The sequence below is a fragment of the Aquarana catesbeiana genome, linkage group LG12 (genome assembly GCF_042186555.1).
Source record: "Aquarana catesbeiana isolate 2022-GZ linkage group LG12, ASM4218655v1, whole genome shotgun sequence".
Lineage (NCBI taxonomy): Eukaryota > Metazoa > Chordata > Amphibia > Anura > Ranidae > Aquarana > Aquarana catesbeiana.
In genome coordinates this window covers 46,686,420-46,797,616 of record NC_133335.1, presented here as the reverse complement: position 1 = coordinate 46,797,616, position 111,197 = coordinate 46,686,420, and the positions used below count along the sequence as shown (strand labels likewise).

At 44.1% G+C, this 111,197-nt stretch overlaps 1 protein-coding gene across 3 annotated transcripts; it reads right to left on the bottom strand.

Moving 5' to 3' along the window:
• Positions 1–3,082: 3,082 nt before the first annotated feature.
• MAP3K14 (mitogen-activated protein kinase kinase kinase 14) lies at positions 3,083–109,993 on the bottom strand. Of its 3 annotated transcripts, none has more exons than XM_073607690.1 (16): positions 109,844–109,993; positions 27,137–27,393; positions 26,590–26,662; positions 24,526–24,682; positions 22,972–23,433; positions 21,237–21,374; positions 21,004–21,133; positions 18,173–18,304; positions 16,113–16,217; positions 14,650–14,813; positions 14,408–14,558; positions 13,090–13,320; positions 12,507–12,598; positions 11,673–11,802; positions 10,571–10,671; positions 3,083–7,949 (listed from the first exon to the last, which is right to left on the bottom strand). In XM_073607690.1, the coding sequence occupies exons 2-16, from the start codon at positions 27,372–27,374 to the stop codon at positions 7,728–7,730; spliced, it is 2,526 nt and encodes an 841-aa protein (XP_073463791.1). In that variant the 5' UTR covers positions 27,375–27,393; positions 109,844–109,993; the 3' UTR covers positions 3,083–7,727. The 3 variants fall into 3 exon arrangements, with proteins under 3 accessions (XP_073463791.1, XP_073463790.1, XP_073463792.1); XM_073607689.1 differs by lacking the exon at positions 109,844–109,993 and adding an exon at positions 56,649–57,111; XM_073607691.1 differs by lacking the exon at positions 109,844–109,993 and adding an exon at positions 34,092–34,140.
• Positions 109,994–111,197: the final 1,204 nt, after the last annotated feature.

Genomic DNA, 111,197 nt, shown 5'->3' with positions numbered 1-111,197 from the left:
GGAATGTCTGTGCTTTTTTCTTTGGCTCACGGGAAGTAACAAGGACACATCTTTCTGGCAAGATGAGCCAATATTTTCTTACTTGCTGAAAATATACTTAAGTAAGTTAAAGCGGAGTTCCAGGCATTTTTTAAACTCCCCCCCCCCCCCTGCGTTCGTGATACCTTGTAATGTCTATTTGAACACTTGTGCCTCTTCCGCTGTACCTCGCCACGGCGAGGTACATCATGCCCGTCTGCCCATTGGCTCCACGTTCTGAGTTTCATCAATCCCAGGAGTCAATGGGCATCCGCCGCTTGTAGCATCACAGAATGCGCCGTGCTTTGTACTATAGGCACTAGAACTGCACGATCAATCGTTAAGAATCAAAATCGCAATCTTTTTCTCTTCTCGATCTTCAAAACAGCATGTCACGATTCTTTCCTATGCCGCGCACACACGAGCGGACTTTCCGACGGACTAGGTCCGACAGTCTTTCCGATGGACTTTGCAGCGTAGGTCCGCCGGACTTTCAAACGAACGGACTTGCCTACACACGATCACACCAAAGTCCGACGGATTCGTACGTGATGACGTACGACCGGACTAAAATAAGGAAGTTGATAGCCAGTAGCCAATAGCTGCCCTAGCGTGGCTTTTTGTCCGTCGGACTAGCATACAGACGAGCGGACTTTTCAACCCGGACTTGAGTCCGTCGGAAAGATTTGAAACATGTTTTATTGCTAGGTCCGTCGGACTTTTGGGGGAAAAAAGTCCGCTGGAGCCCACACACGATCGAATTGTCCGACGGAGTCCGGTCCTCCGGACCAAGTCTGCTGGAAAGTCTGCTTGTGTGTACGCGGCATAACTAGTGCAGAGAGTTCTCACAGCCTGCCAAGTTTAATCACAACACCGAATAAGTAGAAACAAAGTATCTTTTCGTTCTTTAATCAAAGGAAAGAACTCTGGCGTGTAAATGAAGGAAGTTTAACCATTTAAAGAACAAACCTTTTCTTACATTTGTTGATTACAAGTAAAAATCATTATTTTTTGCTAGAAATTTTTTTTTTTTTTTTTACAAGAAATTTCTGCTAGAAAATTACTTGGAACACCCAAACATGATATATATATATTTTTTTTAGCAGAGACCCTATAGATTAAAATGGTGGTTGTTGCAATATTTTATGTCACACCATATTTGCGCAGCGGTCTTTCAAACAGTAAACCGTAAAGTTAGCCCAATTTTTTTGTATAATGTGAAAGATGTTACAGCTTTATTCTAAGCAAAAAAATCGTGATTCTCATTTTAGCCAGAATCGTGCAGCTCTAATAGGCACATGTACGAGATCGGGAGGCGCACCGTAGCTTGGAAGGAGGAACGAGTGGGCTTTAGATGCCCACACTAAAAATAGGAGCGCGCTCAATGGGGACAGCAGTGGGTGAGTTTTATTAAAACGATAATGATTTCTACAACCTACATGTCATACACATACCATTATGTATCGCATAATGGGGGGTGTTTTAAAAAAAAAAAACAAAAAAAACAAAAAACCAAAGGCCTGTTATAGGTGGGGGCAGTGGCCATTTTTTTTATACTGCTGAAAATATTCTTGGCCTGAAAAGTAAAAAGTAATTACATCTAAGGATTGGTAAGCTGCAATATTTGGGTTTAGATATCTTTTAACGTGACTGTAAACCTAAATATTTAAAAAAAAATAGCAAACATGTTATACTTAGCTGCTCGGTATAATGATTTTGCACAGAGCAGCCCGGATCCTCCTCTTTTCGGGTCCCCTGCGGGCGCAGCCCCCCCCCCCCCCTCCCCGCACACTGGCTGTGATTTACCTAAACCATGTGGGTTTTGAACTGCCCAGAGACTCCGGATTTATATTTGTGTCATCCATTTTTACTTATTTGCAATCTATTAAATCTTCCTCTCTTTTTATCATCCAGTGCAGATTCTTTCCTTCTTTACCTGAAGTGAAATTGCAGATGATGTGAACATGGTGATGGGAAACTACTATTAAGGTAATAACACTTAGAAGTTAAATAAATAAGTCTAGAATTCTTGAATAAATATATCATGGACTTAAGCTGGCCATAGATGGATTGAATGTCAGCCAGCAGGGACCGGATGAAATTCGATTAATCTATGGGCAGGCTGGTTGGACCCAAGTTGATCCATATATCAACTTCAAGACAACCAGCCTGACGGATTTTATGTATGCGATTACTGCTGGCACCTATAGCTACCAGCAGTAATCATGTTCTGCTGGCAGGAAAGGCTGCCCGCCAGCAGTAATACAATAGCGCTGCAGTAGGGATTCCTCTATCAACACTGACTGTTGATTGGGGAATCAAATGATTTTCTTTCTTTTCACCCATGGTTGCAGCAAAGAAAATCTCATCATCTATGGCTTACTTCAAGTGCTACTAAACCCAGTGCCCTGCATTCACTATATCTGGTCTACTACAGTACACAGAACATGGAAATGCAATTATTTTAGTAAATATAAACTGTTAAATTCCTTTTCTCATCAGCAGTATATAGCAGTCTTGTGACTTCTATCACTGTCTAGTTAAAGCTTGTAGGAGGCATATTCATCCTTCTCTGACTGTCCTATGAGACTGCAGGACCCCTGACCCTCTGTCTGGACAGTGCTGATTGGCCCTGTGCCGATCACATGCACCCTCCCAAGAAAAAGAAAAAACTCTCTAGCAATACACAGTAAACTGAGCATGCGCAGAGTGCCCCTACGACTCTGTTCTATCAGCAGATGGATTGGGGAAAGTGAAAGAAGGGGAGGATCAGAGGACACAGGATCAAACAGCCTTTTTGCACAGCAGAGGATTAACCCCTTTAGGTTAAACAGTGAGTATAAGAAGCATGCTTTACTGCATATACAGACTGATTTTACTGTTGTGGGTTTAGTAACACTTTAAAGAATTTTTATTTGACTTTTTATCTTGCATTCACATATCTTGCAGGTTGCTGGTTATTTCTGTGAATATGGCCTAACCTTTACAAAGGACTCAGAACAATATTATCTAGACCCGAGCAAACACATAAAAATCTGTAATATACACACTAACAACTTGTTCATTTAATGCACAATCATAAATTGTTTTATTATAATTTTTAGAGAAAGAAAATTACAAGAAATTGCAATTACAACCATTATTGCACCCATTCTTTCATTACAGCATTAGTCTAATACATTTAGGTTACATGTAACCTTTTAGAATGCTATTACTTTACATTTGATGCTATTAGCATAAATGGCAGTCAAGCTACATCACAAATTAGTATGATTGTAGTATCAACTTCCATTTATAATTTATTATTATTATTATTATTATTATACAGGATTTATATAGCGCCAACAATTTACGCAGCGCTTTACAACTTAAGTGTAGACAGTACAAACACAATACACTTTAATACAGTATTTGATTTGATTCTTTTACACATTCTACCCTTTTTGGAGTTCCAAATGCAAAATATGGTTGTAGGGGTATCCATCAGCTTTGTTCCCCTCTTGGTCTTTTATTGATGACCAGTCCAAGATTCATTGGGGTTGATTTACTAAAGGGAAACAGACTGTGCACTTTGCAAAGTGCAGTTGCTCCAGAGCTTAGTAAATGATGGGAAGCTCTGCTCACTTACTTCATCCAATCATGTACAAGCAAAAATGATGTTTTTTTTTTTAATTTTATTTTCCTTGCACGTGATTGTGTACGCTTTTCAAAGTGAAGCCTTACCTCATTTACAAAGCTCGCATTTTGCAAAGCGCACAGTCTATTGCCCTTTAGTAAATCAACCCCAATGTGTTTTGATGCAAAAACCCAGATAGAGGAGAAATCGGCCAAAGGTCAGTGGCCGTGTCACAAGAAACATCTCTGGGTTCAGATTTATAAAAAATGAAACTGCTACAAATAGGAACCATGACAGATACCACCATGAACCAAGGTGAGCTTTCTTCCCACAGCACCCTTTAGGGCAGGGGTCTCCAAACTTTAGAAACAAAGGGCTACTTTATTGTCCTTCGGACTTTAGGAGGGCCAGATTGTGGCCAGCAGGGGCAGAAAATGTCACGGGCCCACCATCAGTGAGAATAAATATGGCGTCAAGGTTGGTGGTCAATAGGAGGAGTATGCCCCCTGTTAATAGGAGGAATAGTATTCCATCATTGGTATCGGTGGAAGATATAGTGCCCCATTGTTGGTGTCAGTGAGAGGAATAGTGCCTCATATCAGTGCAAGGAGTTGTGCCCCAAGGGCCCCATAAAGGCTAGCAAAGGGCCACATCTGGCCTTCGGGCCGCAGTTTGGAGACCCCTGCTTTAAGGTCAGCTTGAAATGAAATTTCCCCCTATTCCTTAGGATGCTCAGCTTCCTTCCGCTAGTACAGACACCAGGAAAACTGTGCAGGGATCCAAATCTTTTATGCTCTTTACCAAGTGGAAGCGTCCATAGTACCAATACCAGCCACAGCTAAAGGGGTTGGGTGGTGAACGTGGGGTGGAGATTAGTAGCACTGATAGTACATAGCTTAAAGTGGACCTATCATTACACTTCACATAAATCATCAGAACATATGGCAGGATTACCAAATACATTATTCATTTGAATAAAAAAAGTACCACAGATCACATGGTTTTCATTAAGTTTTCAATCAGCAGTGATAGAAGAGATTAAAAAAAAAAGTTACATTCGTGCACACAGATAAAAACAAACTATACAAATACACAAGGTTTTTAATGCATAACACACACTGATTACACTAAGTACAATAGGTTGAGTTTGTAGACATGTACAGTATATCTAAAACATTAAAAAGGCCACAGTTCATCTTTAACGGCCCATTCATTAGCCGCAATGTGAATCGCACAGGAATGCTGTGCGGTTCCCGTTGCGCTTCACACGCAGTTCTATGCAGTGCGATTTCAGCCTCATTCATTTTGAATGGGCTGAAATCGCACCGCAGCAACAGTAGTGCATGCACTACTTTTTGAAACATGCAGCAACCGCATCGCGTGGTACTTTTGTACCACGCGATCCGGTGCGGGCAAACGCAATGCACTTCCGACCTGTGTTTGGGCTGGGGTTAACTTAAACTGACCCCCACAGCAGATCGCAAGGGCATTAAGTGCAGGAGACCGATCTGGAACGCGTCTTTCCCACACTGCATTTTAGTGTGAACAGGCCCTATGAATGCTTCTCATTAGGATTCTAATTAGGATTCAATGGACCAAATACAAGATGGACGCTCTATAGACTGGATGGTGATGATTAGATTAGTGAGCCATGGGGAATGGGACCCAAAGTATACAAAAGTAAGCCAAGGATACAATCACTTTAATTTATTGGAAGAAAAAATAAAATAGAAAGCTAACGATACCACGCTGGAAACTGTGGGCATTGATGAGCTAATATCCTCAGGTCCGGCATTCAGAGGTAGATGGAGGGGCGTCTATACCCATGCTCTTGGAGGTAAATTGGGGCCGCTTGAGAAGCCAAGCCGTGACACGCCGGCTTGCCTGGATGACGTCACTGGCTTCTCGAGCTACCCGAGTCTACCTCCAAGGGCAGAGTCTAAACATTTGATTTTCTGATGGTTACTAGGGTCAAACTGGCAATGATTTTGGACCATAGTGACGAGAAGATATAAAGGAGTAGGGTGGAAATTTTTTCTCAAACGAACAAAACTTCAACTCTGAATGTGGTTTTATCTCGGGAGTATCATACTTAAGCCGGCCACATATGGATTGAAATTCGGCCAGATGTCAGAATACAATAGCTCAGTAGGGAGGATTCCCCATCCACAATGAGTGTAAGGATGAAGGGGAAATCGAGTCTTTGTTTTTCATTCAACCAACTGGTTGAACAGAAAAAAAAAAGTGACTAATTAATGGGCTACTTTATTGTAATGCACACGTTCTTGGCACAAAAGGAACGTTTTTAATGCGTCTGGGATTCCATTCAAGTAGCAAATCTAAACAGATTTTTAAGGGCTTGCAAACTAGATTTGTTGACTCGATAAAGGCAACGATGAATGCTCTGACAAATGATTTTTCACAATTTACGTACGAACGTTTGAACAAAATTCTATTGGTGTATGGCCAGCTTAAGCATGTTGATGCAACTAGCACCTTAGTGTATTTATGGGATACATGTTTTAGAATCTTTCAGTTGTTAAAATTCACATTTCACATTAATCAGTGTCTAGGTAGGAAAAAAATTATTCTTGGCATTGTGGGTGTTTTATGTCACCCAAAATGGCAAAGAGTTTTGTACTTCAAAAGACATAAAACAAAGGTTTCTAAGACTTTAAAAGAAGCATTAAGATCATTAACATTAAGTTCATCTATTTCACATATATATGTCAAAATGTATTAAAACACTGTAGTTCCCCTTTAATGTATAAAATGACACCCTTGGCTATCTGTAGAGCAGGGGTCCCAAAACTTCCTAAATAAAGGGCCAGATTATTGTCCTTCAGACATTAGGGGGGCCAGACTGTGGTCCCGAGTAGTGCCCCATTGCTGGTATCAGTGTGTGTGGGGGGGGGGGATATTGCCCCATTGCTGTTATCAGTTGGGGGGGTGATAGTGCCCCATTGCTGGTATCAGTGGGAGGGATAGTGCCCCATTGCTGGTATTTGTGGGGGGGGGGATATTGGCCCATTGCTGGTATCAGTGGGGGGGGGTATAGTGCCCCATTGCTGGTATCAGTGGGAGGGATAGTGCCCCATTGATGGTATCAGTGGGAGGGATAGTGCCCCATTGATGGTATCAGTGGGAGGGATAGCGCCCCATTGATGGTATCTGTGGGAGTGATAGTGCCCCATTGCTGGTATTTGTGGGGGGGGGATATTGGCCCATTGCTGGTATCAGTGTGGGGGGGGTATAGTGCCCCATTGCTGGTATCAGTGGGAGGGATAGTACCCCATTGATGGTATCTGTGGGAGTGATAGTGCCCCATTGCTGGTATCTGTGGGAGGGATAGTGCCATGCGGGCCGGGCTAAAGGCAAGCAAAGGGCCGCATTCGGTCCACGGGCCGCAGTTTGGAGACCCCTGCTGTAGATGGTCACCCTGTATCATAGTTGTATAGACAACTCTAATTATTGTTACATAAGTTGACCTATAGAATTAAAGTGCCTTGTGCAAGGAAACTTTAAGACAATACAGCTACTTCTTCACATTTAAGAACTGATTCAAATCATTTGGGAAAAGTAGAGCAAGAGACTGTGTGGTATATGAAGCCCATTGTAACCAACCAGATATTACTATCAGTGTTCTAAGCTGTGCTGTTCTGGTCAGAGTCTGGTCAGTTGCTGTGGGTAAGACCAACATATTTATGTTCAGTGACATTAAGATTTGATCGGGTAGACAAGGCAGCACCTTCCTTTATGAAGCCGGGGAATCTGTGCTTCCTTTGGTATCAACAGAAATGTTGGGACATAAATAATCACAGCAGATAACATTCATTTTGTTTATCGTTTCAGAAGTTTTAGACATATTCCCCGTTGTTGTTAATGATTGTGTGTGCAAATGTGAGCATGTTGCCATGTTTACAACATGTTTAAAAATGGTACAATATGTGCTAAAGAGCCTATGTATGTATATTGGAGAAAGGAAGATACTTTCAGTGATGGCACTGTGAATCATCGTCTAAGGTATATGAAAGGCATTTCTGCAAGACACATATACAGATGTTGAACACTAGAAGGTCCTTGTAAGCAGTGATCAGCCTGGTATAAGGATGATTGAACCTTCTCTTCCTCCACCAGTATCTGCCACTTCTAGGTGGCCTTCTTCTATCTTCCCCTTGCTGACCCTCCACAGCCAGGTGCTTCCGCGGTCTTGTGCTAAGGAACATTTCAGCTCAATACCGCAGTCTGCAATATCCGTCTTCCATGGGATCGGATCTCCTTCTGAATTTACTATAGTGAATGGTTTGATTGGGATCTGTACAAAAGAGAGAAGTAGATTTAATAGTGATACAGTATTAGAATCGCAAAGTAGTGCTGTTGTAGATTCTTTTAAGGATCTTTTACATTCTTATTAGAAGAATACTTTCATCTAAAGCTTATTACTGCATTATTTGTGGTAAACCAAAGTATTAAGCCTTGTACACTCTAGTAGTATTTTTTTTCATTCAACCCAGTAGCGCTGAACGAAAAAAAACTGACAGCTCCGGAGGAGCCGCTGTACAGCCCCCCCCGCCAGAACACTACGGTTGGCAGAGAGTGCTAATGGGGAGCCAGTCAGCAGACCTTTTTTGAATATGCCCCATCGACAGAAGCCAGCAGAACGGCCAGCTTCTGTTGGACCGGCTGTAGTACACAGGGGCCAAATGTCAGACGGTTTCTATTGAACCGGCCAATGCCGCCTGACCTTCAGCCCATGTGTACTAGGCTTTAGGATGTATTTATCCACAATTATTGGATTTGCCTATACTTGGAGATTTGTTTTTTGTGGGAGGAATTTGCTCAGTGATTCAAGCTTCGTCCCATTACCATTGAGTAATTCTTATATGTATTCTGATTCACACGAAGAGCTCAGGCCTCAAACTTAAAAAGTAAAGTTGTAGTAAAACTTGCAGTCTAGGAACCTATCTGTTTTAAAGAAAATTGGGACATTCTATGAATAGATTTTTTTTTTCCTGGACCAGCTACACTTTGAGTATGCAGTATGGAAGTCCAGTCAAAAGCTAACTAATATAAAATCTACTCCCACCCCCATTCTAAGCCCTATACTATCTATCGTGTAATGGAAAGATGTGTATACTTACCTAATCTAAGGGCCCTCTGGTCCAGTCACAGGATTGGCTCACAGCTCCAGCTTCAGGGGAGAGGAGGAACCGCCAACAATGGGTGCCCCATAGTAAGTCTATGTTACTGCCCAGGCATTCCATCCATTGTTGCTGCTATCTCCTGAAGCTGGGCACTGTTGAGATCACGTGACTGGAGCGCCTTTAGATTAGGTAAGTATAGACATCTTTCCTTTACAGGAGTTAATATAGGGCTTAGAATGGGTTGGGAGCAGGTTTAAGCTTAGTTAGGTTTTGGCCAGACTTTCACTTTAAAGTATAACAAAAGACAAACCTTTTTCTAGTTTTGGATAGAGTTGAGAGTAATTAGAACACCTATAAGGTTTTTATTGCTGCCTGTGTCTCATTAGGGGGATTTAGCCTTTCTACTTGTCCTGTTTATAATTATTACTGCGAATGAAAATAGAAAATAAATGCCAATTTTTGGGTTTTCACAAGAACAGAAATAAGCAGGCTTCAGTCAGTTTCCAAAAAGCTTAGAAACACCTGCTGGTTATTCACATTGGGCCCCTTTGACATGGGTGATCCTATTAGGTCCGCCTGGTGGTTTTTCAGACGGACCTGATCGGACCCTCCAGTATTTTCTATGGAGTGGCGCATGTCAGTGGACACATCTGCGATGACACCTGCCAACATCCGATCCTGTCCGCAAAAAACAGACAGATGGTGGTCCCATTTTCCATCCGTCTGGCAGATCGGATGGAAACGGACAGACGGTTAGTTTCCATCCGATTGTCCCATAGATGAGAGCGTCTGTGTCCGTGTCTGCTCTGCATAATGGAGCAGACACGGACCTGTCATCCACCTGCTTAGCAGGGATTAGCAGAGAGATCCCCTGCTGAGCCAATGGATCCAGCTTCATGGAGGCGCCCATGTGAAAGGGGCCTAAGAGGGCTGGCAGACTTTACACAAAACAAAAAAAAACACAGTGCCTGTGTTGTGAACCTTTGGGAAAATAGGGAGAATATAGAAGAAGTACAGTGTAAGGGTTTACATACACTTTAATATGCTTAAAGAAGAATTTCAGGTATGAAAGTTTTATACATAGTCACATTGGTCTAGGTTGAATCAGTGTAACTGTTTATACACCATACTTGTGGGATCCCTCTAGAAGCTGGAGGTCACTGTGGTGGACAACGCTACTCTGGTGATCTCCACTTGGTTCCAGTACCCGTGCTAAGCAGCTGCCCTGCTGCATTCTGAACACAGGAGGTCAGCATGAGTGTTATTCATATACTGTAAAGTTTTGCATTTTCTCAATGAAAGAAAAGCATTCTCTCATAGGACGAGGTATAGAGTGTGACGTCACTGCCCCGCCTCTCCATCTCGTCCTATCAAAAAACACAAAACATTTTCTGAATGGCACCCGTGCTGAGCAGCAGATTTCCTGTGTTCACAATGTAGCAGGGGAACCACTCGGCACGGGAGAGACTACTGGTGCAGTGTTACCTACTACACTGACTTCCAGCAAGTATGGTATATCCATAGTTACATTGGTCTTAGCTTAACCATGAATGCCATACCCGGAATTCTCTTTAAGAGGTGAACAGATTATTGGCTATTGCAGTGTTTTGATGCGCTTTTATTATTTCATATGAAAATGCCTGCCATGACTTCTGATGTGTCTCCTTAATTTAAGCCTAGTATGAAGGACCTTTTAATAGGTTGAGGCACATTTTTATAGCGTACAGCTGTAAAGTGGACCTACTTTATTTCCTGTCATATTTGGTGCAGACCTTAGAATTCAGCCTCTTACCTGACTGCTGATGCCCACTGCCAGGTCTCCCAGCTTGGTTTTGCCAGACTCCCAAATGTTCAATGTTTCTCCACTGAAAGTTTGCAATTGTACTTTTACCCCTGAAACACAAATTAACAAGGAGGGATCAGTATTTGTATTCGGACTTACTGCTAGTTACAACTTCATTTGTATTATTGAATCTCCAGGCAGTGAATTGATCTAGAGCAGCCTTTTTCAACCAGGGTGCCTTCTGGGTTCTTCTGTGGTGCCATGGCAAAATGCCTAAAAATTGCCCTAAATTGCTCAAACTTTGCATGCAAAGCAGCGGATGGACCAAGCTTGCTTTTTTATTACACAAAGCCACAGGTTTTCATTGTGCACAATTACAACCTTGGGTACTGTGCAAGCCAGCCTTTAGCATCCTAACAACCACTGATGTCATTGGTTGATGAGGAGGACATTGGGCACCTGCATAGCATCCTTGTCTGACCCTCATCCCTCTCTGTCAGCACTGGGGTCACGTGAGCAGGGTGGGGGGTAGAAGATGAGAGAGAAGAAAGGCTGAAATACTAATTGGTGCCAGTGTGCACTTGCTGTGAAAGAATAAATCACCTCTAATGTTGGGTGTCCTATGTGTGTGGATGCTGCTATGCTATTAGTTAGGTTTATTACATTTTAGAACAGGGGCACCCCGAGATCGTCCATAATTTTAAAGGGTGCCTGGAGTGGAAAAAGGTTGGGAAACACTGTTCTAGAGTATAAAAAATGTTGCCTGTGCAAATGAAGAAAGTTGTCTTGCAGTTTACTTACCATTGAACCGAAGTTGTTCAATGGTCATTGTGCACAATGAGGAGGTTCTTTGTATGGGAAGTATATTGGATTCATAATGGTTCCAGGATCCTCCTGGCTTTGAATAACCACTAGGATATAAACTTTTATCTTAAATGTTATCGATAATATCTTTTTTATTGTTTTTATATCATGCAAAAGTGTTGAATATTGATTGATTAAATGTACCCACTTCTATGAAGTAGATTGTATGTGAACGAGTAGTTGCAGACAGTACTAGTGTTTATGACATCAAGCTATGATTAAGTCTGTGAGGCCTGCATATACATACCATTGAACCAACTAGGGGTGGTTGTGCTTCCCCCGCTGAACAGGGTGTCGCTTTGTAAGCTCCATGCTTCCATTTGGCTGTCCCATGAATGGATTCCAGAACTTCTAGTATCCAAAGTATTCATGGATTCCTGTAGTGTTGATAAGAGAATAGTGAGTACGTAGTTAAAAAGAAGACCTATGTCTTTCAGGTTCCATCCACCTAACAGTTCTAACCCACAGCTGATCAAGAGGCTAAAAACGATTTGAGGAATGATCCACTTGCATTTATAAGGAAATAAAAATGACTTCCTGACAGTTGCATGGCATATATTTTTTACATGCTGGTAATCCTTGTAGCTAGCCCCTTTAGTTCCTTTTAATCATCTGCTAGTTTGTAGAAAAAAAACTATTTCACAATTTATTTAAAGACACTAGAAAATAAAAGCAAACTGAAACAGCGGGATCCAACTTTGAAACATTGAAGGCAATCATTTTGGGGGGAAACTCAAAAAAATCATCTGGCTGGTGGTGCCATTGGGGTATTGGACACAGAAAGTCTATTATTAGTATCTTGGATACGTCAGCAGTAAACTCTTCCCAACAAAGATCTTAGCTTTACTTTTGCTGGGTTCTCCATATTGAAATAGCAAGCAGGGAAGATTAAATTTCTCTTAATGTTTATGGTGTATGGACTCAAGGGCATAGATCTCACTTCCAGATGAATTGACAAACATTTGAGTGATTTAGCTGAAAGGCATATGTCTAGTCTGACTTGGGTGCTTTAGGTAGACTAACCCTTCTTGGCAAGAGGTGAGACAATGAAAGGCAAATGCTGACCAAAATCTATCCATACCTTGCCACTGAGCAGTGGATCCAGGCTGTCCTCGCTGAGAAACTGGGTATCCTTTACAGAGAACAGTTGGGAGAGGTTGTCCCGGTACAGGTCTGCACAAACAACAATAACTTTTCAGAACATCATCGAGGAACACATTTCTTGGGCACATTATAGCATTTTCCTTTACATTTTAGGCTATACACGGTGTGAATACACTAGCGATAATCGCAAAAGAATCCGGCAGGCTGGTTGTACCCAAGTTGATGGATACATCAATTTGGTACATTCAGCCTGCCTATTAACAGTTTGAATGTCGGCTGGTTCCTGCTGAACCAGCTGAGATCCGAACCGTGTATGGCCGGCCTTAGTCCTTGGCAGTACATACTGTCACATACTGAGCTGACCAGGAAACAAGTGCTGCAGGTTTTTTTAGTAGAGTGCTCCCAAACTGCTGCATGCAGCATAATAACGATGATTTCCATAGGAGCAGTGAGAGATGTTGTACAGGGAAACCTTTTACTACAAGAACATGGCTATTACACACCACTGGTCTTTTTTTGTCCAACTATTTTCAAAAGAAAAATTGAAACTGTAGTCCTACCTATTTCTAGACGCTCGATCTCCATTTCACATGAAGTTCTGGTTTGCTCCATGCTTCTGGCATTTGTTGTTAAAGGAGAGTCTTGGGTTATGTTTTTGATATGCTGACTAAGCACAGGTTCTTCAGGAAACAGCTTGGGTTTGGACTGCGTGGTCTCAGGTTCTTTTTTAGCCGAAGGAAATTTTCTGGGTTCTCTGTATTCTGAATCACATGGAGAGCTCAGGCCTCCAACTAAAAGAGTAATGAGAGAAAAAACAGTGGTCAGCTTTGACAATTCTAAAGGCAGATATGCATCTGACTGTCAGACAGCTTGGTATACATTTGTGATGAATGCTCAATAGCTCACTTTATGGCCAGTATTTTTACATGGGAAAAGACAAATTGGAAAACACCTTTTTTTTTTTTTAAGGCTAGCTCCGTACAAAAGATGTTTAATGTGAACCATCCACTGGTTTCTAAAATCTTTTAGAGCCCTGGCGTTGAGGCTTATGACCCTGTATGCATATGGCCCTATGTATGAGTACTGCTCAAATGTGTGTTCAGCTGAATCATATTTCAGCCTGTCAATGATTTTGACAGGCTGCTGGCATGGGCTGTAGGCACTACCTGTGCCTCACAGGCACCAAAGTACACCCAAAGATAAGAAGTGGAAGAAAGGGGAGAATAGTGGGGGGAAATGGGAGGAAAGAAAGGTAAGGGATTAGTAGGTTCGGGGGAGGTAGAAAGGGTAAAGCATCCAAGGTGGGTTGTCTAGTTGTGCCTTCCTTAAGGAGAATATGTATTATGTTTGAGGGCTCTGTGTTTTCAGCCAACAGAGAGCTATTTCAGTAAAAGGCATTTAAATTACCACACTGACACAAGTCATTGCCATGGGTATACCTCTACAGAGAGCTTGCCTAACATTCAGTAATCTGATAAACAATGACAATGAATAATATCAGGACTGTCTAAAAAGGTGATTCTTAAACTTTTGTTGAGTCACGGATCCCTTTAAAAATCTGATGAAATTTTCGCCCCCCCCCTGATGATACAAATTTAAATGGTAAACATGGCCCAACAATGAGTCAAGAGATGTCTAGCGATCATCAGGGTGCGTTTTATTTCATTACTTTCAATGGGAAACCATTGATTGTGACAAGAGGGGGGGGGGTTATAGTGAATATAAATGTTATTTTTGATCTGACTCTCATGGACCCCCTGAAACCCAACCATTGACCACTTAGGGACCCTAGGTTAAGAATCCCTGGTCTAGAAGCAAAGAACTGTTTAGTTTTTTCTATGCATTGGCACTATTACTGGATTCTAGCAAAGTGCTTACTTGTTGTCAGTGCCGCATCCACTCTGTTCTTGAGCTCTGATGCTGTTGCTCTGTTATTTGGATCTTTCTGTAATCCAGCCACTATAAGGTCACGGATTAGAGGGTGAATACTAGGAGGAATTTCCTGCAACGGTGGAGGCTCTTTCGCAATCTGCAAACAAAAAAAAATCAGTATGTTCCACTTCTTATCAAATGAACATAATAAATGGCAGCTTTGAATGCTGTCTGAGTATGGTGCCTACCTTTAGACATAAGGGTGCAGTATGTGTGCGGCTCCATGGGTGCCAGCCATTCAGCATGTGAAGAAGCATGCAACACGCACTCCACACATCTAACTTTGCGCCACAGGGATTCCCTTGCACTATTTCAGGGGCCATGTGCGTCTCAGTCCCTGGTACATAGTTGGCTGCAGTAAAACAAGAAAATCAGTTATCACGATGGCATAAAATACATTTGTTGAAGTTATGTTGAGTAGATATATTTTTTTTTACAGAAAACCTTTAGGAGTTAAAGCTAAGAGACTATGGGGGTTATTTACTAAAGGCAAATCCACTTTGCACTACAAGGGCAAAGTGCACTTGAAACTGCACTAAAAGTGCACTCGGAGGTGCAGTCGCTGTAGATCTGAGGGGGACATGCAAGGAAAATAAAAAACAGCATTTTGGCTTGCACATGATTGGATGATAAAATCAGCAGAGCTTCCCCTCATTTCAGATCTTCCCCTCAAATTTACAGCGACTGCACTTCCAAGTGCACTTTCAGTGCAATTTCAAGTGCAAAGTGGATTTGCCTTTTGTAAATAACCCCCATGTAAGATAAAGCTTTTACAAACCTGGGAAATTCTAACATATCACATTATAAGCAGAAGTGATTTCCACACATCACAATGCCCTTTACATCTTGGTTCAGAAGCAGTTTCAGAAAAGGTTAGAAATTCAGCTTCCTTTATTTCTGAATCTACTTATTCTTTTTAGCGGGATTTTCACTGATAGTAACCTTCTGTGTTCAGCTTAAACTGCCTATGTTTTTTTACAGGCTCACGTTAAGGTGCAGATTGACCGACAGTATGGGGTTGATTTACTAAAGACAAAAAGACTGCGCACTTTGCATAGTAGGTGAGGTTGAAAAAAGACACAAGTCCATCCAGTCCAACCCATGTGTGTGATTATATGTCAGTATTACATTGTATATCCCTGTATGTTGCGATCGTTCAGGTGCTTATCTAATAGTTTCTTGAAACTATCAATGCTCCCCGCTGAGACCACCGCCTGTGGAAGGGAAATTCCATATCCTTGAAGCTCTTACAGTAAAGAACCCTCTACGTAGTTTAAGGTTAAACCTCTTTTCTTCTAATTTTAATGAGTGGCCACGAGTCTTGTTAAACTCCCTTCTGCGCAAAAGTTTTATCCCTATTGTGGGGTCACCAGTATGGTATTTGTGTATGCTCCAGAGCTTAGTAAATAAGCAGAAGCTCTGCTGACTTCCATCATGTGCAAGCAAAAATGCAGTTTTTTTTTCTTGATCGTGATTGGGTATTCTTTGCAAAGTGAAGCTTTACCTCATTTACTAAGCTCTGGAGCAACTTTCGTAAATCAACCCCTATATGTACATCCACATGCAAGACATCTATGAAACACCTATTTTACTTATTCTAGCTTTAAAAAAGAAGAAGGGCCTGAACAGGTAAAGGACCATAACTACTCACCTGTCAGAAGATTTGTCCCCAAGCTACCAGGAGGGAGGTGAGCAGCATGCCCAAAGTCACATAGGTAAGCTGTGCTATGGTCTTCCGTCAGGAGAATGTTGTCAGCTATAAACAGACATAATGGGTTAAGAAGACATGTGAAGAGAGGTGCATCAGAGTTCCTGAGTACAGGGAACATTACACAATTTGAACTAAAGTCTCACAGCTCTGTAGTCAGAGCTTATACAGTTGGCAGCATCTTAAAGCCCAAATGAACTTTCAGTTAATATCCACTAAATATGTTATTTTGTACATCAAAACAAAAAGTTGGGTTATGGTTTTATTTAGAAAGCAGCCACAGCCTGAAATGCCTGTACCCTGCCGGTGTTCTGCCGAGAAAGTTCCTCTCAGCGGATAAGGACCCTACTCTACTGCGCAGGCGCAGCGCTTGCGCAGTAGGAGTCGGCGGAAATAGCCGAAGCTGAATAGAAATCAGCTGTACATGGCGCCTGTAAGAGGGCCCCTCGCGGGCTCGCTTCACTCGGCACTTTTTTATTCTCCCTTTAGGTCCACTTGGATGGTGGGGCTTGAAACTGGACCTAGGGAGCAGGCGCCGTGTACAGCTGATTGAAGTTTTTCAGCTTCGGCTATTTTCGACGCTCCTAGTCATTCGTACTGCGCAAGCGCTGTGCCTGCGCAGTACAGGGGGGTCCTTACCTGCCGGGGGAACTTTCTCGGCAAGACACCGGCATGCTGCAGAGAAAAACCCTTGCTGTGTGAAGTCAGTGGTCTCTCTGCAGAGGTCTGATAGGCCCCCTACGAGTCAGGCCTATAGTTCTGCTCTTAGCAAAGCCACATCTAATTAAGGAGCTCCAGCTCTGGACCTCTTGCACTCCATGTGGAAGTAGTGGCCGCTCTGCAGAAGTCCAATAGCTGGAGCTTTTCAACCAGAAAAAGCACGACCTTTGCTGATTGCAGAACTGCAAGCTGTGGCTGCTTTTGAAAGATAATGAATTGTAATAATTTGCCCACTTTTTGTTTTGACGCACCTGGAAAGTATTCATATGATTAAGCCCGGGTTCGCACTGCTTCGGTGTGAGATTCCGCATGTACCGGTAATTCACACTGGAATCGGAGCACATTCCTGTGCAAATTACATGCAGTTGGGGTTATTTACGAAAGGCAACTCCACTTTGCACTACAAGTGCAAACTATAAGTGCAAAGTGCACTTGAAATTGCACTGAAAGTGCACTTGGAAGTGCAGTCGCTGTAAATCTGAGTGGAAGATCTGAAATGAGGGGACGCTCTGCTGATTTTATCATCCAATCCTGTGCAAGCTAAAATGCTGTTTTTTATTTTCCTTGCATGTCCCCCTCGGATCTACAGCGACTGAACTGCCAAGTTCAATTTCAGTGCAATTTCAAGTGCACTTTGCACTTGTAGTGCAAAGTGGATTTGCTTTTCGTAAATAACCCCCATTGTCTCTGATGTGTGAGCCACTGGGGTTGATTTACTAAAGGCAAATAGATGGTAAATGATGTATATGTATGTATAAATGATCATAGTAAATGATGTCATGTGCAAGGAAAATTAAAAAAAAAGTCAGGTTTGCTTGCACATGATTGGAAGTCAGCAGAGCTTCTGCTGATTTACTAAGCTCTGGAGCAACTGCTCCTGCAGAGTGCAACTGCACTTTGCAAAGTGCAGATTCTATTTCCCTTTAGTAAGTCAACCCCATTGATTTGTATGGCTCAAATCTCACCGCATTCGCACCAAACTGGTGCAGGGCCCTTTTTTTTGTCCGCACCAGAATCGAATCGCACGAGCGTTCACACCCATGCGATCCGATTCTGCAAATCGCGTCGTGTTTTGCAAACCGTTGTCTTAACAGACATGCTGCAATCGGTTCGCATAGACGTGTTACGATTTAGATGTGCTGAATCCGCAGCGAATTAGCGCTGCACCTAGTGTTAATCCAGATTTAAAAAGAACGTTCAGTTGAGCTTTAGGAATACATGTAACTTGGTAGGAATCCATAAATCCCCAAAAAAATCCAAAAAATGAGGTATGTGGCTCTTACCTTTAACATCTCCATGTACCACTCTGTTAGCATGGAGATGTATGAGGCCCTCCAAAACCTGTGACAAGTAATAAAGAGCTCTGTCCTCTGTCAAGTAGCCGCTTCTCTTGATCAGCTGGCCCAGAGAGCCTCCTGAAAGACAGAATATCGATTGTTATTCCATTGTAATACCAGTTGTGTTATATTGCATGTAATAAAAGTCATATTTGAGGAATATTCATAAACAGAACCAAGTTTACAGTGTTCTAGCACATGTGGATCCAGAATGTTTACATGAAGTTAAGTGTGCTACTATGAACCCTGATACACAGGGGATGGGGTGGCCATGTTTTATTTGTGAGTATTATTATTATTATACAGGCTTTATATAGCGCCAATAGTTTGCACAGCGATGAAGGCAGACATTACAGTTGCAATACAATTCAAAACAAGAAGAACCAGAGGACCCTGCTCGTTAGAGCTTACAATCTAGGATCTTTTTATGTGACTTTAAAGTATATTTAAAGCCATTTTCTTCCCTTTGAATAGAGTAAGGAACATTTAAAAATCCTACCAGGTTATGTTACCCATTGGAGAAATTTCCCTTCACTTCCTGCCCATTAGACATAGAAGAAATCTATCCACAGTGGGGGAAATTACCATAAAAGGTGTCCCCATTGGAAGATTTCACCTCTATTCCTGTTCTGGTGAAAACTCAAAATGTTGGAATTTACTTAATTTTTACTACTGGTCACAATAGTCATCAGGATAAATCAAGATGGTGAATCTTACTAGCAGGGATGCAGAAATAAAAATCCAACAAGTTCTCTAATCCCAAATGAAAAAAAAAAAAGCTTGGAATAAGGTACATGTAAAGGCGGCTGAGGTCCGTACACGGTGACGTATGTTCATGCTTCCCCAACTGGCAGATGTTGCAGGTCCAGACACACTGGGGGGTTGATTTACTAAAACTGGAATGCAAATTCTGGTGCAGCTCTGCAAAGAAATTAATCAGCTTCTGACTACAGCGTGTTTAACCACTTCAATACCGGGCACTTTCACCCCCTTCCTGCCCAGGCCAATTTTCAGCTTTTAGCGTTGTTGCACTTCGAATGAAAATTGTGCGGTCATGCAACACTGTACCCATATGAAACTTTTATCATTTTTTCTTCCCCACAAATAGAGCTTTCTTTTGGTGCTATTTGATCACCACAGGGTTTTTTTTATTTTTTGCTAAACAAATAAAAAAAGCCTGAACATTTTGAAAAAAAAAAAAAAAGTTTTTCTTCGTTTCTGTTATAAAATTTTGTAAATAAGTAAGTTTTCTTCTTCACTGATAAGGTGGCACTGATGGGCACTGATGAGGTGACACTGATGGGCACTGATGATGAGGCACTAATATGCAGCACTGATAGGTGGCACTGATATGCAGCACTGATGGGTACTGATAGGCAGCACTGATGGGCACTGATAGGCAGCACTGATGAGTAGCACTGATGAGGAGGCACTGACAGGCATTGCTGATGGGCACTGATTGGCATCCCTAATGGGCCCTGATTGGCATCCCTGATGGGCACTGATTAGCATCCCTGTTGGGCACTGATTAAAATCCCTGGTGGGCATGGGTTGGCATCCCTGGTGGGCATGTGTTGGCATCCCTGGTGGGCATGGGTTGGCATCCCTGGTGGGCATGTGTTGGCATCCCTGGTGGGCAGGTGTTGGCATCCCTGGTGGACACGTGTGGGTATCCCTGATTGGTCTGCACTTATAATCAATGCGCTGATTATCAGCACAGACCCCCCTGTCAAGAGAGCCCCTGATCGGCTCTCCTCTACCCGGGCCTTGTCAGCGCGAATAGAGGAAAAGTCGATTAACGGCACTGCCTGGTTACAATGTGACCAGCTGTGATTGGACACAGCTGATCACATGGCAAAGAGCCTATGTCATAGGCTCTTTACCGAGATCGGAGATGTGGTGTGTCAGAGCAACACACCGTACTACCGATCACTGCACTACACGCCCTCGGGGGCGTGCGCAAGGAGCTTTATTTTGCTGGACGTCATATGACGCTCAGTCAAGATAACCGATCCCCTGCCTGGCTGTCATTCTGCTATAGGCCGGACGGGATGTGGTTAATCAAGCTTTGACAATAAAACCTGGAAGCTAATTGGTTTCTGCACCAGATTTTGCACTCACCAGTTTTACTAAATGAAAGCCATTTGCGCTTTCTAATATAACACCAGGGCTGCACACTCACACCCCTGTCACATTAGGACAAGCAGCAGTGTCCTTGCAGTCACTGTTTCCTCATAGGCTTGAATGGGCTGTCTGCACGTAACCAGAGCTGGTGCAAGGATCTTTTACACTCTAGGTGGGCAGGCCCCCCCTTGGCTCCACCCCTGACTCCACCCCCTTTGCCCTGCCCCTGTATACCTCACATTTTTAATGAAGCGCCCATCAAATGCAGCCCACCAGTGCTCATCAATGAATGTTTTCTTGCTTCCATTAATTCGGGAGTCGTGACACAGACACAGTCCTCCGCCACCACTGCGCTTCTGACACTATGTGCGAATGGAGCGGCGGCTGCCTGCTGATGCTGAGACTTAGTTGCTTGCTGCAGAGAGAATAGAGTAGGAACACCAGTGACCAGGCGCCCTAGGCAGCAGCCTAGTTTGCCTTTTGGAAGCACCGGCCTTGCACGTAGCACATAGCAATGCATCAAGATAGGGCCCATTCACTGTGTATGCACCTCAGCACCCATTTGAATGAGGCCAAATAACGAATTGTATTTTTTTTACTCTGTAGTATTGTTGGGAATGGTGTATAATAGTATAAATAGTAAACTACGTTACCATTCATCATCTTCATGAATACAGTGATGTAGGATCCTTCTCGGATCGCCCCGTACACTGGGACTATTTTGTCAGAATTCACAGACAGGCAGCAGGTCAGTTCCTGAGATCGGAATCTGCTATTGTGGATCTGGCAATGAGAAGGAAAGAGGATGTATATTAGGAGAAAGTTCACCGGGAAGAATGGGCCAGATTTCCTCCGACAGTGAAAAGGTCTACAAAGTATTTCATACCGTTTTGGCTGCAAATTTAAATCCCGATGCTTTGTCCTTTCCCAAGTAAACATCCCCAAAGGCACCACTGCCTAGAACATCTTTAGATTTCTCCCAATGGATATCTTCTCGATATTCATAATCCTCAGCCGTCATTTCCTAAAGTACAAAGTATGAGTTTATGTTATACAATGCATCTATTAACACGTTCTCTTCAATGTTTCATTTTAGCTATCTTCAGCCACCAACTGAATTTATCCTATGCTGGCACTGTAAATGTCAGTGTACATTGGCATTTGTTTGCATTTGTTTGCATCAGTACTGCTTTTCTCACCCTATACACTATATTGTCAAAAGTATTGGGACACCTGCCTTTACACACACGTGAACTTTAATGGCATCCCAGTCTTACCGTAGGGTTCAATATTGACTTGGCCCACCCTTTGCAGCTATAACAGCTTCAACTCTTCTGGGAAGGCTGTCCACAAGGTTTAGGAGTGTGTCTATGGGAATGTTTGACCAGAAGCGCATTTGTGAGGTCAGGCACTGATGTGGATGAGAAGCCCTGGCTAGAAGTCTCCACTCTAATTCATCCCAAAGGTGTTCTATCAGGTTAGGGTCAGGACTCTGTGAAGACCAGTCAAGTTCCTCCACCCTAAACTCGCTCATGCGTGTTTTTATGAACCTTGGTTTGTGCACTGGTCCAAATCATTTGGTGGAGGGGGGATTATGATGTGGGGTTGTTTTTCAGGGGTTGGGCTTGGCCCCTTAGTTCCAGTGAAGGGAACTCTTAAGGCGTCAGCATACCAAGATATTTTGGACAATTTCATGCTTCTGACTTTGTGGGAACAGTTTGGAGATGTCCACTTTCTGTTCCAACATGACTGCACACCAGTGCACAAAGCAAGGTCCATAAAGACATGGATGAGCGAGTTTGGGGCGGTGGAACTTGACTGACCTGCACAGAGTCCTGACCTCAACCCGATAAATAAGAGGGATAAATTAGAGCAGAGACTGTGATGGAATTTAGAGGCATCTCAAATGCCAGCTAAATGCAACTGAAAGCATTCTGCTGGGGAAGCTCTGCTCATTTCCATCATCTAATCATGTGCAAGAAAAAATGCTGTTTTCTTTTATTTTCCATGCATGTGATTGGGTATTCTTTGCAAAGTGAAGTTTGCCCTCATTTACTAAGCTCTGGAGAAAATTCCCCATGCAAACTGCAACTGCACTTACAACATTAATGCCCTGTACACACGATCGGACATTGAACGGACATTCCGACAACAAAATCCATGGATTTTTTCCGACGGATGTTGGCTCAAACTTGTCTTGTATACACACGGTCGCACAAAGTTGTCGTAAAATCTGATCGTTCTGAAGGCGGTGACGTAAAACACGTACGTTGGGACTATAAACGGGGCAATAGCCAATAGCTTTCGTCTCTTAATTTACTCTGAGCATGCGTGGCACTTTGTGCGGCGGATTTGTCTACACACGATCGGAATTTAAAGGATCGGATTTTGTTGTTGGAAAATTTTATATCCTGCTCTCAAACTTTGTGTGTCGGAAATTCCGACGGAAAAAGTCAGATGGAGCCCACACACGATCGGAATTTCCGACAACACAAATCCGGAAAATCCGACCGTGTGTACAGGGCATAACAGTCTATTTGCCTTTAGTATATCAGCCTTCAATGTCACTCTCCCAAGAAAATGAGCAAGCAATTTGGTAGGAGCAGCAGATAGCATCTTACTTTTTTGAAGAGGATCCCCTCATTGTCTACAGGCTCTGAGTCCTCTTCATCCCAGGCCTTAGCGATTAAGCACAGATCCTCTGGCTCGCCAACACTCACACTTCCTCTCAGAGCTGACAACACCCCCTCTTCCACAGAATGGGCTTTTGAGTCTGTGCAGGAGTCTGTGAGTTTGTAGTAGTCCCACGGTGCGCTGACCTTCTCTTCATCGTTGTCTAGTCCTAAGGCACTGATAATTCCAGGTAGTGGATCATTACAATACAGAGCATCAGAGGGTTGTCGTTTTCTGGCTTCCATATGATAGATGCACTGATCTGGGCTGATCAGCTTGTGAAGAAAGTTCTTGTTGCCATCAATTGGCTGTGTTTTCTGCAGTGGATAATCAATATTTTTTTGGGCGTTCCCGGAGCAGTAGTCCAAAATGTCATTGCTATCCCATGGCTTTGACAGAGATTCATCTTCCTGTGGTAACACAATACACAATAGGAAATTAAAAAAATGGGTAATTTGGTCATTTATAATATTGGTGCTGAAGGGGAGGGGCATGAAAAGAGATTTTTAAAAAACGAAATCACCTTTTCTCGGCCTGGGTACTAAAAAAAAGGGCTCATTCAAACGGGTGATCTGGAGTGTATAGGGTGCAACTTTCAGAGGTGGCTAAACGTGGACTCTAAACATAGCAGCACTCTGTGCTATAATCATACCCTGCTTCCCCGAAAATAAGACCTAGCGTGATTGTCGGTGATGGCTGCAATATAAGCTCTACCCCCCAAATAAGCCCTAGTTAAAGTCCTTGTAGGTCTTATTTTCAGGGTAGGGCTTATTTTCGGGGGAAACAAGGTAGGGCTTATTTGGGGGGTAGGGCTTATATTGCAGCCATCCCCGACAATCAGGCTAGGTCTTTTTTTCGGGGAAACAGGGTAGACGTGCGCCTGGGCACACCCTAATCACCCTGTGTGGTGCAGATTCCCACCCTTGATTTTTTACCATGCCCCCTGACGGGGCTCCTAAAAAAAATTGTAAAAAAAAAATAATTAAAAGAATAAAATTGTAAAAAATAATAAAAAATAAAATAATAAAAACTACTGAAACCGTCCACTGCCCTACTAACACCATCTATTATTCTACGCTGTCAGTATATATATATACATGCACACACACACACACACGCATATGTGTTTGATTTTTGGGGGTGCACACCCTAATGCAATAGGCTGTGCACACCTATGGCTATAATTGTATAAAAACTGGTCAGTTAGCTACACTGTCCCCGATTTGTACAGGCCTCTGGAGGTAGCTGCTCGCATATAATATTGGCGTGGCTGCCAGCAAAAACCAGTGACTGCCACTAGCAGACATGAAAACATTTTACGCGAGCAGCTGCCCCTTATTGCCCATCTGCATGAGCCCTTACCCTGGTGAGCTGCACGCAGGATTTATTTTTAACTGTAGATCAGAAATCACAGAGGAGAAGAGAGTGTTAATCGTAACTACCACAAGATGGCGCTGTGGCTCCAAATATCTTATTGGGTGCTCAAACTTTGCACCTCTTACCTGTACAGGTACCGGAGCTCGGGTTTCCTGTTCCGGAGTGGTCCGGCCTCTTTTACGCTTCTTTCTTTTATTTCTGATAAATTTTTTTGACTGTGCTGGTTTACCCTCTGTAGAATGCACCACATTGTTTGGGATGTGCTCGATACTTTCAGCCAGACTGCAAAAAGTAATGAAAAAATATTGATCATACCGAAGCAGTATCACCCCACACCTCCCCACTGGTAGAACACCTAGAGACCCTTAAAAGAGAAGCATGGGATTTGCTTTTTTGTTTAAATCATACCTACCTAGCGACTCTAAGACTGAGGGCCGAGCGATTAAACACAGTTGATCACTCGCTTCTCACAGCACCGTGAGCAGAGAGCTGGTGACTGTCAGTCCCCGAATCACTGTTCTGCCCCCCTTGTGCTCCCTGGAGCGCTGGGCTATGGAGGTGGCAGGAGCGGCCAGCTCAGGCTCACAGTGGCTCAATGATAGGCTGAGCCGAATGCCGGCCCAGGCACGTGGATGGATCCGGACCATACAGCTCTGTGACATCAGCCGACAGCGGGCTTCCACAGGAGAAGTACAGCCAAACAAGCTTTGGCTGTACTTCTCCTTTAATGGAGAAGGCCGAAGCTCTTTTTGCTATACTTTTCGTGGGGATCATAGGAGTGTATTTCTTTCTGCACTCCTGTGACCTATTTTCAGCCAACAGCAGGCTAAAGCCTGCTGTCAGCTGATGTCACAGAGTCGCTGAGTGCCTGAGCCAGGTGATCCTGCCCCCTCTACAGCCCAGCGCTCCAGTGAGTGGAGGGGCAGAGCAGGAAGCAAGTGAATGACAGTCACCAGCTCTCTGCTCAAGGAACACTGGGAACTGAGCGATCAGCACTCTTTGATCGCTCAGTCCTCAGTCAGATGCAGCATCCACCTAGGTGAGTATACATTTTTTTTGTTAACCCATACTTCTGTTTTAAAGCTAAACTACAGTCAACATTATCCAATATAAACCCCCTCTTTCCTATTCTATATAATGAAGCAAAAAATATTTTTTCCTTCTTTTGCACTGTTATGAAGATATCCGTGATGTTCAAAAAATATAGAGACAGCTAAATGTTTAGAACAAATCAGTTGTGCCTAGTGTCCAGCTTTCAAGCTTACGAGAGGATAAAACATATGGCAGAAAGTTTGAAATTTGCCAAGAGAATGGGTGGGAGGATAGTTAGCTTCCGCTTTTTTTTTTTATGAATTATTCATGAATTGAAATCATGACATGAATGATGAAATCATTGAGTTGAAATGTACAGCAAGCATTTCCTGTAGTGTTGGCAGTTTGCATAGAGTGTTATTGGCCTTTCACCTTGAGACCACGTAACCAAATCTCCAAAAAACGACAACTTCAACCCAACTTTTTTGATTTTTTCTTTAGATTTATAGTACTTTATGTCAGTGTTTCTAGCCTTTTTTCCAGTCAAGGCACCTGTTAAAATGATGCACAATCTCGAGGCACCCCATTCTAAAATGTAAGAAAATTAAACTAATAATTTTGCGTAGTGCAAGCTCCACACACACACATAGGCCACCCATCATTAGAGGTGATTTATGTTGGGTGTCTGACTGGTATTCCAATATTTCTTCCTCATTTTCTCTCCCCCCTCGCAGCTAATGTGACCTCAATGCTTGCAGAGAGGGGTGGGGGGGTCAAACAAAGATGCTGTGTAAGTGCCTAATGTCCTTCTAATCAACAAATGATGTCATTGGTTGTTAGGACACTGGCGGCTGGCCCTCACAGCGCCCAAGGTTGCAATGCTGCACAATGAAACCCGTGGCTTTGAGTAAAAAAAGGTAGACTTGATCCACCCACTGGCTTGTACACAATTTGGGGCAATTTGGGGTAATTTTTAGGCATTTTGCCATTGCACCCTTGAAGAACCCAGATGGCACCCTGGTGGGAAAAGGCTGCTTTATGGGGACATCTCAATTATTGAACTGGCCAAATCAAAGGATAGTGGGGAGATTATTTAAGCTGCACACATCAGCATTGTTCATTTTTCAGAGGACACACAGATTATAAGGTTTTCTTACTTGTACTGTTTTGAGTCTGGGATGTACAGGGGACCTCCCTGGAAAGTTGGGCATATCTGTGGATTATTCTCACCTGGAAGTTAAAGAAAACAAAACTGTTAGAGAGAGAATGAACATTGCATTGTAGAAGGCAGTACTACGGAGGTGGAGGTATAGCCTATGGCAGTGATGGCGAACCTTGGCACCCCAGATGTTTTGGAACTACATTTCCCATGATGCTCATGCACTCTGCAGTGTAGTTAAGCATCATGGGAAATGTAGTTTGAAAACTTCTGGGGTGCCAAGGTTCGCCATCACTGGCCTATGGAAACATTTAGCTATAGGTGATGTTAGAGTTTAAGTAACAGCAGGATGTGTGAAAGCAAAGACGTTTATACAAGTTTTGATTAGTAGAAACATTAAGCAATGGGACAGGTCTGTAAATGAAGGAAAAGAGCATTAATGTATTTGTTCTGAGAAAATGGTGTCACAATATGAATGAAATAAGACATAAAGGAAAAGGAGCAGTTTGAAAGGCGATGGGGTGGAGACCATGGCAAACTCTTACATTCGGGTTGTGCTATGATGGAGATTCCCATGGCGGAACTCTCTTTCTTCTCAGTGGCAGTCCCATTGTAAAATAATTTGGCCCAGTGGCTGTCCTTATTCTCCAGAGGAGCGCAGTATTTTTCTGGTTCACCCATTTTGTTTTTCAGAACCCCAGCAGACTGAGACAGACTGAATGGTGGATACACCGGGGCCTTGGCATGGACCAGTTCCTGACCCTTGTGGGAGTCTATTGCCATTTTTCAAATATGTGCCGGCCTGAAATGACAAAATATTGAGATAATTAATGTTTACTGTACAGTAACAATTTCTTTGTATCATTACAAAACTGTGGATATAAAATTCAGTAAAACTGTAAAGCTGGCTAATCAATAACAATAAATTTTAGGATATAATTCTGTGTAATAAAGCAGTGGAATTCTTCCTTTCTTAGGGGCGACTGCTATAGTTATAAATTTCTCCTGCACCTGCTGGTAAAATCTGATATTGTAGCTTGGCCATAAAATTGTGCGTGAACTATACTAACATATGTTTATGGTTGGAGATAATTCCCCAAAGATTCTTCCCTTAGTCACTTTACAACCTTCCACGGCTTCCAATACCATCTCTATGCCGATGACACCCAAAGCTATCTCTCTACTCCTCACCTCATTCCTTCAGTCTCATACTGATGTCAAGCTCATGCTACCAGCATAAACCCAAAGCCCATAGACACGTGCACTAAGGCTAGCAGGTTCTGATTTTTTTTACACTCGTAGAATATATATATATATTGGAATATGTTAGACAAGGTTAAATATATTTGTGTGTGATGGACAGGTTTTACCTTCATAGCCCAAATCCCATTGTAATGGGCACCTGTACTAACAGACCCAGTTAAAAAAAACTTTTATTATAATGGACCTGTTTATAACCACAGAAAATCAAATATATTCTCAGATCTGAAACCAGAACCAGCATACTCAATAATGTCTTCTCCTGATAAAAGCAAAATTGTGTTTGTAACTTCTTTTGTTACGTAGGTGAAAGGATAGCAGAAGTGAGCTTATCAGATGGACAGAGCCGGATAAACAGGTTATTGCAGAAGCATAATATTTTCTGTTTCCTTACGTCATGTCCACAGATAGCTTGGAGGCATCCAGTCCTACCACATTGTTTATAGCAGAGCAAAGTCCTTCAAAAGCCTTGTATAGGTATGTGTATGTATACATATATATATATATATATATTATTTATTTTTTTCAGGTACTTATATAGTGCCGTCAATTTACGCAGCGCTTTACATATACATTGTACATTCACATCAGTCCCTACCCTCAAGGAGCTTACAATCTAAGGTCCCTAACTCACATTCATACATACTAGGGACAATTTTAGACAGGATCCAATTAACCTACCAGCATGTCTTTGGAGTGTGGGAGGAAACCGGAGTACCTGGAGGAAACCCACGCAGGCACAGGGAGAACATGCAAACTCCAGGCAGGTAGTGTCGTGGTTGGGATTCGAACCAGCGACCCTTCTTACTGCTAGGCAAGAGTGCTACCACTACACCACTGTGATATATATATACAAAAGTATTGGGACACCTGCCTTCACACACACATAAACTTTAATGTCATCCCAGTCTTAGTCCGTAGGTTCCAGTACTGAGTTGGCCCACCCTTTGCAGCTCTAACAGCTTCATCTCTTCTGGGAAGGCTGTCCACAAGGATTAGGAGTGTGTCTATGGGAATGTTTGACCATTCTTCCAGAAGCACATTTGTAAGGTCAGGCACTAATGTGGATATTAAGGTCTGGTTCACAGTCTCCACTCTAATATATCCCAAAGGTGTTCTAGAGAGTACAAAATCTGGTGCAGCTCTGCATGGTAGCCAATCAGCTTCTAACTTCAGCTTGTTCAATTAACCTTTTCCAAAAAAACTGGAAGCTGATTGGTTTCTATCCAGAGCTGCATCAGATTTTGCACTCTCCAGTTTTAGTAAATCAACCTCTCCATGTAAGCCAGTCAAGTTCCTCCATCCCCAAACTCGCTCATGCATGTCTTTATGGACCTTGTTTGTGCACTGGTGCACAGTCATGTTGGAACAAGAAGGGGCCATCCCCAAACTGTTCTCACAATGTTAAGAGCATGAAATTATCCAAAATTTGACATCTTAAAATTTGCCTTCACTGGAACTAAGGGGCAAAGCCCAACCCCTGAAAAACAACCCCACACCATAATCCCCCCTCCACCAAATGATTTAGACCAGTGCACAAAGCAAGGTCCATTAAGACATGGATGAGCGAGTTTGGGGTGGAAGAACCTGACTGGCTTGCACAGGGCCCTGACCTCAACCCAATAGAACACTTTTGGGGTGAATTAGAGCGGAGACTACCAGCCAGGCCTTCTTGTCCACATCAGTGACGGACCTCACATATGCGCTTCTGAAAGAATGGTCAAACATTCCCATATACACTCCTAAACGTTGTGGACAGCCTTCCCAGAAGAGTTGAAGCTGTTATAGTTGCAACAGGTGGGCCAACTCAATATTGAACCCTACGGACTAATACTACTTTTGGTAATATAGTATATATATATATATATATATATATATATATATATATATATATATATACACAAGCCTTTTGAAGGACTTTGCTCTGCTATAATGTGGTAGGACTGGATGCCTCCAAGCTATCTGTGGACATGATGTAAGGAAACAGAAAGCATTTATGCTTCTGCAATAACCTGTTTAGCCTGCTCTGTCCATCAGACAAGCTCACTTCTGTTTATGTGTGTATACTTTTGGTATTATAGTGTGTATGTGTGTGTATGTATGTGTATATATATATATGTGTATATATATATATATATATATATATATATATATATATATATATATATTTGTAGAAAGCTAAACATATATATAAAATATAGGGGTTCTCTGACCCCTGTGTCACTGCTAAGTTCTGTAGAGACAGAGGGTTCGGAGGAAAAGACCACGCTACTTAGAAGTGTCCAATGCTAGGGGGACTGAAAGAGGCTGCAGTGCTGGAATGAAGGAAACATAGGACATTTTGTAGAGGCCATTAGAGAGGTGAATGTACCACCTCATCTATTGCAAAAATGTGCCATTTTGATTTTTAAGGACCTGTAGGGTTGCCACCTTTTCTTCAAGTCAAACCCGGCACACAGCAATTTACATTTTTTTATAGTATAAACTATACATATATTTTACATATACATCAGAGTCCACAGAGTTCCCCTTTTATTTATTTATTTCAGGTACTTATATAGCGCCGTCAATTTACGCAGCACTTTTACATATACATTCACATCAGTCCCTACCCTCAAGGAGCTTACAATCTAAGGTCCCTAACTCACACTCATACATACTAGGAACAATTTAGACAGGACCCAATTAACCTACCAGCATGTCTTTGGAGCGTAGGAGGAAACCGGAGTACCCAGAGTAAACCCACGCAGGCACAGGGTAACATGCAAACTCCAGGCAGGTAGTGTCGTGGTTGGGATTTGAACCAGCGACCCTTCTTACTGCTAGGCGAAAGTGCTATCCACTACAGCACTGTGCCGCCCACTTTTTACATCTGAATTCGCAGAGTTCCCTTTCACTGTAAGGGGGGACTCTGCAGACTCTGATGTAAGGGAGAACTCTGGGGAGTCTAACATAAGGGATGCTCTGGGAACCCGTATTTAAGGGGGAATACTTAGAACTCTGATGTACGGAGAGGACTGTGATGTAAGGGTGAATACTGTGGCTTCTGGTGTAAAGGGGAATTCTGATGTAAGGGGTGCACTGAGAACCCTGAATTACCTTAGTGTACTCACTCAGAGGCAGGAGAGAGAAGGAGGGAGACTTCAGTCGCAGACAGGGATGGATGGTGATCTCACTCACCCCTTGGCAGCCAGCACCTCTCATTCAGATGTATCTGGAAGCCATAGTCTGGTCTGAATAATGTGTCTGGGTTTCAGGCAGTCTGGAAACCGAACTGTCCAGGTGAATCCTGGACAGGTGACAACCCTAAGGACCTGACAGGGTTTCTTAAAAGCATTATGACTTGTGTGGGGTTGCCTCTTGTCATTAGCATGTCAGAGATGAGAATACTCAAACCATAAAAAATGCCCCCCCATGAAGCAATGGTCAAAGTCTCTGTTCTGCTCCAGGAAAGCTAAGCTGTCAGCCAGCATTCTGTAATGATGTGGGCAGGCACAGACAACATTTTCAGGATGTCACTTCCTGGACTTCACTCCCTTTTAAGCAAGGAATGAAGATACATTGATGGATGTATAAAACGATTACAGTAGTTATGTAATATTATTCAGCTTTTCCATGAAAAACGAGCCTTTCCTTAACAGGAATCCAGTTTCTCAATCCTCTTAATTGTACGACTATTAATTTATGAAATTTGCATGTTGTATATGGATGCAAGTGGAATATTGGCTTCAGTGGTATAGGTGGATCTTGTTTGGACCAGTTTGTTGCTCTTAGAGAAATTTGACATTACTTCCTGAAAAAGTTAATGAACACGTCAAGAGGTAGGTGTAGAGTGACACCCCATTACAGCTCCTGTCGGTGCTACTAAAGAATGAATATAAACCGGCTTATGCAGTAAGGTGTCAAGAGCTGTGCTGATGTACAGAGTAAAGTAACCTGAAGCAGCCAATCAAAAACCATCTCAACCAAAGTGACTTCCACAAAGTTAAATCTGAATGGCTGTTATGAAATGCACTTTGTACTTCATCAGTGGTTTTTACATTACCAAACCTAGATTTATTTGTTCTAATTGTAGCACCAAATGTGTGAGGATACAGCCTGGAAAGCTGCGGTTGCTGACTAGTTTAGAAGTGTTGACATCCCGATCCATGCCTACTTACATTGGGTGCTACTGACCTGGAACAGATATGTAAGATGGGAGTTTACATTTCCTTAGATGTGTGCTTGTTCTAGATTGGGGACTATTAGGTAGTGAGTCCCAGGATCAGGGTGAGTCTCAGGATCGGATTGCAGCTTTCTATTTGGGTGGATGGATGCTCATTTTACTGTTTTCAGGAGTTCAACCATAAAAAGGACAAACATTTCCTGGGCCCAACTTTTTTTGCCTGCTAATTCGTTCCAGAAACATGCTTGTAATCCAAAGCACTTGTATATCAAAGCCAATTTCCCCATAAGAAATAATGGAAGCTCAAATGATTTGTTCCACAACCATTTATTCATAAGTCCTTCAGTTTATAGTCCATATAAAAAGATTATAGCAATGTGATCAGGTTGTGTAACCATAAAATGTCCATCCACAAATGGAAGCCTCCACAAGGGGATTAGAAGCAAAATCCAGCAGGAGCTACAGAGTATAAAAGAGAAGAGAGGCGCCTCTAAGTGTAGAAATATGGTTACTTTTAATGAAGGTACAACATTTAGCAACTCACATGAGATATCTAAGTATGCAGGCACCTGGGGTAAAGCTATCCACATAGACCATCCTCCACACCATCGGCTCTCAGTCTTCAGTCTGGGAAGACTACTCTGCAGTAGAGAGAGCTGAAAGCGAGGCTTGAACCGCTCGTGGAGCGTAGCGTGGAAGGGATGATGTCGATGGCGGTGAGGAGGATGGTCTTTACCCCAGATGCCTGCATACTTAGATGTGCCTCTTTTAATCATCAACCATGTGAGTTTCTAAATGTTGTACCTTCACTTAATGTAACCATATCGCTACACTTAGAGGCACCTCTCTTCTCTTTTATACTCAGTTGTGACATGACGCTACTTGTATATCAAGACATCGCTTGTATATAAAGTCAAAATTTATTTAAAAATTTAGCTTGTCTTGCAAAACACTCTCAAACCAAGTTACTCTCAAACCAAGGTTTTACTGTATATCTACAAGTCAAGGTACATTAGTGTTATGGTCAGTGGGAAGAATGTTCCTTACATTTTTGTGGTTCCCCTTGGGTCCCTTTCACACAATCGGACCGATCGGTCCGCCCGTCCGTTTTTCAGGCAGACCCGATCAAGCCACCAATTGTCCTCTCCAGGGAAGCGGATGTCAGCGGACATCTGGCATCCGCCAAAATCCGCTGAAAACAGACGTACGGTGATACGTTCGCCATCCGTCCTGCGGGTCGGATGACAATCAAATGGAAATGGACGTGCAGGCCATTTGCATCCGACCACCCCATAGGGGAGAGCATGCTCTGTCCTTGTCCGCTCTGCATAGGGGGGCGGACAGGACCCCTGCTGAGCAAGCAGATTCTCCCTCGGACGGATCCGCCCCGTGTGAAAGGGGCCTTACAGATAAGCTAAAAAGATCAATGGTGTCAGTGGGAACTTATCTGAGAGGCAGAAACTGCACATTGCTAAAGGAACCCCTAACAACCCTGGTTTAGAAACTCTGGGTGTAATATTGACCGTTACGGTAAAACTAGCTTATAAACATTGTAAAAAAAAAAAATCTAAAAATGTGACCTTCAGGGGAATGAAAGTTTAGGAAAAATGCACCACAAATGCATGCAAAAAAAGTATGTCAAATGCACATCACTGCACATGCAAAAATGCACGGTTCACACTCTGGTGTGAATGGGCCCTAAGTCAGGAATTAACAATAGCTCCTCCTCTTCTCATAACCAATAGTTCCACAAAGAGGCATGAAAACAATGTATACCATAACAGTCAGAACAGCAAGAAAGTTATACCATTGGTAACTAAAGGGCTGCAACAATATAGTATACCAATGCCTCAAATATAAATCCTATAACGCCCAACTGGTGGACAAATAACACCTGAACCCAGTACAGCATGTTGAATTCTATACATTACAAAGGTTAAAGTGCACTGCAAGCAGACATGCCTATAAACTGCTGACTGCAGGACTACCAGATGTATTGCAGAACAGAAAAAAAGCTAATGCAGTGTCACACTATAAACAGTGTGCGCTTCATTTCTGTAAATGCCAAGACTTACTCAGACAGCTGACTGCAGCCTCCATATGCCTGAAACTGAAGAGTTTGAACACTGCTAATCCTGTATACATAGCACTTTCGGTTTCTGTAGTAAGGTCAGCCAAGCCTGCCAGTAAGAGAACCTCCCTTTTCCATGCTCGCCTATCTCCTCCTCTCTATCTCCCCTCTCCTGCACCCCTCTTCTCTTCCCGTTACTTCACAGCCCATGCCGGCTAATCACTCCGCCTTTTTCCCTTCCTGCTCCATTTTCTTTCATATTATCCTGCATCGCATTCATCCTTTGCTTTTTTTTTTCCCCTTTGCTAACAGGTTTTGTATTCTAAGGTTTGTTGTTGGTGGTGGTTTGACCGTTTGCATGCCAAGTAGCTAAGGGCTCATTTACACTTGCTTTGGCTTCAACAAGGCTTCGGACAGGCTTTGCTAAAGCTTTGAACGCCAGTCAAAGCTCCTGTCACTAAATAAAATGGTTAGCTTACAGTCCTGTTTACACCTTGCTTTTGCTTTGCTTCAGCTTCACTTCAATAATTATACCCCATGTAGCTTCAGTGGTTCTTCAAAGCTTTTTCAAAGCCTCCATAGAAGTGTATGGCAAAGCTCGCTTGAAGCCCCACTGAAGCCCATCTGAAGCCTCATCGAAGCCCCACTGAAGCCCAACCGAAGCCTCATGAAAGCCCCACGACGCCTCACCGAAACCCCACCAAAGGCTTATCGAAGCACTACCAAACTCATCGAAGCCTCATCGAAGCACCAAGCAAAAGCAAGGTATAAACAGGACTGTAAGCTAACCATTTTTTTTAGTGCCAGGGGCTTTGACTGGCGTTCAGAGAGCTTTAACAAAGCGTGTCCGAAGCCATGTTTTGAAACCAGTGTAAACTAGCCGTTAGTGATGCTCTAAAGCATCATTAAAAGCCTCCATAGAAGTCTACGGCAAAGCTCGCTTGAAGCCCCACCGAAGCCTAATTAAAGCCCCACAAAGCCCCACCAAAGCCTCATTGAAGCCCCATCGAAGCTCCACCGAAGCCCCATCGATGCCCCACCGAAGCCTCATCAAAGCACCAAGCAAAAGCAAGGTGTAAACAGGACTGTAAGCTAACCATTTTATTTAGTGACAGAAGCTTTGACTGGCATTCAGAGTGCCAGTCCGCAGCCATGTTTTGAAGCAAGTGTAAACGAGCCCTAATTGTAATATATATGGTCTACACTGCCAGATAAATTGCAGCTCCGGCAAAGCTGAACTTGGGCCTCATAACGACTGTTTGTCCTGTTCTATCACAAAGCTCTTCCCACATGATTAAAAATCTCTGAAACTGATAATCAGCACTAAAAATAGGGATTATTCACTGCACTTGGGTTCTAAGGAGCAGCTAGCATAGAATTGTAGGTAGCAATAATAACACAGGGAGAATGGGTATATGCAGCGCTGAAAATAAATATGTACATTTATGAAAGTCCGCAAAGGATGGCACAAAAGTCCATGTTTCTTTTCTGGAGTCACCCAAGGAGTAAATCAGACAGACTAGAGTGAATAATGATATCCTCCACCGAACATCAACACACTGGGCCTCTTACCACAAATGGTGGACCACTAGGTTATAGGTGGTCAAACAGGCATACTGTATATCCACAGGCTGGTCACGTCTCCACTAAGACAACAAGAAACTGGATCTTGTGTAGCCCTCACAGGTGATGAATGAGCAAAGGTTCATGCATTGAAATAAAAGAAAACAATTCCTCATGGTGCAGTATATCAAATCAGGCCATCTTGTGGGTTGGAAACATCTCCTCATTTTATACCTTATGACATGTTCGTTTTTATCATTTTAAAAGTCAGTACTCTGGAATTCTTTTTGGAATAAATTTTACACTGATTTGATATACTGCATCATGAGGAGTCGCTTTCTCTTATTTCAATGCCTGAACCTGTGGATTCACAACCTGTGAGCGCTATACAAGATCCAGTTGCGTCACGTGACCAGCCTGTGGATATACACTATGCCTGTTTGACCACCTATAACCTAGTGGTCCACCATTTGGGGTAAGAGGCTCGGTGTGTGGATAATGAGCACTGCCACCCCCCACAAGGGCTTTTTGTGGCTCACACATGTGACCCTACCCTGTGCAATTTGCTGCAATGAGTCGCACACGGCAGGACTTATCAAGCTGACCTCCAGCAACTAGCTTCCTACGCAGAGAAGCTGTGTTACCTGGCTAAGGATTTGTAATTTCTGTCCATCCAGTCCTGAGGTTAATGCCGCGTACACACGAGCGGACTTCTCGTCGGACTGAACTCCGAAGGACTTTTCAACGGAGTTCCAACGGAGTGCCGACGAAACAGACTTGCCTACACATGATCCCACCAAAGTCCGATCGTTTCGAACATGATGACGTACGACCGGACTAGAAAAGGAAGTTCAATAGCTAGTAGCCAATAGCTGCCCTTGCGTCGTTTTTGGTCCGTCGGACTAGCATACAGACGAATGTTTTTTTCAATAGGAATTGAGTCCGTCGGAAAGATTTGAAACATGTTCTATTTCTAAAGTCCATAGGATTTTTCGACAGAAAAGGTCCGATGAAGCCCATACATGATCAGAATGTCCGATGGATTCGTTCCATCGGACCTTTTATGTCGTAAAGTCCGCTCGTGTGTACGCGCCATCATACAGCTCTTCTGCACAGTACAGTCTTGTCTGGAAGGGCAAGAGACTCGATATTCTTTTCTGCAGATAAAGCGAAGTTCCAACCAAAAGTGAAACTTCTGCTCATTTGTCTCCCCCCCCCCCCCGGTGCCACATTTGGCACCTTTTGGGGGGGAGCGGATACCTGTCACAGTAATCAGTGCATTTTTATAGCACTAATCGCTGTATAAATGACAATGGTCCCAAAATAGTGTCAAAAGTGTCTGATGTGTCCATAATGTCGCAGTCATGATAAAAATCGCAGATTGCCGCCATTACTATAAATAAAAATATACGCTTATTGCAATTTTTTTTTACAAAAAATATGTAGAATACATATCAGCCTAAACTGAGAAAGACATTTTTTTTAATATATCTTTTGGGGATATTTATTATAGCAAAAAATATTGCTTTTTTTTCAAAATTGTCACTCTTTTTTATTTACAGTGCAAAAAATAAAAACCGCAGAGGTGATCAAATACCACCAAAAGAAAGCTCTATTTGTGGGGAAAAAAAAAGACGTGAATTTTGTTTGGGTGCAACATCGCACAACCGCGCAATTGTCAGTTAAAGCGACGCAGTGCCGTATCGCAAAAAGTGCTCTGGTCAGGAAGGGGGTAAAATCTTCCGGGGCTGAAGTGGTTAATGCTAGTGAGAGACTACAACATATAGTCATCCTTGATTTTGCACACATTTCCACTGTAATAAGCGTCCAGTTGTCTCATAGATACAAGACAGCAACAGTTAAGTGTCTGGACTATGACATTACACGACAGTGTTAACAAAGAAATGGGAGCCACGCCTTTTACGGGCGCCTTCCTCCCCCTCATTCTCTCACACACTCTCTCTGTCTAGATCTGCACTTCTTGAGAAATGTTTTGCCTTTCTGGAAACTGTATCGCTGTAACAAACAGGAAGCAGGAGGCAGCATGCTAACACTGGCATCGCCTGCCGCGGGTTTCATGGGACCCAAAGGTCATGATACATGCAAGTTCCACACATGTAAGAAGACATCACATCTACCAGGGGAAATGCAGCATGATGAACAGTTTGTCAACTGCCACTGAGCAGATGCAAAGTTGGCATTGGTTGCTTGTAAACAGGCTGCATCAAACTATATGTGATCCCACACCTTGTAAAACAACCTATTCAGTTTACAATAGACGGAAAAACATTTGCGTATAGATATGAAAAACATTATAAATAACGTTGTTCCCTTTTTTATAAGTGGCCACATTCCCTCTGTTCTCAGCTGCATAAGGAGTTTGGAGAGCTGAGGGAGGAGAAACCGCAGTACGCTGATCTTCCCAGTAAATGGCTGTGAAGAGGGGGCGTGGCAGCACAAATCTGATCATTGGAGGAAAGGCAAGCTAAGCTCCCAGTACAGCCAGAAAACTGACAATGCTGGGAAGTGTGTGCTTCTATGCCTGGCGCGGTCAGTTTTTAATAGGAAAGCAGGGGGACTGGCAACCACACCATGAATTTCACCAGGGAAGCAATACAAAGAGGACAAGATACTTTTCCATACAACAATGGAGTCTGTCGATTACTGCAGATCGTCGGATAATGCCTCCGACGATCAGCGCATGAGCAGTAGTGACGTCACTCCAGCTGATCTGCCAATCAGCTGGCGCGATGTCAACACTGCGTGGGCACAGATCGTCGGAGCAGAGGCCGTTTTCAGAAACGCAATACTGTCCATTTAACATGGTTCGTACACGAACATGGTTGTGTACATGTTCACATCTATGCGTTTTTCAGCCGATGCATTTTTGGAAAGGGTCAGGGACTTTTTTCTCACAGCAGATTGCATTTTGCATGTAATAGACTTCAATGGACCCGCACCAAAAGCGCAAGTGTTGCTTTTTTGATGCAATTTGCTTTTTTTTTTCTTTGTTTCTCCATAACAAACTGTATATAGCTGGTTGGCCACCACATCCTTAACAACCGATAAGTCATTAGCTGTCAGCTGCAATAAGAAAATCAGGAAAAAATGGTGTGCCCCCCCCCACCATTCAGCTGTCAGCGGAAATAAAAAAAGAAAATCAGGAAAAAAAACTGCGTGGGGTCAACTCCCAATCCATATCAGGCCCTTCGGGTCTGGTATGGATTTTGAGCGGAACCCCACTCCAAAATGTAAAAAAAAAAATGGCGTGGGGTCCCCGCCCAAAATCTATCGCAGAGCCATATCCGAGCATGCAGCCCAGCAGGTCAGAAAAGGGAGAGGATGAGCAACCGCCCCCCCCCCCCTTACTGAACCATACCAGGCCACATGGGGGTGCTTTGGAGCAGGGGGGCTCAGCCCCCCCAAAGCATCTTGTCCTCATGTTGATGGAGACAAGGGCCTCCTTCCCACAACCCTGAACGGTGGTTGTAGGGGTCTGCGGGCAGGGTGCTTATCAGAATCTGGAAGCCCCCTTTAACAAAAAGGGCTCCCAGATCCCCCCCCCCCCCAAGTAAATGAGTATGAGGTACCCTATACCCTTACCAATTCACCAAAAAAGTGAGTAAAGACACAACACAAGTTTTTGACAAGTCCTTTATTAACAAATAAAAAAAAATGTCCCCTGGTGTAGATCCATCGTCAATCATGACGCCCGCCGCACCACCGACCCAAAAAAGGAGAGAAAAAATCCCCGCTCGCGCTGAAGGCTCCCGCCGTCTGCTTGCTCCGTTGTCTCCATCATATGAGTCTTCTGTTGTTAGGGACGCGGCCCGCTCCTTAACAACCAGCTAATGTTAAAGACATTGGTGGGTGCCAGCTCCAAAAATTTGCATCTGAAGTCGCAGTTGAATGGCTGCTTAGGAAATTTGCAGTGAAAAAAGAGGGCAAATTTGCACCGAACATGTTTGAACCTAGTCTAAATGATTTCTGGAGAAAAGGATATTGTTTAGTCACTCTAAGCCTTGCAGTGCGGGTGCAGCCCCACCATTGCAAAGTAGAACTTTAGTTCTCCTGGAGGTCACCTGTAACATAGAATTCTAAACCTTTGTTGAAAACGTTTGACAAGTCTATACCGGCATTGTAGACTGGGGCTCTGACTTTCCAGTCTGACCCACATCTGCTGTACTGTATTTTGCTGGGTTTGCAGGGTGATAATCAACACCACCTGTGTCCCTCCTCCACACCAGACTTCAGTATAGCGTGCAATGTGTATGTGCAGCCAGGCGTGCTTGTGAGATTAATCATTGAGGACTGCAGGATATCCTTCTAAGAGTGACTCACTCAGCCTGGGCCCCTGACTGCACACATTTCTAACTAGGTTCAGGCCAGACACCACGGACACTATTGGACAGATTTTCCTTTGGATGGTAATCTAAAAAAAAAAGGATTGAATGGCGGTAACCTTAAAGTGAACCTGCCTTAGTTAAAACATTTTTAAAGTATGAGTAGTTTGAAGGCCTGTGCTAGTCTTCAGTTCTATGTGTTCCTGTGGAATAGAGCTGCCACCTCATCCCTTTAAACCTGAACTGAATTACACAGGTTCTGAGGCTAATTAAATGCAGATAAGGCACCAAGTGAGTTTAATTACTACCTTAACCAGCCACAGAACCTGTGTAATTAATATGTGTTCGGGTTTAAAGGGATGAGGTGGCAACCCTACTGTGGAACCCTTTGGATACTCTTCCAAGGCTGACCATGGGGCCTTGACTTCTGGCAAAGTCATGTCTAAGTCCTTAAATGCAGATAAGGCACCAAGTGAATTTAATTACCACCTTAATCAGCCACAGAACCTGTGTAATTAATATGTTTCCGGGTTTAAAGGGATGAGTTGGCAACCCTACTGTGGAACCCTTTGGATACTCTTCCCAGGCTGACCATGGGGCCTTGACTTCTGGCCAAATCATGTCTAAGTCTTTCTCCATCCTGACACAAAGTCATACTCCTGAGAGATCATTGCATGAGTTCTACCATTTGACAATGAACTATCATGAGCGAATGAATATAGACAGCGCTTGCAGAAAGTGAATATACAACTTACTAAAGTGCAGGTGGATTACATGACCATAGTGAAATATAAGTGCTTTAAGAAAAGTGCATAAGTGCTCCAAAAATATTGCTGGCGCTCCAAAAAATGTTTTCGCTGTCATGTGCCACGCTCCCTTCTTGTGACCCCACTCACCAAATTGCATGGACCTAGAGCTTTGCAGTCTGGGGTCAGGAGCGCTGTGATCTGTAAGATATGATATTGGATAAATGGATTTCTAAGTGACCGCTCACAAAAGTTGTTCCCATGGGTATTCAAAGTCGATCAGTCATGCTCATATGCGGGAAACAGAGAAAGAACTAATAGTGAAGTACTGTTAATCATAGGCAGATTGCACAAACTAAACGCTACTTACAAAGAGGCTGAACAAAACAGGCACCAGTGCAGAGCTCCGGGTAAGCCGCTGGTCAGCATGTGTTCCACGGAGGGCGGAAGTTGCGTCAAAGGTCGCGAAACCAGAAGTACATCAACGCGTTTCGACCCTCCTCCAGGGCGTCATCAAGGTCCTCGATGATGCTCTGGAGAAGGGGCAGATCAGAGAGCCACTGACTGACAGTCCCTGGTTCTCTGCTCACAGAATGCTGAGAACTGAGCGATCAGCGGTTTTTGATCACTCAATTCTCAGTGTAGAGTCAGTGAAGGACGGATGCAGCATCGGATCGATGCTGCATCCACCTAGGTGAGTATAAATGTTTTCTATTTTTTCTAATTCCCATACTTCTCTTTAAAGAAAGCTCAGGTTAATTATGACAGTCAGACATATTATAGAGTTTTCGACAGCGGGCCCCTTCCCCTAATCGCTTTTCAACCATGTGTCTAGCAAGGTGATGAATATTGAATGAACTATAACAGCGATTGTCTCAGGATCTAGGAGCTCTGTCACTAGACCTGCAGGAGGAGACAAGCGCTGTCACTAGGCCTGCAGGAGGAGGGGGCGTGTCAGTTCCCCTGTTTTATCCATCTGTCTTTTTATTGGTTGCTAGGATGCAGGTGGCCTCAGTCTAGGTTGCTATGATACAGGTGGCTGCCTGAACCTAGCAACCAAGGCTTGAAAGGCTTGAAAACTTACAGGTACAACCGTGTTAGGGCTCTTTCACACGGACGATCCATATGTCCGTTTTTCATCCTTCCGTTTTCGGATGAAAAACGGACATACATGTATCACTATGGAATAGCGGATGTCAGCGGATGAACGTCCGCTGACATCTGACCCGCTCCGATCCGAAAAAGTGTAACGGAGGAAAAACCTACTTTTTTATCCGTTTTCGGATCGGATTGGGTGACGACGGACTCTACGGTCCGTCATCACCTGATCCCCCATAGGGGAGAGCGGCGCTCTGACAGGTCCGTCGTTGCACAGTGTGCAGCGACGGACCTGTCATCTTCCTGCTCAGCGGGGATCAGCGGAGCGATCCCCGCTGAGCAAGCGGGTGTTCACAGGGCGGATCATCACTGATTCGCCCCATGTGAAAGAGCCCTTAAGTTGTTTTTATGCAGCCATTGATTTACATTTAGGGTATAGTAGTTATGTTCTAGGGTACACACTTAGGCTCCATTCACATCTGAGCATAGTGCAGAAACAGCTGTTGCACAAACGCTCCAAAGAAGCTCATGTAGCAAATCTTGAGCGTTAGGCATTACGATTTTAGCACTTTTTTTGCTCGACAATAGCTGCAAAATTCCACCGCATCTGGGGCGCCATTAAGAAGTAATGGCATCGCAAATGCGTCCTGCGTTTTGCCACGAATTCTGAAATCACGAGCAGAATCGTGGCGATTCCACCCGCGATTTAAATCACCTAGGTGTGAACGGAGCCTCATAGTTTTGTTATCTCTTTGTACATTGTGGCCTTTTGGTGTTGTCTTTTTCAGTCATAGAGGCTACATGTGAGGTATGGTCCCTGTTGTTTTATTGCTTAGCAAAATTATGTGACAAAGTCAGTTGGTGCACAATATTTGCATATGATTATACTTTTATTGTGTATGTGCACTCCCTATAACAGAAGTCATTGTTCTTATAAAAACAGATTACATTTAGGCAGCGTCTGCGCAGCAAACGGTAGCTTATCTCTTAAACAAATAATAAGTGAAAGTAGGGTGGGACGTCTCGGGGCTGAGAAACTATTTGCTATGACTAGTAATACAATTCCCTAAGAAATTTTCTACACAAGGCAAAAACTAATGTGCAGTGTGCAATCATTCTTTATAAGCAATCGGGTGTGGTTTTCCAGGGATGTGACCTGAGTAAACTGAAGTCTGATTGGTTGCTACAGTTTCATTGACTTGTTCGTTATTAATGCTTGAGCCTATAAATATAATGTAGCGGTATCCCCCCCCGCCCGTAGGGGCTGCTGAGTGATGTGGCCCACCTGTCATGCTATGGAGATAAGAAGAGGGGGAGAAGTTCTGCAGTCCAATAGAAGAAGCCGGGCTGACAACATTGAATGGCATTTTAGAGCATTGGTGGCAGCATTGTAGGGCATTAGAAGCTCACTATTTTCTGTACTTTTGTAAACCCTGTTACACCACTTGTACCTACAGATAAGCCTATAAAAAGGCTAACCTGTAGGTACCGTGCTGCCAACATCATCGGCGCATGCGCACCGAAGAAACAGCGCACTTGTGCCGTGTTTTGCCGTGTCTTCAGGACTTGTGCCGTGACCATTGTCTTCCGCACGCATGTGCGGGAGTGACATTATGGCTCTGGCCAATCACAGTGCCGGAGCCACGAACCCAGAAGTAACTCCGGTGGAAGATGTCCATGCTGTACTCTGAGTGTCGACACCGATATAGGGCATCGTTCTGAGGTAAGTATTTAATAAGGAGCTACCATGTGATGCATACTAGCTCATTATGCCTTTGTCTTTTTAGGGTTTGTATTTTTGTTTTTTTTGTTTTTTTTTTCAGAGGTTTGCAACCTCTTTAAAGTGTTACTAAGGAGCCTGCATTCACTATATCTGCCATACACAACTAAAACTGAAATCAGCCATACACAACTAAAATCAATCATTTCTTTCATCCACACTAAACAATGTGGTTGGGAAGTCCGCCGTGGCCAGTCCCAAGCCCGTGCTGCGAAAGGAGGAGGATCGGTGCTGGGACAGCAAATCAGCCCTATAAAAACCATTTGCTACTGTAAAAAAACAATTTAATTGGGGAAATCTCTAATGCTGGCGATAGCCTTGGTTGCCTGAATACCCAAACATTGACTGCATCTGCTAGGATGCAATTACTGTTCAGCCAATAATTTTCTACTGGCTCAGCCAACTGAAGGGCCAACCGTGTAGGTATCTGGTTTTGGACTTCATATTACCTCCCTTTCTACAGCACAACTAAAAAAGGGTTTTTCTTTGTGATTACTTTTAAGTAAAAAGTTTTGTGTAGGCCAAAAAAGCCTTCTGTAAATCAGCTCATGTTCTCCCTCATCGACAGAAGAACTTCATAATAGAAATATTCACAATATTTAGTCAGGATACATAGTGCAGCAATTAAAGCTATTATAAACAATGGTGGATGCCTTTGACCTTACTGAACATGTCATAAATATCATTTCTTGATAAGACAGAACAAAGAGCAATAGTGTGGTATAAACTGTGATAGCCCATAGTAACAGACTGACTTCATGTTACTGTACAGATCAATGCCAGGTAAAATCTGATTGTTGCTGTCAATTCTGCAAGTTGTCTATATCTCTTTTTTGGTTACTTGATGGAAATTTTTTTAGGACAACGAAACATATACTGTACATGTGGAACCTCAAGAGTTGTTGCTAAGAATTACAATTTTCAAAGTGCCAACTTGAATTTCCTAATAAGCACATTTGTCTGTCTGCTTATTTTACAACCTCTACTTTATATGTAAGAGCCTTTCTCAACCTTTTAACCCAGAGGAACCACTAAAATAAAATTTCGGTTTTGGCAAATCCTTACTGAAACAAATTAATTGGAAGTCAATAGGAAAGAGGCTCCTTACATAGGTGGTCAGTAGAAAGAATGTCCCCCTTAAAGTGGTGATCAAGCCACCCTTAAAGCGGAAGTAAACCCATCCAAAAAACAGTTTAATTTACGGCACGTGCCAGAAATGTAACACTACTCCTATTGGTTGTTCTCTCAACCAAACTGTCAAACTATCCAATGGCTGGTGTCATAACCGATCACATGTGCAGCATCATGGCAGTTGTAGATTAAACAGAGGCAAAGATGGCAGCCTTCTTGGCTGAAAAGGATAGGGGGGTTTACTTACATTTTAAAGACAGCTAAAAAGATCATTGGTGCCATGCTATTGGTTTTGCCAAGTAGAGTTGGCCCTGGAGCTATGCAGACACCATCAGATAGGAAGTTAATCAGCTAAAGCTCAAGGAACCCCTAGCCACCTCTGAAAAAACCTTATGGTTCCGTGAAACCCTAGTTGGTAATGGCTGATATACAGTATGGTGTTGATTATGTACAGTGAAACATAAACCTCAAATACCTAAGATATCAAATTCTTGACTTGCAATGTACTGTGAGCAATAGGGTCAGATATAATCAAATCTTTTTACTTTTTCACTTTTCAGTTTAAAGAAAAAAAAAGTGCTATGCGTTGTAACAATTTATTGTTCACAACACACAGCAGCAGACGCGTGTTATGTGGCGCATAATGCATAAAAGAGCTCTAGATGAATTATAACTAAAATATATGCAGACAGTGAAATTTGTAGTGTCTCCAAACCTAAGTGGTCAACGTAAAAGTACCCCTTACACTGGTAGTCAGTGCAAAAGTGTCCCCTTGCTTGGGTGGGAGATCAGTTCACTACTGCTCTGTTCATGGAACTCCTAGCAACTTCTGAAGGAACCTTATGGATCTACAGGACCCTGGCTGAGAAAGGCTGCCCTAAGCTATAAGAGATGCCTGAATGAAAAAGTTGAACCCATGCGTTTCTGGGGAGCTGCCAGTCCTTTTGCATTTTATAAGCTGGCATTTGCCGCCACAGAGAACTCTGGTACTAACAAGGAGTCCATCCATCTCTGTTAGCACGTCCCTAAGGAGGGGCGAGGCAGTTCCTCTGAAACACGCTGGCTCAACCAGTATATTCTCACACTTTCAATAAACGATTGTAATCTCCCTCCAAGATTTGCATTTGTTTGAACATTGGGCACTCCTTCCTTCTCATTCAAGCATTGGTTCTACTAAAGCGACAGCTCCATCGTATCAGTAAGCTAGTAGCCCAAACCGCCTAAAGGAGATCAGCACCACCGCTTACTTGCGGAACCACCTAAAAACTATCAATAACTATCTGAACCAGTCCAGCAAGGTCTCAATTCCAACTAATCTATAAGAGGATAGTGAATGATTTGGCCAAGCAGGTTCTACCCATGGGTATAGTGGACTAACCCTTTAAATACTAATATAACGTTTTATCTCAGAAAATAATTTGAAATGTACAATTGACAGAACAACTCATTACAAGCAATGTTTGCATCAAGCACCTGGAGCTGCTTCAGTATAACAAAATCCTTCTGAAAGGGACACACCTGTAGAAGAATGAAAAAAAAAATAGGAGCCGTGCGTGAGTGGTCACTCCTCTGCCATAGTATGCCATTGCTGACAACTGTAGGGCAGGGCACAAACAGAACATGACCCCCACTGGATGGTATGATCCAAAATCTGGTAGCCACATAAAAACAAATGATTCTAATTGCCTAGACTATTTGCATATTGTTAATTGGTATCAATTCCAGATTTAAATAACTCTTTGTTTAATAGTGACACTAAAGGTTTTCCTGTTTTACAATCACTGGTATGTGATAACGATTGTTCTAGCAGGTGAGCAGAGTGTAGAAAAAAGCCCTTCATATCATATAACACCCTGAGGAAGATATCTTCTACTGTATGTGGGTCCAAACTTACAATAAAAAGAATGCCATCAAGGAAATAGATATGATTTTTTTAGTGCCTGGCAACAAATTGCCGCTGTGTTTACTTAACAAGTCAACAATCCTGGATTAGTTGTGGTTGATTTATGAACACAGCCCATGTCTGGCCAGGTTTTATTGCTGTCTTTGTTCTCATGGGGTTGATTGCCACTCATTTCCTGTCCTTGTAACAAACAAGTGTCACCAGGACAGGAAGAGAGGTTTAATCTCCCCAATGGGGACATTGACAGCAATAAAAATCTCACAGCGGTCCTAACCCTTCCCCCCATCCTAACCTAAAACCAAGTTTGGGTTTCAGTTGGGTGGTAAAAGTAATCTATAGTCTTAAGTGTCTTTTTTATATATTGGTAAAAGACATCTAATATCATATATAATCTTCTCCGTGTAATGTTAATGTAGAAGTTTGTGGTTATTAAAACACCTTGGAGCCCCCGCCTGGCCATCATTCTGCTATAGGCCGGGCGGGGGCTCCATTGTCCTGACTGGACGTCATATGATGTCCTTCAGAACAAGCCAATGTGCACGCTCCCAGCGATCGGTGGTGCGGTGTGTCACCAACACACCACATTTTTGATCACGGTAAAGAGCCTATGATGTAGGCTTTTTATCACGTGATCAGCTGTGTCCAATACAGCTGATCACCGTGTAAATAGGAAGTGCCAGTTATTGGCATTCCTCTACTCGCGCTGACATAATGTGCCCACCAGTGATGCCAATCAGTGCCCATCAGTGCTGCCATTCAGTGCCATCTATTAGTGCCCATATGTGCCGCCCATCGGTGCCCATTAGTGCTGCCTATCAGTGCCCATAAAGGCTGCCCATCAGTACCCATCAGTGCTACCTATCAGTGCCTTCAATTAGTGCCTCCTCAGCAGTGCTCATCAGTGCTTCATATCAGTACCACCTCATCAGCGCCTATCATTGCAGCCTATCAGTGCTCGTCAGTGCAATTTTCAGTCTTTTTTCATTGGTTTAGCAAAAACTAAAAAACTCAGTGGTGATTAATTACCACCAAAAGTAAGCTCTGTCTTCAAAAAATTATAAAAATTTTGTTTGGGTACAGTGTTGCATGACCGCGCAATTGTCATTCAAAGTGCGACAGCGCAGAAAGCTGAAAATTGGCCTGGGCAGGAAGGGGGTGAAAGTTCCCGTTATTGAAATTGTTAAAAAAATAAATAAACTTACATTCATGTTTTAGCGTCTGTGTGACACTGCAGCTGTCCCGTTCTGGCTCTAAGTCCAAGAGCTGACTTATCACATGATTGCTGATCAGTTATTAGTCTGCTCTGAGCAAAAAGCCGGGACTGTCAATTACTGCACCCCTCCAACGCTAACTGGAGCCAGGTTGGGATGTGGGCGGGTCTTCATCTCCCCAGCCACCACTAAAAGGCAGAGCCAGCTGTCAAGCAGCCAGGTGAATCCTTACTGTAGTGCTGGAGCTTTGCAAACCTGGTGATTCTCTGCCCCATCAGATGATTTGCAGGCAGTAGCCCATTACCAGCTGACTCTGGGTCACAAGAGAACATTTTGGCCATACTTGGCCATACTTCTCTTAATGTTTCGACGACAGTCTCTGTGTATGATTTCTACATATGTATATGTATCGGACATATTTGCTCCTTACTTCCGCCATTCTGTACTTCCGGCTGTGTGACTGCTGTATTTTTATGGTTCCTCTTTCGCAGTTCAAAGCCACCAGTCTGCTCAAACATTATAAATAATATTGTCAGTGTCTACCTGACCTTATCTCAGTAATTCGTTTTTTACCAACTTGCCAAAATTATCTTTTTTTTCACTTCCCCAAACTTTCTGGAGAGTGATGTCCCCTAGCTACCCAAAGCCTCCTGAGATGCTCATCTCACGCATCCTAGGAGGTCTCAGGGTGACCTATAGTGCATGCCCCATGACGTCATCAGGGGTCAGGCTGTCTGTTCCTGGTTTTGGAAGGCTGCCCCCTGATGATGCACCAGATGCAAGCCACATGATGTAAGGGAGGAACGGGTGGGTAGCAGCTAAACAGGATGAGTATGTTTATGAAGGACAGCCCAGCGAAAAAGATAAAAGGGGCTTAAAAGGGTAAGAGGGTGAAGGTCTTCTTCAAGTACCCAACACTCCTGGGTGTGTTGGGTGCCAGGCCCCTCTGCCTGCCTGGTGTACTTTCATCCACTGGCCACTACATCACTACAGGACACCATTATTATGTAGGTGCCAGCAGATGTAAGTTCGTAGTGCAATAGAGGACCAGACATCCAATATATCTTTAACTTTAACCCATCATAGCTCTGTAGCCCAGTAAAGATGGTTGGCATGGGTGTCCGGACACGTGAGCATTACCAGGCAGCAATATGCCTCCAGTGACAGAATAGTTTTACACAACCTAAAGGAGAGATCTTTGGAACATTTAAAACTGAACTCTAGGCACATATAAAGGATGTAAGGAAGGAAGGAAGCCTTTAATTCCTTGATACCTCATCATGGCTCCATTCACACCTGAATGTTTTGTTGATCAAAGCTCCAAAATGCTCAACATCCAAAGTTCCATGTATTTCAATGGTGATTGTTCACATATGGGGGGTTATATGCCTGGAGCTCCAAAAGCTACATGAGCAACTTCTGAGGCAGATTGGGTCGTTTTTGGCCCAATGGACTTGAATTGGAACCTCGAATTGAGCATTTTCAAGTGTTTTTTCAAGCATTTTCAAACATGCAAGAACTGGACCCCCCCATACCTTCCAGTGGCTAAAACAATGATGCCTGAAACACACATAAAATGCTTGTAATACACTTCTCAAACACTTCTATAAGCTCATAAACACGTTCAAGTAACAATTCCAGCAAATTTCTTTGTTCAGGTGTGAATTCAGCCTAAAAACATACGCAGCAGAGATCAGACTGCGGAAGGGAGAGGCAACACAAGAAGCCAATCATTTGTACTGTAGTGCTGGTAGGAGGAGAGAGCAGAGTGACAGAGAGATGAGCTCATCAGTCTTCTGCTTCTGAATCACAGGCTGGGGGAGGGACAAGGCAGGTAAAAACAACTTTCATATGTATTTCATTGATGTGGTTAGCTGGTTACATAGAGTTGAACTTTAAAAGGGAATCTGTGATGAGAGGAATAAATGAGCTGACATTGTTGATTTATTTTTCAGATACAAGCTCCGAGGCTGTCATCCTGACCCCAGATTCACTACCTAGTGTGTCACCGACATGTAGGACTGGAGTTCTGACTTTTCAGACTTCGCAGGTGCAAAGTTTGTTTCAGGTCAGTGACTGCTTCAGTAATTAAAGGGGACCTGTCATGAGACTTCCATTACTGACTTCTCCTTTTTGCTAATGCAAGTTGCCTGACTGTTGTACTGACCCTCTTGTGTTATTACTTTAAGGCTTGGTTCACACTGCCGTGACCTGAAAGTCGTGCGGCTTTGCTGGGTGACTTCAGTGTGACTTGATGCGACTTGAAGCGACTTTGAAGCAACGTCATCACATCAATTAAGATGAGGATCCGATGGAGGCGACTTGCATTAAAATCTACGGGCACAAGTCAGATAGAAGTCGCCTTGAAATAGTACAGGAACCTTTTCTAAAGTCGGAGCGACTTCAGTAGTGCTAATTAAAACAGCTCTCATTGACTAACATGGGATTTCACATGTCACATGGGGTCTCACAAGTTGGATCCTAAGTCGGTGCAGTGTGAACCGAACCTTAAACACTGACCCCATAGGGACTTCTACCTTTTATTCTGATTGTTCTGTGTACTTAGTCTGGCTCTGTAACTCAAAGCATAGAAGGTAGAGTATAAGCACAATAGCCAGGCAATCAGCATTTCAGAAATAGTCCAGCAATGGCAGTAAGTTTTCATTTTTTGGGAAGATCTACTTTAAACCAGGACCTGGAGAACAGTTCTGTATCTTTAAAAATCCAAATGCAGCAATGGCAGCTTCCTTATTTCTATCACCACAGGTTCCCTTTGATTTCATCCATACAATATTAAGAGCGCTTTCACGCTGATGCAGTGCGGTGTTCCCGGACCAAGAATGACGCGCTGTGTGCCCGCAGTTAGCTGCGCTTTGCTATAGACTTATGCCCCTGCGGTTTTGGCATTCTGAAAGCACACCAGAACTTCTGCATGCTGGACTTATGGTGTGCTTTAAAAATGTACTCCAAAACTGCGGACATAATAGAAGTCTATTGCCGCGTACACACGGTCGGACTTTTCGTCTACAAAAGTCCAACGGACGCCGACGGACTAAAGCTGGCTGGTAATCCGATCGTGTGTGGGCTTCTCCGGACTTTCAGCAGACTTTTTCAGCCTCAAATCCGACGGACTTTAGATTTGAAACATGCTTCAAATCTTTACGTCGTAACTACGACGGACCCCGAAATCCGCTCGTCTGTGTGCTAGTCCGACGGACAAAAACCCATGCTAGGGCAGCTATTGGCTACTGGCTATGAACTTCCTTATTTTAGTCCGGTGTACGTCATCACGTACGAATCCGTCGGACTTTTGTGTGGTCGTGTGTAGGCAAGTCCGTTCGTTAGAAAGTCTGCTGCAAGTCCGCCGAAAGTCCGCAGGAAGTCTGTCGGACAGGCTGTCGGACTTTTGTAGACGAAAAGTCCGACCGTGTGTACGCGGCATATGACAAAGTGCAGCTAACACGCACTAAAACTGTGGGTACACTGCGCTTCACCCGCGGTGCGGGAAAACCACACTGCATCAGTGTGAATGCACCCGTAGTGCCTATACAGTCTACACAAATAATACTGATTTGATTCCAGATACACTATATTGTCAAAAGTATTGGAACGCCTACGTTTACATCAGTGGTTCTCAACTCCTGTCCTCAGGACCCACTAACAGGCCAGGTTTGCAAGATAAGTGAAATACATCACAGGTGATATCATTTGCTGCTCAGTGATTGCACTATTCCAGTCTGTATCTCCCCAAGGTAATACTTAAAATCTGGCCTGTTAGTGGGTCCTGAGGACAGGAGTTGAGAACCACTGGTTTACATGCACATGAACTTTAATGGCGTCTTAGTCCGTAGGGTTCAATATTGAGTTGGCCCACCCTTTGCAGCTATAACAGCTTCAACTCTTCTGAGAAGGCTGTCCACAAGGTTTCGGAGTGTGTCTATGGGAATGTTTGACCATTCTTCCAGAAGCGCATTTGTGAGGCCAGTCAAGTTCCTCCACCCCAAACTGTTCCTACAAAGTTTGGAGCATGAAAATGTCTTGGTATGCTGACGCCTTAAGAGTTCCCTTCACTGGAACTAAGGGGCCAAGCCCAACCCCTGAAAAACAACCCCACACCATAATCCCCCCTCCACCAAATGATTTGGACCAGTGCACAAAGCAAGTGGATGAGAAGGTCTGGCTCGCAGTCTTCACTTAATCCCAAAGATGTTCTATCGGGTTGAGGTCAGGACTCTGTGTAGGCCAGTCAAGTTCCTTCACCCCAAACTCGCTCATCCATGTCTTTATGGACCTTGATTGTGCACTGATCCAAATCATTTGGTGGAGGGGGGATTATGGTGTGAGGTTGTGTTCCAGGGTTGAGCTTGGCCCCTTAGTTCCAGTGAAGGGAACTCTGAAGGTGTCAGCATACCAAGACATTTTGGACAATTTCATGCTCCCAACTTTGTGGGAACAGTTTGGGGACGGCCCCTTCCTGTTCCAACGTGACTGCGCACCAGTGTACAAAGCAAGGTCCATAAAGACATGGATGAGCGAGTTTGGGGTGGAGGAACTCGACTGGTCTGCACAGTGTCCTCTCCTCAACCCGATAGAACACCTTTGGGATGAATTAGAGCAGAGACTGCGAGCCAGGCCTTCTCTCCAACATCAGTGCCTGACCTCACAAATGCGTTTCTGCAAGAATGGTCAAACATTCCCATAGACACACTCCTAAACCTTGTGGACAGCCTTCCCAGAAGAGTTGAAGCTGTTATAGCTGTAAAGGGTGGGCCAACTCAATATTGAACCCTACGGACTAAGACTGGGATGCCATTAAAGTTCATATGTGTGTAAAGGCAGGCGTCCCAATACTTTTGGTAATATAGTGGAGGTGCAATCATCTGCTTCTTGCCTGTTGGGGACTCCAGTGGAGATAATGACCCCTTGGAGATAATGGTGCCCCCATGGAGTGTCACTCTTCTTGTTGCAGCAGAAGACTTGCAGTCCTCCTGCTGCAATTTCCATATTGTAACATGAATGAAAAGTCCTACAAGCAGCGTTAACTCCTTTTGTAACAGGCAGGGCAGGGGGGGTGGAGCAATGGAGAGATTTCCTTTACAGAGGTACATGTGGAGCCTGTGTGCAATTCACTCCAGTAATCAAAGTATCAGACAATCCAACAATCCAGTAATCAAAGTATCAGACAATCCAACAATCCAGTAATCAAAGTATCAGACAATCCAACAATCCAGTAATCAAAGTATCTGACACGATAAGAACATAGTAAAGCAGCTATAAACAACCTGGTTCATATAAAACAACTTTAATAATGTTCAGTGATAAATGCGTTAAAGCTGAACTCCGGGATAAGCAGTTATTGTCTAATTACATCCGTCATGTGTATTCTTTGTTGAATCTTGGTGTGCTTTGTGTATTTCTTCTAGATCTATGCAGTAATCCAACTCTGTGCAGGAGCTTCCTGTAATAAAGACCGGTCACTGCTGCTCTCTGTCCTTGTGTGGGGTGATTGGTCTTGTCTCCACCCCTCTATAGCTTTCTGCAGGCAGAGTGTAGTGGGTGGAGCATAATGGGCCCCTCCCACAGCTCTGCTCTCTGCACAGGCTAAGTTCAGCGCAGCGATGATGTCACAGCATTTACAAGATAATATCTGGGTTTGCAAATGCATTTTCTTCACGCAAAGTGGATTTAGATAAAGAAATATCTTTCATTGAATGTTTTTGTGCCCAGAGTTCAGCTTTAAAGTTTTTTGGAGTTCCTCAGTACTGAAGGTATTTTAGAAGTACTGTGGGGTGTTTATATTCTTCAAACTGACTTTGTATCAATCAGATTCACACAGGGGCAACACGACTTCAGTGCGACTTTGCACGGCGACTTCAACGCGGCTTCAGCGCGACTTTAATCAATTTAAAACGCGACTTCAAGTTGCCTCCAGGACAGGCGACTTTGGCTGTGGCCAATCACAAAATAATCAGCTCTCTGGGAGGGAGGGGTTTGCCTGGGCAAACTAATTTTTTTAACTGTAAAGTCGCTTCAGTATAGATAGAGATCCGACTTGGAGGCGACTTCCATTGAATTGAATGGTACAAGTCGCCTAGAAGTCGGATCCAAGTAGTACAGGGAGTACGCTCTGAAGTCGGAGCGACTTCAGTAGTGTCAATTAAGACGCTCTGATTCCCTGTAATGTTAATCTCTTCTTGGGGCGACTTGAGGGCTTACAAGTCGGATCCCAAGTCGTCCTAGTGTGAACCGACCCTAAACTGCAACATGTGTATCTTTTGTCTGTATTGTCTGCTACTATAGAATAAGCCGCACAGCAAGCAAAATAGCAACTCCTCCTCTCTTTATAACTAGACAATGGGGGGGCTGCGCATGGTAGCCAATCAGCTTCTATTTTTTATGATGCATTCACACTTTTGCATTTCTGCTCGCGATTTTGGTTGAGTGAACCAAAGTGTTGAACACGGGGCAGGCCAATCACTTAATGGGCTGTCCTATGCGTGTTTCTTGCCTGAAAAGGGAGTCAAGCGCAGCACGTTTTTAAAACTGGCATTTGGTCACGAACGGCAGGTGATTGCGCCGCGCAACGATCGTGGCAGGACCACACTGCGTTTGGGAGTGCGGCTTTGAAATCGTGCTGAAGTAGTACTACATCCGCTTTCAGCTAGATTTCAAAGACGTAGATCAGTGCGATTTGCGCTGCTGATTTCATTGCGGCTTACAACTTCATTTAACAGAAGTCTACGCAAGTCGCAATGAAATAGGAAAAAAAATTAGTGCAGGAACCTTTTTTCATAATATAAACGGCTCCATTGCCGGCAATGGGGTGCGACTTGTCGTGCGATTTGGAACTGTCAAATGATAAATCACACCGGCACGAACCAGGGCTAGTTGTCAAAGTTTAACTGAACAAGCTGAATTTTGAAAGCTGATTGATTACTATGCACAGCTGCACCAGATAGTGCCGGTTCAAATTATGCGGTGCGGGAACTGAATGTTATTTTAAACAGGAATCGCACCACATTCCTGTTCAAATCACATGCGATTCTTCAGCAGTACGATTTGGGCCATTATTCTTTATGGCTCAAATCCCACCAAAATCATGCATGACCCTTTTTTTTGGCCACACCAGAATCGGATCACATGGGTGTTCACACCCATGTGATCCGATTCTCCAAATCGCACTGCATTTTGCGGGTGTCGTTACCTTAATATACGCACCCGCAGCGGTTTGCATTAACAGGGTGTGACATAGATGCGGTGCGGAATCCGCTGCGAATTTGCAGCGCACAAGCGTGAACTGCCACTTAATAAACCTCCACCAATGATACATTTAAGATGAAATAAATCACATAGAAATAAATGTATGCACACATGCAAGAAGTTCCATAGGCATAAGCGGGTTGATTTACTAAAGGAATTGCGGCTGTTCACTTTGCAAAGTGAATGTTCCCTTCCCAGCTTAATAAATACGGCGAAGCTGGGTTCACTTTGAATATCCAATCATGTGCAAGGAAAAAAAAAAGCGATTTTATTTTTTTCCTGCATGCGATTGGATGTTAGATGTGAACACAGTAAAATAAAAAAAGAGTAAAAAAAGTATAAAAGTAAAGAGAATATTTACTTTGCAAAGTGAATGTTCCCTTCCCAGCTTAATAAATACGGCGAAGCTGGGTTCACTTTGAATACCCAATCATGTGCAAGGGGGAAAAAAAGCGATTTTTTTTTTTTTTCTTCCTGCATGCGATTGGATGTTAGATGTGAACACAGTAAAATAAAAAAGAGTAAAAAAAGTATAAAAGTAAAGAGATTATGCACTTTGAAAAGTGAATGTTCCCTTCCCAGCTTAATAAATACAGTGAAGCTGGGTTCACTTTGAATATCCAATTATGTGCAAGGAAAAAAAAAGATTTTATTTTTTCCTGCATGCGATTGGATGTTAGAAGTGAACACAGTAAAAAAAAAAGGAGTAAAAAAAGTATTTGAAGTAAAGAGAACATTCACTTTGCAAAGTGAACACAAACTTTCCGCAGTGAGCATTTTCTTTGCTAAGTGCACAGCTTCTACTCCTTTAGTAAATTACCCCCGTAGTATAAATGAAGGATAAAGGCCAGCCGCCAAACTAGACAAGGAGGCAGTGCCAGGACAAGGTCGTCCAATGCCCAGGGCAAAGATGCCAAATTGCCCCCCCCCCTTCCCCCATTTATAATGTGCAAGCTTAGGGGATCCTACCTCCCCAGTGGTCACTCGCCTGTCAAGATCACTGCCGCTATCACTACTCCTGTCAGCCTTGTAACAGAACGAAGGCGCCCCCCATCCCTACAATAAACCATTGCGCCCAGGGCATCCGACCCTCTCGCCCACCCCTTGACGGCTTTGAAGTGAATTGAACGCTCGCTCTGCATACCCTTAACCCTCGTGATCCCAGCTTGCTATAAGTAAAGCTGGCCGGTGACGAACGTCAGAATTTGTAATGACAGGCCAGCCCCACGTTTAGCACTCATTATATTTGCAGAGAAGCACCGACAGGGTTAATGGCAGTCAGAGTTCCGGTGCCAGTCGCACAGTTGTTGTACTATGGGATGAGGACTGCTTGGACCTTAGAAGGAGGAGGTAGACCTCCCCAAAGCTTGTCCTGAAAATGTAACTGTTAGTGCAAATAAAAAAAAAGGATCACAGACAGTACTCAACTGTGTTGCTGCAAGTCTACGAAGCCGGCTACAGCAGCAAAGTTCAAAGTTTGCTGTAGCCAGTGTCGTTGGATGTCACCCCCCCCCCCCATTTCTTACCGGTGTATGCCGATTTCCTTTGCCTCCTTGGTGGACCTTCACGTTGGCTTCTTCCTTTGTCCCACTTTGGCCTCCTGTGTCCTCTTTCCTACCACCGCCCTCCCTGATCTCAGCACACTTTGCTGCTTTACTTCAATGCTTTTTTTTTTTTTCTCTCTTCTTCTTCCTGAAAGTCTATAGCCATCCCTCCCACTGCCTTCTCCTCCTAACATGTGATGATCTCACACCCCCCCCCCCCTCCTCCTCCATCAGCTATCATATACTGCTCTCTGATTGGTCCACGGGGGTCACGGAATTTCCCGGCAAAGGCCAAGCTTACCAGAAGACGCAAGCTTATTGGTCTACATTGTGTAGATCGGCCTTTCTCCACCAGGGTTCCGTGGAACTCTACGGTTCCTCCTGAGGTTGCTAGGGGTTCCTTGAGCTGTGAGCGATGGCAAATTGATCTCCTACCTACCCCAACCGCCAAGACGGCACTACAGTCGCCACAATTTGCAGCTTTTACCGTCTGCAATTCTTTTCTGTGTCTGTTATTCATTTCATTTCAAGATTATTACAAAAAAATGGGTAAAAATCGCATATTAGATTGTAAGCTCTTCTGAGCAGGGCCCTCTTAATCCTCTTGTATTTTATTGTATTATAACTGTATTGTCTCCCTTTTATATTGTAAAGCGCTGCATAAACTGTTGGCGCTATATAAATCCTGTATAATATTAATAATGACCAGTCACATCCTATTTGGACCTATGAAACTGTTCAGATCGGTGCGACTCCGACTTGCACCGATTTTGACAACTTTTGGCGATTTCATGTGCGACTTGCAAAGAGATCTGTGTATGAAGTCACACAGATGTGGGCAAGCCACACATAAAATCGCATTGCCCGGCTACTTCAGCGCGATTTCAAAGCCGCATTCAGTGTGAACCGGGGCTAAAAAGCGGTTTATAGCACGAAAACTCTACTAATTAACCACTTCAGCCCCGGAAGGATTTACCCCCTTAATGACCAGTCCATTTTTTTGCGATACGGCACTGCGTCGTTTTAACTGACAATTGCGCGGTCGTGCGACGCTTTCCCCAAATAAAATTGAAGTCCTTTTTTTTCCCACAAATAGAGCTTTCTTTTGGTGGTATTTGATCCCCTCTGCGGCTTTTATTTTTTGCACTATAAACAAACAAAGACCGACAATAAAAAAACAAAACAAAAAAAAAAAACAAAAAACAATATTTTTTAACTTTTAATAATAATAAATATAAATAATAAATATTTAATAATAAATACCCCCCCCCCCCCCAAAAAAAAAAATTATTCATCAGTTTAGGCCGATATGTATTCTTCTACATATTTTTGGTAAAAAAAAAAAAAAAAAAATCGCAATAAGCGTATATTATTATTATTATTATTATTTCAGGTACTGAAATAATACGTCAGTTTACGCAGCGCTTTACATATACATATTACATAGACATTGTACAGTCACATCAGTCCCTGCCCTAAGGGAGCTTGATTGGTCTGCGCAAAAGTTATAGCGTCTACAAAATAGGGGATATATTTATGGCATTTTTATTATTATTATTTTTTTACTAGTAATGGCGGTAATCAGCGATTTTTTAGCAGGACCGCGACATTGCGGCGGACAGATCAGACACTTTTGATTTTTTGGGACCACTGACATGGCTCTCTGTGGAGCAATCGCGGGTGACCGGCAGACATTGCGGCCGCCGGCCACGCGCATCAGCTCTGGCGTCGCGCATGCCTGCTATTGCTCTTAAAGAGGCCGACATACACCTGCGGCGATTTGCGCAGCCGTGCCAACCTGCTGCAGTATAATGACGGCAGCTGGTCGGCAAGCGATTTAACGAAAATCAGACATTATGATAACTAACTAGCAGTATATTAACGATATGGAAAATTAAAGGAACGCTCTGAATACAGATAATTTTATCCGGTTTTCTAATAGTGGGGGACATTTACTAAAATTGGTGCAGCTCTGCATAGTGACCAATCAGCTTTCAGGTTTTATTGCCAAAGCTGGAGCCCTCGTATACATTGAACATGTCTCTGGAATTGTGCGTCTTCATCTGAAGCCGCACGATTTAAAGCCACATGTCCATGCGACTTCAGGTACAACTTGAAAGACATCTGTGCGGCTTCATGCACAGATGTTTATTGAAGTCGCGCCTGAAATCGGCAAAAGTACTGCAGGAACTACTTTTGCAAATCGGTGTGGCGCCACAAAGTTGACATCGCACCGATTGGAAAGGTGCTATTGCCAGCAATAGGCTGCGACTTGTCATGTGATTTGACCTGTCAATGTGAACAAGGGCTAACTGAACAAGCTTCAATTAGAAGCTGATTGGTTACTATGCAGAGCTGCACCAGATTCTGTGTGCTCCGGTTTTAGTAAATCCCCCCCACTAGGTTCTAGAATGTATTGAAAAATGAAAAAAAAAAGGTTTCTGCATTTTTCTGCATGTGTGTAAGGCCCCTTTCACACCAGCAGTCCAATTGGGTCTCCCTGTCCGTTTTTCAAGTGGACCCGATCAGACCATCTATCCATTGTTCTCTATGGGGCGGCGGATGTCAGCAGACATGTGTCCGCTGTCACCAGTGGCGGCCTGTGCATTGTGGGCGCCACCCCCCCCAACACTGCCGCCGCCCTCCCTATTTATGCACCCGGCCCCTTTCTTTTAGGACGCCGGACGCATTAATTCCTATGGCGGGGATGGGGGGGTTTGAAGCACCTGATTGGAGCCAGAGGCTCTAATAGGCTTCAAAATAGGATGGGCTCGGGGCACAAAGCATTGCGTCCAGTTGTGTTGTAACAGCAAATAAATATTCGCTGTTGCAACACTGATCCTCCTCCCAGCCATCAGGAAGCGGGTCTGACACCCATCACCCAATTGGCTGAAAGGACAGGTGATCCTATTGGACGCCTATTGGAGGGGAGGAGACGCATGGCGAAAGCCGCCGTGATCTCAGAAGAGAAGAGGACACAGGAGACGCTGCCAGATGCCCACCACAGCCCGATCCCCGCCACTGTGTGCCTGCCGATCCCCGATGTGCCCGCTGATCCCCGCCACCGATTGGTTAAATGCCGGTGGACTGGCAGACAGAGGGGGGGGGTTGAGGTGCCGCGGGGTGGTGGTGGTGGTGGTGGTCGGGGGTTTTGCTAAACACAGATGGACGTGGTTATGTTCGCTATCCGTCCGGCAGGATTGGATGACAATTGGATGGAAACGGACATGCAGCCTATTTCCATCTGACCGCCCCATAGAGAACAGCGGGCTGTGTCCGTGTCCGCACTGCGTAGCGGAGCAGACACAGACCTGTCATCCGCCGGCTCAGCAGGGATCAGTGGAGAGATCCCCTGCTGAGCAGGCAGATCCACTTGGGGCCTGACAATCTAATTGTACAATCTCTTTGACAAATGACACGTTGTGCAAGGACCTGCTTAGTTGGATAAAGAGCACATTAACAGCATATGCATTGCACTGTGCAGCATCGTCTAACGCAATCCCAACACATAGACAAGGCAATTCGCGTTATGTTCGGTTTCGGTTCACACCAATACACTGGGTTGGCGTGTGCTGAAAAGTAGGAAATGCTTCATTTTTACGAAGCGCAGAGCGTTGTGACACATAAAGGTAAATTAAATGTCATGTTGTGACATTTCAATGGTTGTAAAACAGTGGGTGTGTACAGGGCCCCCGAACATAGACAGCACGTGTTTGGAGCCATGCACCTGCGCCTGCATGGCTGTCAAATTGGGAACAGGTATATGTAATAGTGGGGGTAGCGCAGGTTTTTTGAAGTACGATTTATAAACTGGGAACAGCGGCTGCATCCCAATTGACTAGAATGGGGCTGTCTGCATGGATCACCTGTGCACCCCCCATGCGGGCAAATGAGGTCCACACATGGTTGTATGCTGTAATGTGCCCATCTGAATGAGGCCTTATTAGGGGTTTGCACAGAGATTGCACAATCGGATTGTAACATGTGTGGCCAGCTTGACAGCATTTCCACTATTCTCTAAGCTTCAATATATAGTGACTAGTTAGGACCAACATTAAAGTTTTACTAAACCCACAAAAGTAAAATCAGTCTGTATATGCAGCATGCTTGTTACACTCACTGTGGAACCTAAAGGGTTAAACCTCCACATTGTGTAAAAAGGCCGTTTGATCCTGTCTTCTCTGATCCTCCCCTTCCTCCAGCATCCCCAATATGTCTCCTGATAGTACAGAGCCTTGGGGAGGCACTCTGCACATGCTCAGTTTGGTGTGTATTGCTAGAGAGTATTTTTTTTTTAATCTGCTGGTAGTACAGAGCCCTAGGAGCAATGGCGGCCTCTCCATTAGGGGCGCAGGGGCGCCGCCCCCCTAATCCATGTGCCCGGTCCCTAATCTACATGGAGGGTGCCGGAGGCATGGATTTCAATGGCAATGGGGTTTTTGTTTGAAGCACATGATTATAGCCTGAGGCTCTAATTGGCTTTAAAAAAAAAGGGTGAGCTAGGGAGCAAAGCACTGCGCCCCGAGCCCACCCAGTTGTGTGACATTAGCAAATTAATATTCGCTATTGTCTTCCTGCTTCTCCTCCTGGCCAATCAGGAAGCGGGTCCTGAGACCCGATTGGCCGAGAGGAGAAGCGACAGTATTAGCCGCCCAGGAGGCCAGGAGGAGAGGCAGGGGAAGCCACTGAAGCTCGCCGCGACCTAGATGGGCTAAGTGCGGGCTGGTGGATGGATGGGCGAGCGAAGGGGGGGGGGGGTGAGTAGTTTGCCGAGCGATGAAGGGGGTATTTCGACTGACCGACCGACTGAAAAGGGGGGGAGGGGTTTTGACTGGCGGACCGACCGAAAAAATGGAGCACCAGTCGCAACTGCCTAGGAGGCACTCTGCACATGACCAGTTTGGTGTTTATTGCTAGAGTTTTTTTTTTTTTTTTGTGATCAGCACAGGGCCAATCAGCACTGTCCAGACAGAGGGTCAGGAGTCATGCAACCTTGTAAGACAGTCAGAGGAGAATTAAAACTCCTCCTAGAAGCTTTATAAGACACTGATAGAAGCCACAAGACTGCTATATACTGCTGATGAGAAAAGGTATTTAGCTGTTTATATTTACTAAAATAACTGCATTTCCATGTTCTGTGTACTGTGGGAGACCAGATATAGTGAATGCAGGGTCCTGGGTTTAGTAATACTTTACATTATATAGAGCCCTGGGCAAAAATGTTAGTATGGTGCCCCTCCCCCCTATGAAAAAACAGAATCTTGCTTTTTTTTTTTTTCTTGCCATGAAAGCTGACTACAAGAAAAACAACTGTATGCAATTTTTCACCCAGCTCACTGACATTAATATTACACTGTGACATTGTTCCCTTTATACAGTCTAATGTCATGGGGGTCTCAATAAGTGTCAAGCAGTACTCATGATTTTAAGCCGTCACTGCTATGATAGAGAGCAATAACAAACCACTTAAAGGGTAACTCCACTTTTCTGGGGAAAAAATAGCAAAAAAAAAAAATCAATATAGCATATCTACAAGAGCGACACAAGCCATATTGTAATTGAATTTTATTAAAACTTACCTTTCCTTTTCAATCTGTAGTGCTGTCATTTTCTGTAAAATACAATATGGTAACCTGGAGGCGTTCTGTACATAGATGGTATACAGAACGCCCCCCAGAAATATCACCTCCTGCTCATTTGATTGGTTTAATGATTTTCCCAGAAGTCTGCACTAAGATACAAGTCAGATTTTGGGCATCCCCTGCAACGAAAATGTCCTTTTTGGTGAGATACTCCTAAAGGAAAATCACGTCTAAAGGGCTGCAGACCCTACCACCTTCCTCATTAGAACCCTGCAGGTGCAGCAGCGGATTGATCATTTTAAAACCACTCTTATGCTGGCCAAAACAAATATTCGGCCGTGAGCGCAAACGATAGTGCCATCATGTAATGACCGATAAATCGTTCAGTGGACATAAATGAATCAATTTTTATGTTCATTTTTTTTACATATACCCAGTGCAAACAGTTTGGAGGGGAAACACATTAACCTTTCAATTTCAATCGTTCAGCAGAAAATTTCCAAACTTGTCCTTCGTTTTTTCGACTCAAATCCATCCCAACGATTATCGATTTTGCACCCATTAACTGTCTGAAAAATGAAGAAACTGTCTAAATGACCGAATTCCGGACGATTTTTCATATAGTGTATGGCCAGCATTAGACCTCAGATATGGCTGCATTAGACTTTCTTTCTTCTATTTTCATGTGGTGATCCAGCCAGTAGGTCTGTTGTTTTTCAAAAGATTGTATCAGTTACAGAAATGAGACAAACCATTCAACAGTGACAGGGGTGCTTACAATGATCAGCTTTTATTTATGTAAAACCTTTATCCCAAAAGGAACAAAACTGTTTGCTGTAACTGATTATAAAGTGTGAGTTGGAGTTTGCCTTCAGTCTGTTAGTGTACCGAAACTTGCTAGTATATCTAACACTCCCTTCCCCCCCAGACTGACAATGCTGCTGTCCAAAGGTGCCTCCTGTGCTCCTTCATCCAGAGTGGGGGCACTCTAATACAGGAGGTGTGTTATTGGCCAGATCATCAGGGGAAAACAGGGGAAAAATCCTAAAAAAAGAAAACGAATGCAGCCCCCACATCTAATGATTGCTGCACTAGACTGTACTAGACACTAAGCCAACATGCTTTTACTATCAATACCAATTTAAAGCCAAACTAGTAAAATGAAAATATAATAATAACCCACTAAAAGATTTTTTGAAAAAAAAAAATCAGATTTTGCTGCCAAACTTGCCCTCAGTGCTGCCCCATCTGTACTTCTTGGTAGAATGCCAGCCAGCATTATTCTCTCCACAAGTCCAGGCTACCATAGACCTGAAAACAGTCTGTGATTAGCCAATAAGGCTAAGTTTACACCATAGGTGTGTGCACAGGGTGTGCCGGAGGTGCCTGGGCCCACCCTAATCACCCTGTGAGGTGCCGATTTCCCCTGCTTCCTGCCTCCCTTCTCCCCTCTGTAGTGCTGCCAGCTTTCCTCCTCTCCTTTCCCACTGTCTACTGCTGGGGGATATTTTAGGAAGGAGAGTGGGGGAAGGGGCTGGTAAATATATAATTTACCGGCCCCTTCCTTTTCTAAATGAACTCAGTGAGTGATCTGCACCGATCACTCCTGTGTTCATTCTTAACTGTGTTAACTTTGCTTCACTTTGAGAATGAACAGAAAGCCGCTCAGCACAGAGCACTTCCAACCTATTCAATATCCAGTGTAGCCGAGGCTGCAAAGAAAGGGACTAGGGGATCTCAGTCCTCAATCTCTGTCTCAAAAGTGAGACCTCAGGGGTCTTTTTAGACCCCTGATATTTCATATTTCATATTTCATCAAAACCTCCCAATGGGGGCTCCTTAAAAAAAATTTGTATATAAAAAATAATAATATTGTGAAAAAAAAAAAATAATAAAAAAATAGAAAACTACTGACACCGTCCACCGCCCTACTGACACCAGTCTCTGCTCTACTGCCACCGTCCACTGCTCTGCTGATATACACACCTGTGTGTTTGTGCTCTGGGGTGCACACCCTAATGCAATAGGCTATGCACACCAATGGTTAACAGCTATGCTTGTGGCGGTTGATGCGTTTTTTCAGTGCGTTTTGTGCATTTTTTTATACGTGTTTTTGGGAGGTCTCTGTTGTCATGCAGCAGAAACCAGCAAAAACACAGTGGAAATGCATCAAAAATGCAAGCACTGCATTTTTGATGTGTTTCTGCTGTGTTTCCATTGAATTCCATGGAACCAAAAACGCAACCTGCTGCGGGCAAAAAAAGTCCCTGACCCTTTCCAAAAAAAACGCACCGATTTAAAAACGCACAGATGTGAATGTGACTCATAGGAAATCATGTTAAATGGACTGTAGTGCACTTCTACAAAACTGAAAACGCACTGCAAAACGCATAGGTGTGAGCCTAGCCTAAAAGAGAAGCAGCACACTGATGAGCTCATCTCTCTGTCACTCTGATTTCTCCTCCTACTAGCATGCTCCCTTTCAGCACATGAACTCATTGGCTACTTGTGCTGCTTCTGCTATTTCCAGTCTGAGCTAGACATGTGCAGAATGAAAAAAATTGTTTAGTTTCGATGAATTATTTACATAAATTTGTTTAGTTGATTTTGTTTAATTCGTTTTCGGAATTTGTTTCGTTTATTCGTATTCGAATCGATTCCAACAGTTTTTGAATCAATTTCAAATAGTTTTCGAATTTGAATAGTTTTCCAATTTCCAAAGAGAATAAAATAGAATAGAAAATAAAGAAATAGAATAGAAAAAAATAGAATAGAATAGAAAAGAATATAACAGAAATAATAATAATACACAGCGACATTAACTTTTATAATTTTAAAGTTTAACTAATGACCACATATAAATACAATAAATATATAAATGATGCAGATAAACAATCAAACAAATTGACAATATAAGTAAACTCCAGCAAGCAAAAAAAAGTAAAGGACTTCTAAAAAAAAAAAAAAAAAAAAAAGAAAGGGAAATTAATCATACATTCAAGGGGAATGAATCACACAATATACTGCCAAAGTGCATAAAGACAAAATATTAGAAAGATATAACATATAATATGACAACCTTTAGATGGAGATTGTATCAAAATATAATAAGAAAGCATACCAAAGAAAGAAGATCTTTATACAATTAAAATAAAAGAGACACAAATAAAAAGAAACATTTTTGAAAGGGTGAAAGGCGAACCAATAATAGTAACATTCTACTTGGATACAATATCCTTATATAATCAAAGAGTTTAACAATGTTAATCCTCCTTATTGTCTAAAAAGGCTGTTTGATCCCTTCTTCTCTGATCCTCCCCTTCCTCCAGCATCCCCAATATATCTTCTGATAGTACAGAGCCTTGGGGGGGCACTCTGCGCATGCTCAGTTTGGTGTGTATTGCTAGAGAGTATTTTTTTTTTCTTTGGAGATGCATGTGATCAGCACTGGGCCAATCAGCATTGTCCAGGCAGAGGGTCAGGGGTCCTGCAGCCTCAGAGGACATTCAGAGGAGAATGAAAACTCCTCCTACAAGCTTTAACCAGTGCTCGGCCAGACAGTGATAGAAGTCACAAGACTGCTATATACTGCTGATGAGAAAAGGTACACTATATTACCAAAAGTATTGGGACGCCTGCCTTTACACGCACATGAACTTTATTGGCATCCCAGTCTTAGTTCATAGGATTTAATATTGAGTTGGCCCACCCTTTGCAGCTATAAGAGCTTCAACTCTTCTAGGAAGGCTGTCCACAAGGTTTAGGAGTGTGTCTATGGGAATGTTTGACCATTCTTCCAGAAGTGCATTTGTGAGGTCAGGCACTGATGTTGGACGAGAAGGCCTGTCTCACAGTCTCCTCTCTAATTCATCCCAAAGGTGTTTCTGTCGGGTTGAGGTCAGGCCAGTCAAGTTCCTCCACCCCAAACTCACTCCCCTATGTCTTTATGGACCTTGCTTTGTGCACTGGTCCAAATCGTTTGGTGGAGGGGGGATTATGGTGTGGGGTTGTTTTTCAGGGGTTGGGCTTGGCCCCTTAGTTTCAGTGAAGGGAACTCCTAAGAGTTCATACCAAGATATTTTGGACAATTTCATGCTCCCACCTTTGTGGGAACAGTTTGGGGATGGCCCTTTCCTTTTCCAACATGACTGCGCACCAGTGCAGCAAGATCCATAAAGACATGGATGAGCGAGTTCGGGGTGGAGGAACGTGACTGTCCGGCAGTCACGACCTCAACCCCATAGAACACCTTTGGGATGAATTAGAGCGGAGACTGTGAGCCAGGGCTTCTCGTCCACATCAGTGCCTGACCTTACAAATGCACTTCTGGAAGAATGGTCAAACATTCCCATAGACACACTCCTAAACCTTGTGAACAGCCTTCCCAGAAGAGTTGAAGCTGTTATAGCTGCAAAGGGTGGGCCAACTCAATATTGAACCCTACGGACTAAGACTGGGATGCCAGTTAAGTTCATGTGCGTGTAAAGGTAGGCGTCCCAATACTTTTGGTAATATCGTGAATATTTTAATGACTTGGTTGTACATTAATTTGGAATAAACAAAGGGTTTTTGCATTAACTGGGCAGACTCTTTACATCCAGCATCCTATCCACCTAGCCCTGTGAGGATTACTATAATGTAATGAATTGCACCAAGGGCCCTGAGCGTTCTTCCTCTTTGACTGATTATTAATGAATGCAGTTGCTCCTTGTTTCGAAATGTTGCAACACATGACTGTGTGCCAATAATTAATCGTTCATATTCTGCCCCGCGTGCTGTGCCGCTTCCTGTTATGTGAATGTCTCCAACCATTCTTTGGATGTCTGTCAGCTTTCGCACATTTGTTGCAGAAGAATTAATGCAGCAATCTTCCACGTTATTAAGGCTACAGTCACACGTGGACTGAATGTTTTCAGGTGTATTAGAAAGTTTTTTTGAGCAGATTTGCAAATATTATGGGCGTTTTTTATTTAGGCGTTTTTGCTGTGGCCAATAAAAACCTGTGTAAGGTGTGCAGTGATGCTGGAAAAGAGGAGGGGAGCTGCTGTTTGAGCTGAAAATGCCTGCTCAGTCGTTTTCTATTGAAGTCTATGGGGGGTTTAGTGTTAGGAAAGCGAATATTCATAGCATGGCGCTCGCAGGTCACCTTTTTTGATGCCTATTAGAGTCTATGGCTCTAATCAGGTGCTTAAAAAAAAAACCCTGCCCAAAAAGGGGATGGGTGCATGAATAGGGGATGCAATGCATGAAACTATATATTGGTGCTAGAGGGGTGGCTGGAGAGAGGGGGTGGCGCCCGTGCGCCCTTATGGACGCACCACCACTGGATGACAGCCATGCAGACCAATTTGATGCAGTGTGTGGCGTATGGTCTGAGTACTGACAGGCTGACTCCCCCACCCCTTCAACCTCTGCAGCAATGCTGGCAGCACTCATACATCTATTTCCCAAAGACAACCTCTGGATATGACACTGAGCATGTGCACTCAACTTCTTTGGTGGACCATGGCAAGGCCTGTTCTGAGTGGAACCTGTCCTGTTAAACAGCTGTATGGTCTTGGCCACCGTGCTGCAGCTCAGTTTCAGGGTCTTGGCAATCTTCTTATAGCCTAGGCCGTCTTTATGTAGAGCAACAATTCTTTTTTCAGATTCTGTTTGTCATGAGGTGCTTTGCCATGTTGTGCCATGTTGAACTTCCAGTGACCAGTATGAGAGAGTGAGAGCGATAACACCAAATTTAACACACCTGCTCCCCATTCCCACCTGGGATGTTCTCTCTTTTGTTGCCAGTGGTTTAGACATTAATGGCTGTGTGTTGAGTTATTTTGAGGGGACAGCAAATTTACACTATTACACAAGCTGTACACTCACTACTTTACATTGTAGAAAAGTGTCATTTCTTCAGTGTTGTCACATGAAAAGATAGAATAAAATATTTACATAAATATGAGGGGTGTACTCACTTCTGTGAGATTATATATATATATATATATATATATATATATATATATATATATATATATATATATATATATATATGTAGGAAGGCCAGTATGGTGGCCTGAATTTATGGGAGGAGCCCGGGGGGTATTTAAGCAGCCCGCTCACCTGTGGTGCTTGTCGGTTTCCTGTGCGCGATATACGTCACTAGGCTGACTATTCCGATTTCAGCGTTCGCAAATACTTGGCTCACAAGTTCCCGCATTCGTGATCTCCGTGCCCGAGAGTTTTTGAAGTCCGCGTTTACCGATTCGTTCGCACCACGCATCTGGCTGGGCTGTCGCAGGTAGGGTCCCCTCGGATTTTTGTTTTTACGTACGTTATGTCATGTCACTAAACCGTGATATCAGAATTACGAATCACTCGCAAATTTCACGAACGTAACCGCATGTGTATTACTCGCACTGTCGTCATGTTACCATTTCGCGTTATCTGAGGAAACCACAGCGACGCAAGCGTCGCTTCATTTCAGACAGGTCTTAATTGTTAAACATGTGTCAGTAGACAGCCATAGCGATTCGTAAATGCATAAAAATCTTTTCGAACCACGTCAGTTCGATACCAATCATTTCTCATTTCTGAAACATTTCTAAATACATTTCTAACATTTCAAACCATTTCAAATCATTTCTCATTTCAGTCACGTACCGCGCTCCGATCCGAATCCAGTCGCACCTAAAAGATGCACCGATTCGCTCCGGTGTGCCCCAGTAGTTACGGCCTCATTTCAGTACATGCTCCAGAGTCACGTCATTATCAGTCGTTATGACTCATCGATTCGTACCTCTGTCATGGTTATCATTTCATTTCCACGTATCACGCTCCGATACGAATTCAGTCGCATGGAAATGCACCGATTCGTCTCGGCGTGCCCCAGGTATTAGCCACATTTCAGTACATGCTCCAGAGTCCGATTCGTAGTCAGTTGCTACAGCAGCACGACCGATTCGCGCCTCCGTCATGGCAAACGATATGTTACACCTGCACTTACCGCGCTCCGCTTCGAATCCAGTCGCATCCTCCATGCACCGATTCGTTACGGCGTGCCCCAGGGCTCGGCCTCATTTCTGAAACATGCTCCAGAGTCTGGATCATAGCTAGTCGCAGATATCGGGCGACCGATCCGCATCTCTGTCATGGAATTGCTACCATTTCACTCCCACAGCGCATCACCGTTTCGAAACCAGTCGCATCCGAGATGCACCGATTCGTCACGGAATGCCTCAGTTGTTTCGGCCGTATCCATACCTATACCAGAGCTCGGTGCGTTGCCAGTCGCAAAATGCGGCACAACCAATTCAAGCCTCGGTCAAAGTAAACATTTCTCTCATTTCGTTTCTTACTGCGCTCCGATTCGAATCCAGATGCATCAAACATGCACCGATTCGTCCCGGTGTGCACCAATGTTTTTCAGTTGCCTCATTTCAGTACATGCTCCAGAGCCCGGTTCACGGTCAGATCAGTCACGACACGACTGAGCCGGACCTCTGTCATGGAGTTCACTCATTTCATAATCAAGGCAAACATTTCAAATCATTTCATTGTCACAAGATTGTAAGCACCATACAAGTCATTGCTTCAAGTTAGTCAGCAAACCCTTCACGAACTATCACCTTTCATTTTCCTCCAGGTCAGTCAAAGTTCAGTAGGTCCACCCTGCACCAGGTTGGACGATATCCCCCCAGGTAAAAAAAAAAAAAAAAAAAAGTGGGAGAAAATAAGTCGGGTAAGTATGACTCAGGGAATCAAAGAAAAAACTTGAAATTTATGTCACCCCCAATAGGTTACAGTCAACCAAAAATAAGAGCTCAAAGACAGGATATTCTCACCAGATCAACCATGTCGCAGGCCGGCAGCGAAGACTTCACGGCCCCTCTGTCACCTTCCCCGGTCTCAGAGAGCGGCAGCGTGCAGTCCCTCAGGGGATGGACTATCCCCAAACTGACGGCAGAGCTAAGACGCAGAGGTGTGCCCTTCCCCGCCACAGCGAGGAAAGGCGAGCTGTTCAAATTCCTCTTTCCCCCACCAGCAGCAGGACCCAGTACCCAGCAGGCATCCCTCCAGTCAATATCTTCAGCCATCTCACAACTTCACACGATGGTGTCGTCCCTGTCTACCTCGGTCACAGACGTACAAACCAGGGTGGCACTCCTGGAGGCACGACCGGGCACGGCTATCCCCGACCCAACCGCAACCCAAACCTTAACACCCCTTCCTGCAGGTACCTCAGGCTGGAGCCCCATTGTCTACCCCTCCCATTTGGTTCCAACCAGCATCAGGAAGGACATTTTGGACGGCAGGGACGTCAACCTGGCCTCTCTCCTTATTTCTGTGCACGATCTGGCAGAAAATAAGGCCTACTCCTGGGGTGACATATCGGTGGTCCTTAAAGCCAAAGACCCCAGACTGAACCGCAAGTTATCCGTCCCAGAATTCACCCTGGCCTTTGGCATGCTGAGAGACGTCCTATGCTCAGCCGCCCCCAGCAGAAGGGAAGAGCTGGACTTATATCTCCATACGGTAGTAGACTTGGGCTACAAGTATGGAGGATTTTCCTTTTACGACTACCACCGTTCCTTTTCCGCAAAGGCTGCTGCCAGACTCACACAGTTCCAAACAACAACAAATTGGAGTCTCATGGACACAGAGCTGTTCTGCCGCCATTTTGCCGGCTCACGCTCACCCCTGTGTGCGATTTGCCAGTCCTCCACCCACACTGCCACCTGGTGCGCCAATGCGACAACCAGACGTCCCTTCGAATTTCCCTCTACCTCCGGTGCACTTCAGGGTCAGTCGGCCCCTGAACAAACGCCTCAGGTGGACAAATTCGGACGCCCAGTCCGAACCGTGGGAGGGGCAGCCATCTGCAATAATTATAATTACGGGTCCTGCAACTTCAGTCAGTGCCGCCTACTCCACATCTGCACCTTATGCCAAAGAGCGCACCCAAGAAACCTGTGCGAAGTCAAACAACAGAAGAGGGCATGACTAAGCCGGATCAACGTCTTATGGCTAGGACTCTACCTCACCTCACATCCCACCCCCTCCCTGGCCACCTACCTTATCCAGGGCTTCACAGTAGGCTTTCACACCGGCCTCATTTCACTACCCCACAGTACTTACGAATGTGGGAATCTTCGTTCAGCAGCCATTGACGAACAAGCCATAGATCGGCTCTTACAAGCAGAAGTAGACCAAGAGTACGTTATAGGCCCTTTCACTCAGCCCCCTTTCAGCACTTGGAGAGTCAGCCCTATTGGGCTTGTCAAGGGCAAATTCACAAATAAATTACGTTTGGTGTACGACCTGTCTGCGCCTCATTCTTCCCACATCCCCAGTCTCAATTCCCTGATCCCCTCCGAAAAATTCTCCCTAAAATATTCCTCCGTGGACATGGTGATACAAGCAATCATCAAAGCAGGTACAGGTGCCTGGCTTTCCAAAGCCGACATCTCGGATGCCTTCAAGCTCCTGCCTATCCACCCATCCCTTTGGTGCTGGCATGGCATCAAGTGGAAGGAGGCATATTATTTTGCCACAAAACTGACGTTCGGTTCGAAGAGTAGTCCTTGGCTCTTCGACACATTCGCTCAGGCCCTTGCTTGGATACTGTTACATAAGGCTCAGTGCCAAGAAGTCATCCATTACCTGGACGACTTCCTACTAATAGAACCTCCCAGCAAGCCCCCAGGAGACCTCGACAAACTCAGAGTGATATTCGGAAATCTCAATGTTCCCATCGCCGAGCACAAAGTCGACGGCCCAGCACACAACATCACCTTTCTCGGGGTCAACTTAGACACCTGCGCTATGCAAGCCAGTCTCCCCCTCGACAAACTAACCCGCATCAGGGCGGTCCTTCACAAATTCACCCACACCAAGGGGTGCACCAAAAAGCAGTTGCAATCTCTCCTGGGAATGCTTAATTTCGCCATGCGAATTATTCCACAAGGCCGCACCTTCGTGTCACGCCTGCTGAGATTCCTGTCAGAAACACAAGACCCCGACCAGATCCTAAATCTAGACTCCGCAGCAATAGCGGACCTATCTATGTGGGAGGAATTCCTGTCCGCCTGGAATGGCATATCCCTATTTATACCCATGGTTTTGGCCCAGTCACCCCAGGTGGTGACAGACGCTGCAGCCTCCACAGGTTTCGCGGCAATTTTTGGCCACCAATGGTTTTCAGGACCCTGGCCTCAACAGATACTGTTGATACCCGGCTTTATTTGAACATCTTCCCTCTTCGAACTCTATCCCATAGTGGCAGCTGCACAACTCTGGGGTCACCATTGGACAGGGCAAACCGTAGTCTTCACCACCGATAATCAGGCCACGGCAGACATCATTAACAAAGGCAGGTCCAAATCCCTAGCGGTCATGTCCTTCCTGCGCAGATTGGTACAACTGTCTTTACAACATCAGTTTAACATACACTGTGCATTTATTCCAGGCAGATACAATTTAGCTGCTGACGCACTGTCACGTTTTAACTACACCTCCTTTTTCAAACAGGTTCCCGGAGCCGAACCAGTGTCGGCCCCTATCCCTGTCTGGTCACAACTGACCCTGGACTAGTTCAACATTTACAAGGAGCAACGCAGCTCATCAATCACTCACTCTCTCATAACACACTCAAAGCCTACCAGACAGCTTGGAAGGCGTTCAATAAATTTCTCACATCCTGCCGTAAAGGACCAACAGATGTCAAACAGGTACTGGCCTTCACTTCATACTGCCACACTCAGCTGGCCTTATCTTACAATACCATTCGGCTATACCTAGCCGGCATACAACATTTCTTGACGCTTCAAGACCCCACAAAACCTTCACTATTCTCATCACACGCCATACGAGCCATCCTAAGGGGCATTCAGAAACAACAACCAGCGACCAGCACCAAGCGCTTACCCATTACGGGGTCCATCTTCAGGGATATGTCGACTATGCTGGCTACTTCGCCATTCGGTCTGCTCCCCAGCACGGTCCTACAAGCAGCCATATATTTGGCTTACTACGGGTTCTTGCGACCTGGCGAATTCACCTATAACAACCCCACAGACCAAGTACTATGCAGACGGCACTTGCTTCGCTACCAAGACCATTTCATCCTTCACCTCGAGGTCTCTAAAACCCAGCAAACAGGCTCTGGAGTGGACATCCACCTGTACAAAACCAATAACAGCTGGTGTCCAGTCACCGTACTCAACCGTCTCCTGTCACTCCTGCCGGAACAACCGGACACCAGTCCTCTTCTACCGTTCCCAAATAAACCCTTAAGCGCCTGTCAGTTTGTAAAACACATAAGGATACTTCTCCGCAATCTTCACCTTAACCCCAGTCAGTACTCCGGACACTCCTTTCGCATCGGAGCAGCCTCCGCAGCACCCGCCATGGGGTTCCAGACCTCGTCATCAAAAGACTAGGCAGGTGGAAATCAGCCTGCTTCGCCCGGTATATCCCCAATCCTCAAGTAGAGATGGCACAGGCATTTTCAAAATTGTCTCAATAAATAACTGAAAACCAATAAAATATTATACCCCTACCTGAATGTTTTTGCCCCCTTATTTTGGCATACCGGCCATTAGACCAAGGCACACTTTCAGGTCCATTTCATATGGTAAGTCCACACTTCCAGGTCTATTTTCGATGGTAAGTCTTATCTTAATTATAAATGTTATCCATGTCCATATCGGACATAGGGCTCCAACCATAAATAAATATATATATATATATATATATATATATATATATATATACTAGTAGGCTGTGTGACTGTATATATATATATATATATATATATATATATATATATATATATATATATATATCAAATACACTGCCTGTACTGACTGAATATAGAGTTTACACTGTATATATAGGCTACGCTGAATGCAGAGTATATATATATATATTAGTCTGACTGTATATATCTATCAAATACAATGCCACTAACTAACCTGCCTGCTCAATCTCTCTATCTCTGTCCACTATAACACTATATACGGGCACTGTGTAAGTGGGGAGTGGGCTTAGTCCCCCTGAGCCATGATTGGCCAAAAGCACCCTGCCTTTGGACAATTATGGCTCTCACTGAGGAGCGTGCTGTGATTGGCCAAAGCATGCAGGTCAGGTGTATGCTTTGGCCAATCATCATACAGCAATGCACTGCGGTTTTGCAGTGCATTATGGGGCGCTCAAATTTGCTGCGAACACAAAATTCGCTGTCTGTCTAACGGACGAACAACCGAAGTTCACTCGAACTCGAAGCTCATCCCTAGTAGTAGTAAGTCAAGCCATACATTATGCAATTTTCTTTTCTTCAACCACTGGTTAAAGGAAAGAAAATTGCTTGATTCCCCCATCAGCACATTCAGTGTTGATGGGGGAAACCCTCCCACAGCACTATTGTGTTCTGATCCCAGGGGAGTCTTCCCCACCAGCAGAATACAATGATCACTGCTGGCAGCTGGATGACAAAAACCTGACAGGCTGGTTGTACTGAAGTCAATCGATGGATGCTGTCCTGCTGAACTAGCCAAATTTCGAACCATCTGTGCCAGCTTAATTTACCCCTGTTAATTCTGCAGATCACAAGATTAAGTTAAAGCCCAGTACACACTACTAGTTTATTTTTTGTTCAACCCAGTGGGCCGAACGAAAAAAAAAACCTGACAGCTCAGGAGGAGCCGCTGTACTAACAATCCAATGTTAGTACAGCAATCTCCCCTGCTATTGTGTTCTGAAAGGGGGATGGTCCCCCCGCCAGAACACTCCGGTTAGCGTTCTCGGCCATTGGCTGAGAGCGTTGATCAGGAGCCGATCAGCAGGCCTTTTTCGGTCATTACCCTTTGTCAGAAGCCAGCTGAATGGCCGTCTTCTGTCAGACCGACTGCAGTACACACGGGCCAAATGTCAGCTGGTTTCTATTGAACCGGCTGATGTCGCCCAACATTCGGCCCATGTCTGAGAAGTATCAAGCACCAACAGAGATACAATCAACTGCGATGGAAAAGGGCCCCTCTGTGGAGAGGAGTCCGGGATTACATGGGATACCAGTCCCAAGAATAGATACCCAACAAAGTAGGAATCCAAGATCCCAAGGTGCAGGGAACCCAAACACCCCTGGAAAGATGCATAATGGGTTGCAGTAATACCTAATACAACATAAATAATAAATAAAAATAAATAAATAATAAAATATATGCCTAATACAAGGGTTAAGAGTGGACGCTACAAAGCGAAGCCTGAGAATCCAGACTGCAAAGAGACAAACCACTAAGGAACCCAGTAGGGTGATTAAATAACCCCACTACTTGCCAAAGAAGGGCCATACCTTCATGCTGAGAGCTGAGCAGGTGAGACGGACAACTTCTGGCACCAAGATCTGAGTGAGAGGTAGACTGTGATAGTCCACAAGATACTACTGTAAGTACAGATAAAAAATTGGGTTCTTCTACCCCATTCACAGATCTCTTGCGTTGAAGCAGGTGTACATGAAGACCACTGGAGTGATCAGGAATGACAGTGTCAAGGGAAGAACCAGAGATGACTCCACTTAAAGGGCGAGTTTGGGCATATCTTTGACGCCCCAGGCATGAAGACAACGTGTCCTCCACATATGAATAGACATTACACCCATATAAGATTCAAGTTTGGATGCCTGTAAGAGACCATCACAGCTAAACTGAACCACTGTGCTAATATACTACGTAAGGGACATCCATTAAACTGTTTCCATTACAAACTACAAAAATTCATAAAATCTTGCTAATGGTGACCATTATACTTAAACCCCCCTTCTTTTCTTTAGAAAGGAGTCTGCCAGTGGTATGGTGTAAATCACTTTTTGTATAATTATAATGTATAATTATATAATTGGAGGCTTCCCTCTGTAAAGAGGAACTAAACTGTATCTGAGCACTACAAACTGAAAATGCTGTTTAATTCATTTTTATTATTCAATGCAAACCAATGCAAACCTCCCCATCCATCCGTGTCTCCATGTCTTATTTTGAAAAAACATTTTCAAAAACACTCCCCTAGCTGCGGCCATCTTGAGTAAGGGCAGTTGATTCATGTAACATTTACTGCATTGAATCCATCTGCCCTTAGCCCAGACATGCAGGCAGAGTGGTGTGCTTAGCTGAGAAAACCCTTTCTCCTCTCCTCAGGATGAAAGAAAGAAATACTGGTAAATGTACATGAAGACTGTGATGTATGACAACATTTTGGCCAAGGCCAGAAACCAGGAAGACAGTGAAGAAATGTACAAAAAAGTTTAACACAAGTAAATATAATATAATATACATTTCTATCTATAGTCTTTATTTAGGCTAGCAGCATAAGGATTAAAAATAGTTGATTGAGTGAGTTTAGTTCTGCTTAAGCAAATTTTTTTCAGATATCTGTTGTAATCACGTATAGAGGGTGCGGTGTTTACAGGATTTACATTGTAATTACCTGCACTTACTGTAACAGTTGCAGCTAATTACAGTGTAGCAAAAATGTCACAGTGCCAATGATATACACCACTCCCGCACCACCCCAAAGATGCTGCTTGCAGGACTTTTTTTCCCATCCTGCAAGCGCACCACCCCAGTGTGAAAGCACTCAGGCTTTCACACTGGGGAGGCATGAGAGACGCTTTTCATAGCGCTAAAATAGGGGGGGGAATGGAAAGGAGGGGGGATTGGAAGGGGAGAGAGGGGAAGGGTGAGGGAGTAAAAGGGGGCGAGGGGGGAAAGACGGGGGGGGGGTGGGGATAGGAAGGGAAGGCCCAGGGCCCTAAATAATAATAATAAACAAAGGATCAAATAGGACTGTAACTTACCACAGCAAATAATATAAGAGCCATGGCCAAGATAGAAAATGGTTGCTGGTATGGTGAAGGTGGGGTGACAGGTTGAAAATGAGGACGCCAGCAGGTAACGTTACATAAGGAATCATAAAGGGTACGGAGAGATATATGCCCAATGTTGCTGATGACTAACCACCAGGGAGTATTGGATTCTGTCAATAATAGAGGTATCCATATCATCGGATGCAGGGTAATGCATAACCGAAACAAAAAATAAACGTACCCATGGGGATCCTTGATGAACTGCCGGTCGTGTCCTAACTGTCAGTTCCCCACACACACAACACTGCCAAGGAGAGATCAGCCCTGTTCATCCAAGGGTTCGAAGGCCCGTTAAATGAGCTCCCCAACCAGGGAACGCCCGAGACGCCGCCAGCCAGCTATTATTATTTTTTTTTTTTATTAGGTTATTTTTAATTAACAACAGATAATTTTGAATATATGGCTGGATGCAGTTTTAACGCGGAGGGTGTGTTTGAGTCAGGTAGTGATTTGGGGGAAACTTACCAGTGGCGGCTGCTCCACACGGGCTCAGGGGCCCCACCCCCCTAATCCATGCACCCAGCCCCAATCTACATGCAGGGCGCTGGACGCATGGATTCCAGTGAGGTTTTTTTTTTTTTTTTTGAAGCACATGATTAGAGCCTGAGGCTCTAATTGGCTTAAAAAAAGTGTGAGCTTGGGGTGCAGTACCGGCGGGGAGGATAAACGTGGAGATCCGGGAGATGGCCGCCGACATTGGAGCATCAGAGCAATCTCTCTGCTCTGCATCGCCGCCAATAGCCGCCCGCGTGAGTACCAACCGGGGGGAGGGATTGGGTGGTCTGTTTGCCTAGACCGGAGCACCAGCCACCACTGATCTTTACTTGTTTTAAGAATTTAATGAGCACAGAAATTGATACATTGCAGAGGGCATGGTCTCCAGAAGTCTGGGGTAGTAGGTGTATTATTCCATATTCCCATTGCACACGTTCCTGGAGAAAGCTCTAGAGTTTTGGGTGCTGCAGCAACCACCAGCTGGAGACTGGATCAAAAAGCCACAAAAAGCATTATTACATCACAAAAAAAGTTAGTGCAACGTTTTGTAGTCACGCAGGACCCCTTCGCCAGGCATGTGACATACTGATACTGGTTCAAATATGTTAATCCAGAAGGCTTCAGCTTCTATCAGTTTCTAGTTCAAAAGGAAAAAAGGAAGTTGGTCAAACTGGGCCAAAAAATCAGTGAATGGAAGGAGAAGTTAATTTTCTACATAAATTAGGTGGAATATAAATCATTAACAGACACCCTAAAAAAAGGTTTTGGAGAGGGAGAAACTTCAACAAAAAAGAGAAAAAAAAGGAAAAATATAGCAGGGATATTCTAGACTACAAAATAGGGATAGTGTTCAAATGGCAAGAAAAGTTGGACACTGTGGGGTGGATTTAATAAAGGCAAATAGACTGTGTACTTACTAAGCTCTGGAGAAACTGCACTTTGCAAACTGCACAGTCTATTTGCCTTTAGTAAATAAACCCGAGTCTCAGTCAGTAAACAATTCCTACTTCAAGGACACCGCAGAGATAGGCGGGGAGAACAATAAGAAAAGGATGACACATGATCATGATTCCAATGCCCACAGAGATGTTAGGAAACAAGATTATATTCAATCTAGACCTATTAGAAAGGATTTGGGAGAGAGATATATGCAATGGTGATCACTGAGGAGACACGAAGAAGTTGCAAGGGGTTAAAATGATAGTGTTAGTGGATAGATATCATAATTCACAATGAAGAGGTGACATTCCTCTGCTCAATAATTACCTTCCCAGTGGTGGCTGGTGGGTTTTTCTTTTGGGGGAGCAGCAAACTACCCAATCTAGGTGGTGAGCTGATGTATCCTCCAACATGGTCCGCAGTCCGTGCGTGTGGCGGGCTGAGAGCAACGGAGTGTCCACTCCTCCAGCAGCTTCCTCCACCATGTGTCTCCTCTCTCTCCCGCCTAAGCGCTAGGCATCCAATAGGATCACCTGTCGCTTCGGCCAATCGAGAAAAAGGTCTCACGACCTGCCTCCTGATTGGCGGGGAGGAACTTTAGTGTAAAAATAACGAAAATTCATTCGCTATCGTCGCAAAACTGGGTGGGCTCGGAGTACAGTGCTTTGCGCCCCTAGCCCACCCTTTTTTGAAGCCTATTGGAGCCTCTGGCTCTAATCACGTGCTTCAAAAAACACCCCCCCCATTGGAATCCATAGTCTGGCACCTTGATATGTTGATCAGGGGGCCGGATGCATGGATAGGGGGGCGGCGCCCGTGCGCCCTCTATGGACGTGCCGTCAGTGTACCATCCTCTATCAGAGTGTAGAGATGATTCTATGAGAGGTTTTGGTGAAACCAACCCCAGAAAAAAAAATGAGAGACACACACCAGGAAAAATGATAGTGGCAATGGGTTTGTTCCATAGGGAAATAGGCTGGGATATAGATCTGGAAGCTATTATGGTTCTAATCCTGGGTTTAAAAGACTTTATAATGAGGGTTTTCCCAGACCAAATTAAGGTCTAAAAGGGACCCATTGGTTGAACAAAAAAATAACTCATCTATGGCCATCATTAATCTATGTATATATGACGCCTGATCCTTAAAGCAGGACTTCACCCTAAAAAAGGGAAGTTCCACTCTTCCTCTTCCTCCTACCCCTTCCTTTTCAACTTTTGGCACATTATTTGGGGGGGGGGGGGCACCCGCTCCCATTTCTGCTCAGATCACCTTATTCCGCCCACCCCCATCTGCAACGTGCACATCACGGGTCCCAGGAGGCTGCAAGACCATTCACAGCATATAGTGCGCCTCGCGCATGTGCAGTAGGAAGCCGGCTTTAAACTGCAAGGAGTCACAAGCGGCTTCCCACACTTAACATGCTGGTGCTGGGGACACGAAGACTGGTGAAGAAGCAGCCCAAGTGAGGATGGTGCTGGATCCCTGGACAGGTGAGTGTCTTTTTATTAAAAGTCTGCTGACCTAATTTTTGGATGGAGGAACCTGTTCAATTTTCTTTCATTCAGCCCGCAAGCTGAATGAAAAATATCTATTATTGTATGGCTAGTTTAACAGTGACTGCATCCAATCAGATGTAGTCAATGTTTGTGAGGCAGCTGTGGATGCTGCGGCTGTCTGAACACAATAGCCAGTAATGTGGATTCACCAATCCACAGTGTTTGCAGGGCTGAACAAGAGAAAGTTAAGTGTGTATGGCTAGCCTTGAGCCTCGTACACATGATCCGATTGTTGGCAGGGGGTTGGTGGCGCTACCCACTGGCTAACATATAAGGATAAATATAGTGGCAATGTGTATGCCAGTGGTGACTGCATGCACGGGAGGGTTAGTTGCCCTGATAATGCAGTCTCCGTGCATCCATACCAATGTGTGCAAGAAAGGAAAAATGGAAAAATTATACAATACACAAATAAAAATAAATATTAAGTGGATCCCAATAAACCTCACATATACAATGGGGACGGAAAGTATTCAGACCCCCTTAAATTTTTCACTCTTTGTTATATTGCAGCCATTTGCTAAAATCATTTAAGTTCATTTTTTTCCTCATTAATGTACACACAGCACCCCATATTGGCAGACAAACACAGAATTGTTGACATTTTTGCAGATTTATTAAAAAAGAAAAACTGAAATATCACATGGTCCTAAGTATTCAGACCCTTTGCTCAGTATTTAGTAGAAGCACCCTTTTGATCTATTACAGCCATGAGTCTTTTTGGGAAAGATGCAACAAGTTTTTCACACCTGGATTTGGGGATCCTCTGCCATTCTTCCTTGCAGATCCTCTTCAGTTCTGTCAGGTTGGATGGTAAACGTTGGTGGACAGCCATTTTTAGGTCTCTCCAGAGATGCTCAATTGGGTTTAAGTCAGGGCTCTGGCTGGGCCATTCAAGAACAGTCACGGAGTTGTTGTGTTTTAGCTGTGTGCTTAGGGTCATTGTCTTGTTGGAAGGTAAACATTTGGCCCAGTCTGAAGTCCTGAGCACTCTGGAGAAGGTTTTCGTCCAGGATATCCTTGTACTTGGCCGCATCTTTCTCTCGATTGCAACCAGTCGTCCTGTCCCTGCAGCTAAAAAACACCTCCACAGCATGATGCTGCCACCACCATGCTTCACTGTTGGGACTGTATTGGACAGGTGATGAGCAGTGCCTGATTTTCTCCACACATACCGCTTAGAATTAAGGCCAAAAAGTTCTATCTTGGTCTCATCAGACCAGAGAATCTTATTTCTCACCATCTTGGAGTCCTTCAGGTGTTTTTTAGCAAACTCCATGCGGGCTTTCATGTGTCTTGCACTGAGGAGAGGCTTCCGTCGGGCCACTCTGCCATAAAGCCCCGACTGGTGGAGGGCTGCAGTGATAGTTGACTTTCTACAACTTTCTCCCATCTCCTGACTGCATCTCTGGAGCTCAGCCACAGTGTTCTTTGAGTTCTTCTTTACCTCTCTCACCAACACTCTTCTTCCCCGATAGCTCAGTTTGGCCGGACAGCCAGCTCTAGGAAGGGTTCTGGTTGTCCCAAACGTCTTCCATTTAAGGATTATGGAGGCCACTGTGCTCTTAGGAACCTTAAGTGCAGCAGAAATATTTTTGTAAACTTGGCCAGATCTGTGCCTTGCCACAATTCTGTCTCTGAGCTCTTTAGGCAGTTCCTTTGACCTCATGATTCTCATTTGCTCTGACATGCACTGTAAGCTGTAAGGTCTTATATAGACAGGTGTGTGGCTTTCCTAATCAAGTCCAATCAGTATAATCAAACACAGCTGGACTCAAATGAAGTGTAGAACCATCTCAAGGATGATCAGAAGAAATGGACAGCAACTGAGTTAAATATATGAGTGTTACAGCAAAGGGTCTGAATACTTAGGACCATGTGATATTTCAGTTTTTCTTTTTTAATAAATCTGCAACAATGTCAACAATTCTGTGTTTTTCTGTCAATATGGGGTGCTGTGTGTACATTAATGGGGAAAAAAATGAACTTAAATGATTTTAGCAAATGGCTGCAATATAACAAAGAGTGAAAAATTTAAGGGGGTCTGAATACTTTCTGCCCCCATTGTATATGCGTGCATACAAATAGCATTAAGAAAAAAACTTCATGGGGTCCATATACCATCAAAAACCTATTGTCCACAAAATAGAAAATTGTATATACATTTTATACATTATAAAATGTGCAAAAATATATATGTATGAAACCCAAAAACCAGCAAAGTTCAGTGACACATATGTGTAGTCATAAACCGTAAAAGAAAAAATCAGCATAAAGATGAAAAATATATATAAGAAAAATATATAAATATTAGTGAAGTTCCAAATTAACCAGCAAAAATAAAAAAAAGTCCAAAGTGCTCAAGTGACTCTTGTGTTCAGAGAATCAAGTGACTTCTGTGCTCCCCCTGATGGTCCCTACTCACCAGCTCCCTGCACGCCTGCAGGGGTAATGGGCATGTATATATAGCCTGGGGTAGTTCCTGGTTTCTCTCCTCGTAGTCCGCATGTGGTGGCTGTGGTCTGTAGGGCCTCAGCAGCTCACTCCACCCAGTAAGGGTATCCAAGGGAGTCTTCCTGGTCACGTTTCCCAAAGTTAATTCGTCAGCTGTTCATGGTTAGATTCTCATAGAAAGAGATAGGGCTTCCATTGTGTAGTATTTATTAAAAATTTAAAGCAAAAACAAAAAGTGTCCCTGTGCAGGGAAACCTATAAGCACAATGAAACAGGCAATATGTAAGGGCACTGGTTCGCAGCTTGCGCTCCACCTGCGTTCCAGCCCCCTACTTCCGTACCGGAAATGACGTAGTAGCATAGCCACACCTTACATGTTTCGTCATTGGACATTATCAAAGGCGGTTATTTCCCTCATGATCCCATGCCTAAAATGTGTGTATTTCCATACATCTAGTTTGCAAATAGCCCCAAAACACACAGTGTGTCAAAATGTGGGACGGCACAGTGGTGTAGTGGATAGCATTTTTGCCTAGCAGTAAGAAAGGTCACTGGTTCGAATCCCAACCACGACACTACCTGTCTGGAGTTTGCATGTTCTCCCTGTGCCTGCGTGGGTTTCCTCCGGGTACTCCGGTTTCCTCCCACACTCCAAAGACATGCTGGTAGGTTAATTGGATCCTGTCTAAATTGTCCCTAGTATGTATGAATGTGAGTTAGGGACCTTAGATTGTAAGCTCTTTGAGGGTAGGGACTGATGTGAATGTACAATGTATATGTAAAGCACTGCGTAAATTGATGGCGCTATATAAATACCTGAAAATAAATAAATAAATGTGCTATCTACCATACCTGGGCATCAATGGATGTGTTTTGGGGGTGCAACCCCTTTCTCATAACTAAAGAAGCTCAGAGGAAGGGGTTGCACCCCTGAAACATGTCCATTGACACCCCGTGATGGGAGATAGCACATGTTGACACACTGTGTGTTTTGTGGGTTTAGAAAAAAAGATGTTTGTAATTACACACATTTGCGGCATTGGGGTCATAAGGGACATTTAATTGTTATGCCTCTATGTGTTTGTGGCTTCAAATTTTGGCTTTTAGAGGGGTGGGATCACCCCATATGAGGAAGGCAACATCCACACAGTCTTGGGATATGAATGTTTCATTTGGCCTTCACTTTACCAAAATCAAACTTTGTAAGTTCCTGAGTTTGGAATGTGCATCTAATGTTTTTGAACATGCCTGTTTAGCCCCAAAAAAAGGTGAAATAATGCAAAGCATACATGTTATACACCAAGATGTTGGTTTGTTTTAAAACCTTAAAACACACATGTGAATGTGCTTTGAGTAAAATGTTTGTTACTACACAATGTGTGGCTTATTGTTTCAATGCTCAATACCAGTGTATTTGTTAAGTTGTTGTAGTTACAGTGACAATGTGCTTTTAAATGTGGCCAACTCCTGCAATTTTTAGTCCTCAAAAAATTTATAAGAGTTGAAAAGGCATAATGTTTTTGAACTTCATGCATTAGATCCATTAAGAACAAAAACATTGTGTGTGTGTGTAGCAGACCCACAGCACACCATAATAGTTAGCTGAAGAAGATATTGTCACCTCATGTAGCAAATAAGGTACATTTGCACTATTGGAGCAAGTGGCAAAAATAAAGCCCATTTGTGAACATATTAGACAGATAAGAAACACAGACAACAGTAGTTCAAATGAAATATGAGTTTATAATCTCAAAATTATATTAGGCATAATTAGCTACAATTTGCTGCCAAACCACTGCCCCTCTACCCACAAAATAATCAAGGTATTGCTGCCGTAAATCTCTGGCAATTTGTGAGGGCAATCCACAACGGGCATTTTCAATAGGTGTCAGCACGCCCACACACGGCCGAGCTGTAGCCTCTTCAGCTGGGCCTGCCACTGCAGGGTCCACATCACTTGGCAGTGAGGCAAGGTAGCTGGTAGCATTCGTTGAAAATTATGTGAAATACAACAGCACAGGACTACATGGTTGATCTTGTAGAGTGCCAGGTTGATTGGAGTTAAAAACAGCCTGAAACGACTCGATAGGATGCCAAAGGCATTTTCGACCACCCTTAAGGCACAAGAGAGCCTGTAATTGAATATTCTCTGCTCTGGGGTGAGGTTCCCCATAGAAAACAGCTTCATCAGATGTTCCCCCAGAGCAAAGGCCTCATCTACAACAAAAACAAAATTGAGGTCCTCAACATTCTCCTCAGCAGGTGGCAAGTTTAAGGTGACATTATGGAGCTGCCTGTAGAACTCTGTCTGCATAATCACTCCTCCATCAGAGTTGCGACCGTTCTTCCCAACATCCAGATACAAAAACTCATAGTTGGCAGACACTACAGCTAGCATGACTATGCTGCAAAAGCCCTTATAATTAAAATATTATGAGCCAGAGTTGGGTGGTGGGACAATCCGGACATGCCTGCCATCAATAGCACCACCACAGTTGGGAAAATCCCACTGATGGTGGAACTGGGCTGCAATGTCCTGCCATTGCTCTGGGTTGGAAGGAAACTGTGGATTAAAAAAAGAAAAAAGAAATTACTACTTCTGCACATAACATTGCAAGCAGATTTGGCACAAACATACTTAGCCAACATAAGGATAAAATGTAAATGAATATTTAAAGACAAAAGTGTAAGGTCAACTTATCTGATTCATCTCCCTCTCCGGTGGCCCATTAGCAAAATTTTAGGATGGGGGAGGTAATGGGTAGATGTTTTGGACAGGTAACCCTCTCCACTTTCATGAGAGCTGTTTGCATAAATAATCTGTGATATTTTAGCCAGCCCCTTCTCACTTACACTATTGGCAGCCCAGTGGACAGGTAAGAAGTGTCATAATCTTAAAATCTGGATACACACTGTCCAAATTGCAGCACATTTTGACATTCAGAAAATACCTATCAATATAATAGGAGACAAAAACTTTCTATGTTACAATTTGTAGGTAATCAGGCAGGCCCTTGTACTACATGGTTTGGTGAATTTATACAAAAATTTAAACACAAAAGAGGGATAGTGTGTATGGGTTTTGCAAAGTCAGCAGATAGAGTATTTGTATCTGTTGACTTAGCATTTTTTTTTGGGGGGGGGGGGTCCAAATGAGTTTGGGCCCCCAAAAATGGTCTCTTGCACTTTGCCTGAATTTGAGGAAAACAATAATATTTGTACAAATTTTAGGGGTTGTTTAGGGTAGGCCCCAAAATGTAGCTGACAAAAAACATTGTTAATTTACTAGGCTAGGTATGTATGGGCCCAGGATAGCATGCTGGGGAGGTTAGTTATAGAAAATATGCATGTAGGCCAAAAAAGGAGCAGGAAAAGCTTACAGCATGCATGAGGACAACAAGGACATTCACAGCATATTACAATATTTATAATTATGTAATCAACAAATTAATTCATTACATTAATTCATTGCAAACATTAATAAATAGAATGTGATCTTAAAGGTAAAAACTTACCCTAATATAGTCCTTCTGCAGTACTTGAATAATGGCTGAGCAGGTCTCTGGAATAATGAGTCCCAGAGCCTGGGGGGAGATCCCAGTGGTAAACTTGAGGTCCTGGAGACTTCTCCCCATCGCCAAGTACCGCAAGGTGGCTATGAGCCTTTGCTCTGGAGTGAAGGCAAGCCTCATGCATGTGTCCTGCTTCATAATATAGGGGGTCACCAATGCCAAGAGTTGGTGAAAGCAGGGGTCCGTCATCTGGAGATAATTTCGAAAATCATCCGGATTATTCTCCTGGAGCTCCCGCAACAATGGCCTATGACATAATTGGTCACGATTAAGCAACCAATTTTTGGTCCATGAACCCCTCCTCCTCCTGTTCCTGGACTGGACTTGGGTCAAAGCAATAACTCCAAGCCAATAATAGCACGTTCTCTCCTCCGATTCCGCAACATGGCTGGTTGACGAACAGACTTTCAGAAATGAACTGAAAAGCACGAACTGAAAAGCATCAATCAACACTCACCAAACTTCTACTAACATGAAATTAGCAGAAGGAGCCCAAAGGGTGGCGCTAGAGAAATGAACTTCCTCTTTGTAGTCTCGTAGTACGTCTAGTACGTCACTACATTCATGTTTGTTGGCCAACAATTGTGTGCCGTTTGCCAACAATCAGATCGTGTGTATGAGGCTTTGAACTGTAAAATCTGTGCTTTACAAAAGACTAATCACCGGTATTGCCTGTGGTCTTCCTGCAGGTGATATTTTTCCCTATTACTGGCCTTACCATGCCTTCTTCCACAATATGTATGCTTCCTCATGTCCAAGCAGATAACTCAGTATCTATATACTAATGGAGGAATAATCTTGAGGTTAGAAAGCACAAATCAGATGAGACAAAAGTAGGGAGATCCTTGAACTGCATAACCTCAGGTATAGATTCCTCTTCGGCAAGAAAAACAGCACAGTAATATCATTACCAAATGTCACTCCAAATCTGGTGAGATTGGCTTTTAGAGACAGCAGTACCTTAGATGATCACACTCTACATACAGTATCTCACAAAAGTGAGTACACCTGTTAGGATGCGCATACCAGCAGAGAGATCCGCCTCCCTACAAGAGCTTTGAGACGCAGAAATACTCGCATCCCTGTTGCTGATAGGAATCTGGCTTTGGCACATAGAAGTGCGCATGCACGAACTGGCGCGCAAACAGAAGCCGTGTGTGCGTCGACGCTTGCGCGCACACGTGAGCAATGCTGGCGCCAATGAGTCTATTTAGGCACAGCCAGTACTCAGCCCAGTGCTGCTTCGTCTTCAGCTCTGTGCATCCTGTTTCCTGAGAACCTGTATCTTGATCCCTGTTACCTATCCAGCTTGTCTTGACCATCCCTTGATCTCCACCTGCAGCGACCCCGGCTTGTCCTGTGACCATCCTCTTGTCTTCTCCTTGGCTCCTGTTTGCTGATCCAGCTTTTGACCTCGGCTTGCCTCTTGACTACGAACCTGCCTGCACCCTGCATCCGATTGTCCTAGCCGTGTATGACCCAGCCTGCCTGACCTTGCCTCTTCTTACTGCCATCCGCATCAGCTGCCTGCCTGTTGGTCTTCCTGCTGAAGTCTGCTTCTGTCTTCTCCAGCCCTTCCAGGACTGTCGTCCAGCTACCAGCTAAAGACTCTTGGCACTCGTGCGACTCTGTACCTTGGCGCCTTCTGTTCCCACTATCAGAGGTCCCATGTCAGAGTTGTAAGGGAGGCCTTGCTCGTCCATTCAGGCTCTTCTACCAGGTATGTGATAGTACGAAGCAGCCATGTCCGAGCCTGAACGAGCAACCTCCCCGGTGGATCAGCTATGCCACCACCTCTCTGCACTTACTCAAACAGTCAAGACTCTGCAGGAAGGTTACAGCCAGCTTGCGGAACGGATCCATGGACTCTCTTCTCCCATGCCAGCTTCCACCTCATCTGCTTCAATGGAACTTCCCACTGCACCTGCTGTAATAATGCAGCAATCTGAACCCCGGGTACCGACTCCGGAAAGATTCTCAGGCGATCGCACTAAGTTCAGGACTTTCCATAACGCCTGTGTACTTTACTTTTCATTACAACCCCAGACTTTTTCTCTCGAGGCTTTTAAAGTATGGTATGTAATCTCCCTTCTGCAAGGTGAACCTCAGTCCTGGGCTCATCGCCTGCTGGAACAGGGCAACCCCTGTCTGTCAAGTCTATCTTCACTCTTTGTAACTATGGCTCGGCTTTATGAGGATCCCCTGTGAACGGCCAAGGCCGAGGCTGCCCTACATGCGCTCCAGCAGGGCCACAGGGCCGCTGAGGACTATGTAACGGACTTTAGACACTGGAGCGCAGATGTTGAATGGAATAATGCTGCTCTCCGTTTCCAATTTCGGCTAGGGTTGTCTGAACCCCTAAAGGATTAGCTTGCCCGTGTGGGAGTACCTGATTCCTTAGAGACTTTGCTCAGTTTAACCATCCAGATTGACAGACATCTGAGAGAACTCAGGGCCGAAAAGTCAGCAGGACAGCTCCAGTCTTCAGAGATGTTGCCACAAGCACCTAGTCCATGGAATTCAGCACAGCTCGGCATACCTCGCCCCTCTCTCTCTTCAGAAGAACGCCAGCACCACCAAATAAATCACCTGTGTCTGTACTGTGGGAAGGGTGGCCACTATGTAAGGTCCTCTCCAGCCAAGGTTCGCAGATGCCTGACCTTCTCTTCTGCCAGTTTGTCCTTTTTACCCCGCAAATCTGCTCATCTGGCTATCCAGCTTTCATTGCAACTTCCAGAGAGAGTCATCCACGTACCCGCTATTGTGGATTCAGGGGCCTGCAGTTGCTTTATTGACTTGACTTTTGCTCTTCAACATAAGGTCCCTTTGCAACCTAAATCTCTTGGACTTACAGTTCATCTGGCGGATGGGTCATGCATTAAATCTGGTCCTGTGACCCAAGAGACTGTGCCGTTACCTGCCACCATTTCTAGTACTCACAAAGAACTGCTGCGTCTGGATGCCATAGCCTCACCTTTGTTCCCTATCATTTTGGGCATGCCTTGGCTCCAGGCGCATAATCTCAGCATTCATTGGGATTCAGGGAAAATTGAGTTCCTCTCCTGCTACTGTCTGCAACACTGCTTTGCCCAACCACCTTCTCCTTTACTGAGTATGGACTTGGATGCTGAGATCTGTTCTGCTATCCCTGCACCTTACCGAGACTTTGCTGATGTATTTAGTAAGAAGGGTGCAGAAACTCTCCTGCCACACAGGCCTTATGATTGCCCCATCGAGCTCCTCCCAGGGGCTGAAATTCCATTCGGGCGAATCTTCCCTTTAACTGAACCTGAACTTGCCGTCCTGAAAGACTACATCGATGACAGTCTAAGAAAGGGCTTTATCCGTCCCTCCACGTCCCCAGCCGGGGCGGGAATTTTCCTTGTTGAGGAGAAAGACCATTCACTTCGCCCATGTGTGGATTACCGAGATCTCAACAAAATAACAATTAAGAATCGCTACCCTTTACCTCTGGTGCCAGAGTTGTTTCAGAGGCACCGTTCTGCCGTCATCTTCATGAAACTGGACTTATGTGGGGCATATAACTTAGTACACATTCGTGAAGGTGATGAATGGAAGACGGCTTTCTACTTGATTTGGACATTTTGAATGTTTAGTAATGCCTTTTGGACTTTGCAATGCCCCAGCAACGTTCCAGCATTTTATCAACGACGTCTTCCGGGACTATTTAGATTTATTTGTTATAGTATATCTAGATGATATTTTGATTTTTTCCTCTTCCTTAGAGGCTCATCTGGGACATGTCAGAAATGTTCTGGCCCGGCAGCACGGCCTATATGCGAAACTCGAAAAGTGTGAGTTCGAGTGCCAAAGAATCCAGTTCCTGGGCCTCATTCTATCCCCAGACGGCATCAAAATGGACCCCCAGAAGGTCTCTGCCATTTTGGACTGGCCAGCTCCTACAGACAAAAAAATGGTGCAACGCTTTATCGGATTTGCAAATTTCTATAGGAAATTTATCAAGGGGTGTTCCGCAATAATTTCCCCCATCACCCAATTGACAAGACAAGCCCAACGATTCCAGTGGTCTCCTGAGGCACAATCTGCGTTCGAGACCTTGAAGGGACTCTTTACAGCCGCACCTATACTCTGGCATCTGGACCCTGCCCTACCTTTCGTCTTGGAGGTGGACGCTTTGGAGACGGCAGTAGGGGCAATTCTGTCTCAATGTCAAGGGGCCAAGGCCTTACTACATCCTGTAGCATTCTTCTCCCGCAAGTTGTCCCCAGCTGAGAAAAATTAGGACGTGGGAGACCGTGAGCTTCTTGCGATTAAGGCTGTTCTTGAAGAGTGGAGATATTTGCTGGAAAGGGCAGCCCACCCAATCTTAATATATACGGATCATCGGAATTTGGAGTACTTACGAGCCGCAAGACGTCTGAAACCACGGCAGGCCAGGTGGGCGCTATTTTTCATGAGATTTGTTTTTCACATAACCTACAGGCCAGGATCAAAGAATGTAAAACCGGATGCTCTGTCTCGCATGTTTGGGGTGTCGGAAGATCCTGCTGCTCCTGACACCATCCTGTCCTCTGGGAATTTCCTTTTGTTCCACTACTAGACGGTCTCCAAAGTATATTTCCCACTTTATACTCAGTTCCCCACCACTGCGCCTCGGAAAATCAACCTTAATAGTTGATATTAAAAGTTGATGTGTAGGTCTAACTATAGCTGCCACGTTGTAAACCTCTACTGTACCATGCGTTTTAAATCTATGACGTGTCTGTTGTGATTAAACCACACGTGAAGAAATAAATTAGTGGCGCTCCCTAAGAACAAAAAATTCCACCTTTTACAGTGTCTAAAATACTCTACTAGTGACCACTCATTTAAAGTGTATAATCAAACAAATATATATACATATATAGTGAACACCAAGTGAATGTACAAAAAATAACAAATAACATAGTGTCAATACTGCTCAAGAATACCGTTTACATATAGTCCTTGTATGTTAAAAATACAAAAATGTGAAATTATTAAATGTCATTAACCCATACAAAATAGTGGACAAAATCTATATATATGTGAACGTGATCGCGTGACACAAAATAATGTTCATTAAAATCGTGTCAAACAAAAGTCCTCTCAACCACACAGGTTTAATCTTCTTTCGAGAAATCTTCCACCACACCTGAGTGTTCAGTGAGCCCACTTCCAGTGAAAATTCACTCACCAGCTCCAAATGCCTCCACTTGCGTGTGAGGCTATACAGCATAAAGATTCAAATCATCAGGAATCGGCTAGCAATTTCTCCATCCGAAAACACGTTCCATATGTGAATTGAAAAAAAGCGCTCCAAATAGCGTAATAACGTCAACCAGTTTTTTAACACACACTTAAATTGACACTCCAATGGTTCAACTCACATTGTAAAACAAGTAAATAAGCACAGCAAAATCCACAGCACACTGCATAAACAGTATCCAACACAGCAACTTGAAACACCTCCTGGGGGTATGCGGTCACGGCGGACCCAAGATAAGCAGGCGTGTATAGTGCACCTCTCACCCTCTCCTCGCTTGCCCGACTGTTGGATCCGATCGCTTCCCCGGTGGGTAAACCGCAGCACTCGCTTCTCTGTATATCACTCGTACGTGATGTTCACCGTTACTTGGCCACGCCCCGACATGTTTCGTCACACCTGTGACTTAATCATGGGATAGGCCGCTTTCCCCGTCAGTCCGTCCTTATATCCCCTCCCATCTGTGACTGATGTATGATCTTGTAATGCGCACGCGCCCCACGTCAGCTTTGCGCCTGCGCTGTAGATTTGTCCCCGTGAGCGCAAACCCCCGCTGCTTGGGATCGCTGCTCAATGGGTTCTGAATTGCAGTATCAAGTTATCTACTACAAAATCCCTCATCTCTAATACTAGTTACCTTTCAATAACATATGATTCGATAGTAGATAGTACTTAGTTCGCTGTTACCAAATCTAAATACCGGACCCTGCACTATTAACCCCTTCATGTAGGTTGCTTTATATATATCGCTAAGTGAACCACAAAATTGCATAGCAACCTGTTCCTCTCCTATATTCTCAAATTTACATCATATTTTTGTGCATTAATAACACAACACACATTTAAAACATATTGATAACAAACAATATTTATAATTATATTAAAAAATACTGAACTACATCTCCATAAAAGACATCTTGGAATGGCTGGAATTATAATCCTAACTTCTGATTAATTGTGAGGTTAGAATATTTATAAAAATATATATAAAAAATTACTAATTAATATATTAGTGAGTAGGTGATTTCACTTAAATATCTATTAATCATTATATTTCCATCTGATTGTTCCTATACTCCTCATGCTTAATATCCTACTGTGTATACGGTCTGAAAGTCAGTTCCCATCGAATTAATCATTGTAATCTATATGAATACATGCCCCTGGGGGTTCCTCCCAACGATCACTGGTGGGTGTTGGTAAGACGTTCATCTTTTAATTCTCCCCTAAATCAAAACACTCCATCAACCAAGCCTGCATTTCCAGGCATGACTCATTTTCTCTCCAATGTACTATATTTTATACTGGTCTTACATGAATCTCCATCTTCTGGTGACCCATATAGGAGTTCATACACTCCCACATATAATAAACTCCCACAGAGGATCACCTCCTTTACAGAGGTGAGTGAATATATTACCACCATATGACCATGCCCTTGCAGGCCCCCTTGGGTTCCATAAGACGACTGAACTTTTACAACAAACCTTTTGGTGGCCCTGCCTAAAAGAGGACTGCAAAAAATATATTGAAACTTGCACTACCTGTGTCAGAAATAAAACCAGCAGGACTAAAGCCTGGGGTCTGCTGCGACCCTTGCCAATCCCGTATAGACCTTGGCAAATGATTTCAATGGATTTTATCGTTGAACTTCCCCCTTCAGAAGGTTATTCTACCATCTTTGTGGTCATAGTCCGTTTGTCAAAAATGGCACACTTTCTGCCCATGAAGGGTACCCCTTCAGCCTCAGAGCCTTGTGTGAGTCCTTGAAGATTGAACTGTCCTTCTCCTCAGCGTATTGCCCACAGACCAATGGTCAAACTGAGAGGACTAATCAAACGCTGGAACAGTATTTACGATGTTTTACTTCCTTCTCACAGGATGATTGGGTGGCGCTATTACCATTAGCGGAGTTTGCATACAACAATTCGGAACACTCCCCTATCAAGCAATCCCTGTTCCTGGCAAACTATGGCTTCCACCCTTCATTTCTGACTACCACAGCTCCTGAATGTCCTGTTCCTGCAGTTGTAAACACAATGGACTTTTTCAATTCCAACAATCAGCTGTTACAAAGGACCATGGCCAAAGCTCAGGAAGACTATAAGAAGTCTTTTGACAAAAAGAGACAGGGAGATCTGATCCTGGAACCCAGCGAACAGGTATGGCTAGCAACAACTAATCTTAAATTAACTTGCCCCTCTAAAAAATTAGGTCCTAAATTTTTGGGGCCATTCCAGGTGAAGGGAGTGCTCACAAGCGAACAGGAGACAAGGCTTGTTCCACAGAGACCCAACTCTTAAGCCTCGTACACACAATCGGATTTTCCACAGACAAAGCATTGGACTTTTGTCCGAAGGGCATTGACCAGGAACTTGTCTTGCATACAAACGACACACAATTTTCGGCCAACAAACACGAACATAGTGAAGTACTATGTGGTTTTCCATCTCTTTAGCGCCACCCTTTGGGCACCTTCTGCGAATGTTGTGTTTGGTGAGCATTGATTCCGAGCATGCGTGTTTGTACTTTGGACTTTTGTCTGACGGACTTGTGTACACACGCTCGGAAAATCTGACAACAGACCGTTGTCCGTGGAAGATTTATAAATCTGCCATCTAACATTTGTCCATGGAAAGTTGGCCAACAATTGTCTGATGGAGCGTACAAATGGTCAGATTTTCCGCCAACAGCCTGTCATCACACAATTCTCATCGGAAAATCCGTTTGTGTGTACAAGGCTTTAGGCTGGGTTCACACCTTCGTGCTGAGTGGCTCACAGCAAGGGTCCGGTGCGTCACTGTTCACCGTTTCAGGTCCGATTTCGGTCAGAATTTTGGGATGCATACAGACCTGAAGTGGACCAGGACTCCTGTGCAATTCACTCTGCAGCCGCCCTGGAGCTGTGTAAACCGGCTCCATTGGGAGCCGGTCACAGGCTCCTGACATGCGAATTGGATACAGAGGAACCCGCATTCAATTCGCAATAGTGTGAACCCAGCCTCAAAGTTTGTGTGCTTTAGCCTGATCGGTACCCTGACCAGATGGGAGGATTGATAGTAACACACAGGGCTGGGGGAAAGCCCATACTACTGAATTGTTTGGGCATACGGAGAGCATCTGCCTTGAGTTGAGACAGGCAATCCGCCTATGAATTCCTTTTAAAGCAAACCCTAACCTTTAAGTATATGGAACCAAAACAAGTGTTTTAAAATGTGTTGATTTTGTCAAGGTACACCGTTTCAAGGCAGCCTATACATTTGAAATGGGCTGGCAGCGATCCTTGAAGGCTCAGTCACACCGCCAGCATTGGGTTGTGTTGCCCAACACACTTCCAGCACAAGGACAAGACAAACAGCCTTAGGCTCCATGCTGGGGTAAACTCCTCTGAACGTACTTGAAACCGGCGTTTAGCAACGCCCGTTTTGCCGTGTTTGCATGCCGCGTTTATCTGCGTTTAACTGCAATTGCGTCTAGAAGCGTTTATTAAGATAACCTAATTAAGACCCTCCCCAATCTCAAAAAACGTTGATATTTAAAGCGGGGGTCCACCTAAACCGCCAAAAAAAAAAAAATATTAAAAGCCAGCAGCTACAAATACTGCAGCTGCTGACTTTTAATAAATGGCCACTTACCTGTCCCAGGGTCCAGCGATGCTCGGTTCTCGGCAGCTGCCGCCGCCATCCTAGGTGAGGGAATCAGGAAGTGAAGCGTTGCAGCTTCACTTCCCGGTTCCCTACTGCGCATGCGCAAGTCGCGCTGCGCATCGTAAGTGGTCCCCGCTATCTCCTGGGAGCTGTGTGTTTCCCAGGAGACAGCGCGAAGGAACAGGAAGAGGCATAGACTCCCATGGGAGTCTATGCCGGAAGTGGGTGCAAATACCTGTCTTAGACAGGTATCTGCACCCCCCTCCCCCCTGAAAGGTGCCAAATGTGACACCGGAGGGGGGGAGGGTTCCGAAAAGCGGAAGTTCCATTTTTGTGTGGAACTCCGCTTTAAGTATTTCAGCCATTTTGACCAGAGTGAGTAGCAGCAACAGAGAGAGCAGCTGTATACTTGTATTTTCCTCTATTTCTGTGCTTTTTTTTTTTGCAATGGATCCCATAATGAGCATATGTGAGGAAATGCTCCTGTTGTTGCTCTTGATGAGGCTAGAACGACGTAGAAAATTGCGTGCGAGGTCCAGAGTCAGAGTTATTCGCTATTGGACCCATCTATTGATTGCGCAGCGAATGTCGGTAGGATATTTTTCCAACATGTACTTACAGCTGCGTACCTACCCCGACAAATTTTTTAATTTCACACATATGTCCATTGCCACATTTGACCTTCTACTAGAAAAAGTATGACCCAGTCTGACACGCAAGGACACCAACATGAGGAAGAGTGTGTCACCAGAGGGTTGGTGACGATCAGGTATGTGCATATATTTATATATATATATATATATCTCTATAGATGTACAGATGTATTATTTTTGTTTTTCCTTTATTTTTTGAAAAAAAAAATATTTTGTCTATTTTATGCAAATGTAAACGTTAATTAAATTTTTTTATAATATATAACTTTTTTTTTGGCAATTTTTTTTAATAATTAAATATTAATTAATTATTATATTTATTGGATTTTTTTCAGCTGTATATGGTATTGTTTTTGTTTTTTAATTACTTTTTTTTTTTTAAATATTTTGCCTATTTTATGTAAATTTAAATGTTAATTTCATTTTTTTTTTTTTTAACATTTGGTTTTATTGAAAATAAAGAAGAAGAAGGAGAAAATGCACAATGCACAAATCACAGATACAACTGCACAATAAATACAACGTATCAATACAGCAATCGTGTAGAAATTATCTTGAGTAACTTATACATGGGTGGAGATCTCATAAGAGGATATAACCAGCTATATTATGAGATTATCTATAAATGTTATACAGGATTGTGGTATCACCAGCTTTACCGGTCAAGTTAATTTCATTTTTTATAATAATATCAAATTTTTATTTGCAATTTTTTAAATATTTTTAATAATTAAATATTAATACATTTTTGGGATTTTTTTTTTAAGCTATATATGTAATTTCTTATTTTTTTATTTATTTATTTTGTATTTTTTATGTAAATATTTGTTGCAAAAATTATATATTATATATTATATTATTAAAAATTATATATTACATTTTAAATTGTGCTTAATAAATATTTTTTTTTTTTATAAATTAAAACATTTTAAACTATTTTTTTAAATGTTTTTTCATCGTTTTCCATCATATTTTTGTCTTTTCAGGTCAAAAATATAGGGTACCTTTAAAAAAGCTTATAAACGAAAACGTGTCTAAACGCCGTTACCGCATTTAGCTGCGTTTAGTTGCGTTTGGCGTCTGAAACGTAGAAATCTTCAGCGTCTGAACCCATTTTTTTGCTTTCAAAGAAATGCTGTTAAACGCAACTGCCTACAAACGGCAATAAACGAGACTGTGTACATGGTCACATAGGATAACATGAGTTCAGGGGCAGTTGAAAAAGGCATCCAACTGCCTCTGAACGTACGTTTAGCGGCATCCCGTGTACATGGGGCCTTATTTTTTAGGCTACATGCCCACGGACGTTTTAAAAACGGGCTGTAAAGCCAGTACAGACGCCAGGAAAAAAGTGGTGTTAAAAACGAGATATTATCCGCGCTTTGCATTGAATTCAATGCACGTTACTCTGTGCTGGCTTTCAGTTGCGTTTCTCTGTCTCTATTCAAAATCAATGGTTCCCTATGGGAGCCCATTGATTTGAATAGAGGTCGCACCAGAAGTCGGATCAAGAGGATCTGACTTGCGGTATGACTTGTGTGCTGAGAATCTTGAGGAGGGAAGCCAGCGAAAATTTTTTAAAAATTTGCGTGAGGTTCCCCCCTAAGACGATACCAAACCCTTCGGTCTGGTATGGATGCTACATACAGAGTATAATTTCAACAGTATCAGTATTTTTGTACAGGGAAAAAGCAGTTATGAAATAGGTAGCTAAGTACATAATAGGCACTATGGGATTGATTTACTAAAACTGGAGAGTGCAAAATCTGGTGCAGCTCTGCAAAGAAACCAATCCGCTTCCAGGTTTTTTGTCAAAGCTTAATTGAGCAAGCTGAAGTTAGAAGCTGATTGGCTACCATGCACAGCTGCACCAGATTTTGCACTCTCCAGTTTTAGTAAATCAACCCTTATGTGTCTTGTAGCAGATCAAAAGTAGTAACCTTCAGGTTAAAAGGGGGTAACTGGATTGATCTAAAGAAGAGGGTTCCTAGAGTTACCAAACCATCTAGGAGGAGGTGTGGGGAGGGGAGAGGAAAGAAAAAAGGGGGGGGGTGAGCACCAGGTTCTTGCTAAAGAGGTAATTTGGGGGTAGACATAAAGTAGTGGTTGCGGTATCAAGGGTAGCATTCTCCGTTATGTCGTTTGAAGGAGGATAAGGGGTTAGTGGGCGAGAGATGATCTTGCGCAAAGATTTATGTCTCGTTGGAAGGTGAGTACCTTAGGTTGTGGGTCTTTCATTTGGAGAAAGCAGCCTCATTTACGGTGTTGGGGGAGGCCCATGGTATGAGAATGAAAGTTTCTCGAGTTTCGCCTGATCCATAGGAGTGAGTGTTGAGACCACAAAAGGTTGCCATTTGTTGTAGAAACATGTTTTGGTCTTTTCAAGCAACAAGTCTGTGTTGAGTTTGTCTTTGAATAGTAGTTGTAAGAAGTCTCTTTTGACTTGTGAGGTGTTTGGCCTTATGTTGGAGGTCCAGTTTTTCAGGATGGATCTTCTAGTGAGTAGGAGGCATATCAGGGACCAGTCTTTATCAGAGGGGGTAGATTCGAGTGACCAGGGCAGTAGCTGGGGGTCCCAGTGGCCAAAGATAAGGAGCAGGGGGTCTTTGGGCAGTTTCAGCAAGGTTACCTCAAAGATGTAAGATAGGACTTGATCCCAGAAGGTGGAGATGTAGGTGCAAGACCAGAAGCGATGTGTCGGGGAAGGCCTGGGGTGTTAACAGAAAGAGCTGATAGAGGCGGTTTGGCTTTGTTTGGTCGAGAGAAAAGGGATATGAGCACGGTGTACAATTTTCAATTGGGTTTCCCTCTAAGATTCGTTGGGAACCAATTTGTGGATGGCATTGAGGCCTTGTAGGAATTTATCCACTAGCTCAGTATCCGGAAAGTCTTTCGCCCAGTTGGCTGCTGATGAAGCTGATAGGGGAGGAGTGGTTTTCAGAATAAGAGGTTGGTAAATGTCTGAACTTTTATATGAGTCCTCTGAGAAAAGGACATCCATGAAAGATGATTTGAACCTTGTATGGTTATCCCTGCAGGCATTTTTCAGAAAGCTGATGCATTGGCCATATTGGAAGGCATGTGATGGAGGAAGCGAGAATTTGTCAGCTAAAGTTTGGAAATTGATAGGGCGACCAATCTCCAAGTCACATAGTAATGAAAATTTTGTGAGGCCGTTTCGCTGCCATGTGACGTAGGGTTGATGTTCCAGACCTGGAGGGAAGCTTGGGTTTCCTTGTATTGGAAGATGGCTGGATATGAAGGGAGAGAGTTTGAGGCTTTTCCTTACTTCTCTCCAAACAATTGCTGTGTCCCATAGCAGGAGGTTATGTTGAAGTGGCGGTGGCAGGGATTTCCACTTGCAGTGGAGGAGGGCTACCAAGGAGTATGGGTGTACCATTGCGGGTTCCAGGTGATAATTGGAGTAGCGAGACTTGTGGGCCACCCAGTCCAGACCTGTCCTCAATAGACAGGCTAAATTGTAGGTTCTGATGTTTGGGAGGCCGATACCCACTTCGCGTCTGGGAAGATATAACTTCGTGAAAGCTATGCGTGGTCTTTTGTTTCGCCAAATAAATTTAGAGAAATTGAGAAATTTTGTGTCTTTATGGTGCAGAAGCAGGGGAATGGTTTGAAGCGGGTAGAGTAGGCGGGCAAAACTGACCATTTTCACCAGATGGCATTTTCCCAGGAGCGAAAGGGGGAGATCCATCCAGTTATCTAGTTCCTGAGAGATTTTTGTAAGTAAGGGGGGATAGTTGAGGTGGTAGAGAGAGGAGGGTAGTTTCCCTATTTTTACTCCTAGGTAAGTGATGTGGGATTTCGCGACAGTGAAGATGGATTGGTGGGTCCAGGGAGGTGTGGAATGAGTGCCTATGGCGAGTATTTCACTTTGGTTGGGAGTAATTTACAATTGATGCGAAGGCCCGAACATCTAAATTGGTCAAAAATTGATTTAATCATGAGCATGTCAGAGGTGGGATTCGCTGAGAAAATAAGGACGTCATCAGCAAAGAGTGAAGTTCGTAATTCGTGTTTGCCGATATTGATGCCATGTAATGGGTCTATGTAAGAAAGGTATCTGGACAGGGGTTCCAATGCAATGTTGAAAAGGAGTGGAGATAGGGGACAGCCCTGTCTCGTGCCTTTGTGGAGGCGGAATTCCTCTGAAAGGAGTCCTGCCACTACAAGCCTAGCTGCCAGGGCGGTGTACATGGTATTGATAAGGTGGGTGAAAGTCCCTCCGAGCTGCCTAATAAATTACTTTCAAAACCTTTGTAGTGTGTTTTTTTTTAATTGACACTTTTTTCTACAGATGAATGGGTAGGGGTACGATGTACCCCATACGCATTCACATAGGGTGGGGGGCTGGGATCTGGGGGCCTCCTTATTAAAGGGGGCTCCCAGATTCCGATAAGCCCCCCGCCCGCAGACCCCGACAATCAACGGCCAAGGTTGTCGAGAAGAGGCCCTTGTCCTCATCAACATGGGGACAAGTTGCTTTGGGGTGGGGGTGGGGGCGCAGGGCCCCCCTGACCCAAAGCACCAACCTTCCATGTTGAGGGCATGTGGTTTGGTATGGTCCATGGCTCGCCCCCCCCCCCCCTTCCTGACCTGCAGGGCTGTGTGCTCGGATAAGGCTGTGTGCTTATATGGATCTTGGGGGGACACCCACCCCAATTTTCTTTTGGTGTGGGGGTTCCCCTTAAGATCCATACCGGACCGAAGGGTCTGGTAACATCTTAAGGAGGAACCTCGCTGGGTTCCCCCCTCAAGATTTTCAGCACACAGGTCGCACTGCAAGTCGGATCCTCTTGATCCGACTTCTGGTGTGACCTCTATTCAAATCAATGGGCTCCCATAGGGAACCATTGATTTTGAATAGAGACAGAAACGCCGGACGAGGCTTAACACAGCGTTAAGCCTCGTTAAATCGTGTTTAACACCTTTTGCCGGTGCCTGAAGTTTTTACAGCTCTAGCGCTGGAGCCTCAGAACGCACTGGTCCTGGGTTTTTTTTTGCAGCTTAAAAATGACTATGCCATTTACAGCTCAAAAACGCCTGGGTGAGCATGAGGCCATAGGCTAACATGGAGAGGCATTTTTAAGCTGCAAAAAACGCTCAAAAAAGCGGTTGTAAAAATGTCCATGGGCATGAGGCCTAATTGTTGCAGTACACAATAATTCACTGTGTTGGTGTGTGCTGGGAAAATATAGATTATTTTCCATTTTTGTGCAGCACATTGTGATGTGATGCAGAGCATAGTAAAAGCATTGAAGCAAAAATAAATAAAAACAGCGATATCAATACTAAAATTGTGTTCATTTCTACAATCTTTGTTATTGAAAGTTATTAATAAAGGAAAGTTTCTGTGAAACTTTAAAACTTGGCAGCAAGAACAGGAGACAAGAAAGTGCAGAGTTAATTTTGTTTTGGCAGGTTGTCAGAAGGCGTGGGTGTACAGTCATAGACATGACCATAACCAGGACTTCCACATAACAGATGTCTATGCTTGTTTGAGAGAGAGGGAGCAGTAGATACGGAAGAAGACCAAATAGGCTTGAGAGGATTGGGGTAGGGGTGAATGAATCAGTTGTATTTGTAGCAAACAGATCATGTGACTGAGTTGGCAATACAGACAGGCAGAGGGATAGGGATAAATGTGTGGTTGATTATAACAGAAAATATTTAGGATGAAGAGGACTTAGCTGGGGGCAATCCTAGATGTTCACCTAGATTCCTGTCCACAATTAGTTGATGATGTCTTTTTTATTCCTACGTGGCAGATAATACAGATAAATAGGCAGAATGGTCAGGTTCCTTAAAGGAGATCTCTCGTCTTTACAGATTTTTTTTTTTTTTAAATATGCATGTAAATGTGATCACCCTAATGTACAGTATCTCACAAAAGTGAGTACACCCCTCACATTTTTGTAAATATTTTATTATATCTTTTCATGTGACAATACTGAAGAAATTACACTTTGCTACAATGTACAAAGTAGTGAGTGTACAGCTTGTATAACAGTGTAAATTTGCTGTCTGCTCAAAATAGCTCAACACACAGCCATTAATGTCTAAACCGCTGGCAACAAAAGTGAGTACACTCCTAAGTGAAAATGTCCAAATTGGGCCCAAAGTGTCAATATTTTGTGTGGCCACTATTATTTTCCAGCACTGCCTTAACCCTCTTGGGTAAGGAGTTCACCAGAGCTTCACAGGTTGCCACTTGAGTCCTCTTCCACTCCTCTATGATGACATCACGGAGCTGGTGAATGTTAGAGACCTTGCGCTCCTCCACCTTCCATTTGAGGATGCCCCACAGATGCTCAATAGGGTTTAGGTCTGGAGACATGCTTGGCCAGCCCATCACCTTTACCCTCAGCTTCTTTAGCAAGGCAGTGGTCATCTTGGAGGTGTGTTTGGGGTTGTTATCATGTTGGAATACTGCCTTGCAACCCAGTCTCCAAAGGGAGGGGATCATGCTCAGCTTCAATATGTCACAGTACATTTTGGCATTCATGGTTCCCTCAATGAACTGTAGCTCCCCAGTGCCGGCAGCACTCATGCAGTCCCAGACCATGACACTCCCACCACCATGCTTGAGTGTAGGCAAGACACACTTGTCTTTGTACTCCTTACCTGGTTGCAACACACGCTTGACACCACATGAACCAAATAAGTTTATCTTGGTCTCATCAGACCACAGGACATGGTTCTAGTAATCCATGTCCTTAGTCTGCTTGTCTTCAGCAAACTGTTTGCAGGCTTTCTTATGCATCATGTTTAGAAGAGGCTTCCCTCTTCTAAAGAGCCGTGCAGACCAATTTGATGCAGTGCACGGCATATGGTCTGAGCACTAAAACGTCTGCATCAATGTTGGCAGCACTCATACGTCTATTTCCCAAAGACAACCTCTGGATATGACACTGAGCACGTGCACTCAACTGCTTTGGTCGACCATGGCGAGGCCTGTTCTGAGTGGAACCTGTCCTGTTAAACCGCTGTATGGGCTTGGCGACCGTACTGCAGCTCAGTTTCAGGGTCTTGGCAATCTTCGTATAGCCTAGGCCATCTTTATGTAGAGCAACAATTCTTTTTTTTCAGATCCTCAGAGAGAGTTCTTTGCCATGAGGTGCCATGTTGAACTTTCATTGACCAGTATGAGAGACTATGAGCGATAACACCAAATTTAACACACCTGCTTCCCATTCACACCTGAGAACTTGCAACACTAAAGAGTCACATGACACCAGGGAGGAAAAATGGCTAATTGGGCACAATTTAGGACATTTTCACTTAGGGGTGTACTCTCTTTTGTTGCCAGCAGTTTAGACTGTGGGTTGTGGTGTGGTGTTGTGTGGCTGTGTGTTGAGTTATTTTAAGAGGACAGAAAATTTACACTGTTATACAAGCTGTACACTCACTACTTTACATTGTAGCAAAGTGCCATTTCTTCAGTGTTGTCACATGAAAAGATATAATAAAATATTTACAAAAATGTGAGGGGTGTACTAACTTTTTTGAGATACTATAAATAATAGTAACAGTGTATGATAATGTTTTCAAAAACCCAAAATGTAGATTTTCTTGGAATCAATGTGCTTTCCGGCACTGATCATGTGACCAGTACTACGGCCAAAGAAAATAAACAGTGTTCAAGCAGACTTTTTTTGTTGTTGAAAATTGCCTAGGCAGGCACATTAGAGGGGACCGAATTCAAAGGGCTAATATTTTGCATCCAAAAAATAGGTTATTGGATATTTTTGGTGATTTAGCTGTTTCTACACACATTAAACGAATATTACGCATTTTATATGTAGTGGTGTAGTTGCCACTAGTACCAAACATCCACCATATCACCCTGCTGCCCGACCTCCATATATCACATCTGAGACAATGAACAGTCATTTGCTTTGTTTTGTTTTTTTTTTGTTTATTGGGGGGGGGTATAACTTGGTTGGGGGAAAGGGGTATATGGGATGCCTATAGATTAAATTACTTTGCCGTCATATTTATAGATTATAACTTTGTTTGAGCCTGAAGAAATGATGCGCATGTATAACATCTACAGTCTCTTCCCTGCATCACCATGCAGATTATTGCTCCTCCTCTGCGTAACTTCTGCAGACTATTGCTCCCAGAAACTCCTCATCAATGACTGTGTAAAGATAAAGACTTCACCCATGACCGTGTAAGGGTGAAGCTCCCAGGAATCCTTCCCTCCTGCACAAACTTATACTGTAGCACATTAATTTCTTGTCACATCTTCTTCTATGTGCAAATGAACCCACTCAGAATAGTCTCTAATGCTGACTCTGATTGGTTGCTGCTACTAGGCCAGAGGTCTGCAGTACCTCTCCCTGGTGGCCTAGTAGTTTAATAGCATGTACTGAATGGTGGACTACTGTTCCCAGCTAGCCCACCTTGCAAATCCTGCGCCCTCGGGCCGCATCGATTTGACACTATTCCCCACAGTCTCTGTTCCGCTCCAGGACTCATCAATGACCGTGTAAAGATGAGGACTTCATCCATGACCGTGTAAGGATGAAGTTCCCTCACAGGCTCCCTGGCATGTCTCCACATCCAGCACTCCACTGTGGTACACTCACCGACCTTTCTCTGCCCCAAGTCCATGATGGAGAACTTAACCAGACCGTATGTTCCGACAGCTTCTCCTGCCCCTCTGCTCCAGGAATTCCTCATCAATGACAGTGTAAAGATGAAGACTTCTCCAATGACCGTGTAAAGGTGAAGTTCCCTCACAGTTCTCCCGGGCCTCCTCCTGCGATCGGTGCACCCCCCCCCCCAGATGGGGATGGCCCCCTGCTGCTGTCTAGTACTCCATTCTCCACTTCTCCTGGCCAACAACTCCCCCCAGTGGCCTGTTACCTCAGCTTATTTGTGAGGCCCGCCACCCGAGCCAATTCCAGTTGGGGATTGGTCAGAGCTCCTCACATGAGCTGCCTGCCACTCCAGTTCTAGGCCCTGCCCCTCTTCCAGAACATTCTCCCTGGAAGCAGGGGAGGCGCCTCAGCACTGAAGCACAGGTGGTCACACCCACTGCTACACTCCCTGCCCTCAGGTCAAAGCAAACAGGCCTAGCTTGAAGCATAGGCCTGCCTAAATTTACCTGTACCGACAGTTTCCCTAGCAAAAATCCTATGCTAGCACCTACCTATGGTAGAGGGTGCTACATATATTTTTTTGCCAGAAAGACTATTCTCCTGAGCTGCAAGGAAACCTCCCAACCCACTATAACCACCTGGAATAGATGGCTAGCTAGCCCTCTTACCTTAGTGCCTTTGAGCTCAGGAACTTAGTCTATGGTACTGCCGTTTTTCTTCCCTGCATGACTCAGTGACCTAATACATGTGTTATATGTTATATTTTTGCTATAAATCAGATCTTAGCATTGCAGCTGTATATGCATGTATGCAGGGCCAGACTTTCCATTGGTCAATAGGGGGCCCCGCCCGTTCCGAAAGCCGCCGAGAGTGGCTGAAAGCCGGCTCTGTATCTCGGCGGTGCCATTTTTAAACTGAAAGGCTGCAATGACAAGGCAGCAATAACACTGGATCAAGGCTACACTGACAAGTCTGCAAATGACACTGGGACAAGGCTACACTGACACTGACAAGGTTGCAGATGGACACTGATAAGGCTGCATTGATGGGCATTTAAATGTAAGTTTTTTTTCCTTAAACTTCCCTCCTAAAAGTTTTTTTCCTTAAAATTCCCTCCTAAACTTGGGGTGCATGTTATACGCCGGCACGTGTTATACGCCGATAAATACGGTAATTATCATTTTATCCATTTTTCTTGCTTTTATTAATGGTGGAGCCAGGACGAATACCAGTACAGTATCCCCCACCTATACGCTTATATAATATCTATTTTTGTGAGTAGCCATTTGGCTGTTTTGTCTTGTCCAATTAAACAAAAGTTCTTTAATACGGCACTAAGTCTGGCGCACCTTGTCCTTTTCTATTTCTGTTTTCTAGAGCTGTGCATACGTATAGAAGGGTAGGGCCCGAAAGTAACTCAAGCCCAGGGGCCCCCACCACCCTAAGTCCTGCCCTTAATGCATGTATTCATTAAATGTGACACTTTGGAGGCACGGCCTGGTTTTGGTTGCGGTTGTAACCTTTATTGTTTGTTGCTTATGTAAAATCTCAACAAACATATCTTTAAAAAAAAAAAAAAAAAAGAGAGAATTCAAAGGGTTATAGGAGAAAAAAAAGACAATAGTCTAGGTCCCTACAATTACTATAGGCATGTTATTTTTTCTGCATGTATTGTTTCTTTAGGTGAGAAGAGAAAACTAACATTATGCTTACATTTCAGATAGAAAGCTGGCAAAGGAATGGGAGCATAGAGAGAGTGAAGAATGGGGATGTAAAGATGTAAAGAGAGAAGCGGGGGTGGAACAATGAGTGCAGGACAGAAGAAACCAAGAAGAGGAACAAACAATAAGTAAGAGGCTGGCCAGAGAGAACTGATTTAATTTATGGCTGAGCATTTCCTTTTAACTCTTTTAAAGACAAAATGCACTGCTTTATGTTACTGTTGATAATACGTATATTGTTATATTAATAATCAAGGTCTACAAAGGTCTCTGATCTCATGTGGTCCTAATGTGGTAGACCATACTGAAGTATTTTATGCATCAGGTGCAAAAACCTCATCTGTTCTGCTAAGCAGGTATCAAGAACATAAAAAGGTTAAAACTGAACATTTAAGATGAACATGTTCTTTATCTGTGCAGGACAAAGCAAGAGATTTGGTTAAAAAAAAATTCAACCCAATCACTAAAATCTTAGCTTTAACATGTTAAAGGGTATTCAAACCCCCAAAATTGTAATAGAAGTATATGAGGCTTCCATCTCCCTACGTCATCATGGATGGAGGTAGACAGGCCTCATAGACTTTAGTAGGGCTTTACATGGCCAGGAAACAGAGGACTGGATGTAAACAATCACCATAGGCCGTGGCTGTTGGAGGAAATCATGTATCTCTGGAGAGGGCATTGGGATCTGTTAGGTCAGAAAACAGCCAAAACCTTTATATACTTTAGAAACCTTGGGAAGATGACTGCCAGGCCCATTGTCTGGTACCTAAAAGGTGACACCTGGTCTTAAGAGACAAACAATATCAACATTAAGTAGTTTGTTGAAAATCTACTATTCTTCCTAAACACTAAGATTTTACACACATACGAATATTATCCAGACCATTGATGGCTGGATCAGGGAATGTCCTCATATGCCTGTATCTTTACCAGACACCTACCAGCCAAACATAGGGGGTGCCTTCATTCCGACCCCAAATACACTTTCCCTAAACCTGGGCCAGAAATATGATGGTATGTGAACAGATTGATTTCTCTTTACCCCAACCAGACTTATTTTTGGATTGAGCTCATATCACTTAGCCTAAGGACAAAACTAAGGTGCTCAGAGGACTCCTACACAATCTCGATAATACGCAGTAATTTCGAGTCAATAAAGAATCTTCCACTGGAATGCTCAGCTGGTGCAGCCCTCCTCAAAGAGGGGAATCTAGCAAAAACTGTAGGGAAAAAAATGGAGTGCTCAAACCCCTAGTGCATTACCGAAAGATTTAATGGTGAATAAGGAGTAAAAACCAAATGCATACTCACAAAACATTCAAGTGTACTGGGATTTTTCATACAATTTTTCTTAAGAATTTTTGTATGAATTTTCATTTCAAATTTTACTACTGTATACCCAGTTTTAGGGTTGCCACCTTTTCTTCAAGCCAACCCGAACACTTTATCAGCCTGGGACACCTTTGGGTGCCCCAAGGAGAATAGTAATGTGCGCATAGCGTGCCTCAGCGAATGGTGGGTGTGGCCAGATTACTCTTCCTGACATCATTACCCTGCCCACCAGTGATGCCAAACCTGCCACCAGATGGCCGCTGCAGCTCTCAGATGGCAACAGATTTGTGTGTGACTATCTTAGTTACTTGGGGAGCCACAGCCTGGTCTGAATTCAATACTGTGTCCGGGTTTCAGTCCGCCTGAAACCTGGACACATGATTTAAAACCCAAACTGTCCAGGTGAATCCCGTACAGGTGGCAACCCTGGTTTTAGGCTTGATGGGTTTGACCACATGTTACCCTGATATGACCCCTCCTGTTTTGCAGCCCCCTCCAGCATTTACCCCTTCTCCCTCCACCACCCTGCCCCTCCCTCTCCTCTTCTTTAGTTTTTTGTATTCTTTCTTCTGTTTCGCTTATTTTTGCATTTATTCTTCCACTTTTTTGGTGTCTACTCTAAGGAATTTGCAAAGGGTTTTTGGCCTGTTGAGTTAGCCAATTTACAGATGCTTGGCAGAACATACTAATAATGACTGGCATGGAAATCTTAACCTCCATAAATATATTTTCATCTTCTGAACCAGGAAACGTGCACACTGTATAGGTCTCCTTTTTTTTAATGAGATATTTTTGTAATGTTTTTTTGGTAGTCTTTTTTTTTAACAATAACAAACATAGACATACTCAGATTCTTCAGTTTGTTCTTAGATACAAATCAGGAGAATTACATACAATTGATTGAACAGTATTACTCACAGAAAGGAAACCTTATCTGTGTTACATAGCATATACAATTGTAGCACCCTGGGGTTTAGTCAATTTACTTGCCAGCAGTAGTTATCTTGGTCGATTGATAGAGATCTATTGATTTTGCCCTAAGTTTGGCCTTTTGCACTTTTCTCTTCTACCACTAGGTGGCCAGGTACTTGATGGTACTAGATGCGAGAAGGGCAACCCAAGCTCAGGTTATGGGTATATGGGGTATCTCAGCCAATTGGCAGGGGTTTTCTTGAATCCCTTGGCCTATATTCGGGTGAGGTCAGGTGATCTATGTTTTCTGTCTGGGTGGATGTGTGTTGTACACCCCTGGCTGCTAGGCCGGAGATTGAGGGGATTGCCTATCACAGGGGCATCTGGCTGCTAGGCTGTGTGAGGGCCTATCCAGAAGTAAGAGAGTAGTGCAGGGTTGGGATTGCGGCTTGCAGTCCAACCAGAAGTGACAGTTTTGCCGGCTGAAGAACCTGTCAGTGGTCGGAGGTAGAAGGGAAGCTGTCGCCACAAAGGGACCAACCATCTTTACCAGGGACCACAGTGAGTAACTGAAGCAAGTACTGGAACCACATTCTCACCTAAAGGGCATGGTGGAGAATCGGGAAATTTCAGGCGGTGATAAAGTCAGGGACCCAACGCGCGGAGGAGACGCTTGCAGAGCAGCCTTGTGAGTCAAGCCAGGGACCGAGCCCGTTAGCAGGGGTGAAGCTTGAGAAGTATCTGGAGTGCCAAGCTAGGGACCCAGCAGAGAAGCGGGGTGGCGCTTGAGGGGATACCACTGCAAAAATACTTCACCCATAGAGTTAAATCATTCTGAGAGTGTTATGTAACATGGCAGCTTGTTTCTCATTTACATCCAAAATGTGGATGGTTGAAGATCTTGAATACTAAGCAATGACCTGCTTTGTTGGATTCCAGTTTCTGTAGCTGGGAAATGGGGGCCTAAGTTGCCCAGTTTCTTCCAAGGAAGAAGTGGCGGCTCCACTGACTTCTTCTTTCGTACCTTAGCATAGTTGCCAACATTGAAAAAAAAATATGTGGGACACTTTTTTTTGCTGTAGGCGGAGCCAATCAATAATTAGGAGGCGGGGCATTCGTTTGTAGGCGTGGCCTAGTAAAAAATAATAGTTGCGGCGCGCGAAGCGCGCCGCGGCGAAAAATGGGCGTGGCTTACGCGGAAAGTGGGCGTGGCTTACGCGGAAAGTGGGCGTGGCTCAAGAGGGTATGGTTAGAGTCTGAGATGAATGGGGGAGAGGGAAAGGGGGAGAGGGAAAGGGGGAGAGAGGAATGACGGGACAGCAGCCCCAGGTCCTACACAACAATAGAAATATGTGTATTCTAGAAAGTTTAACAATCAGCAGATAAAGATACTCCAAACACCTGGTGTTAACGCTTCAATCATCCCGGCACCATGGTTGTTATGGTGTCAGGATGATTGAAGCGCATTATTTCTATTATTACATTGTAATATAAAATTAAATCATTCAACTCACCATAATGCAGAATCAGTGGGATCCCTGAGCGTGTCACTAGCCACGTCGCCTGCCACCAGCAGAGTCTGTCCTTGCATCAGGTGCCCCCGCCAGAGTCTGTCCTTGCATCAGGTGCCCCCGCCAGTGCAGCCCCCCCTCAGTTAGTGCAGCCCCCCCTCAGTTAGTGCAGCCCCCCCTCAGTGCAGCCCCCCCTCAGTTAATGCAGCCCCCCCTCAGTGCAGCCCCCCTTCAGTTAGTGCAGCCCACCCTCAGTGCAGCCCCCCTTCAGTTAGTGCAGCCCACCCTCAGTGCAGCCCCACTCAGTTAGTGCAGCCTCCCCCCCTTAGTGCAGCCCCCCCAGTTAGTGCAGCCTCCCCTCAGTGCAGCCCCCCCAGTTAGTACAGCCTCCCCCCTCAGTGCAGCCCCCCTCAGTGCAGCCTCCCCTCAGTGCAGCCCCCCCCTCAGTTAGTGCAGCCCCCCCTCAGTTATTGCAGCCCCCCCTCAGTTAGTGCAGCCCCACTCACTGCAGCCCTCCCTCAGTTAGTGCAGCCTCCCTCACTGCAGCCCCCCCTCAGTTAGTGCAGCCCCACTCACTGCAGCCCTCCCTCAGTTAGTGCAGCCCCCCTCACTGCAGCCCCCCCTCAGTTAGTGCAGCCCCACTCACTGCAGCCCTCCCTCAGTTAGTGCAGCCCCCCTCACTGCAGCCCCCCCCTCAGTTAGTGCAGCCCCCCCTCAGTTAGTGCAGCCCCCCCTCAGTTAGTGCAGCCTCCCCCCCTCAATGCAGCCCGGCCCCCGCTCAGTGGAGGAGCGGCCGGTGTTCTGCCGAGAAAGTTCCCCTCGGCAATGGCGGACCCCCTGTACTGCGCAGGCGCAGCGCTTGCGCAGTACGGGGCTGGGGAACTTTCAGGAAGACACGGCGCCGGCGCCGTGTCTTCTGCTCGCTTCAGTGGAGAGGGGAGGGGCCGTGCAGCCAAAGAAGCCGCTTCATTGGCTGCACGGATCGAGCCCCCTTCCCCTCTCCACTAGAGGCAGCTAGAGCGGCAGCGCCGGCCGCCATTTTGCTGGAGCCCGCTGCTCCAAAAAAAAAAAAAAAAAAAAAAAAAAAAAAAACCAACATTCCCGATTTTCCTTATGGAAAATCCCGATTCGGGACACTCTCCAATCGGGACGAGGGTCCCAAAATCGGGATTGTCCCGGGAAAATCGGGACTGTTGGCAACTATGCCTTAGGGTCAGAGTTGTGGACAGTTACTTTTCTGCAGAAGTATAGAGCAGGCTAACAAGCTAAATGCCACGCTGACCACGCTTTTCCTGCAGTAACCACATCAGTTTTAACAAGTAAATACATACAATGTTCTTAAGAATGTCTGTGTTTT

Excerpts from the sequence above, each read along its gene's own strand:
- MAP3K14 (XM_073607690.1), bottom strand. The coding sequence starts at position 27,374 with ATGGCAATAGACTCCCACAAGGGTCAGGAACTGGTCCATGCCAAGGCC. Across the intron at positions 14,559-14,649 it reads CTGCACCCTTATGTCTAAAG|ATTGCGAAAGAGCCTCCACC; the intron begins GTAGGCACCATA and ends TTTTGTTTGCAG. Across the intron at positions 13,321-14,407 it reads GGATGCGGCACTGACAACAA|TTGGAGGCCTGAGCTCTCCA; the intron begins GTAAGCACTTTG and ends TTACTCTTTTAG.